The following is a 115,769-nucleotide window of genomic DNA, read 5'->3' on the forward strand; positions in this document are numbered from 1 at the left end:
AAACTGCAATGATATAAAATAACAAAATACTTAACAATGCCTGTGTAGAAAACACTTAGTAAACATTATCTGCTACTTTTACCACTCTCACTCCTTTCACTACTATTGTTATTGCTACTTCTACATTGTTATTCATGTATCTTTATGGTCTCCTAAATCCCTTGCACCTGATGACCTGGGGGCAAAACTAAGTCTATCAACTATCAACATTTTAAATTTGATCTATGCAAATAGATATGATTAAGTCTTATAGGCATAGAGATTTTTTTCTTAACAAGATGAAATCCATCAAAAGAATTCTAGATTAATCCCAAAGTAAACCAGAAAAAAAAATAGTACATGGAACAAAATGAATTGGAGAATCTTGGTCACAAAAACAGATTTGAGTGTGAGAGCCAAATTCTTGCCCAGTTAGAGTAAATTAGAAAGAGAAAACAAGCTGGGGAGGGATCATTCTCATCTGTGATTTACTGACAGAGTGTCACTAGCCAGCTGCCTACTCCAAGATGCTACATCTTTTCCAATATTTAATAGATAACAGTTATCAATTGGAAGTCTGTTTTTGCATATGGTCAGTGCTCAAGAAATATTTATTTATCAATATGTCAATTTTGGTCATTTTCTCAGTTTAGTAATTTCAATCATGTTACTGACATCAGGTCATTTCACGGTCTATCACTCTTCTTCAGGTATTAAACATTTCCAAAACACTTATGACCATCAGATCCTCAGACTATGAAGATACTATGTAATGGAGCAAAATTCAAACCAGGAGTTTGTTTCTTGTTATGGAAGAATAACAGAAAATGTGCTTTATAATCATAATGATATGATTATAAATAACTTGACCTTCAAATAACTTAACTTGAAAATTTAGTATTATCAGATAACGAGAGACCATTATCTGAACAGACTGGAAAATATATCAAGGATGAATGCCTGAGCTCATAGCAAAACGCTGGCAAGAAAAAAAAAAATGTTAGTGTGAAGCACACAGAAGATTCAGTTATACATTTTCCCATCAAAGTTTCACTTCAAAAACAAACAGAGCAGATTAGTCAATGTTTCATAATGGAAAAGAGCATAATTTAGGAACTCGTTCAGGGAGATATTTTAGTTCTCTTGCTTTATTTTCTCAGTTAATCATTTGACTATTTTGTGTACTTCCTTTCCTTGGGAATATTATCTGAATCCGATCTGATTTTTTTTTAAAAGCTCTTTCAATGTGTGCAAAATACTTTTGGTATTTGTGAATTTATAAAATGTTCTTAACCTCAGAGAAAAATAAATAAGTTAGAGAAAATTAAAACAAGTTCATATCATTAAGTACATTTTTTTAAATCCCTGAAGTATAGGAAGAATGTAGGTGGACTAGAACAACAGTCAGCCTTGGGCAAGAACTTAGAGAAATCTCTGCAGACGTCAAAAAGGATTTTACATGAACGGTTTGGGGGAGGGGAGTAGTGCACCAGCCCACAGGTTCTTAGGACTTCTCCCAGTGGGGAGGAGTTGGGGAAAATCATGGAAAAGGAAAACTTATCAGAATTTAAATTTCAGCAGTGATCCTTCAGTGCAATTAGCCTTCCCCAACCTGACATGTTTGCCATCTAATAATTTAATTACACACCAAATGAAGAAAAGGAGGCAGTGCTAGGTACTTAGGTAAAAAGAAACATGAACAAACTGGATTTTCACCCACATGAACTATTAAAGATGATGAGACTGCATGAAAAATAAAACATAATACTATAATATTTTATAAGAATAACATGGTAATATTATAGAAAGGATTTTCAAATCAAAGAAATCAGAGTAAGGTGATCTCCACTTCTTACCTGTTCATTCCTTCCTATGCCTCCAGGGTAGCCTTAGTCACACATCTGGTTCAGAATCTATAGAACTTTACAGCCTGTTGTTTAGACCACAAATGTGATACTTGTATAATCACTTCTTGCTTTTTTTCTAAGAACATGCATTGAAGAGGAAAATAGAGTAGCACACAGAGGTGAGAGAACATAGTGACCAAGAGAACATATTTCAAAGTCAAATGACTTTAGTATAAATCCACGGATCCACTGGGAAACTTTGAGAAAGTTATTTGAGCTCTCTAAACCTGTTTCCCTATCCTCAAAATTGAAATATTAGTAGTTCCTATCTCACAGAGTTTTGAGACCACGATTGTACTTAGGATGCTAGGGGTATAAACACTAGCTGCATACATGTTGATATGACTAATGTTTGATATGAATATAACCACTTAGGCATTTCACAGTCATTTCCTTAATGCCTGTTCTGGGCCAGATAATATTCTGGGCACTGGACCCCAGCTGTGAATAATGTAGGCAAAACGCCACCCATCAATACATGCATTTTTTAAGAATTTTTTACTTTAAAAATTTAAAAAAGTTCCAGACTTCATGGCACCTCCCTTCTCGCCTCAACCAGAAAAATAAGCCTCACTAGAAAAAAAAGCATCAAATATTATTTTGTACCTTCCTTGGTTCTCTACATAAAATAGGTAACAGATATTCATGGAGGAATTATAATAGATGGAAGAAGAAAAATATGACCTCCTGGACAAAGAAAATAACAATTGTGCGAACCAACACATAGTATTCTGCTAAAGTCTTCTGGAATCTAGTCATTTAACATTTCTTAAAAGTCAACTCCTAAGTAATTTAAAATAAAATGGATTACACAAAGTTTCCACCATACCATGCCACATTTTGCTCATGTGGCAGAGGAATGCGAGGCATGGAGCACATTTCTGGATTGTGATGTTCAGCCAGGTGAGCCCAGATCACCTTGTTTTGTGGCCATTTAGTCTTGGACCTCTAAATGCCATTTGGAAGCATTGGATTTGCTCCTTGGCCTTAGAGCCGCAGGAGGAAACCATGTGTCCAGAGTGATTGCAGGAGGCCAAGGAGGCCCAGGACGCCTAGCTAAGAGTTTCACTCCTTGAAGACTTAGGTTACTAGCAGAATATATTACCAACAGGATATATGTCAGTTACTAATTTAGGCTATTAACATGTATTTACTTTTCACAGTAAAGAAGGATATTTTCTTTTCTTATAAAACAATCTGTAGTTTTCAGTCTAATTATAAAATGTGTTTTGTTCGTTATAAGCAGCTGGAAACTATAACGTTCCACATATACATGCACACGGTCTTCCTCATCAGCAAGTCTGGAGAATTATGGAGAAATTTAGAGAGCGCTTGCAAAAGCATTGGCCAGAAAGCTCAGGAGACTTAAGTTCTAGTTTTGACTTCAGTTAAGCAGCTGGTTGAACTTAAACAAGGGAAATAACTCCTCTGGGCCCAGTTTATACATCTGTAAATTGAGTGTGCTTAGATGCTCCTTTTGTCTGTTTTTTAAAAGGATTTATTAAATAATTATCCACCATATGCTCATTGCCTTCGTACAGTATTTAGTGCCTCAATCTGTTTAGTACAACTAAAACAAAATGCTTGGAACTGGGTAATTTATAACAAACAAATTATTTTTCCATAGCGCTACAAGCTGAGAAGTTCAAGGTCAAGGCACCTACATTTGGTTTCTGGTGAGGACCTTCTTATGGAAGGTAAGAACCTATCTTCCTGAGGGCAGACCCCTGTGCCCTCACATGTCAGAAGTTAGAAGGTCAAGCGGGATGAGTTCTTTCCTTTGAGCCCTTACACGATAGCATTAATCCACTCATGAAGGTAGATCCTTCATAATCTAACCAAAAGGCCTCACTCTCATCACTGTTGCCCTGGGGATTAACTTTCCAACACATGATTTTGAGGGCACATATTCAGACCATAGCCTATAGTGGTATTCGACAATGAGGAAATTAAGGCTCAGAGGACATCATGTATTTATTACCCAAGGCCTTAGAATGCTGGGCAAATGTGTGTTTTAAGGGTATCTCCTTGATTCTTCCACATCCTCTTCTCACCAAACTTCAACTACATTTAATTTACTAGAATATTAAATGGCTCTTGGTTTGAGAAAAAAGAATGACCCTGACAATAAAATCTTAGCATGCATAATCCTTTTGTCAAAGAACGGTTCTGCAATTCACTTACCTATAGAGTAAACCCTGTGTTTTACATTTCTGATGCGAATAGTTAAAAAAGTCGAGTCTTACCTAGAGGAGGAATCTGAGTTTCATTTAAAGGACATTCACAAGACTTGTTCGCAAATACTGAAGGACTCTGTCTTCTTTCACTTGTGTCCCAATGATTGTAGAGAAATGTAATCAAGAAAATAGGATGGCATGAGGATCTAACCTTACCATAACAAATTCTGAAGTACTCTTGGACAAATCAGACACTGTGCCAGTTACACCCATAACTACAGAAAAAGAAAGCTGCCCACCAGTCTTCCTTGTTTAAGAGGAGTACTTTTAATGACAAGTCTTGATTAGGTTAGAGATGAAGACCTGGTCCATAGCCAGACAGACCACAGACTGGACATTACACTAAGATGTGTCTAGGGCTGGGATTATGGCCGCAGAGCGTTCACCTAGCACGGACAGGACCCGGGTTCGATCCTCAGCACCACATAAAAATAAAGGCATTGTGTTGTGTCCATCTACACCTAAATAAATAAATATATATATAAAAAAAGTTGTGGTCTAGCAAATAAAGGCTTACCAAACAATCCAGGATGCCTACAGTAGAAATCTGAATTACTGTAGAATATAGAAAAAGTCAGCCATGTGGTAGCTAGGGAAGTATGTGAAAGATATCAGGTACATAGTGTTTTTAAATTAAAGTTGATCACCAAGAGTGAAAATAACAGACTCCTACTTTTGAGCATCCCAGACTTGGATTTCAAATCATTTCCTACTTTCCATCCCATTTTCCACTGGGATTCTTCTACTATGAATCCTGCCCCTGGGTTTCTGACACATGAGTTTTTAAACTATATACGGAGATATTACTGGAATAGATGAGTATTCTTTACAACCAAGAGTCGAATAAAACTTCGCTAAACTAGTTTGTTAGTTGGGCTCAGTGGCGCACACGTATATTCCCATTGGCTCGGGAAGCTGAGACAAGAAGATCCTGAGTTCAACTCCAGCCTCAGCAATGGCAAGGCACTAAGCAACTCAGTGAGACCTGTCTCTAAATAAAATACAACATAGGGCTGGGGATGTGGCTCAGTGGTTGTGTGCCCTTGAGCTTAATCCCCCCGGTACTCAAAAACACAAACAAAAAAAAACTATTTTGTTATACTACATACTATAATTCTCCTCTATCAAATAATGTTGAAATTAACAGGGATTTGGTACCTGATCTGTTGATTCCAAGGCCTGATTGGAATGATATTACTACATAACACAGCCACTCATTCTTTCAGCCACTTGCAGTGGTTCAAGTATAATCATCTAGAATCATGAGAACTCAGAAGGACTTACTATCAAGACATCTAGACCATAACTCAACTCTCAGCCCAAAGAGTATGCTCTTCTAAGACCAATTCCATATTCTCTGGTGGTGAATTTTTAAGTATTTAGTTTTAATTCATCCATAACTTCTACACCACCAAGAAGTTGGGTTTTTTTAAGGTGATGAAACTATGTGTAGAAATACATGGTACTGATTATTTATGAAAGCTATGAATGTTCCACCACACAGCGAGGGACTCCTTTGCTCACCTAACGAAGAGTGGCCAGCGAAGTTGAGGCAGAGGTTTCAAGGCACTCAGTCTTGTTGGGATTTTGTTTTTATCAACAGTAATGAGTTCTGCATGCCTTAGAAAAGAACAAAGCACTTGGTTCTTTCCCTGATTCTCTCAGTGCTCCTACCCTGTACAGCTCATCTGATGCTTTGAGAAATCCTTCTTCACATATTTGAAGCTAATGTTAGCATTTCCTTCATGGGCTCATTAACTGCCCTCTGGTGAAAGTTAACCAATGACCCCAAAAAAGGACTCAAATTGCTCTGCAAGGGTGATGAGCAATTCTCACCCTGCACTTCAGCCAACAAAAATGTTGTGCCATTTTACAAGCAACTCAAGTCCCAGAAGGCCACATGGTTCCATGGCATGATATATGCAGAAGAATAATAAAAAGTTTTATGGCTCTGAGGGAGCCAACAAGTCCCAGAAGTGCCCCAAAGGCAGGTAAAGCTGGAGTGTCCTCACTCAGCCTCAGGCCTTGACAACTTTAACCAAGAGCCCTTAGACATGGAGTGCCTGGCCTGCAAACACAAAACCAGGCCTGCATTTAGGAAAATCAAAGGATGGGTCTGCCTGTGTGCATTTGTATCTAACTTTATCTTATCCAAAAAAATCAGGGGAATTGTATATTTAAAGCATGAAAGCTAAGTTAGTGTAAAAGATAGAATGTTGTTATACTCTCCAACAGCCAAGAAATACATATTCCACTGCCCGATGGGAAAGAGACATTTGAAGATGGAAGTCCAGTTAGGATACTGACCTCTGATAGCTGAATTCCATCCAATGCAATTGTTCTTAGAAAAGGTTTCTCTATTTCCTGATAATTTCCCTGTACATAAACAAACCACTATACTAAATGCACACAGGGATACTGTCAGGAAGTGAGGAACCTCTTTAGGGGTTACCATTTCTTGCTGAACATCCTCGTTGGTCAATACTTACACCAATTAGGAGATGCTAAGCATGGCAGCCTTAAAAAATAAAGAACTGGGGGTGGAAGATGATGATGATCCAAGTAAGTTAAGGAGAAATCTTCCCCTAAGAATCATTTATAACATTTACTCAGTTTTTGAAATTGTAAAGTTTGTATAAATTTTCTTAACATATAAGAATGCTGGGTGTCAAACCTTGAGGCTCTGTCCTGGGTGATATCTGGCATTCATGGAAAGCTCAGAAGGCAATTTTTTTTTGTCTTTTACTAAACATTCATCATACATACACACACACACACACACACACACACACACACACACACACACCCTAATACATACATCTATACTTTTTCCACACTGAATCAGAAAAAATATAATCCCAGCAAAAAAATATAATTGCCTTCACGTCCTCTTTAGTTTCCTAGGATTTCTCCATCAGATAAACATTAATCTGGGCCAAGAATTACACTGGCTGGATGCCTTCATGACACACTCGATGGATTTCAAAAACTATTTTTCTTCAGAATGGAATGATGTGGTAGCCACGAAGCCTTCAGGAAGAAAGGAAAGATATAAGGTCCATGCAACCTTTATGAAAAGACCAAAAACTTAAATGATTCAGAACTACCTTTACGGCCTGCAAGTTCAAAGTCATATGTATCCCAAATGCCGAAGTCATACTCATTCTATTCACATTCCTAACCCATATAGAAATCCAGCAGTGGTCCAGGCCGCTGCAACCTAATCTCTTGTTTGATAGCATATGTGTTCTGCTCCCAACCAGACACATCTGTGGTAATGAATCCAGAAATCTTAGGCTTTTCCTAATGGCTTCGATTTGAATGATTTTATCCAGGCAAGCTTCCCCCCCTTTTTTTAATTCTACACCTTCCCTGTGAGTATTTATATGCCAGCAGGAAACATGTTTTTGATTTTACAAAGAAACATTACCTAAATTGATGTTTTCATAATAATAATGTCTTCATAGTTATAGACCACCTTTCCTTCCTTGGGGGAAAAAAAAAGCAACAAAACATGTGCAAAGATCGCTTTCATCCACCACAGAAAACCCTATCTTACGCCTTCCAAAAATGCCACCTCTCAGCTGCCAATTTTTTTTTTCACAATCCCTTAGGATTTCCCTCCAGATCTTTTTTCAAAGTCTGACTTAATTCACGACAATTTAACTTCAGATTTATGATCAGACTCTAAAAGGATATGACTATAAGAACTGGAGACATTAGCTCTAAAATGCATTAAATGTTTGTGAAAATAAATGCATTGCCTCTCCACTTCACTTATCTAATCATCAGTCAATAGTATATTAATTAACACAACAATTCATCTATATTAATTCATTACATCAAACATAGAATCCATCAATTACAGCAGCACTGTCCAATAGAAATATAACAAGAACCACATGTGTCACTTGCTTTTTCTCATAACTACATACAAAAAGCAAAAAGAAATTGAAATTTAATATATTTTATTTAACCAATATATCCAGCATTAATATGTGATCAATATTTTTAAATCATCAATGAGATATTTTGCATTATTTACAAAATCCATGGTGTATCTTACCCTTGAGGCATATCACATTACATTCTAGAAGCACTTCCAGTGCTCAATAGGGCAGGTGGGAGGACAGTGTGGATCTGGAGAGTGCCAGCTATCCAAGTACTGCACAAGCACCCTATGATTCCTACCAGTTCTTCAGGCTTTTGATGTGCCAAAACACATTAGAACTTTAAATTAGACAATCTCTAAAACCTACCATCCTTGTTCCCTTAGAGATTTAAAAACAAGTGTCTAAGGTTTACACTGTTTTTAAGTTGGTATTATCTGAACCACATCAAGAAAATAAAATCCATGTTAATTTAGATATTTTTTTCCTAGTGCTACTATAACAAATTACCACAAACATAATGGCTTAAAACAACACAAATTTATTATTTCTACAGTTACTTCAGATCAAAAGTCTAAAGCGGGTTGACAGGACTACATTCCTTCCAAAGGCTCTAGGGGAGAATCCATTTCCTTGCCTTTTGTAGCTTTTAGACGTGGCCTGCTTTCCTTGGCTCATAGCTCCTTCCTTCACATTCAAAACAAAGCCCAAAACATACCATCTTGAAAACTAAGTCCATCTCTCTTCTTCTCTCTCTTCCTTTCCCCCCACCCCTCTCCTTCTGTCATTACATCTCCTACTGGTATTCTGACCCTTCTGCCTCAGTCTTAGAAGCCATGTGATTGCTTTGAATGCACCTGGAAAACCTCCCCATAGCAAGGCCTTATTAATTTAATCATGTAGGCAAAGTCCCTTTTTCCATGGTAGCAACATATTCACGGGTTCAGGAAATATGGATGCAGAACTCTTTGGAGGATCATTATTCTGTCTACCATAATAAAATATGCCCCACTCAGATTTGCAGGTGAAATTCTGTCCCAACACCTCTAGCAATGATATAGATCTACATGTGTCAAAAATTAATGACATCCTAGATGAATCCTTACTTGTTTCAAGCAATATTTTATAAAAATTAAAATGCAGCTGGGTGTGGCGTTACACTCCTGTAATCCCAGTGACTCTGGAGGCTGAGGCAGGAGGATCACAAGTCCAAAGGCATCCTCGGCAACTAAGCAAGATCCTAAGCAACTTAGTGAAACCCTTCTCAAAATAAAAAATAAAAAAGGGCTAGGGATGTGACTCAGTGGATACGTGCCCCTGGATTCCATCCCTGGTGCCAAAAATAAAAATGTAAGCCAGGCTGATGGTATGTATCTGTAGTCCCAGCTACATGGGAGGCTGAAGACAGAAAGGCTGATTCAGCCCAGGAGCTTGAGGCCAGCCTGGGCAATTTAAGAGACCCCATTTCAAATTTTTTAAAAAAGTAACAATAAATATTAGACACATGAGTGGTATTTGCTTTTACTAAGTAGGATTTGGAAATTTCTAGAAGTAATTCAAATGTATATTCAGATTATTTAGTCAAGATATAATAGGTACATGCATTGAGGCTAGAGATAAAATTCATCAGGTATCTATTACCTATATTTAAGCTCTTTTCCAAATGTTCCATGGAAAATCTTCACCCTTTCTCCCAAGTAACTAGTGCCATATCTAGCATGGAGTACATGTTCTCACAGTAGGAAATAAAATATTTGCTAAGAACATTTTTGCTAAGAAATATTTGCTAAGAATATTTGCTCTTTCCTAAATATTTGTCATGAAGTAGAAAATACTTCCAATCAAATCAACTAATATTTAGTGAGGCACAGTACCCCATCAAAATATTCCATAACTTAAACTATAAGTCCGACTTTTTAAAAAAATAATAACCCCTTTTGTTTTCTTTTTTATTGAGGTATAATATTTGCACATTTATAAAGTACACTATGGTAATTCTGTACACATATGAATTTGATGTATAATAATCAAATCAAGGGGCTGGAGCTGGGGCTGGAGCTCAGGGGTAAATTGCTTGCCTCACATGTGTGAGGCACTGGGTTTGATGCTCAGCACCACATTAAAAATAAAGGTACTGACTCTTCACACATCAGATAGAGCACTAATCTCTAGCGTATATAAAGAACTCAAGAAGCTAAGCACCAAAAAACCAAATAACCCAATCAATAAATGGGCAAGGACCTGAACAGACATTTCTCAGAAGAGGATATAAAATCAATCAACAAATATATGAAAAAATGCTCATCATCTCTAGCAATCAGAGAAATGCAAATCAAAACCACTCTAAGATATCATCTCACTCCAGTCAGAATGGCAGCTATTATGAAGACAAACAACAACAAGTGTTGGCGAGGATGTGGGGAAAAAGGTACACTCATACATTACTGGTGGGACTGCAAATTGGTACAGCCAATTTGGAAAGCAGTATGGAGATACCCTGGAAATCTGGGATTGGAACCACCATTTGACCCAGCTATTCCTCTTCTTGGACTATACCAAAAGGACTTAAAAACAGCATACTACAGTGACACAGCCACATCAATGTTTATAGCAGCACAATTCACAATAGCTAAACTGTGGAGCCAACCTAGATGTCCTTCGGTGGATGAATGTATTTTAAAAACGTGGCATTTATACACAATGGAATATTACTCAGCATTCAAAAAGAACAAAATCATGGCATTTGCAGGTAAATGGATGGCATTGAAGAAGATAATGCTAAGTGAAGTTAGCCAATCCCAAAAAAAAAACAAATGCCAAATGTCTTCTCTGATATAAGGGGGGTGATTCAAAATGGGGTTGGAAGGGAGAGAAAGGGAGGAAGATTACCTCTAGATAGGGAATAGGGGTAAAAGGGAAAAGGAGGGAGAAAGGGAATAGCATCGCATCGATGTGGAAGGAGACCCTCATCATTATACAAAATACATGTATGAAGATGTGAATTTGCTGTCAAAATACCTTATATACAATCAGATATGATAAATTGTGGTATAAGGTATATTAAGAATTGTAATGCAAAATAATAATAATAATATAATAATAGCTCATGTATAATGGCATAATTTGGCATGAACATACTTTATATACAGAGTTATGGAAAATGGTGTTGTGAATGGATACTGATGATTGTAATGCATTACACTAGTCCACTATGTAAGAAATAAAAAAACAAATAAATAAATAAAATTAAGGTCTTCTAAAAGAGATATGACACAAATAGGCTTCAATGGCAGTTTAAGAGATTTGAGTCTGTTTGGATGATCACTTTATAACTAAGTGAAGAGAGGAAGAAATTCTGCTTAATTACTACTGTTTGCCAGTGCCTCATACAGTTCCTGGCAGACACTAGTAGCTTAATAAATGCTTTTCTTTTAAGGTTTTTCATTCCCTTAATTTTCCCCAATGTTTATATTTTATATCGCTATAATACAATGATCAAAACTAGGAATTAATAAATATTTTGAATGAAAAAAAATAAAGATACTGTGTGTTCATCTACAACTAAAATATATATATATATAAAATAATAATCAATTCAAAGTAATAAGCATTTCCATCTCTTCAACATTAATCATTTTCATGTGCTGGGAATTTTAGACCCTTCTTTTCTAGTCATTTTGAAATATATCATTAATTATTTTAACCAAGTTACGCTACAGTGCTAAAGAATAACCACTCTGAGTTGGGATGCCCCTTATTGAACTCCTTCCTGTTCCCCTTCCTACCTGCCCAGTCCATTTCATCCTCCTACAAGACCAGCTTATTAATTATACCAACTTATTAGTGAAAGCATGTGATATTTGTCTGTTTCTGACTTATTTCACTTAACATAATGACCTCTAGTTCCATCCATGTTGTTGCAAATGACTGGATTTTGTTCTTTTTATGGCTGAATAATTTACTCCATTGTATAAATATTCCAAATTTTCTTGATTCATTCGTCACTGAGTGACTCTGGATTGATTGCATATTTTGGACATTGTGAACAGTGCTGCAATAAACATGAGAGAACAAGTAACTTTTTGGATGATGATTTTTTCTCCTTTGGATATATGTCCAGTAGTGGGTCATACAATAGCTCTATTTTTTGTTGTTTGTTTTGTTTTATTGCAGAATCTTTTTTATTGCAGAATCTTTATACTAAATCAGTAACTACTTTTAAAATTTGCCTTCCTTAGCAAATTAGTACAGGCAAACTGGTAATTTGGCTTATAAGTTACTGATTCCACTGGAATACTGCTCTTTTAAGGCTATCTCTTCAGTTTAACCACATGCTAAGGTTCTAGTTATATTAAAAGAGATTATTAAAGCAATAAGTTTATTTTTAAAACATGTATTCCTGAACTGCAAGGGTCTATATCTGAATTCCCTGCTGAATCTTTCATGTGTGCTCAGGATCCCAGTCTCTTGTCCTCAATTGATATATTAGTCAGTTCATGCTGCCGTAACAAAATATCATAGACTGGGTGGCTAAAACAACAGACTTTTATTTCTCAAGGTACCAGAAGCTGGACAGGTTGCAAGAATGGTCAGATTCTAGAAACAGCCCTCTTCTTGGTTTGCACATGGCTGTTTTCTCACTGTGCCCTCATATGGCAGAGACATAGAGACATCAAGATCTCCAGTGTCTCTTCTTACAAGAATACTAATCCTATCATAAGAGCTATATCTTCAAAGATTTCATCTAAACTTAATTATCTCCCAAAAGCCTCATCCCCAAATATCATGACAGTGATAGTTAAGGCTTCAAGATATGAATTTTGCAAAGATAGAATTTAGTCTATAGTAAGGGATATGCAGGATCTGGACAAACAGCCTCAGTGTGATATATATTCTCTGGAAGACTAGATCAAAGTCAGCTCTTCAGTCATTCTCTACTCTTCCTGGTGGCTTCTTCCAGATACCCCCTAGAAGGGGAAAAAAATAGTAAATGTGATAACTGGAAAGCTCATCTCTCAGGTTCTCTAAATGTGTCTTCAATGAGCAACCCCCAAAAGGCATTTTCTACTCAAAACTAAAGCTTAACAGCTAAATAATTACATTCTTAAAATGATTTTAGATTACATTTATCTAATGATGTCAGTAAGGAAGATAACTCTTGGAAGTTGACTGATGCCTAATCAAACTTTAAAAGTATTTTTTAGTGCATGCATGGATATGTAACGATAATCTCATCATTACATACAACTATAATGCACCAATAAAAAATGTGAAAAAATCATACAAAAATATTTTTAATTTTCTTGAAATAGAGGTAGGGTAAAGTTTTATAAGTCAGGAGAAAGATAAACTTAATGATTCTTGAACTAAAAGGTCACTGTGGTGAAAAGAGAAATGGATGATGAATACCCATGATAAGCATGTTCATGAAAACTCAATTTCAGAAAGACACTCAATTTCATTTATCATTTGTCTAAAGAAAAATGCAATCATTACCATATTGATCAACTGGAAAGTTTGTCCAAAAGTAATTATTCTAGTGCTTCACTCTGGATCAATGTAATGTAATTATGACTCGTGAATTTCAGTAACGCATGATTTAATATTATAGCAAGGGTGCCATTAAATTGTATTAACTTTCCAATAATTTCTAGAAATTGAAATGGAATCTGTTTGGCAATGACATGCCATTTTGACACCAATGAAAATATTTTATGTAGTTATATAAGTGATAAAAATAAATGTTTTATAAAAAATTTATCCAGAAGGACTTATAACTAGGAAAAACATTCACAATTAACAAGACTTCATGAAGTGTACAGCAGCCAAAGCTAACTTCTCAGACCAGATGAAGGTAATGATGTAATTTCTGGTCCTAAGTTCACAAGAACTGACCACCTGTAGAGATTTTTTAAAAGCACTTTAAAGAATTAATTTTCCCAATATGGACAGGCTGAGAGAGTCTCCCTTTTTATGACTCTCTATTGTGCCAAGGTAATGGAATCAAATGCACACTTCAGCTTTTTAAGCAGCTATACTTACAGTGCAGCAGCAGATTTGTAACTACCAGTACCAGCTGGAAAAAAGGACATGGATTGGCTATTTATGAAGGTGTTATGGAGCTCAGACTTTATAGACAGAATGTGTCCAAAGCCACCAAATTTAAGAGGCAGTTGTACAATTATTAGATGAGGAACCATCTTAACAATTCAACTGGCTGATACAAGCAAAGATATATGGCAGGTACCCAACCATATTTCTTGCTGCATTAGCTAGAAATTGTTTTCACTATTTTCGCCTGAGATCAATGTACCATGAGAATATTAACTACAGTCATATTAGAAGAACAAGAAACAAGTTTTCAAGTATATATATATGTGTGTGTGTGTGTGTGTGTGTGTGTATAAAATGTATTATTCAATATAACATTACCTATCTCTGAATTCATAAGGTCTACTGATCATTTTAATTCAATAACTATTTTAATAATAGAAGACATTTTAACTAAGGTATACTTATCTTTTGACTCTACTTTTAGATTTAATAAAATATTTTAGTCCATATTTGAATGACCAACTACTATCAAAAAATTTTAGTATATGATAGTGTTTTTTAAGAAACATTTTTAGAGCAGTTTTAGATTCACAGCAAAACTGAGTGACAAGACAATTCCTATATATAACCTGCCCCAAACAAACACCCAAATGTTTCATTAAAATTAATAAAACTACATTGCCACATCACCCCAATTCCATAGTTTATTTTACTGTTCACTCTCAGTGTTAGACATTCTACGGGTTTGAACGAATGATATGACATGTATCCACTATTATAGAATCATAAAAAACATAGTTCTGCTTCCTTAAGAATCCCCATGCAGTACCTATTCATATCTCCTCCTCCTTAACCCCTGGCAACTATGGCTCTTTACTGCCCCTGTTGTTTTGCTGGCATATATTGGAATTATACCATTTGTAGCCTTTTCAGATGAGCTTCTTTCACTTCATAATATGCATTTAGTAATATGTATTTCCTCCATATCTTTTCATGGCTTCATAGTCCAACTTTTTTTAGTGCTGAATAACACTCCATTGTCCTTATATCCATTCATCTAGGTTGCTTCCATGTTTTGGTAATTATGAACAAAGTGCCATAATCATCTGGTGCAGGTTTTAGCATGAACTAAGTTTTCAACTCATTTGGGTAAATACAAAGTAATGTTATTACTGGATTCCATGGTAAAACTGTTTAATTTTGTAAGAATCTGCTAAACTGTCTTCAAAATGGCTGTGTCATTCTTCACTGATACCAGCAATGAATGAGAGTTCCCATTGCTCCACATCTTCACCAGCATTTTCTGTTGTCAGTGTTTTGGACATTGATTATTATAATAAGAATGTAATAGGGGGCTGGGGATGTGGCTCAAGCGGTAGCGCGCTCGCCTGGCATGCGTGCGGCCCGGGTTCGATCCCCAGCACCACATACCAACAAAGATGTTGTGTCCTCCAAGAACTAAAAAAAAAAAAAAAAAAAAAGAATGTAATAGTTTCTGATTGTTGTTATAATTTATAATTTTTAATATCATATCAATTTGAATACCTTTCATATGTTACTAATCATTAGTATATCTTCTTTTTTATTTTTTTTATTATTAGTTGTTCAAAACATTACATAGCTCTTGACATATCATATTTCATACATTTGATTCAAGTGGGTTATGAACTCCCATTTTTACCCAGTATACAGATTGCAGAATCACATCGGTTATACATCCACGTTTTTACATACTGCCATACTAGTGTCTGTTGTATTCTGCTGCCTTTCCTATCCTCTACTATCCGCCCCCCCTCCCCTTCCCTCCCTCTTCTCTCTCTACCCCATCTACTGTAGTTCATTTCTCTCCCTTGTTTTCCCCCCTTTCCCCTCACTTCCTCTTATATGTAATTTTGTATAACGATGGGGGTCTTCTTCCATTTCCATGCAATTTCCCATCTCTCTCCCTTTCCCTCCCACCTCTCGTCCCTGTTTAATGTTAATCTTCTTCTCATGCTCTTCCTCCCTACTCTGTTCTTGGTTGCTCTCCTTATATCAAAGAAGACATTTGGCATTTGTTTTTTAGGGATTGGCTAGCTTCACTTAGTATAATCTGCTCTAGTGCCATCCATTTCCCTGCAAATGCCATGATTTTGTCATTTTTTAGTGCTGAGTAATACTCCATTGTGTATAAATGCCACATTTTTTTTTATCCATTCATCTTTGACAAGATATCCCTTCAGGTCTTTTGCACATTTTTTAACCAGGTAGTTCCTTTTCTTGTTGAGTTTTAAGAGTTCTTCTCATATTTTGGCCAGCAGCTGACTAATAGTTGTTTTTTTAATCAGATATGTCAATTGCAAATCTTTTCTTCCAGTCTGATCATGTTTTTTGTTTTGTTTTGTTTTGTTTTTGTGGTGCTGGGGATTAAACCTCAGACCTTGTGCATGTGAGGCAAGCACTCTACCAACTGAGCTATATCCCCAGCCCTAGTCTGTATCGTGTTTTAAGTGCAATGATCAACCTTGGAAAGTAAGCTTTTATTGAAATAAAAATTATTTTTAAAGAATTCTACAATTATAAATGTTTAGAACCATTCTTGAAGATGCATTATAAATGCTCTAATTTTTATTCAAGCACTATTTCACTGGCTGAAGTATAGTAGAATTAAGTGGAATCCCTACAGAATCTCTTTATATAAAGAGGAGGTGAAATTTTGTTAAGGTTGATGCTGCCCCAAGATATCATTCAGAGAATCAGTTGCAACTTGTGGTTTCGATTAAAATGCAAGCCAGGCTTAGGTAGGACAAGAATCCACTAAATGTTTCTTACCAGAAAAGGGGAAGGGTATTATCCCATGCTAAAATAGCCTTGGAACAAAGCCTTCTTAAGATTATAAATAAACTTTATTACAGTATATTACTAGACTCTTTTGCCTCTGAGAAATTCTCACAAGGAAGATGAAATAAAAGTGGCTAACTGAGCACTTACCACAATCCCACCAAAAATCATTAGCAATGAGGAATCAAATAATAATTACAATAATCAATTTAAAACTTCTCTGAAATAAAAAGGCAAGACTGCAACATACCAGAAAATGAAGGAAACCAACATATATCAGTGAGGGATCTACTGCACACAAACTAAATTAGTTTAAGCTAAAAGGCATCTATTACAAGATCTCCAAAGAGTGCCATAATCCTTGGGAGGTCTGAAGATCATCTTTGAGCTGAGTTTCCAAAAGCACATCTTAAAGCCATATTGCAGAACTAAGCTTCTGGATCTGGAAACAAAGTTCATGCTGCAGCTGCTGGCTCCAGATCTAGACTACCTATGCCACCATCTGCCTAGGTGTCTTTTAACACCCACGAAGCAAGAGACCTAACACTGATGATCCCAACACAGCCCTTGCCAGAACACCAATCATACTTGCCAACAGAAACAGCACTTCCACCTTCCAAAACTTGTGTGGTTGTAAAAGATTGATGGGACCTAAATCACATCTAAAACCAGAGGTACAAGCAAATTTAAAGAGTGTAGTTTCAGGGGCTCCAGCCTCAATGATACAAGAAGCCATACTAGACACTGAGTGAGGTGAAAGTGTCACACCCACCATGAAAAGAAAAGAGAAAGGATGTGACTGTCCGAGGAACATAGGACATGGTTCCAGGAGAACTCCAAGTAAAGATATTCTGGTCTGAGGAGTTGGAGGGAGTCTGGAGCAACCATGAGAATGACTAATTCCTTCAACATCAGAGCAGTAGGAGTCCACACCAGAGAACAGAGATACCTGAACACTGGGTGTGAGAGAGCTGAGTCAGAGGGCAGACTCAATAGGAATAGGAAATTCCAGTTCTCTGAAAAGCTACTAGTATTCCTGCAAGGAAGCACAACACTTCCTCTTCTAAAATCACTAGAGGTTGGGCTGGAAGGCAGTTCAGTGGTAGAGGGCTAGCTTAGCACGTGCAAGGCTCTGGGTTCAGTTCCCAGCATCACAAAAACCAATAATTATAAATAAAATCAGTGGAGCTGCTTGTGGTATAATTACTGCCTCCCTATGTGGGTCGATAGAATTCAACTACAAAGATGAACATGCAGCCAGGAAGTGAACATCGGAAGAAAACAAAATCATGAAAGTGAGACATACAACCTAATAAGGGAAACTTCACTTAATAAATTAGAATTCATATGGTGAACAAATGGATTTTTATGGTTATTTTTTTCTGAAAAAAATTAGGGGGAAAAGTGCTTATCAAATAAAAATCCAAATAAGTAAACCAGAAAGTAGCATATATTATGCTAAAGAGAGAACATAATAGCTGGAAACCTAAATTTTCCTCAAAATGACAGAAACAGTATAGTGAGTACTTGGTGTACCACCACGATCCCTTTAGGAAACAAGGGACACACTCTTTCTCATGTCAGCTGATAAAGACCTTCTCAAGAATTGTCCCCAGGAAAGAGAGGTACTTTGCTCTTGCTAATATCTCTTCCCAAAGCTACACCAGACCTGGGCTTGGATTCAGGTCAATATGAAAGACAACCCCAACTTAGAGTTCCCTGAAGTGTCAGCTGAAGCCTTCAATGCAACCACATCCCAGTTCAACTCCCTCTCCCTTCCCTGCTTCCCTCTAGACCCCTGTACGCAGTTCTCCATCTCCAAGTCAGTTTCCCAATATCTCAACTTAAGACAACTAGAAGAAAACCAGTAGACCTAAAGACATCTAGAATTTTCTCCATCCATTTGATTGAATTTCCAGGAGACAAGAACAGAAAATGGAAGGAAAAATAAAACAGTTTTCCCAAAAAGAGAATGATTGAATTCAACTAGATCTCCAAGTATCAAACAAGATGAAAAGAAAAATATCTACAATATACATATCATATTATTCAGGGTTCTCCAGCAAAAGAGGACCAATAGCATGTGTATATACAGAGAAACATTTATTTTTAGGAATTACTAAACTTGCCTATAAAATCTGACAAGTTCTAAGAGCTTCAGGGTGGGACATGGAAGGCTGGAGATACAGGAGAGCCAGTATTGTAGTTCAAGGTCAAAGGCCAACAGCCACAGAATTACTTTTTCCCTTTTTTCTTGTATTCAACTTTCACCTAATTGGATGAAGCCCACCCACATTACAGAGAGCAATCTGCTTTAAAGCCCATTAATAATTTTTTGGTTGATATTTCTTTAGATCTCTCTTTTTTATTTGTTCTAATTAGTTATATATGACAGTAGAATGCATTTTGACACATTATACATAAATAGAGTATAACTTCTCACTCTTCTGGTTGTACATGATGTAGAGTTATACAGGTTAGGTAATCACATATGCACACAGGGTAATAATGTCCAATTCATTCTACTACCATTCCTACCCCCATTTCCCCCTCCTCTCTCTTCATTCCCCTTTGTCTAATCCAAAGTACTTCTATTCTCCCCCACCCCTTATTGTGAATTAACAACCACATATCATAGAAAACATTTGGCCTTTAGTTCTTTGAAAGCCCATTAATTTAAATGTTAATCTCCTCCAAATTAACACCCTTACAGAAATAACATTTGATCATAATGCTGGATGATGTGATCCAGTCAAGTTGATATGTACAAAGGGTAACTGATGTGATACAGCAATTTGTATACGGGGTAAAAGCGGGAGTTCATAATCCACTTGAATCAAACCGTGTAATATGATGTATTAAGAACTATGTAATGTTATGAACGACCAATAAAAAAAAAAAAAGTTGATATGTACAATTAACCAACACACATATATGTATACATATTCATGTGCATATGCATCTTCTACTTTGAGACTTTAAGACCAGAAAGAAATACACATATGAAAGAAGTAAAATGCTAGAAATCTAAAACCCTAATTCATAATATTAATCCAATCAATAGAGTCTTGCTTTGAAACCAAAAAATAAGCTTTCTTTACAAGAACAGAGAATGGGAAAGACAATTCTAAGTACAAGACCCCCAAATCCTTCATCAAAAGTAGATGTAATAAATATTCCTACAAAAAAAACAAGTTAAACACCTACCTACAAAAAATATGGAAAGCCAAGAAACAAAAACAAACTGAAGGAAAAGAACTATTACCATACATAAGAAACTCCATGCCAGAGACATTTTCTTTGTTATCTGACACCCATACCAAGACCAGGATTTTGTTCAGGGGCATGTAGGTAGAGGGAGGCCCCTGCCCCAGCCCTGAAGGAAGAAGAATCATTTCATCTCTCTGACTACAGGATTGTTCAGGCATGAGTACATGGCCCACTTGGGACCAATAAGAAAGTGAATGACAGAAGCTGTGTGCAAAGAACTGAAAGACTCTTTCACTGAATTTAGTAGTGTGAAGATGTGAAGATGAAGCTATCTTGTGTGCATACACACAAAGGAAAAATAAGCAGAAGTGAAAGCCAACTCACCAAGGAAGAAAATCAAATGATGAACAAATGAACATCTGCCTAACCTTAATTCACAATAAGACCAATTAATCCAAAATAAACAAGGCTGAGTACTAAATCAAATAATAAATACAATAAAATAAATGCAATTAGTTTAGAAAGAACTTCAGCAATACCTAGCAAAATTGAAAATGTATATATACTAAGCAGATCCACTTTGAGTTTTTTGTTTTGTTTTGTTTGTTTCTTTTGGTACCAGGGACTGTGCCACATCCCCAGCCCTATTTGTGTTTTGTTTAGAGACAGGATCTAAACAAGTTGCTTAGTGCCTCTCTTTTGCTGAGGCTGACTTTTGAACTTGTGATCCTCCTGCCTTAGCCTCCTAGGTCACTGGGATTACAGGTATACATCACCACGCCAGGCCCTCTTTGGGTTTTGTACCAGGAAATTCATGTATAATATCAGAAGAAACAATGAATACAAAAATTAATTACAGTGTTATTCATAATAATGAAAAACTGGAAAGAAGTTTACCAACAGATATTTATCCATTCCAGACAGAAATTTTTCATATAGTGAAATGCTTGATGGCAGTTAAAAGGAATAAATTCACTTTATGTATATTGAAAATAAATCTCATATAATGTTGAGTGAAAATGAATTTTGAAGAATAATATGGCAACCTCTTACCAGTTATACCATTTTAAAACACATAAACCATTTGTTATTTATAAATATATTAATGTGAAAGCATTAAAACATGGGCTAGATATATATACACTAAATCTGAGAGAAGTTACTTTGAAACGAGGGTCACAAAATGAAGTTCAGGTTGAGTCCAGAAAGAACTCCCATTTCATTCATAATATTTCAATTTTGTGTTTTGAAAATATATTAAGGAAATATGAGAAAATGCTAATGGTTGTCAATTCTAAGTGGTATATATGCAGCATTTTAAAAATATAATCCAAATACTTTTCTGAATTTTTATTTCTCAAATTTTAAAAAAATAGCTTTGAAAATGTTTTACAGGGAAACAAAATTCAGAAGTTAATTCCAAAAAATGGAAATACTTGAATAATTTAATAACCTACAGAAGATGCCCCAAAACGTCAGAGATCCATCTGTAAGCATAAAATGACAGATGCAGACCTCAACAGATTCAGGGAAGCCATTTATCATTCTTCATGAACTTCGGCGCTGTAAGGACTTATTTTCTGAATGTGAAAATGGCCACTGGTTACAGAGGGGATTTGGGGTTTACAGGCTACAATTAGGGTGATTTCATCATTAGAACTTGTCTTGTGCTGGTGGGACAGTAAGGGCTAGTTATGTAGGTTAAAACTTTTAACTCAGGAGGGCAGCTATAAAAAGACTGAGACTCATTGTTACTTGGAGAGATAGTGACAGTTCTGCTCCCTCATATGTTGAAGTATAACACTAGAGAAGTACACCAAGGCAAGCATACAAAGCAGGGTTTATTTAAAAAGGGGTACTATAGAGGGAGGGAACAGGGGGCCATAGCTGGTACCCTGTGTGAGGATAGCCTTAGCCTAAGCAACTCCATTTTAAAACTCCATTTAAAACTTCAGTCTCACCAGGTAAGCCCACAGAGCACTCCAATATGTCATCAGGCATATTGAGTCAGAGTGAAATCACTTGATATAAACATGTCATTTGCCTTAACCCTGATAAGAGCCAGAAGGGTAATATCAGGGCGGAAACCACCAGACCAAGTGTCTTCTCTAAAATGTAAACTGTCATTAAGAAACCTGGTAACAGATGATAGGGACCAAAAGGGTATGCAGAAGCCCCAAAATTTAGTATAAATAATGGAACACATGAACATACATTCAAGCCAGCCGACACTGATGCCCACATGCCAGAGAGCCTGATGAGGACCTGGACTAACATCCCAATTCTTCTCATCATCTGCCTGATACCCTGCATCATTCTCACCGCTCTCAAACTCTACAGCAATCTCTTGACCCTGGTGAGAAAGGCAACTTCTCTTTATGACTGCCTCCTCAGCCAGTCCTCAACTCCACAAGAGGAGAATCCTCCATCGGTTCCTGACCTGATTGCTGCAGTCTGAGTGAGGGTGCATCTGCTGGACTTAAGACCTAACACTTTAAATCTGGCACTTGAGCTTAGCATGCAGAGAGAATGTCTGTCATAGGTCTGTCATGATTAAGTGTGTTTGCAGTTCTTAGAGTTAACTTAGAATTTGTTGGTTTTGAATTAGTTGTATTTATTGCTTTTATCAGTCTGAATTATTGTTTGTAGTGCCCAGCATTAAGGACTGTCATTTCTTAAGAACCTATAGAGTAAAATTGTATTGCGTGACTTCGAGTGAATAAAGAATTGAAAGGGGCATTAGCTCATGGACATTTTTTATTTCTCTCCTCAACTGCAAATGTTGCACCTTTGCCCATCGAGACACCCTGGTATCCCAAGAAGCGAAGGTGTTCTGCCTTTTTTAGAGGTCTTAGGCTTTCTTTGTTCTCCTGCTCCCTTCCCCTTATCTTTCTTTCTGCTGTGGGATGGTGGAACAGCCAAAAGGAACCAAAACACATTAATTAACAACTTTTACAACTCTCTGTAAGGAGGGACAATTCTAGGGACAGGTTACCTTAGCAGGTTACCTTGATAGGTTGGAGGAAAGGCTCTGAAGGCATTTCAATCCCTCAGGTAGCAGTTTTCAACTTCCTGGACTCACTCAAATTGGCCTCCTTGCTCCACCTGATTTGATTTGCCTATCAATATGACTGCCTGTCTAATTCTAGCTTCATTAGGAGTCCAGATTGTGAGGGATGGGTATTTCTTTTTCTGGAATTTATTGTCTCCTAGAGTTTCAATACAGCCTCCTTCATCCAAGGCCCACTGTTTAGTACTTTCAGTGTGTACTTTTAGGGCTAATTTGCAATGGCAGGAAGGTCAAAATCCAGAGCCTAACATTTAGTATTGCCTCCTGCCTTCAGGACCCATTGATATCCGGAAAGGATTTACTTACTGGAAAGCTAGTGCTTGCCTAGTTCCCCTCCCTCCTCTGGAGCTGCACAGTCTCTCCGCTTTTCCTTGGGGGCTATTTTGTAGGAAAATTATTTTCCATAACCCTTCACCATCCAGTGAAAAAGGCACCAAACCAAAGTAGATTTATGGGTGAGTTCTACCAAATGTTCCAGAAACAGAGTCCTATCTCCTTCTAGGAGCACAGCATAATCCTGAAATACAAAGAGCTAGTTTATTATCATTCCAGCAATGTATTAAAAGAAAACAGCATCATCTTCAGATTTATAAAAAAGAGTGCACATACTATTCAACATCATAAAAGCAATTTCTGTAATACCCAAAGGACCTAAAAACAGCATACTACAGGGACACAACCTCATCAATGTTTATAGAAGCACAATTCACAATAGCTAGACTGTGGAGCCAACCTAGATGCCCTTCAATGGATGAATGGATTAAAATAAATGTGGCATTTATACACAATGGTTTAATTTGACTTAAAAAAATCAAAATGACCAAAAAAAAAAAAAAACTTAATCGTAAAGTTCAAACTTTAAAGTTCAACTCGTGTAAAGAAAGAGACAATAATAAAACTTATCATTATTTTTATTATCAATAATAAAACATCATTATTTTTATTATCATTATTTTTGCAAATACTTGCAAACTAAAAATAGAAGAAATTCTCCAAATGTCATAGGAATATAACATTCACCTTAGTCAAAAAACGACTGAGGATGCCCAGTATCAGGTGAGTCCATAAAATGAAATAAATGTTCAAAAGCAAAAGCAAATGGCAATAGCTAGAGAGTAAGTAACTGTCTACTGAGAAATTCTAACAGCATCCACACAGACTGCTACAACTAATCAAAACACCGGCGCCTGAGCCTCAGTCCCACTCTGGGCCGGCGCCCAGGCGCCTGCGCGTGCGCATGCGCGACCCTGACGCATGCGCAGAGGACGAAGGAGTGAAAGATGGCGGCGCAGGAATTTCCCACGCCGCTGCACGGGCACGCGGGTCGGGGCGCTTTCGGCGACGTGTACGAGCCCGCGGAAGACACGTTCCTGCTGCTGGACGCGCTCCAGGCGGCAGCAGCCGATTTGGCTGGGTGCGAGGAGGGAGAGGGCCCTATCGGGAGAGGGCTTGGGTGTCCCGGAGGGGCCGCAGCGGCCAGCGAAAGGACTGTCGCCGGCCTCAACTGGTGGTGGCTTAGCCCGCCCTTCTGTGGATGATTGACAGCAGAGCGAGTGCCTTATATGAGGGTTTTCCTGTAGATGCGCGCAGCTAATGTGCAAGCAATTTATCTCTAAGCCAGGTATTGATCTTGGCTCCTGAGCTCCTTGTCGCTGTACCACGTTGTGATGTAATTATTCCTTCCAGCTGTTAATCTGTTAATCTAAGAGCTTCGATAGATAGCACACTCAGAAACAACAAAATATTCCTGAAACGCGGATGTTGATGTTTGTTGGCGGGTGGGGGGTAGGGGGTGGTTACCTAGCTCATAAGAGACACTTTTGGTGCAACAGAAGGGCACCAAAAGGAAGAAAGGTGGTGAAATACTGGAGCACGAAGGAATTTGTAAACCCACTCTACATATTCTATAATGACAGCTGTTAGCCACATGTGATTGTTGAACACTGGAAATGTGACTAATGCAAATGACACACTGAATTTCTCGTTTCATTGTAGAAAGTTGTTACATGGATTTAACAGTCTACAGAATCTACTCTTGATTTGTTCAAGAGTTTGCCATCAATTTTAAATTAATAAGAAAAAGAACTAATACCTGTAATTTTTCAATGAAAGGATTTGGGGTCATTAGATTTATTTAATGATCAAGACTTGAAGTGGTTTTCCTCAGGGTGAAACAAACAGCTGTCAGGCTTCAAAGGTTTATATCGTGTTTATCCCTCTTAAACAGGGTCATATTTTTTGCACATTTAGAATGTGCCAACTCTTAAAACTGATTTTTCATCATATGTGAAACTTTTGGATATACTGGACTATAGAGTGGGTACAGTACTGTTTTATAGCTTGTCTTTTATTCTCAATATCTTAGAAAGTTTACAAGCACAAATTGCATTGCAAAATCTGCTATAAAAGGATCTTATTTTATTATAATCTTGGATATTTCTACTCTTGGAATTCTAATTATGAGACCATGATAGTTGTTTTCAAAGAAAAGCCTGAAAAGATTCACAGACCTTAGTATAGCCCATTGCACTAGCCCATTAAAGGCATGTGTGGACTGGTTCCAAAGTCAGAGAATCATACTTTCTTGTTGGATAGTTGTTTGGTTAGTTAAGTGCTAGAAATTCCCTTAAATGCTATCAAGCCAACCTTTGTAACTGGGAATAATTGGTGCTTTGGATGCATGTATAAGATTGTGAACAAGGAAATAAGTTTAAAGAGGAAATGCAATAACATGAAGATGTTATTATATTTAGCAATGTTCTAAGACCAAATATTCAGATATATTACCATTTGAGCATTTAACTATACAAATGCAGAATTCCTTTGCTGCTCTATGTCTCTACAAGTAGAATGGAGGACCTTTTTTCCCCTAGGATGTGCTGTTGAATTTATGAAGGTTAAGTACTTAAAAATTGTAGAGTAACTTCTTTCATGAATGAAGTTTGTAGTAATAACCAACATTATTTCTTTAGGAAATACCCAGGAAATACTATCCCAGAAAGGGATGGCATCTTTCATATTAGTATTTCCAACCCTAAGTTAATATTCCATGAATTTTTGTAATGCTTTGTTGAAATTAAGAGCCATATGTTGTAATATGTATCTTTTATGGATTTACCATATGTTACACCCGAAAAACATTAGCAGTTTTGAGTTGCACAGTGTCAAAGCACAAAATGATTGTCAGAAATTATAATTTATATTTCCATATATTTGCAGGGGAGCAATGATGTTGGAGAAATACTAGAATGAGAATTATTTTCTGTGAAGTGTATTTTAATACTACTGTACTAATATTTACTTTGTTGTATATTTTTTAGAGTGGAAATTTGCCTTGAAGTTGGGTCAGGGTCTGGTGTGGTATCTGCATTTCTAGCCTCTATGATAGGACCTCAAGCTTTGTACATGTACGTATATAATAATTTCACCCAGATCTTGCAGTGAGATTCACTCAGTGTGACTGCTTGAATGAAAAACTTTTATGTCTATATCTGATTGTGTTTAAGAATAATAAGGACAAAGATTGCAAATTATGTTTCCCTAGGAATTCCAGCTTTATACTCAAACAGTTCCTTACATCCCCAGTCCTTTTTATTTTTTATTTTGAGACAGGATCTTGCTAATTTGCTGCGTCTGGCCTCAAACTTATGATCCTTCTGCCTCCACCCCGCAAGTTGCTGAGATTAGACTTAAATGTTTTTCATAGAAAATTTGAGAATATAGAAAAATATGAAGAAAATAAGTCACCAAAAATTTTTACCCCATATCATCCAAGTGTGTTCCTTCATTTTTTTTAATTTTCATTTTTTACTTAATATTGTATCATGAGCACTTCTGTATCAGAATTTTCTTAAGTCATACTTTTGGTGGCTGCATAGTATTATAGTTAAATAAGTTTCTTCAGATGTGTATGCATGTATGTTTATTATTCTGTTCTTATAAATTATATCAGTATAATCATCTTTTCATCAATCTAACCAATGTTTGTTCTTCTTTGCCATTATTAAAATATTCTTTTCTACACCTGCTATATGTAGAATTCATTCCTTGAATACTTTTGGTGGCTGCATAGTATTATAGTTAAATAAGTTTCTTCAGATGTGTATGCATGTATGTTTATTATTCTGTTCTTATAAATTATATCAGTATAATCATCTTTTCATCAATCTAACCAATGTTTGTTCTTCTTTGCCATTATTAAAATATTCTAATTTTTTTCTACACCTGCTATATGTAGAATTCATTCCTTGAATTACTCAGTATCAGATTTGCCTCATGGACATAGGAAATAGTATTCTTTTTTTTATTATTATTATTAGGTGCACTGATATCAACCCTGATGCAGCAGTTTGCACCCTGGAAACAGGACGCCGTAATAATGTCCACATTCAACCAGTAATTACAGATTTGGTAAGCTGTTAATCCTTGTTCAATATCAATTTCCTTTTCAAATGAATTGAAGTCAAGCTTAGTGTGGTGGTACACACCTGTAATCCCAGTTCAAAGACAGCCTCAGCAATTTAGCAAGGCCTAAGCATCTTAGTGAGACCCTACCTCAAAATTAAAAATAAAAATGGCTAGGGGTATAATTCTGGGTAAAGTATCTCTGAGTTCAATCCCCCCCACCCACCACCTAGTACCAAAAAATTAAAATTAAAAAAATCAAATAAATTAAAGTCACAATGTTTTACTCAAAGAAACTTTAGTAGTGAATTAACTCATGACCCACTAACACTAAGCAGTATAATTTATATAAACTCTTGGCTGATAGAATCCATCTTCTCCATATTTCAAAAGAAATTGATATTGGCTTGCATAAGTCAGGCATCATCTGTCCCAGTTCAAAGCCAGCCTCAGCAATTTAGCAAGGCCTAAGCATCTTAGTGAGACCCTACCTCAAAATTAAAAATAAAAAGGACTAGGGGTATAATTCTGGGTAAAGTATCTCTGAGTTCAATCCCCCCCACCCACCACCTCGTACCAAAAAATTAAAATTAAAAAAATCAAATAAATTAAAGTCACAATGTTTTACGTCAAAGAAACTTTAGTAATGAATTAACTCATGCCCCACTAACACTAAACAGTATAATTTATATAAATTCTTGGCTGATAGAATCCATCTTCTCCATATTTCAAAAGAAATTTATATTGACTTGCATAAGTCAGCCATCATCTGTATCAGTGAACTAAATTCACATTAGTTTGAATTTTAAAAGTGGATAGCATCATGCACACTTGACTTCAGGAACTCAAATGATATTACACGCATATTTTTCCTGGCTCTGAACTTTTCTCTGGTGGCTCTGTTCTTAGGTAGTTTTTCCCTTCATAGTAATAAGACATTTGCATGTCTGCATTATATTTCTCAGCAACTCCCCAACTAGAGAAACCCTTTATAGTCTGTTGTTTTAAGAAAAGACCCAGAATGAGTGTTGGGTTATGTGCTTATATCTCTATCTTTCTCTGAATCCCAGGGGAATTGGAATAGTAGATTAATGGTTTAGAACTGGGTCATAGTCTCACTTCAAGAACTGGCTTGGATTAGACCCTACCTGAGCCACTTGGATTTAAAATGACAGAAGGTAGAGTTTCTCCAACAACAGCCAAGGAGATGTAATTTTAAAAAAGGTAGAATGGGTCCTAGGCAGGCAAAAGCAACAAATGACAGCTGTAGAACCATTGTTTTCTTTTAAGGAGTTAACATCAGGGGCTGGGGCTTAGCCCAGTGGTAGAACGCTTGGCTTGCAGGTGTGAGGCACCACATAAAAATGAATAAATGAATGAAGATATTATGTCCAAAAAAGAAGATGTTAACATCATGCACTCTTAAGTTGCAGTTAAGTTGATATTAAGACTTGGATAAATTTTAATTCATAAGTTTTTTTAGTTATAGACATAAAATGCCTTTTAATCAGCAAAAATCAATAGCACATCCCAGCTAGACATAAAAAATGCAAAATGCTTTCTGTGCTTCTTGACCTGTGTTATTAGTCTTACGCTAATGATAATAGGTAGCTTTCTTGTTCTTCAAATTTACAATTTGGTTTTGCAGTCCAGAAGGAATTAAGCCAAAGACACAAATTTTTTTCAGATTGCTAGTGTTATTATTGCTAATAAAAACTACAGTATCAGAAAAGGTATATTAGGTGATTTACATTAGATTTACATTAGATCAATGTGATGATTTAACTTTTTTTAAATGTTTCCTTTGTGTATCCATAATTGATACAAAATATATGTTTTGATGGGTTTTTTTTTTTTTTTTTTTTTTTGGTGTTTTTTGTTTGTGGTACAGGGTTTGAACCCAAGGCCACTCAACCACTGAGTGATATTCCTAGCTCTTTTTGTTTTTTAATTTTTTAAGTCAGAATTTTACTAAGTTGTCTTTGACTGGCCTAGAACTTGTTATCCTCCTGCCTTGGCCTCCTCAGTAGCTGGGGTATAATACCATACCTAGCTTAAATATGCTTTTGAAAGATCAGTGAAACTTCAGAGACAGAAGAAATTCAGAATATCTGTATTTTTAAATAGACATGGGAATATTTTAAACAGGTTATATTTTTGGAAGCTACATGGTATTAACCATAAATTCAAAATTAAATTATTTGGATAGTCCAGATTATCCAAATCCAAATCTAGAAGTCCCTTAGCTTTTTTAAGACTTAAACTTACTGGGTGTCCATGCCAGAATCAGTTTTCCAGTTACATTGACTCTAATACTAAATTTTTTTTATTTGTTCTTTTTAATTATACATGACAGTACAAAACTTTTTTCAATTTGAAAATATTTTTATTAGTATAGAACATTTTAACATATCATACATACATGGAATGTAACATCCCATTTTTGTGGCTGAATATGATGTGGAGTTACACTGGTCATGTATTCATATATGAACATAGAAAAGTTATATGTCAGATTCATTCTGCTGTCTTTCCCATTCCCATCCCTGTTCCTGTCCCCTTTCTACTCTACCTACCCCCTTTGATCCGGTGAACCTCAACTCCTTCCTCCCCCTGCCTATTACGAGTCTTCATCTGTATATCAAAACATTTGACCTTTGGCTTTTTGGGGGACTGGCTTATTTCACTGAACATGATAGCACCAGTTCCATCCATTTACCTGCAAATGCCATAATTTCATTCTTTATGGCTTTATGGCACCTAGGATGGTTCCATAGCTTAGCTATTGTGAATTGAGCTGCTATAAGCATAGATGTGTCCACATCACTATAGTATGCTGATCTTAAGTCCTTTGGGTATATGCCAAGGAGTAGGATAACTGAGTCAAATGGTGGTTCCATTCCAAGTTTTCTAAGGAATCTCCGTTCTGCTTTCCATAGTGGTTGCACCAATTTGTAGTCCCACCAGCAAAGTATGAGTGTACTTTTTTCCCACATCCTCACCAACATTTATTGTTACTTGTATACTTGGCAATTGCCATTTTGACTAGAATGAAATCTCAGTGTAGTTTTAATTTGCATTTCTCTAATTGCTAGAGATGTTGAACATTTTTTTCATGTATTTGTTGACCAGTCGTGATACTGAATATTCACTCTATACAAAGCAATAAACAAGAATCTGGCCTAATCATAGATGTTGTGATCAATTTATAAACCCTTTACAGAATTTATAAAGCGTTTTTCAGAACATGGGGCATAGATTTCCAGGTAAACTCATGGTTTTGGATTGCTGATTTACCTGTTTAAAAAGTACCACTTTCACTATATTTCATTTTTAGTTTTATAAAAGTCTTTAAAAGTGTGTATTACACTTTTCTTTATGTGCTTAAAACATACCAAATATATTTCACCTTTGACTCAGTGTTATTGTCTGTGCTATGTATGGTGATGATTAAGGTCTATTCGGGTATATCCACCTTTACACTAAATAGCTATAGTCTGCCATATTAATTGCTTTATTTTGTCATATTTCATTGCTACTTATTGACAAAACTTTTGTTTCTCCATTTTAATGTGTTTTATGCTAGAAAATCAAACAACCAATTTATTGAATTGTTACTTAGACCAAGAGTTAAGGAATTCTGAATGAGTGCTTCTCATATGAATAAATTCTATGAGTTTTGCTAGGAGGCCTATTTTGCTTATTTCCCAATTATCAGAGACGTTTCCAGGCTGTGTTATTTAGCAAATTAAAAAGCTGAATATGAATGGGTAAGAGATAACTACAGTTTAGACTTTTTATCAAGTCCATAATGACTTATTTAAATTCATTTTAACTATAAGATTTCCTATTTTTAATATCAATTTTTCTCTTTATTTAAAATTCAGTTATTGCAGTGATTATAATGGCAGTACCTCAGGCGCTGTCATAAACAGTTGCAAAGTACATACTTTTCTAGTTTCATTACCCAGCATTTGTGGAAAATTGTATTGTGGAGTTCTTTACATTATGAGAAACTTAATTTTTTATGGGACTCAGAAAAGCTTTTGGTTACTTAAATGTATTTCCTCACACCAGTGCTATTACTGGGGAAGACAACAAATTGCTCATCTTTTGACTGAAGACAAGACTACATCTGAATTATATCCAAAAACTGGTTATCTTTTCTCTTTTTAAATGAGTAGAGAAAGAAAATTTACCTCTGTAAACATTTCTTCAAAAGTACAACTTGATATTCTCATTGAACAGCATAGTTAACAGACTTAATCTGATAATTAAAATAGGATTGCCTGCATAAACCTGGATAAAATGAAAATTCAAAGATACTGTTTCATAGTAATATATGTAAGTAGCCCAGCAATATACCCAGTATTTAGGTGATAAGCCTGGGCATTAAGTGACTTTGAATTACAAGGTTTCTTTAATTCTCTTTCAGCCATTCTGATAACATTAAGAAGGTCTCAGTTTGGTGTTTTTCTTTAACACCTATTTAGCACTGACAAATGCCTTTTAAGGAAAAGAACAAGCCTGGGTTACTCTGAAACTGGCAACAGTAACTATAATTTAATAACATTTTGTTTGTATTGCATTTATTCTTGAGACATTTCTATTTCCAGAGAGTCATATTGATTATCCATTTATAATAGTAAATGGTTAAGTCTCCTTTTACATTTAATTTATTGAACAAAATGGTATTTATTTAAAGAATGGTATTCAACAAATATAGTAGATATTTATGCAGATATGGGGACAATTATGAGAGGTTAATAAATAAAGTTTTGCATATTGTGAAGAAATAGCCTCAGAATCAATGAGTAAAGAGTTCTTCCATATATAGAGTTTTTACTCTACTATGTGTATGAAGGCACAAGATGACATAATCAGTTATGATTTTTAAGTATTTAGTTGTTTAATTGAATAGAGGAATACTCTAAGTGGCACTTGCTATTTCAGAAAAACCAAATTTTAAAGAAAGTACTAAACATACTTTCTATAAAAAGGACACTTTTTTTTTGTTCCATGGAAAATTATATCCACTATAAGGATTTTCAAAACACCAAAAGTTCATCATCTTACATTTCTGAACCTCAGATGTGTTTTCTGTCATTCCATCAACTATTTCTCTTGGTTATAGGAAATACAGGTTTAAGTCAGTGGACATATTCTAAACTATTGTCCAAATCTATACAGAATATCTGCTACAGAATTAGAGCTTGCCGCCGCCTTATTTCATTTGCTCAAAAGGAACCCAGAGTATAAACATGTGCTGTTGAATAACAGAGGCTTTACTAAACATTTGTTCATTCTGATCATTGTTTTTAGTTAAGTGTATATAATCTTCATCTGAAAATGTAAAACTATTTGTTTCTATCTAAAAGTAAAGCCTTCTAACATTGCTTTTTTCCACAAACCTGGGAGAGTAGCATTTTCCTAATTATTTAAATCAGAGTTCAGCTTAATTAAAACTCTGTTGTTGAATATATTTAGGTTAAAGGCTTATTACCAAGACTGAAGGAAAAAGTTGATCTTCTGGTGTTCAATCCCCCCTACGTTGTGACTCCACCTGAAGAGGTAAGACGTGCAACAAAATTTAGTTATGAATATTTTTGGCTATTCTGTTTCCAAAGTAAAATGAACATTATCTGACATCAGTCAGCTGCTGTAAATACAATGCTTTGATTTTATCCTAATTGTCAGTAATTGGATACTGTTATTAAATAGTAAAGGAGTGAAAACTAATGAAAATACACATTATAATGTATATCCTTAAATTCTCCCCTAAATCATATTTTAAAATACATACTTAAACTTTTTTTTTTTTTTTTTTTTTTTTTGGTGCTGGGGATTAAACCCAGGGCCTTGTGTATGCAAGGCAAGCACTCTGCCAACTGAACTGTATCCCCAGCCCAGTACTTAAGTTTATATTTTCATGTCTATATCTGTCTATCCTTTATCATGAATAACAAGTTTATGAAATAAAATAATTTTTATTATTTTTAATGAATAATAAATTCACATAGGAATTCCTTCTGAAAGTCTTTGCCTTCCTCCTTTTATAGGTGTTACCAAAAAGCTGAAGTGTGGAGCAAATTCTCATTTTTAGTAGGGAAAAGAATTTAAATGTATGATTTTTAATACCTCAATAATGAAGAGGTAAACCGTATTACCCTTTTTCCAGGAAGTTCAAGGCAGACAGTTTTATAATAGACTAAGACTAGTTTTTCTTTATTTTACCTATTTTTTTTATTATTCTCTGGCAAAGCTGATAAACCAAGGTGAGTCAGCTTTTTCTTCCTGTGACCAAATGCCTGAGAAAATCAACTTAAAGAAGGATTTTCTTAGTATCAGAGGTTTCAGTCCATGGTCACTTAGCTCTGTGGCTTGTGGGCCTATGGTGAAGCAGAACATGGCAGTCCAGGTGTAGCAAGAGCTGTTCACATGACAGCTGGGAAGCAGAGAGAAAGAGAAATAAAAGGTGGGAGAGGTCTGGGGACAGAACATAGTACTAAGGACATGCCCCCAAGAACCCACTCCCTTCAACTAGGTCCTCCTCCTGTAGTTTCTACCATGTCCAAATAATGCCATCAAATTATTAATCTGTCAATGGGTTAATCCATTGATGGAGTCTGAACCCTCATGATCCAATCACTTCCCAAAAGCCCCACCTCTGAACATTGTTGAATTGAAGATCACACCTTCAACTCATGAGCCATTGGAGAACACTTCATATCCAAACTCTAATAATCCTAACCCATATTGTGACACAGTGACAAAGAGATTGGCTCTGCAGAGGCTAGCCACAGACCATCTTACCTCTTGAAACATCAAGAGGCTGTGTTCCTCCAAAATAAGGGAATAAATAGAGGAAGAGAAAGACATGGGTCCCAGAAGAGGAGGTAGTTGAGCCCAGGAGAAATCAAAGGAATACCAGCACAGAGAAGTCCCCAAGAGGAAAGAGTTGACAAAAAACAGAGGAACTGGTAAATTTCCTAAAATGATAAATTTTTTAGAAAATTATAGTGAAAGGAATGTGTCATAGGTGTGAAAAGAGTCAGATTTAGATTCAAAGAAAATTATGCAAATAGACACAGTGAATAATAACTAAAATAACTAAATAACATATTACACAGCCATTAAAATAGTAAATTAGAACTACACCAGATGAAAAGGTTTCCATAAGATATTATTGAGTAAGAAAAGCAAGATACAGGTGAGAATATAGAATATGATTCTTTTTTTATAAAATATAATTTAAAAAAATCCCTGTTACACATAAAAGATAAGGGAGAAAAAGACAAGCAAAGCAGCAAGGGAAAGTACAGCTATTTTAAAAGGAGGTATATGAACACATTTTTCTTCTTTGTAAAATTATATATGCATTTGGTTATAGATATAAAATAATTATTTTTAAAGGAGTACTATGTGCCATATTAAATGAATATAAACACAAGTATGACTATATGTAAATATTTTAAATTAAAATATGGACAAAGGCTATAGAAGGAAATAGAAAACAGTTGTGTCAAGGTTGAAGTGATTTTTGACTAATTTTTTAAAATATTCTTTGATTTTGAAAACAATATACAGTGGTAAGGATCTAAAGATTTCTAATACTAAAACTTTCATGGAGTTTGTTATAGTTTGGATAAAGAAGTGCTCTCCAATCACTCATGTGTTGAAGGCTTGGTTCCCAGTATAGCAGTGTTCAGAGATGGGGCTTTTGGAAGATGATTGGATCATGAGGTCTAACCTTCTGAGTGAATTAATCCATTTTATAGATTAAAATATGAATAGGCTATTGGAAGTGATGGAATCTGCAAGAAGTGAGAGGAAGAAGTTTGGGGAGTGGGACGTTCCCTGGAAGGGTATTTCTTGTGCCCAGGCCTTTCCTTTCTGTCTCTCTCTGCTTCCTGGCAGCTAGGCTCTGAGCAGCTTTTATCTGCCACATTCTTTGCCATATTCTGCCTCACCTCAGACCCAGAGCAAGGGAGCCAGCTGACCATGGACTGAATCCTTTAAAACTATAAGCCAAAATAAATTTTTCCTATTTTGTTTTTCTGAGGTATTTGTCACAGCAACAAAAAACTGATTAACACAGAGTTTCTTTCTAGAATATCATTAGATTTTTAGAGGAAAAAATACTTAAGTGTGCCTTTATAAAATAAATGGGTTCCTAAAAAGGTTTGTACATTTCATACATTAGTAGCATAGGAAAGATCCATATGCATTGGGACATTTTGAAATTGTGTCTGTACACAGTGTATCTCTTAAAATACAAGCTCTCCCTTCAGGTTTCTCTTAAAATACAAGGTCTCCCCCTTCAGGTTTCTAAGAATTCTTCTATGTTAAGTATAAGAATTACCATTTCTCTCACTTTATCATATTATTACTAAGTACTTAGTATGTGCAAAGCAATGTCTCTCGAAATTATTTATTCTTATAGTGGATAAAAGTATTTTTTTGGTGCTAGGAATTGAAACCAGGGGCTTGTGCATGCTAGGCAAGCATTGGACCACTGAACTACATCCCCAGCCTTAAAAATATTTTAATCATTTCTTCTATTTGTACTGATGAAACTAGTATTTTTCTAATTTTACAGATAGGGAAGAAAGTAATTCACAAAGAAAATTACCACCTTGCCTAACTTCACACAAAATAGGAAACTGTGAAATCTAGATTCAACTTCACTTCCTGCTTGCCAGCAGTAAAATATAAAATATAGACTTGTTTGGTGATGTTACCTGTCAAACAGATTCACTTTGTTATCTAATTAAAGTCTTGACTCGATAAAAAAAATTCTACTTTGCCACAGGTGGGAAGTCACGGAATAGCAGCAGCTTGGGCTGGTGGCAGAAATGGCCGAGAAGTTATGGACAGATTCTTTCCACTAGCATCAGACCTCCTTTCCCCAAGAGGATTATTCTATTTAGTTACCATAAAAGAAAACAATCCAGGTAATACATACCAGCTTACTAACTATTTGCTTTGCTGGAAACGGAAATTTATAACATAGAAGACTATAATTTATAAAGTAACAGGATATTAATGAATTTGAATTTAATCATTAATTAATAACAAATTAATGTTGAAAGAGGAGAGATTTTTTTTTAAGAAGTAAACTTTTCAAGTTTTAAAAAAGTATGATTTTATTTAGGAGAGTGAAATTCTTCTCCTACTCATTAGCTAATATTTGAATACAAAAACCTCTGATTTCTCCTTTTTACCCTACCCTCTAGTCTTCAAGTCATTGACAGTTCTGCCATATACTCTTTTTTCCTTTTTTTTTTTTTTTTTTTGGTTCTGGGGCTTGAACTCAGAAACACTCAACCACTGAGCCACATCCCCAGCCCTATTTTGTATTTTATTTAGAGACAGGGTCTCACTGAGTTGCTTAGCACCTCACCATTGCTGAGGCTGGCTTTGAACTCATGATCCTCCTGTCTCAGCCTCCCCAGCTGGTGGGATTATAGGCATGTACTACACCCCCAGCCCATATACTCTTCAGTTCATCTGAAATTTTATACTCAAACTTGTTTTACTATATGGATGTTTATAGCTTGGTTTTCAGATTACTTTATAACTAAATTGCTTCATCTATTTTCTCTTTTTCTGAATATCCCAGTTTGATTTTAATCTTACATCTTATATCCTTAGCCCCTCAAATCACATTAAGATTACTAGCTTTATTTAGTTTTTGTGTGTTTCCATTTTCTTAGTTTACTTTTTTCAGTCTTATTTATTTATAAAAGGAAGGCTTCCCTTTTTTTTAATACATTTAAAGAAATAAGTTACTTTTATTCTTACTAGCCAATATCACTATTCAATTTGCCCATATGTTTGCTGACCATTTTCATCCAAAGGGAAGGATATATGTCAAATTGCAGCCACACAACTGAAAAATTGGTTGCTTGCTATAGTAACAAGTTTAGTTAATGTTTGGTTTATTAATTAATGTGGTTAATTAATGTTTCCAAAGTAGACTACTACTGCTATCAAGCTGTTCAATCTGATTAGAAAGTACCAAGTGATCTGAAGTCCCAAATTCACTTTAATAGACATTTATTTGGAATACATGTTTTGTCAGATGAATATAATTTGTAAATATTCTGTATTTATATTATTAAACTGTTTAGTGACCATATACATCACCAAATTATTTAATTGGAGTTTACTTTTTTTTTTTAACCCATTTTAGAAGACATTTTGAAAACATTGAAGACAAAAGGCCTACAAGGGACCACTGTACTTACCAGACAGGCAGGCCAAGAAAACCTTTCCATCCTCAAGTTCACCAAGTCCTGATATATCAAGAGCTACCAGAAGTATGCTGAGAGATACTGTGAACTGAATGTATTTTGAAACTGAAGTCATTCCTTGGTTAAGAAATCTTATCAGAAATTTGTCATTAAAAAAAAAAAAGAGGTGGAAAGATAGAGCATTCTCTTTTACCAGGGAATCAACTTTACAGAAGTATTTATACATGTGCAGTTAAGTATGTATATTTGTAATTTGCATTTTATATGTAAAGGTTATATTTAATTACATGTGAATGTATATTCATTTCAGCATTGGTTCTACTAGCAAAACAGTGGAATCAACCTAAATGTCCATCAGGAAGGTGATTGGTAAAATAAATTACAGTATATCTATTTCACTGAACATGCAACCATGTAACATGACTCATGTCTGTATATACTAAACAGAAGATGTCCGTGCTGTCCTATTAGAATGAGAAGAGCAAGCCATAGAACAGCTTTATCCTACCTGTATATGAAGAAACTACTTCTATTTTAGGTTGGTATTTGCATTTTCACAATAATAATGTTGGTTAAAATTATGATAAACCATAGCCACTTCCCAAAGGGTTACAGCTGGTGTAGCAGATGTGGTTTTATTGCTGAAGCAAATTAACACATTACTTGGTACCTACTACACAATATTGATCTGGAAATGCCTTGTTCACCATACCTATCCATAAAAGCCCACCATAGGTAGTTTGCAACAGGGCCAGCTATACACCTTCACTGTCCTACCTTGGGTATTATCTACTCTCCAGCCTTATGTCATAATTTAGTTTTCAGGGATATCGATCACCTTCCATATCCACAAGATACTATACTAATCATTGCATTGATGACATGATACTGACTGAACCAAGTGATCAAGAAATAGTAAATGCAATAGACTTACTAGTAAAATAAGGTAGGAAATCTAAATACACTTCAGGGACCTTCCACCTCAGTGAAATTAATAGGATCCAGTGGTTTGGGGCATTTTAAAACATCCCTTTTAATGTGAGAGATAAATTGTTGCATTAAATGTGCCTACAACCAATAAAGAGAGATCCACATTTAGTGGATCTTATTGTTATTTGGAGGCAACAGATGCTTATTTGGGTGTGTTACTCCAGCTCATTTACTGAGTGACCAAAAAGGTATCAGTTTTGAGTTGGGACCAGAATAAGAAAAGGCTTTGTAATTTGTTCAGGCTGCATACAAGCTGCTCTGCCAATTAGGCCTTGTGATCTAGCAGATCTAGTGGTGGAGTGTCATTGTCAGATAGGAATGCTGTACAAAGCCTTTGGCAGGCCCCTACAGGTGAGTTCCAGTTTCAGGCCTGTAAGACTGAAACCGGTAATTTTGTAGCAAGACTGGTCATGCCATAAATAACTTGTTTTAAGAGAGAGCTCTTGGCCTGCTACTGGGAACTGAGCTGCCCACCAAACCATGGCATGTACAGCAACACTCCATCATCAAACATCATCAAATGGAAGTGACATACCCATGATTAGACTGAGTAGATCCTGAAGGCTGAAGAAAGTTAATGAAGATGTATTCAAATGGCCCATTTTCCTCACTTCTGCCTTCTCTCTCCCTACCTGCTCCTATGGGCAATTCCCTGTGATCTGCTGACAGAGGATATTACTAGGGCCTGGCTTACAGATGGTTCTGCAGGCACTACCCCAAATTGGTCAGCTGGAGAACTATAACCTCTCTCCACAACATCCCTGAAAAACATCTGGTGAAGGGCTATTCTTCCAATGAAGCTTGGAGTAATGCACCGGGCTGTTGGCTTTGCTTGGAAGAGGAAATGGCCACATATACAATTTTATTTTATAGCTGTGACCCTTAGAGTTTGGCTGGAGGGTCCAGAATTGGAAAGGGCCATGATTAGAAATTGGTGACAAAGATATCTGGGGAAGAGGTATGTGAATACATCTCTTAATAGGCAAAAGACATGTAAATGCTCACAAAAGCAGAGGAAGACTAATGATAAAGTGAATAGAAAACCCATTCTGTGGCTAGCTTTTATCCTCTTTCCAAGGCCCTGATTTCAACCACTGTGATCGTGAACAAGTGGCTGTGATGCAGGGATTGAAGTTAAGCATGAGTTCAACAACATGGACTTCCACTCACCAAGGCTGACCTGTCTATCCAAGACTACTTCTGAGCAAAAATTCAACACTGAGCCTCCTATAAGGCACCATTCCCTGTGGTGATCAGATAGCTTTCTGGTGGTAGATTGATTACACTGATTCACTTCCATCATGAAAAGGACAGCATTTTTTCTTTACTGGAAAAAAATGATACTCTGGATATGGATTTGCCTTCCCTGCATGCTATTCATCCTTGGACACCATGGTATTCCAGATTTGTGAAAACTATGCATTCTCATCAGTAAATCTAAATTTAAAATGTCTGTTAATTTGATTAAAAAATTGCAATAATAATAAAAGGCAACATAATAAACAGAAAAGGGTAGGATGAAGGAGGCAGAGAGAGAGGCTGGGGGAAAGAAAATGCCCATTTAGACCTTAAAGGTACTGGTACATTCCAGTTTTCATGTTGGGCAGAATATCCTGCAGTGTTTTACTATTTAAAATACACCTGAAAAAAAAATATTTTTTAACATGCCTGAATAGGACCATGATTTTGAGCCTGTTAGTCTCATGCACAGAAGTTCACCTGGCAGGGGTAAGCTGGAATAGTAGAGAGGCCCTTATATGTGAACAATTACACGCAGTATTTAAAGCCTGTAATATTAATCAGTGATCAACCCGCCCTAGCAGAGTCCAAGTTCTGAACTAGTTGATTTTAAGAAAAGTATAGTTGCTTTCAAGTGCCTACATCACAGATTACACTCATAAGAAACAGTAAGTGTAGCTATTATGTGCTTGTCCCTTCCAAAAACTCACAATCCTGTAATTGTAGGATCTTGTGATTCTTCATATTCTCCCTTGCATCAAAATGTAAAATAGGGTAGGGCTATGGCTTAGTGATGGAGCACTTGCCTAGCACCACAAAATAAAACTAACTGTACAGTGTTTTTAAAGGAAATCCTAGAGAAAGGAGAGGGAGAGCATGAGCAGAATTGACAATTTGGGTCAGGGGGTACAGCTTAGTGGTAGAGTGCTTCCCTGGTATACATGAGTTCTATTTCCAGGACCACCAACACACACACACACACACACACGCGCACACACAAATACCAACAGTGTTAATATTATGTTAACAGATAATATGATAGTTTTGCCAAGAAAACTACAAGAATACATACATAAAAATATGAGCAAGAATGACAGTTTAGGAAAGTGGTTGTAACAACAATATTCAAAAATCATGAGTATTTTTATGACACCAGTACAGTTGAACTGTAAACCCAAGAAAAGGTTCTTTCCCAAAATAATTGTATCAAGCAAGAATAACCTTAATAATAAAACCAGATAAGGATCATGTAAGAAAATAAAATTACAGGACAATTACATCAACATGGAAGAAAAAAGTATGTAATAATACCATTTATAATAGCACAAACAAGACATTGTGGAATAAATCTAGCATGAACAAAACTAATATGCATAAATATTTAAAATTTGACTAAAGGGTATTTTAAGATCTGAATAGACAGAGACTTATTCCATGTTAATGAGTAGGAAGACTCAGTATCATGAACACACCAATATAGTACAATTCTATTCTAAATCCCAAAAGGGCTTTTCATGGAACAAGAACAAATGGCCAAGAACATATAAGATCCTACAAAATAGTAAGTGAAAGAGCTTGAACTAGTTAAATGTCCAATATACATTATTAAACAACAGCAACTGATAGTTTTATATTGGCCTAAAGATAGAGAAAAAATAATAAATATGTACATATATGGAAACACATCTGAGACAGCAGATCAAATAGAATATTCTCTAACTAGTACAGGTACAAGTAATTTTAGATACATATGTGTATATATATCTCTCTCACACACACATGTATATATGAGTGTGTGAGAGAGAAAGAGAATGAGTCAGCTTTTTCATAACTGGACAAAATACCTAAAGAAAAAAATCTTACAGGAGGAAAGATTTATTTTAGCTCATAGTTTCAAAGGTTGCAGCCCATGGTTGGCTGGCTCCATTCATTCTACGCATGGGGAGCAGATCATCTTGCTGGTACACCTCATTGTAGCCTGGAAGCAGAGAGAATGTGAGCAAAGGGACTCAGACAAGATATACCCCTCCAGGGCACACCCCCAGTGACCCACTTTCTCTAACTAGATCCCACCTCCTACAGTTTCTATGATCCCTCAATGCCATCAAATTATATAGCCCTCACTGGATTGATCCACTGATGAGGTCAAAGCCCTTATGATCCAATCACATCCCCACCCCTGAACATTGCTGCATTGGGGGCCATGCCTTTAATACATAAACCTTTGAGGGCATTCTAGATCCAACTTTAAAAAAAATACACATATTGAAAATGAAATTGGATTTCTACCTCACTTCATATACAAATGCCTACTAAAATGGATTAAGGAGTAAATAAGAAAGGCTGAATTTTAAGTTTTGTAAGAAACAGGAAAATGTTTATGACTACATGGAAGAAAGTATTTCTTTTTTTAATATTTTTATTAGTTGTTCATGGACTTTATGCAGTATTCAGAATCAAACCCAGTGCCTCATACATGCTAGACAAGCACTCTACCACAACCCCAGCCCTCCGGAAGAAAGTATTTCTATAAAACAAACAATAACAAAAAGCACAGGCCCTAATGGAAAAGATCAATAAATCCAGCTACGTTAAAATGAAACAGTTTTGTCTTCTCTGATGTGAGGATGCTGATCCATAATGGGGATGTCGGGGAGCATGGGAGGAACTTTAGTTAGGGCAAAGGGGAGGGAGGGAATGGGAGGGTGTAGAGGGAGGAAAGACAGTGGAATGAGATGGACTCCATTACCCTAAGTACATGTATGATGACAAGAATGGTGTGACTCCAATTTGTGTACAACCAGAAACATGAAACCTTGTGCTTTACATGTGTACTATGAATTGAAATATATTCTGCTGTCATATATAACAAATTAGAATAAATAAATTTTAAAAATCAATTAGAAAAAAAGCACCATTAAAAAGTAGAGATTAATTCATAAAAGATGTTTGCACATATATAGATTTTAATAGCCATAATAAAGAATTCTTACAAATCAACAAATGAAAAAATAGAAATACATTATAAAAATGCTTAAATGACAATAGAGAAAAATATATAAAAGGCTAAAAAATATATGAAAATCACAACCATATAATTCATTAGGAAAATGCAAGTCAAGGCAGGCACAGTGGTAGATGCCTCTAATCCTAGCAACTCAAGAGGATCACAAATTCCAGTCCAGCCTTGCAATTTAGCAAGAGAGAACTGTCTCAAAAAAATAAAAATGGCTGGGGATGTAGCTCAGAGGTAGAGTACTCCTAAGTTACATCTCCAATACCAAAAGAAAGAAAGAAATTGTAAAGCAATATCACTTTAGACCCTTTTAGACTAGCAAAACAAAGAAGTCTTTTAATCCCAAGTATCAGTAAAGATGTGGAGCAATAGGAACTCTTACAGGACTGCTGGTGAGTGTAAACTAGCACAGTCTTTGTGGGAAACAATTTGTCATTATCAAGAGTAAAGTGAAAGATAATTATACTACATAATCTAGACGCTCCACTTATAGCTATTGGTACTAGTTGTGTACAGAAATGTTTATAGCAACATTGTTTATAATGAGCAGCACTGGAGACAACCTAAAATTCACCAGCCAATGTATAGATAAGTAGTAGAGTATATCAGTGAAAATTGAATTACTCATCAACATGAATTAATTGCACAAAGATATTGAACAGAATACTCAAGTGGGAACATTCATAAAAGGTATTTAGTTGTATAAAATGTAATTAGTATATTGTTTAGACATACATGCATATGGTAGGCAGAATGAAAAATGTCGTGCCCTGAAGTGTTCATGTCCTAATCCCTGGAACCTGTGGGTGTGTTGCACACTTGGCAAAGGGGACTTTACAGATGTAATCAACACTATGAACCTTAAAGATATTATCCTGGATTAAAGACCTAATCTAATCTAATCACCAGAGCTCATAAAAACAAACTTTTCCATCTGGAGTCCAAGAGATACAGATTGGACTAGAGAGGGACCACCCGAGGTTCTGATTTTCAAACATTATTATTTTTTTAAGTTGACATGACTGGTGATTGCACTGTTGTCTGTTTTCATTAGTTACCTATTTCTGCATAACAAGTTACTCTCAAAATTGACAGCATAAACATCAACACTTCTGAGAGTTGGAAATCTGGTAACAGTTATGACGCCCTGGTTTAGGTTTCTGAGGCTTCAATAAAGGTGTCAGCCAAGGCCATAATCATCTCAAGTCTCAAATGACGGTTACTGATCCACTTTCTGGCTCATTCCCATAGTTGTTGGCACACGGGCCTCCTCATACGACTGTTCACAATGTTTTGTACCACAGCAAGTGATCTAAGCAACAGAGAGCCCAAGATGGATACCTCATTCTTTTATAACTTTATCTTACATGTGATGTAACATCATTTCTTTGATATTCTACTGGCCATAATTAGGCCTCCCACCCCAAAAGTCTTATGACTTTAATCTGATAATCTTGTTTTTAACCTATAGCCCTAGATATAGGCTTGTTCCATTATAAGGCAGCAGGCAGTTGATATGCAAGTGATCATAGGTGAGTTCTAATGGGAGACCCAAGGTGCAGTGCCTAGCACATCCAACATGATAGTAGCACAGAGTATGACTTAAAAAGCAGGTGTAGGTATAGCTAAGATCCCTCAGGTATAGTTCCTTAAATTCAACTCAAGTATAACAACTCCCTTTGTAGAACTTTAAAACTAGAGACAAGGTATTCGCCTTAATAACCAACATAAAATGGTGAGACAGATGACCACTATAGATAACCCCTGTTCAAAACAGGAGGAATGAAGGCACAAGGGTGTCCTTAGTTCCAGGCAGTTCTGAAATTCATCTGGGTACATGTTGAAATATCATTAATTAGCATTCAGTCCTACTCCTGCCCAGAAATGACTCTCCATGGTTCTTGGTTCTGCCTTCTGATGTATTTTTCCTTTTTCATTAGAGGTAGCACGTATTTGCATCTGAGTAGTTTTCTCAGGCTAGTTCCTGATTGCAATTGAGAAATCCAATGCCTCTTCTCATTTTATATGGTTCATGCTATATTTCTGTGGATATAATTCTCTTCAAAAATTTAAAGTCTCCTACAGATCTTTTGGGGATTAACTTCATTAGCTTTATTTTCAAGATAAGCCCTTATCTGTCTTGCGCTTCTGCTATTTTAGAGCTCAAGAACTTCCTAGAAGCACTACTGCTTAAGAACCTGAAGTGCAGATGTCTCTTTTTTTCTGACTCAACAATACTCTGAGGCACTAACTGATCTTTCTGGGATTTCACAGTAATACCATTCTCTTCATCTTTAGGCCAAGTTTTCCTGAACTTGTCTATAAATCACCCCTTCCACACTAAAAACCCTGAAATCATGGGGGTTTTTTCCCTGCCAATTCTGGGCTCCTGTCAACAAACTGGGTCAATCTGGTTGGGATTTAAAATCTGTGGGAACAGTGGTGAAACTAAGCCCAAGTTGTTTTCACTTAGCTATCTTGACCAAAAATCAAATCCAGGACAGCATGGATGGGCCCAGGTAGATTCTATACGACATAGTGGTTTGCACTAGGAGACCAACTTGAAACTTGGGGGAACAATAATCTTTCATTATGGACATTAACATGTCTTCTTTTGCTAAGCATGTTTATTAGACTGAAGAGTAAGAATTATGACTTTTTGCTCCAGAGGCGTCTATTTCCTTTGGGACACTATCCATATCTCCCAAGGATGTTCACTATGCAAACATTCTTGAAAATACAGTCCAGAACAAAAGGCAGTTCATGCTTCACAGGCAAGACAAGAACACAGAAAATCCATGGAGAATTGTCTCCCAACATGCACCTTCTGCCAAATGGGGGAAGGAGACCAAGAATTGGGAGCAAAATTGCATGTGAACATGGCTTTTGGCTAAATATTGTAGCATGTGGCAATCCATAGGCAAGGGCTGTTGCTCAGAGGTTACTGTCTCCAACATGAACTTGCCACAATGAGGTTAATAGTGGGGATTCTGGTAGAAAGGAAGTTCTTAATGGTGCAGTTCAAGTTACTTCAAGTAACTTGAAGACAAATTACATATCATATCTAAGCCTATGCCGAGCAGCTAGCTAGTTTCAAATGCTGAAGATCAGAGAAATCAAACTATTTGTCATTGTTAGAATCTAGAACATACTAGTGAGACTCCTGAAGCATGACCCTGCTTCTATTGTAGATATTCAAGGTATTATTTATGTTGTGTTGGTTTAATTCAAGGGTGGGCCAACTATAGCCCACAAACCAAATCCAGACCACAATATGTTTTTGTAAATAGTATATTATTGGACCACAGCAACACTCATTCATTTGCTTTTGTGATATAATGGCAGAGTGGAGTAGTTGTCCATAAAATCCAAAATAGTTATCTAGCCCTTTACAGAAAAGTGTGCTGCTAATCCTTGTTCTAGTTGATCAGAAATAGGGCAATGATTCTTAATTGTGGCTGCACACTCTATTTCCCTGGACATATTACAAAACATACTGATGCCAAGAGTTGTATCTTATACCACTGAATCAAAATGTGGGGGAATGAATATTGGAAATTGGTGTCTTTTCAAAAGTCCCTATGACCCTAAAATTCAGCCAGGGTGAAAAACCACAAGAATGGAGACATTAGAAAACGTTGCCTACACCTTTCACAGGTACCGTGATGCTGCAGAAACGAATAACTCCCTCGTCTCAGAGGAAAAGGGAAAAGACTTACACTAAAGTATAGGGCCAGCCCTGAACTGGCCCCAGGTAAACAAACATTGGACTTAGAAAAAAAGAGTACCTGAACCAATGGTTCAGAGAAAGAGAAGTGACAGGTGGTGCCAGTTTCTACTCTCAGACCTCCCCTCCATAGAAGTTCCGAGTGTCTCTAGGCTCCTACGTTGATGACTGCTGACCCTCCATCAGTGGGCCACTGCTGCAGGTGGCAGGATGTCTTAGCCAAATTGAATTCAGAGTTGTGTTCTGTTTCTAGACTGGAAAAAGTTACTCTTCTTTTTCACATAGGTTTTTCCAAATGCAAGCTGCTTGACTTGCAGCTTTTTGTTGGTGAGTCAGCCTCGCTCTTTCCTGTCTTATCAATACCTTAAAAAAAAAAAAAAAACTCCACAGAGACTAACCATTAACAAGAATTGAGAGGGCACAGAATAAGGCATATTTGGCAATGTTTACATCATGAAGACTCAGACCTAATTCTCCCCTATTTCTAGTAATGTGTTCTTCAGTTTATAAAGGAAATTGGTTACGACCAAAAATATTACCATTTGTAGTTTGGTTCTGGAATGTCCTCCAAAGGCTCATGTGTTAAAGGCTGGGTCCCCAGTGTGGCAATATTCAGAGGTGGATGGGCTTTAGGGAAGTGACAAGATCAAAAGGGTTCAAGTTGGTGCCCTTTTTTTGTGCCTTCTATACCTTGTCCCTGGCCATGTTCTAAGGATTCATCAGGTTCTCTTTCTCTGCACACAGAATCTAGACCTATTTTAAAACCAAATTTGTACTCTTGACTTAGGAACTCCAATTTCCCTAGCAGGTTGTCCTTTGAAATTAATTCCAGGGTAGAGGTTGTTCCTGAATGCCTGGAAGAGTTTTGTACCTGAAAGGAGATGTATGTGGTTTGACACCATCTGGCTTGACTTTGAATGTATTCTTAAATGTGATCTCATGCCTGGAACTTGGCTTGATTCTAAAGTTTCTGGTCTTTTCTGGATCAGTGCCTAGCTCTTCAATTTTGAAATCAAACCTGTATTCTTGACCCTTCAGTGTTGATTTCCAAAGCAAGTTTGTTTGGTAGCACAACCTGAGTAAGGCTCTTGGTTGAAGGTGTTAATGAGAATTTTCAGTTGCTCTTTGGTAAATTTGGTACAATTATTCTTCCAATTCATCGGCACAGCCTTATTTAAGAGTGTCTTGCACCATATTGGAAGAGTCCCGATATCCAAGCATCCATCTAAGACACCACCACTTTAATAATCAGAAATGTTTGAAGTAGATAACAAATCTGCTAAATACACAGATTTGACAGTAAATATCATTTTAAGTACAGTAAATGTCATTTTCATTTATTAAAAACCTCCAATTGGGCTAACAAAATGCAATCAAAACTCAGAGGTTAGAAAAATATATCTAAAATCCAATTTATGACAGGCAGCAAAGAGGAAAAAGAAGTATTGCTTTGTTTATATTTTTTGCTTTACTGTTAGCATAAGTATTTTATAGTTCAGTTAGTAAGAAGTGTTCATGTGCAAATTGAGAGCTATAGGACTATTTCTACTGATAGTTTGGATAAAATTTTAAGTTATACAGGTACTACAATTAGTTTTAAGCCATAGAGGTTAAAGCTTTCCAAAAAGTCCTGATGCAAGATGCTAAAATATAGTATATGCGTTTGTTATTGCTATAAAGGTAATAACCCTGACCCCACCCCACCCCCCAAAAAAGGGAAAGAATGGAAATGATAGTTGAAGAATAGTCACCTAGATAGGTGACTGCTTCACTCCAATGGGAGATTTGGGCATGGAAAATATTGTGGCAACTTCTGATTTTGGCTAGAATAAACTTTTACCAGGTCAAATACTATACCACCAAAATTACATATACTTTTATAGATGCAAAAATAGAGATAGAGATATCTTATTATAAGTCGGAGAGCTATAAGATAGTAGAACTTGAAGAGTTACGCACCCCTGGATTCAGTTCCCAGTTTAAAAAAAAAAACTAATATCAACTCAGTTTTGCATTCATAAGGTCAGATGTTCAGGAAAAAAATATATCTACCATATTAGAAAAGCAATGACTGAAAGTCAAGAGAAAAAGAGAAACTGAAACTGTATTAAAAATTACTAAACATGTCAGTCACAGAGGCACATGACTATAATCCCTGCAACTTGGGAGGCTGAGGCAGGAGGAACACAAGTTTGAGGCCATCCTGGAGAATTTAGCAAGCTCCTGTCTCAAATTTAAAAAAAAATAAATAAAAAGGGCTGGAGATGTAAATAGAGTGCCCCTGGATTCAACTGCCATCCCTCCTCAATTACCATAACTTCCAAGTAACTATAATTAATATGCTCAAGAAAACATACAAGATGAAGAATTATACTAGATGAGCTAAAAATAGATTACACAGTTGAAAAGAAGTTCACTGAATTAGAAGATAGGTCAATAGAAAAAGAATTCAGACTAAACAATGAAGATTTAAAAAAAAAAAGCGTACAGCAATAAAACAGAAAAAGTAAAATTAAGATATAAATGGTTAAGGGTGAATGCAACTGAGTAGGAAAGGAGGGAGAGAACGGGATGAAAGCAGTATTATTAGAGATCATGCCTGAATTTTTTTCCAAAAATGAAAAAAGACATCAAATCACAAATTCAAAGAATTTTACAACCCCAAGCAGGAGGAATAAAAAAATCCATACCTAGGACCATCATAGTAAAACTGTTCAATACCAAAAGCAAAGACAAAAACATAAAAGCAGTGAGGGTAGGTTGGGATGTGAGGACACGTTTTCTTAAAGAGAATAAAAGACTTAGAGCTGACTCTGCAACGGAACAATGTAACTCCACAGAACAACAGAATGATGCTGTAAAGGTAATGAAAGAGAAGAACTGCCAAAGATGCAAAAAGGAATGAATAATACATAGAGTAAATAATGAAGGAAAATGTTAGTGAACACATAGACTTTAAAAACAACAATAATGGCCTGTGGATTTAAAATATAGGAAAACAGTCTACCTGGAAACTGCAATACAAAAAAACAATGCAACTGAAGTTATTTTAAGGTCCTCTAGCAATTAGAGAAATGCAAATCAAAACTACTCTAAGATTTCATCTTACTCCAGTCAGAATGGCATCTATTAAGAATACAAACAACAATAAATGTTGGCAAGGATGTGGGGGAAAAGGCATACTCATACATTTCTGGTGGGACTGTAAATTGGTGCAGCTAATATGGAAAGCAGTATGGAGAACCCTTGGAAAACTGGGAATGCAACCACCCAGGTATCCCACTTCTCAGTTTATACCCAAAGGACTTAAAAATAGCATACTACTGGGCACAGCCATATCAATGTTTGTAACAGCACAATTCACAATAGCTAAATTGTGGAACCAAACTAGATGCCCTTCAGTAGATGAATGCATAGGGAAACTTAAGTATATATACACAATGGGACATAACTCAGCACTAAAAGAGAATAAAATCATGGCTTTTGCAGTAAATGAATGAGGCTGGAGAATATGCTAAGTGAAGCAAGCCAATCCCAACAAACCACAAACTCAAGTGTTTTTTTGATATGAGGATGTAGATGCGTAATAGCGACTAGGGATCGGGGAGAGAAAGGGAAGAACTTTAGATAGGGAAAAGCAGAGGAAGGGGAAAGGAGGGGCAAGGGGATATGAATGATGGTGGAATGAGTTAGACATCATTACCCTAAATACATGTATAAGACATGAATGGTGTGAAAATACTTTGTGTACAACCAGTGTCTTGAAAAAAATTGTGCTATATATGTGTAATATGAAGCAAACTGCATTCTGCCATCATGTATAATAAATCAGAATAAATAAATTTTTTGAGATGTTGATAAATATTAAGGCTATAATCTCAAATTTTAATAATATAAATATTTTATTTATAATATAAAACAAGACAGAAAATGGAAATAATAAAAAGTTCCCAATTAATAAAAAAGTCAGACACAAGAAATTATTAGAAAACTAACTATAATGCATCAATAATTGTATAAACTAACTAAATATAACAATTAAAATACAAAAAAGTACATTTTAAATGCATACTCGGGCTGAGGTTGTAGCTCAGTGGCAAAGTGCTTGCCTAGCATGTGTGAGGTACTGAGTTCAATTCTCAGCACCATATATCAATAAATAAAATAAAGGTTCATTGACAATTTAAAAATATTTTTTTAAAAAAGCATAATAACCTCTAGAAAATTATGGCCCTTCCAAAGTTTTCAAATATTGACATATTAACTAGTATAAGGAAAGACAAAGGTGCTTTCACAAAATCTAGATAAAAATACTAGTTAAGAAGTTATAAGATACACTGTTACTTGTTTCTAGAATATATTTTCCTCATCTTCGCCAGCAATAAAATTTCTAATTTTTGCCAGCTTCTCTTGCAGTTAGCATGGACACAAGAATAAATCCTTTCTAATAGGCTGTAAGTAAAATTATCTATGTGACTTCTAAGGAATGTTCTTTAAAAAGGGAACACAGTCTTGTTTTTCCTTCCTTTGTACTAATTATAAAGTGCAAAAAAATGTCTGAATCTTGAGGACTCATCTTGGACCATAAAGTGGAAATCATGTTGAGAATATTGTCCAGCAACCAGATAGTACAAACCCAGGTCCTTGATGATAATAAAGCTATTATAGGCCTGAACTGCTTATATCTAGACTTCATTTACAGAGGCAAGTAAATTTCTTAGTTTAAACCATTTTATCTTTATTGTTTTTTCATTATGAGTCAAACCTAATCCTGTGTTCAAAAGAACATCTCCCATAAGTAAATATTCTTGCCATTACTCAAAACTATTCTCTCTCCTACTGCTTGGTTTGCTTTCTCTTTTATTTGTTCACCTATTTGTACAGATTCTTGTCTTATGTGTTCTTATTTGTCCCTTATTGTCTTGTGTCTGTTGAATGTATGACATTGCTTCTTGCCAACTCATGAAAGAAGTTCACTTTGTTTAGTCCATATTTCAGGTGTTATCAGTTGTTGGAATCCTTGATCACAAGGCTCTTTCTTATCTTCTGAACATTTAACAAGCACACATCTGACTATCCCTGTTGACCTTATGTCAAAGTCATAACCTCCTCCTGGCAGAATTTTCACTATAATCCTAACTCATATGATTGATTGATAAGGAAAAAATTGCTTAAAAAGACCCTCTCTTAAAGAGACACTAGTTCGTTCTCATTCAAGCCATTCTGAAACCCTCTCTCCTTGTACAGCTCTTTTTGTGATGCTGGGCATGGAACTCCCAGCCTCACACATGCCTCAAGTGCTCATCCACTAAGCCAAATCTCCAGCTCCTTATCTGGATTTATTTTTACCATAAACTTAAACCTTCAATCCTTCTGCACATTCCTTTACCTCCTAAACAAGTAATCCTTTTCTCAAAGTTTTTCTTAGGAAAGAACAATTACATCATATCATATTCCTTCAAAACTATTAAACTAGCACATAGATCTACAGAAAATGATTTTGAACCTTGGTCTAGAATCAAGTTGAGGCTATTAATTAATCTCTTCTTAACCTTGAAGTGATTTGCTGCAGAATTCAGATTACTATTACTTACTTATTCTCCTGAACTACCAAATATGTATCAATCAGTTCAATAATCATTATCCCCTTCTGTGGGAGAAAAAATGGTTAAATGTAGCAAATAAAACAACAAACCTAAGAAATGGTTTAAATAGCCCAGCTCTTCATAATTAAGGAACTTATCTTGAAAACATAAGCATTATAGGAAACAAACTACATAAAAATGGGAAGCTATGATTAATGACACGTGTAAGCAGAGGGGCCATGGGAAGAATTAACATCCTAAGAAGCAAACTACCCAAAATTCCTATAGCAACAGCACTCCAGGAGACATCAGTACTTAACAATTCCCTAATATTCTTCTAAACTCCTTCAGAGAATGGTCTACAAATATTGGACAGTGAAATACAGACATGTTATGTTACCTAATTCTCCTAACATAGAACATCAAATCCCTCAGAGTACTAAAGCTACGAAATAAGTGGAAATTTCTAAGAACTTATTACATAATTTGGGGAACATTATCAAGATATAGTACTTTTTTTCATGGCATAGCCATTGCTAATAATTAGGGATTGACTTAACAAATGGAACTTCAGGTAAAATTAATTGCAGAATTATTTTTTAAGTTCTAGAAAATTCTGCATAGAATTAAAGTATAGCTAATCTGGACATATACCTATACTATGTATGATTTAAAACACAACAAATGAGCTACATCACAGAACTCTAATGAACAAGACTGTAATCATAGGTAAAGTATCAGGAGCTGAGCTTAAGAGTTCAGACTGACTCTTTCTAAATTATCATAAACCTTTCTTTTTGTATATACATATAAGATTAGGTGTATACTATCCAATATAGCAACTTTGCTGGGCATGGTGGTGCACACCTGTAATCCAGCAACTTGGGAGGCTGAGGCAGGAGGATTGCAAGTTAAAGACCAACCTCAGCAACTTAGCAAGAACCAGTCCAAAAACAAGGGAGTGGGGGGATTAGGAACTTGGCTTAGTGGTAAAAAGCCCCTGGATTCAATCCCACCTACAAAAAAAAAAAAAAAAAAAAAAAACCCACAATAGCCACTAGCTACATGTGCCTACTGAGACTTAAAATGTGGAAGTGTAACTGAGGAACTAAATTAACTTAAATTTTAAAATGGTCATTGCTTGATCCAGTTATTGGAAATTTTAAGTATGTTTGGAACTTGGGTATGTGAATTCACTTTTCAGTTGTAAATTTTCTGAAATCTAAATACAGATCAAGTATCTGTAATGAAAACTTCACATTCAAATTGAAATGTGCTATAAATTCAAAATATACACTGGATTCCAAACACTTAATATAAAAAAATGTAAAATATATAGTTGATTTTTATACAGATTACATTTTAAAATAATATTGTGGATATACTGAATTAAACACAATGTGATAAAAATAATTTCATCTATTTTGTCTTACATATTTAATATGCCTACTAGTAAAATTTAAAATAACATGTGGCTCACATTATATTTCTATTGAATGATAATTAATCTGTGTTCTAAGGCAATTGTTCTCTACCAGAGGCAACTCTGCCATTCAAAGGATACTTGGCAATGTCTGGACACTTTTTGTTGTCACAAGGGGGGTGGTACATGGCGATCTAGAGGACAGAACCAGGATGCTGCTAGACACACTACAATACACAGGACAGATCCCCAAACAAAGAATTATACAGCTGAAAATGTCAAAAGTGTTAGAGTGAGAATAACCATTTCTCAATAACATGGCACACATCAAAACTCCATTGCCTCAAAAAAAAAAAAAATTCATTGCCTTACTGGGCATAGTGGCACGCACACACCTGTAATACTAACTACTTGAGAGGCTGGGGCAGGAGGATCCCAAGATAGAGGCCAACTTTGGCAATTTAGCAAGACCTTGTCTCAAAATAAAAAATAAAAAGGGCTGGGGTAGAGCTCAGAGGTAAAGCACTCCTATGTTCAATCCTCAGTATTGAGGAAAAAATATTAATTACCTGTTATGCTTATCATTTGAACCAACAATTGACCCCTTATATTAGAGAAACTGCATCCTAATTAGTTGAAGGATCTTCAGATCCTGCACTAAATTCACCTCTAAAGCTGATTATATCACTCAAAGCTATCACAGTGGTGACTGATTAAAAGCAGCCCCCCAACATATCCCCCCATCCCCATCAGCTAAATTCAGGAAAAACAAGGATGTCTGCTCTTACCAGGGTACTTAGGAAAAACAAAGAATTAAAAGACATCCAGACTTTAAAAGATGAAAATCTATTTCTATTTGCAGGTGACATGCTCTGTTTAAGGAGAAAAAGCAAGGAATTCATTAAAAAAAAAAAAAAGAAAAAAAGGACATACTAGAATTAACAAAGGAGGTTTCAGGGTATAAAATTAATATGCAAAAATAATTATAATAATGCCATAAAAAGGATAATATTATCAATTTCTCTTGTTTCCCCATCTACTGGTATAACCCTCTGAAATCGGAAAAACTTTTTTACCCTTAGGTGATGAAGAAGAAACCCATGATTATGGTTCTACAGTTTGACAAATATCCATGCTCAGAAGTCAGTTTGAACAACTCCTTCCCAAATTCTCACAGATATTGCTTGTTAGTGGGTTTTAAACAGTGAAGACAAACAATGCCAACTGGTTACATAACAATTAAACCAAACTCTTTTAGAAGCCAGTACTTTACCAGAACCCAAATATGCTCAAGCGGTCAAATCTGTGGTTCACTATTGGGTATGTCAAATTGAGAACAACTGATGTAGGTTTGTTTCTGAAATAGTGATGAATTTGGAGACAATCTAGATTCTTAATCTATTCAAGTACCTCAGTAAATCTGGACACAAACATAAAAATTATCTGATGTGTTGGTGCTGCTAACAGAAATTTTTGTTGTTCTTAAAAGAGAAATCCACAATGAAAAGACATTATCAAAGCTGCAGAAAATAGAAGACTCCCATAATAAATACCCTATTCTAACAAGTCCTTTTGCAAGGAACATTTATTTAAAAAAAAAAAAAAAAGAAGGAAGAATAATAACTGGTTGCAGGACCCCTGAGTAGAGTATTTGGCAAAGCCAGAAGAGCCACCTAGGTATACCAGAAAAACTTAAGTTGGACATTCACTGTCCAATTCTTCCCCAAGATGACCTATTCTAGTAAGAACTGATTGATCATGATATTAAACAAATGAAAGAGACAAGATTTTTAGGTACCAGAAGTCATGGCAGAGCTATCTTCTTTGGATAGCTCCAAAGAAGTCAAGAAGCACGGAAAAAGAACAAGACTGAAGAACTTCTCATAACTAATTATAAAGCTATTTTTTTTAAAATGTAGAATTAGTAACAGATAGATAAATAGATCAAGGGGACAAAATAAAGCCCAGAAACCAACTCACACATACAAAAGGATATAATAATATAAAACAGGAGGCACTATAAAGTTAATGGGAAATGAGTGTACTATTTATATTTACTAAATGATGCTATCAGAAATATCTATCAATGTGGAGGGCTGGGGATATAGCTCATGGCAGAGTACTTGCCTAGCAGGAATGAGGCACTTGGTTCAAGCCCCAGTACCTCAAATAAATAAAACAAAATAAAATAAAGAACTGCTATCAATATGGAGTAAGAATTCTATCTAACAACAGTAAATAAATATATATATATATACACATATTAACCAGCAATATATACATATACATTTAATATACATATGTATATATTGCTGGTTAATTATGCACATTTTGAAATTTAAAACTTTTGTGACAAAATATAATCAAATTTTCTTTCTTCTTTTTTTAACCTCAGGGGAGGAACAAATTTTTAAAACCTAACACAAAAAAAAGGTTCATTCATAAAGGAAAAGAATCATTAATTTGATTAAACTAACTGAAAAATTTCTGCAAAATCAAATATTCACAAGACCATGTTAAAGACAAGCCACATACTAGAAGTTCTATAACAGGTAATCAGGAAGACTGCAAGTAATCTAGTAGAAAAACAGGCATAGATTATGGACAACAAATTTATAAAACAATGAACAATAAATATAAAAGAAACTGTTTCTTAGCAGATAGGAAAATATAAATTAAAGAGCTACTTATCTCATAGCCCTCCAACTAGAAAACTTAAAAATTCTGATTAAGACTAAGTGTTGGTGACAAGGTAGAAAAAAAAAAACAAAATCCTCTCACATGGCTGCTGGGAGTGCAAACTAACACACCACTTTGGAGAGCAATGATCTAAAGTCAGAGTACACATATCCTACTACCTGGAATTCCACCTTGAGGCATATATCATTTAAATAAGGAAGAATGACAAAGAATATACACTTGTAGCACTGGTCAAAATGGCAAAAAATAACTGAAATGACCATCAGTGGAAAGACTGGTAAATAAATACTAAACAGCAATTATAGTAAGTAAAAAAGTAAGTTACAAAAGATTACCTATAGTAGGATATTATGACTAATTTTTTTAAAAAACACTACATATTATTTATGGATTCAAATACATGATAAAGTATAAAATCTTAAATAGAAAGGAGTCATACCAACTTCAGAATAGGAGGCTAGCTCTGCGGGGGGAAGGAGGAAAATGGCGCCAGGAGCAGTACAAAAGAGTAACATTTTATTTCTTTAAAAATCAGAGGCAAATATGGCAAAATAGAAGGTGAAGAGTACAAGGGCATTTATATTAATTTTTTTGTATATTTGAAATATTTTGTAATTAAAAAGAATTTTAATGGGCACATATGGTATATCAATCAAGTAACATTATTCACACCACAAAAATGTATCAATAACATTATGTAAACCACAAAACATATGCACATACATTAGAGCATGAGATAAATAATAATCAAAAATAAATTTTAAAATCTGCAATGGGGGTTTTAAATTAATAATTTTGTAATGAGGTCTGAATCTCATGCAATTTTATAATGTCCTTATGCTAATATTTTAAAGGCTACTATCCTTTTTTATAATTGTTAAAACTATTATAAATAAAATTAATTTAATATTCTAAATTTCAGTATTATTTTGGAAAGTTTTTTCTAAATATAAACAGTAACAAGCTTTACAATTATACTTACAGGTCTTAAGGACATATATTAAGAGTCCTAAGTATGAAGAGTAGTTATTTAATTAGAACTACTTAATTACACTGTTTCAACAAAAATCTGTTGCCTTAATACTTCTGTAGAAAAACAATGCTCTATTGTTCCTTCTTTTTCCCCCCTACTTGGGGTTGAGTGAGAAGCCAAGAAATACCAATACTGGAGAGGTTATAAACAAAGTTTTATTATAAAACCATTTTTAAAGGAAACGTGTGTAACTTTCACAGGAGAGTAACACAATCCTTTGGGATTACTATGTCAAAGACAGACATAGAGAATATTTTAAGAGAGGGGTCAAGAAGAGGTAGTAGAATTTTTGCTATCTGTACTGCATTTACTGACTCCGAGTCTCAAGGCTAGAAAATAATAAGATATTACAAAGAAAACTTTCAAGAACAAAACTGTGTAGGACACTACACCTACAAATACAACTCAAGAGATGTGCAACTCACACATTATATTTCACTCTCAACTATAATCCTCTGACCACATTCATACTATTTCAATAATAGTCATTTTACCCAGTTGATGGTAAGCAATAATTTTATTTAACATGAGTTGCTTTTGCCAATTAAACATTTGCAACACAAATGATTAGCTGATCTCTTAAATAGCCTAACTATTAGATATGCTATTTTCCATGAAATGGAAGACTGTAATAAAATTATTCTAAGTTCCAAACTTCCACACTTTTATACTTTGGGCACAATTTTTAAGAGTAATAGTGCTGTGGCAAAAGGCAGGTTTTTACCTACACATATACTTCAGCCTATTATACTTAATTTTACTTAGTACTAAAATCCGTAATTTTCATTTCTGGATGCTGAAAAAAAAAATTAGCTTCCCTAAATCCCTTATTTAGTGTAACTTTGGCTAGTTAGAATAGCAAAATTTGCTTACAAAATTGAAAGCCTCCTACAACATTTTTAAATGTTGGTTTTTCCATCAATCCTAAAGTTCCAATTATATGTATTTCTTCCCTCTCAATAGAGGGATAACTTCCATTTTGCTTCACAAATGAAATAATCAAATTACCTTTTCTCTCTAATTCCCACCCTCTGAAGATACACTCAAAATGAGTAATAAATTCACTGACAAATTTACTATTCAAATTTCACTTAATACATGGAAATAATTCTTCCACAAGCAAAAGGTCAGTGTCATGAATTTAATTTTCTGAATTTCATAACCCTTGATAAACGGAGGCACCTTAAAGTTCAGTTTACATTCTTTTATATAGGATTTCATAGCATGCTTCAAATAGCTTAAGATAAGCCATATTAATAGCTTACAGTTAATTTTTATCATTAAAATAATCTAAAAAATCAAAACACTACTAAATTTGCTGTCATAACTAATAAATAAGTCTTAAATCAACTCTCTCAATTCATTTTGGCTGACTCTTGGACTATTCTAGAACACAGACCAACAAACCGAATGGGTTTATAAGTTATAATATAGTTGTACAATGTTTTCACAAATTTTAATTCTATAATTTAGGGCTTTTGTATTCATTTTTAAATATACAAAGAGATTAAACCATTAATATAAATATTTTCTCTCAAATATGTAATATTCTTTTGTAAAAGAAAAAGTTTCCAAACATTTACAAAGCAATCTAAAGATAGGTAAACCTGATTTTAAGATTATCACATTAACCAAAATAATTTTCCAGAGAAGGTCCTATTTAAAAGTAATGCTGACTGGCTTTCTCACATCAACACCTTAAGTTGGATCCAAATCCAATGCCTTTGCTTAATTTACTTCAGGGATCACTTCCAATGAAAAAAAATCTCAGAAAAAGGTCTCACGACAGAGTGGACAGGTGGACTTGTTGCTAGATGTAAACCATTTGTACTGAAAAAGAAAAGGTTTTAAATGTTAGGAGAATTTTTTAAAGCTACCATCTCATAAAAATACATCAAAGTAACCTTCAAATTGATAAGATAATATTAAAATTTTTCTCTCCCCACATCTAAACACAAAATCAACACAAGTGAACATTACTTCCAATTGTATAAAACTTCCAAAGACTACCCTAGATTCTTTCTTTCTAGGCTCATGCTCAAAACCATAAAAACATAAGAAAGACCAGTGAAGTAAGTTAACATAGGGAATTGCCTTTTTGACATGATGTTTAAAAGTGTAAAGGGCTCTGATGCCAGAGGGCCCCAGCTCAACTCCTGTATCTTTTCTCATGTCTAGATCTCACTTGATTATCCATTTCTTTAGTGCTAAGAGCTCCATTAGAAATATCCACTATAGAAGAAAGACCAATAGAGTAGAGGAAGGGGATTCAGAAGGAGAAGGAGAGAAGGGCATGGGAAGTAGTGGAGATGAAATCTACCAAACTGTGCTATGATCATGTATGAATATACCACAATGAATCTCACTTATATATATCATAATGCACTATTCAAAATAATAATATAAGAGAGATCAGTAGAGTACAGCAAGCTAATTAGGGGGAAGAAAAAAGAAAAGGTATTGGGGAGTTAGGCTGATTACATTATGTTATATGCTTGTATAAATATGGCATAATAATTCCCATATTATGTATAAATTATATTATAAAAAAAGAAAAATATCCTTTTATTAAAGTACTTAGATGCTATAAGTCTCTATAATAATTACTAATTATGTTCTTTCCCAAAGTTAAGCATCGAGAATACACAAAACATACAAAAGTTAATTTTGCCTCAGACTTACCAAACAGGCTGAATGGAACTTTTTCTTGCATGTTCTACAGGCTTTTTTGGGAAGAGAATAGTTGAAACCATGAATGACTGAGAAACAGATCATGCAATCTTCAACACCCTCAAAACGTTTATCTACGTTATTTTTCCATAATGCTAAGCCTTCCATAATACTTCCATTCTGTTAACAAAGAGAAAAATAATCAGTATATACTGAAGACCATGTTATTTTTACTCTCAATTTCACAAATTTCAAAGTTGAATTATAATTCTGGAAGAAGACAATCTGCCTGACTACATTCACATCTTCTAAGTTTTATAAGTGCTGTTTTTTTTTGTTTTGTTTTGTTTTTTTAATAATCTCCAAAGTTTTTAGGAACAGATGTAATTTTTCTCCATTAAAGTTAAACTTCAAGGGCTTCTGAACTATGGTTTTGATTTTTTTTGACGAAACTCTTAATAATTAAATCATAAATGACCTAAAGATCTCTCAACTATTAACAAAAATGATCAGATTACTTTACCTTCTCAAATGATTTGTTCCAGCTTCACAATATTGGTGAAAATGTTTTAATTTTTCTTTAATGCAGAATGTCTGAGATATATCACAATGTTCAAAGAAAACTAGAGGAGACTTACAATGTGTTTATAGTTCAAAGGTCTTTCAAAGTGGGATTTCTCTAACCAAAGAAGAGTTGAAACATAAAAGTAGCCCAGAGCCAAGTGCGGTGGTATATGCCTATACTCCCAGCAGCTCGGAGGCTGAGGCAGGAGGATCACGAGTTCAAAGCCAGCCTCACCAATGGTGAGTCGCTAAGCAACTCAGTGAGACCCTATCTCTAAATAAAATACAAAATAGGCTCAGTGGTCAAGCACCCCTGAGTTCAAACCCTGATATAAAAAAAAAAAAAAAAAAAAGTAGCCCAGAAAGAAAGCATTCACTAGTCCATTATCCTTCAAAAAAGTCTCAATTTTCATTTCCTTAATACCATATATTATTCTACATCTTCTATACTGCCAATGAAATAAAATCAATCCCTCTCATACACCAGAAAATAAATTATAAAGCCTTAAGAACTAAAGCAGAGATGGCATATTTAAGCACATATCTTAAGCAGAAGAAACAACAGTTTGTGTTTAACTACCCTTCAAAGACATAATCTCTCTCTCTCTAGTTTGGGAATCCAAGTATATGAGCAAAACCTTACCTGATGGGTGAGATAAGTGCTGAGCTGCAGCATCCAGTTCCGCCACTGCTGAACAGCCACTCCAACTCGTTTCCCACTTTCCACTGTTATTGAACCCAATGGATAATTTGAAGGCAGTTGTATTATAAGTTCAATGACTATGTCCTCAATAGTGTAAGTAGCCATTACTTCTCGAGTAGTAGCTCGAGCTTTAACCTAAAACACAAAAGGTAATATTTTTGCCAAATTCCTTTCTTCCATTCAAAACACATTTTGTTAGGTTGACTTAGCAGCTAATGTCTTCACAAGGAAAAAACAGGTAAACATTCATTTATCTGACACAAGCCATTTAATAAGTAAGTATACTTAGCATGTTTCACAGTGATTTTCTGACACAGTTTGTGTTAAAAGAAAATATGCTATTCATAAAACTGTATATTATTATTAGGTTTATCATATATCATTTTAATAGACAAAAGATGCCCTAAGTATTAAATATTACTTCTATATCTACCATATCTTTCTCAAAACACAACAATCAGAAAATAAGGTAGACATATTTCTGTAAATTCTGAATCAAGAGCTACAACTCGCCTGTGATATTTATAATGATAGATATAACCAATTCGTAAACTTTTCTGGAAAAAGACAATACTAACCGTCATGCCATTAAATAGCTGTGTACTTGTTTGCACAGAAGATATTTCTTGAAAAGAAAGAACATTGCTGACGTACTTGCTTGTAAATCTATCTACAATATTAAAAACACGCTTCTCACTGCTATTCCACCACAGCCTAACCATGGCAGGCAAATCTTTTAAAGTCATATGATAGACTGAACAAGCCAAGTGTGGAATATGGTACGGAAGAGTTGTAGTTTCTGAAGAAAAAATAAAATTCTTAGTTAGTTATATGCACTTACAAATAACAACAGCCTTGTATTAGTAATTTCCTTAGAAAGTCATCCTTAATCAACAAGAGTGTCTAGCTCATAAAACAAACACACCAGAGAAACCAGAACCCTAGAGTATTAGCATCCTGCCACACATTCAAAATGAACCGCAAGAATCGAATCAGACACTACTATCCTATGTGCATATATGATTACATGACCATTATAATTCTATATCACATACAACCAGAAGAATGAGAAGTTATTCTCCATACATATAGAGAATATGGTATATACATATAATATGTCAAAATACATTCTACTATCAGGTACAATTAAAACAAATATTAAAAAATCTTCTGTAAAACAGAAAAAAAAAAAATGACAAAGGAGGGGATGGGATTGTGGCTCAGAGGTAGAGTGCTTGCCTAGCATGTGCAAGGCCCTGGGTTTGATCCTCAGCACCACATAAAAATAAATAAAATAAAATATTGTGTCCAACTACAACTAAAAAAAAAAAAACTACAAAAGAATGACAAAGGAAGTAAGAGTAAAAAATCCCACCTGACAATTAAAATCTGCCTAGAAATAATACTCTGTATTTCACATAAAAGACCACAAATAAAATGGAGCCCACATATTCTTTGTCATAAATTATGAAAGGGAGTTTGGCCTCCTCTTCTTTCTCCAGAGCTCACTGAGCTGCTGTGCAAAAGTCCTAGAATAATCACTTTAATATTCACAAGACACAGTTCAGCTCTCTTAAGACATTTAAAAACTTTTTATTCTTAGTAAAGTATTTATAATGCTGTAGTATAGCTAAATGACTTTATGTCTACCATTTTGGCTAATATTTGAGCTACTAGAGTGAAGGAAACAAATTTTACTCATCTTGTTTTCCTAACTGAAGACTACTTATTATTAACATGGCTACAAAATATTATCATATAACCAATACTTGCTTATAGAGTAAAAGATAAAAACCCCTACACTTTAAAAATTATTAAATTCTCTACAACCTTATCCACAAGATTTATTTGTCCTACTTAAAGAAGTTCAGAAAATCTTGCATTTTAACATTCTTTAGCTAGGACTCACATTTGTCATTATGCCCCAGGGTAAAGTTTATTACAACCTAGTCTGAGCCTAGTCTCTAGGAAAGGACACAAATCTGTATCTTACTGACCTCTAATACTCAGCTGGAGCTCCTCAGTAAAGAAAGTTTTAGGGTCCTTATTTGAAACCTCAATAGCTGCCTCTCCATAGGTTGGATTTTCTGGCATAAGCCTGAAGAGGTGATAGAGTAATTTATTCAAACTCTTTGTTTTCCGAAGGTACATTGAATACAGAGCCCGAAGCTGATAGAAAGGCAAAGAATTTGTTAGCAAATCCAATTAAAGCAAGACCATCAGCAGAAAAGAATAAAACAAACTGTAACAAATTGTAAAAACACAATAAAAAAAATGCATTAATTTGAACATGCAAGAGTCATACAAAATATATGCCATATTCTCACTTTCCAAATGTATCATATGATGTGACCCTGCCTCCTTTCTTCAGACTGGCAGAACTTCTCATTAACCCCTCTTCCCTCATTATTACACATATGCTTCTAACTTTTTCTCAAATTATGTCCATTAATATGCTCAGTATGGATGGCTTGGAGTCACTGAGCCAAGAAAATCTTTTCACCATTTTCCACAGATGACTTTGACTTGCTCACTGTCCTCCCAAGTCTTCCCCACATTCCTTCCACACCATAGTCCTTAATCCTGTAAATTCCTGAGTAAAACAGAACTCATCCCATTTTCAAGAATAACTTATTATCAAAACTACATCATCCTTTTAGTATAGAAAGCACAAACTAGTTAGTAGTTCATTATGTCTTGGGGTCTCCTCACTTGTTTATCAATTAGGAAATTTCATATACAAATATGGATTTCTGGTTTCTCTTTTAAAAACAGGAAAATCTGGTACCACTGGAAGCACCAAAGGTATCTGTGTGATACTTGTGTCACATTTACTTTGTAGTTCTTTGGTATTTTCATTTGTTTTTAACATTAATTCTCCTACTATACCATATATCTATCTCTTAGTACAAAAACACCATTTTGTGAATGTTATGACTATTCAAATACAATGATCAAGCTATAGGATTTTGGACTGATTCTGAAAACATGTTGATCAAAGTACCTTTACAATAGAGAAATCTGTGGATACTACCTTTATTGAGCAATCAAAATTTAACATCACCAATAAAATCACTGATATATGCCTCCTGAACTAACACCCTGAGGATACATCACACAACTTGGGCAGTAAGTACTATTGCTAAGTTATTAACCAGAATCTACCAGAAATATCCAAACATCTAAAAAAAACAGAAACAATCAGAAACATCCAAAAATCAAAAATTACATGATAGGCTACAAACAGCTATCCAAAACAACAAGAAAAACATGAAAAGTATGGGAATTACAGGTTAAAGAAACTAAAGAAATAAAGCAAACAAATGCAAACATGATCCTTGACTGAATCCCCAATAGAGAAGGAAATAAAACTAAGGATAATATGAGGCAACTATAGAAATATGAATATAAATTAGACTATATTCATATACCAAAATTATATTTCTTAAATATAATGATTACATTTTGCTCTTGTAGAATGTTTATACTTACTTATATCATGCCCTTATTCTTAGGTAATTATATACTTAAATACTTTTGGCAAAGCATCCTGACATCTGCAACTTAAATCTCAAAGGAGGATCAGCAGAAAAAAAATATAGAACTAAATTATGTTGTGTGCATGTATGAATATATAATAATTAATCTTACTAATATGTATAGTTACAATGTGTCAATAAAAAGACTTAAGTAAATATAGAGAAAACATAAGCAAATTTAGCAACATGTTAAAAAAAACTTGTGGATCTAGAAGGGTGTGTGATTTTTTCATTCAAATTATTTTCCAACTTCTCTGTAAGTAGAATTTTTTTTTTTTTCCCAAAACAAAAAACTGGGGCTGGGGATGTGGCTCAAGCGGTAGCGCATTTGCCTGGCATGAGTGCGGCCCGGGTTCGTTCCTCAGCACCACATACAAACAAAGATGTTGTATCCGCTGAAAACTAAAAAAATAAATAAATATTTTTTTAAAAAAAAATTAAAGAAAGAAAATTTTTTAAAATTAGATCAGTGGGTTTTTTAAAATAAAAAGAAACAAACAAAAAACCTAGACTATGAACATGACCCGGACACCCCATGCTCAAAAACTTGTATAGAAATGTTCACAGCAGCCAAAAGTGTAAACAAATGTCCACCCATGGATGCACAAAATGTGGTATTATCCTGACAATGGAAGATCTTTCAGAGATGGAATTGTTTACTACAAAATTGATTAAGTCTAAAAACTATTGTGCTAAGTGAAATAAGGGAGATACAATTTATCAAGTTATCATAAAATATCCAGAATAGGCAAATCCATAGAGACAGAACATAATTAATGGTTGCTGAGAACCATGGGGTTTAAGAGGGAATGGGAAGTGAAGAAAGTTAGTATTAATTTCCAAGTGAGGAGGTACCCCAGAACATAACAGAAGTCTTCGCTTAGTGGCTTAATAGTAACTATCTGCCCAACAGGAACACACCCCAGAACATTTTCATATTACGATATGAGTTTGTTTGGGGGATTTTTAAAATATTATAAAATTAGTGGTGGGCTGGGGATGTGGCTCAAGCGGTAGCGCGCTCGCCTGGCATGCGTGCGGCCCGGGTTCGATCCTCAGCACCACGTACAAACAGAGATGTTGTGTCCGCCGAGGACTAAAAAATAAATATTAAAAATTCTCTCTCTCTCTCTCTCTCTCTCTCTCTCTCTCTCTCCTCTCTCACTCTCTCTTAAAAAAAATAAATAAATAAAATTAGTGGTGATGGTTGCACAACTTTAAAAATATACTAAAACAGCCAAACTGTACACTTGAAATGCATAAACTTTATAGGATATGAAATATATTTCAATAAATCTAAAAAACACAGAGTTTTGTCTCCAGTTCAATCTGATTTGCTAGAAGTTTTTGTTTTTTTTTTTTTAAGAACGTTAAGACAACTCATAACTTCAGGATTTATCTAATTTGCTTTATTTACTGGGTTATTCTGACATTATCTTCAGAGCTCAGTTCAGGTTTCAGGCTCAATAATAAATGTTGCTGTATCTGCACTCCTGCCCACATCCTGACAATAAAAACATGCTACATGGCCATTTTCCTGATTTTTGAATATAAGATAATAAAAAAAAATTCTTCTATATCAGAAGTTCAATCTGCTGCAATCTTTTAAAGATCAACAATATTTTAAGAAACAAATGTAAAAGCTTAACAAGGACTTCTTGAAAAACATAAGCAAATAAAACCAGTATAAGTCACAAACTGTGACAGGCCTGAAAACAAAAAAACTAATCTATATAACAACTAGATCAATGTTGATTTGATCTTCTCCTTACATATACAAATGTAAAGACATATAAACTGATGTATTTCTGCCACAATATGGATGTGAGCAACAACACAAACAATAACTTTAATAATTCTGAAAAAATCACAGTGGAAAGGAATACCACAATATTTAATCACATTTTAAATATGAAGTGATAAACTAAGCTTTTTGTATTGACCTGTCAAAGGTGGCACTTATTTTATTAGGCTGATTCAATTGAGATTTGAGATTTTTTTTCTAAAAGAAATAAAAGCTTGGGCTGAGCATAGAGGTAGAGCACTCATCTGGCATGCGTGAGACACTGGGTTCAATCTTCAGCACCACATAAAAAAATAAAATAAAGGTATGTGTTCACCTAAAACTAAGAAATAAATATTAAAAAAAAAAAAAAAGAAAAGAAAGAAAGAAAAACTAGAGTAGATCTTCCCAATTTCTTCCTGGATAATGAGAGAGCTTTCTTCCCAAACATGAGACAACAGAGACATCTAGTGGCTGCTGGAATACTCTGGGCATAATAATTACAATAGGATATTTTCTCCATTTAGATTACACTTTGAATTACACAGGTAATGTCTCATAGATCTTTCCCTGAATACTGATTTTTCTAATAGGTAAATTTCCATTTACATAACCACTTTTAAAAAGCAAGATTCCTGCCAACATGGTGGTGCATGCTGTAATCCCAGAGGCTCGGGAGGCCGAGACAGGAGGATCGAGAGTTCAAAGCCAGCCTCAGCAATAGCGAGGCACTAAGCAACTCAATGAGCCCTGTCTTTAAATAAAATACAAAATAGGGCTGGGGATGTGGCTCAATGGCCAAGTGCCCCTAGTTCAATCCCCGGTATCCCCCACCACCACCACCAAAAAAAAAAAAAACCAAGATTCCATGTGGGTTCTTTTGAAATTACTATGACAGTACAAAATTAAAAACTATATGAAATATTGTTCCTTATAATAAATAGGTGTGTGACTACTATATTCAGTTAGAATAAAAACTGATGAAGTTGCATTTCAGAGCTTAATTATTTTTGCCAAAAAAAAAATTATATCTGGAAGAGTAAGGAAGTAGTAAGAAAAGTAAGTAATAGCAGAGTTTTATCTAAACTTGGTCAGATAAAATTAGATTAAAATGTAAGGCATGTCCCCTTTTGTTCTAAAAAGGATGGTGTTTAGAAAAGTTGTTATCTGGATTTGATCACCAGCATGAAGGAAAATAAAAAGTTGCCATACATTTATTTACCTGAGATGAAGCAGCTTTGAAAAAAGTTAGTATTAATTTCCAAGTGAGGAGGTACCCCAGAACATAACAGAAGTCTTCGCTTAGTGGCTTAATAGTAACTATTTGCCCAACAGGAACACACCCCAGAACGTTTTCCAGCAAGTCTTCTTGAGTACTGAGAAGAGACATCAATACTGCCGGTGGTGACCTAGAAATCAATGTTTAAACAGCAACATTTTCTTCAAAAATTAACATACTGACAGTGTTTATAAACTTCAAGCATTTTTTTTAAATCGCTATTTTCCAAAACCCTTTTAAAAATGTTCTCCTTTATACATCCAATTTTAACTCCTAATTTCACATAACGACAAATGACAAATCTAAAAGATATGCTATAAAATATGGACCCTAGAATGTGCCAGCATTGTCGCCACCTGGGGCCCAGAGCAAAGGAGGCCGGGGCTGGGGCAGCCATAGGGTCCCATTAGAACAGCCCCCGATGGCTATGCCAATGGACTCGGGGAGCCGGGGAAGCAGGGGACCGGAGGGAGGAAATACAACTTCCTGAGAGTGGGAGCCAACCAGCACACCTGACTAAATGTGTAGATTGGGGAAATGAAATGGAAAAAGCAAGATGAGGCCCAGAAGGAAGGTTCCTGCATGGCTGAGGATGATGCTGTGAACATAGAACAAGAAAACAGCAACCGCTTTGAAAAGTATGAGTGCTGTGGGCAGGCGGATATGGGTCACTGCTCTCCCAGAAGGTGGCTTCCAAGGTTCTGGCTTCCTCATGTAGAGACGCGAGAACCAGGACAGTGATCTGACTTGGATGTAGATGGGGATGACAGTATGGGAAGCCACAATACAAGGAGACAGACGTTGTCATCTCTTGTGTCAGCGCGATGCCTGGTGAAGCCAAGGAGAAAGAAGCATTCCAGGGAAGCAGTCCTAAATAGTGGCCCTCCCAGGACCTGCGCCACACCTGAGTTCTCTAAATGGGCCAGTGATGACATGCCATTCACCAGCAAAGATAAAAAGTAGCAAGCAGGAGGTCATGCAGAAGATAAGCAAGAACAGGGACCTGGAGAAAATCTCTGATTCAGCTGTGACCATGTTTGAGGCCCTGAAGGCTCTGAGCCATACAAAAGCCTCATCTGCATTGATTCATACTCATTGCCCCTAATGTCAATCCAGTGTTGGCCTGTACACTACAGGAACGCTGGCTGTGGACTCTGTGTTCCAAGAAGCTCTGCCCTCAGTGCAACACCATCACAGTACCTAGAGACCTTCAGAGGATCTATTTGTGAGCTAGCCACCCAGGCGGGCCTCACCCCAAGCAGCCTCACCTGCTCCCATCCTCTGTGACAGTGACCCTCTCCCCTTGTACATAATGCACACAGGATCCCCATGTACATACATTCACATGCATGCACACAGATATACACACACAGGACTCTGGAGCCAGAGTGGAGGCTGAGGCCCAGGCCCTGCCTGCTAGCTCCCACCAAGCCTGGGGGCCATACCCATTGGGCCTCTGTTCCCAGGGTGGGGTAGGGAGATGGGGTGGGGAGTAGAGAGGCAAGGCTCCTGAAATTACAGCTCCCAGAGGGACAGACATACAAACACCAGACTGAAGTACATGTAATATAGACCATGTATATTTACAATGTTGTTATAAATAGGACAATTCCTTTGCCCTCCACACCCCTAGCTTTAGTTGTATGATTTTCTTTTCTTTTTTTTTTTTTTAAGAACCTCTGGAAGCAGTGCCTCCCTCAGGGCTGGGCCCATCCCCTCTTAGGGTACCTATCGGCCTCTCCCACTCCAGTCATCCCTTCCCTCTCTCGTGTGCTTGGTGTTCAGTGGTGTATATTTTTCCTCCCAGATATCAGGTACATGCCCTGAGAGACATGACCCTCTTTAGTCTTAGCTCATGAGGTTCTTCATAACAAGTTGAGAGTAAGGCAGGAAGTAGGTCCAGAGCTGAAGCAGACAAGATGAGGTTGGGGCTGACTGAAGGTGCCCCTGGCTGCCCAGCCTTCTGCTGAGAACCATTTCTGGGAATAGAGATGCTGTTCCCAGGGAAAAGTTGTCTCCCAGCCCATCCTGTGGGCCCTGTGGTGTGATGCTATGACTGTACATTCTATACAAAGGTACTTACTTGTCCTTTTCCTTTTAAATTATATTTGACATGGATTAAAACAATATAAACAGATTTTTTTTAAAATGGACCCTAGATGTTAGCACTTTATGACACTTGAAAAACATCTATTTCAACTTTCTGCCTTATAGATAAAAGTCACACAATCAGGAAGTCAAATGTTTAGTACAAAAGCTAGTCAGGAGAACTGTAAGTCTTCCAAGTTTTACCAAATCCTTTATCATTCTCTAAAGGGCAGAGAGAGGATTCAGACTTGGAACTCTGTCACTACATCTTACTTTCTATTTTGCTGCATACATTCTACTTAGCAGTATAAATAATGTCACAATCATCACGATTTATCAAAAGAATAAACAGGAAATAATTATGTGCTTTTATAATCATAAGACTAGGCTGGACAATGTAATGAGACTTTTGTCTCAGAAAATAAAGGGCTATGGATGTAGCATTCTCAGGAAATTTAACATTCACAACAATGTAAGTTGATTTTCTCCTTTACTGAACTAATTAACACTTCCAGGAGAATTTAAGAGATTATTTACATCTTTTTTTTTTTTGACCCAGGGCCTTGCACATGCTAACCAACTGCTCTACAACTGAGCTACATTCCTAGTCCTTTTTATTTAATTTTGAGACAGAGTCTCACTAAATTGCCCAGGCTGGTCTCAAACTTGTAATTGTCCTGCCTCTCCAAAGAAACTGTTTTATAATCATGTGCCCCACCCTCAATTTTCTCCTTTTGCCTCTGTGATCTTTCTTCTCTGTGACTTCCTTCTTTCAGACCACAAATTCAGGCTTTTCTGCCTTTATATCTTCAACATCTCTATCTTCAAGTACCAGGACTTCTCTATTCCTTAACAGTAGTCGACACACCTTACAAATACCAGGTCTGAAATCTTTTTACTTCTCACAATGCCCTCTACATGCTGCCTTTTAACTTCTGTAATGGCCTCCTCCTCTGTTTGCTTCTTAAGTATAATTCATGCCTCACACTATTGCTAGAATCAGCTAGTTGTATCTCAACTCCTACCAAATAAAGTCTCAAATCTTAATTTAGAATGCCATTTTTGCCACATGTGGTGGCACACACCTCTAATCCCAGCTACTTGGGAGGCTAAGGCAGAAAGATCACAAGTTCAAAGCCAGTCTCACAGTGAGACTTTTATCTCAAAATAAAAAATAAACAGATGTGGATGTACCTTGGTGGCAGAGCACCCTGGGTTCGATCCCCAGTTACACAGACACACACAGAGCCATTTTTAAAGACATCACCTATTCACTTATCCTGATCCCTTGACTACTCTTCTAGCTTAATCTTCCACCAGACTCTCCCTACTCTGTATCTAGTGGTTTATTTTTTTTTCATTCAACAAGTGACAGTAGAACCATTCTGAATGCTGTGGATATAAGAATAAGACAAAAATTCCTGCCCTCACAGGGCTTACACTTTAGCAAAAGAAGATATTGACAGTAAAAAAATGTTAAGTGGCAACATTCCCCAAAGGCATCCAGAACATTCATGCCTCAGTGGCTTTGCACATGACATTTTCTTAACCTATATTCTATTTTTTGTCCTGTTGAAATGTTAAACAACTTTATTTTTTAATTTTTAAAAATTTGTTCTAATTAGTTATACATGTTAACCAACTTTAAAGGTCCAGTTTAAACGTCTCTTCCTTAAGAGAAAGGCTTATCTTCCTGGTGTACAATAACTATGTACCCATAATATGCTATCCTTCCTTTTTCTTAGCACTTATCATACACTATACCTTTTATTACAAGATAGTACCATCGATATTTCATTATTGTATTCTTTCCACAGCATTTTAAACTCTTTTCACGAAGTGGGAGCTCAATAGATATTGAACTCATACCCTTTTCCACAGCTACTATGTGGCCAAACAAAGTTTTACAGAATAATAGGCAAGCCAAAATGTGATTTAGAAACAATTAAAAGAGAAAACCCTTTTGGGTAAATTTTACATTTCAAGATAACTTTAAAATAGTCTATCCACAGAATGAATATGTACTCTAAATTGAGAGTTTCTGTGTTGTTTAGTCTTAAAAAGACATAGATTATGACAACCTAAAAAACCAAGTTATAAAAACAAACAAACAAACAACAACAAAAAAGGACAAAATAAAACAAAAAGCCACTCACAAGGCTGGTTCTTCTTCTTCATCTCCATATGACTTTAGATTATCCTGGTCGTACTGTGGTAATTCAGGCATTAATCTGGAAATAGATTATTTTAAATATTTTAAATTAGATTATCAATTATTATACCATATTTCAGAGCACAAAGACTAATACTTATTTTGAATGAGGATACCTTTTGTGTTGTTTTGGGTACCAGGGATTAAGCCCAGCAATGCTTAACCACTGAGCCTTATCCCCAGCCATTTTTACTTTTTATTTTGACACAGGGTCTTGTTAAGATTCCAAAGCTGGCCTCACACTTGCAATCCTCCTGACTCAGCTTCCCAAGTTGCTGGAATTACAGGCATGCACCACCACGCATGGCTTATAATGAAGATACCTTTTAGTGAGTTCTTCATAAAATAACTATCTATGGCCAGACTTATTTCAACATAAATTGGGTAAGAAAAAAAATGACCAAAAAGATCAAAAAAACAAGTTGGCATTCCTGTTCCTGAAATAGTCAAGTCTCCTTTTTATTTTTAATTTGGCTTTTTTTCAATGATTAAAAGTAAAAAATGTATATATTCTATTTGTTAGACCATGGTAATATTCACTTAATTGCTTACTTGAAGAGCATATGATAAACAGCAATTTGCACAGGCCTAGCTCTGAAGAGGAGTAATGGGGCCAATGTATTTAACAAAGTCTGGAGATGTTCTGGCAAATTTGTTTTTTGGCCAGCAACCAATTTTGCAGGAAGTTTCTGACTCAACAGCTGATCCTTCGAGATGTATGTTAATGTTTCACACATGGGCTTCAGCATTGCATTCTTAAAGGATGTTTCAGACAGATCTTTGTTTTCTCCTGAGAAAACAAATTAAAAACACACACACATACCAAGAGAGAGTTAGTAATAGAAGTTGATTGATTCATGATCAACATCATTTAAGAAAATGAAAATTAGACATAGACATTACAGAATTCCTATCTAGAAATAAGAAGTGAATACTTATTTCAGTTAATCAACTGTTTTAATGACTTTTACTACATTCTTTAAGAAAGCAAGGGCTGGAGATGTGGCTCAGCGGTAGCGCGCTCGCCTGGCATGCGTGCGGCCCGGGTTCGATCCTCAGCACCACATACCAACAAAGATGTTGTGTCCGCCGAGAACTAAAAAATAAATATTAAAAAATTCTCTCTCTCTCTCTCTCTCTCTCTCTCCTCTCTCACTCTCTCTTTAAAAAAAAAAAAAAAAAGAAAGCAAGCAAATATTCAATAAAGATGTTCTACTCACATTACCTGAATTACTATTATTTTCATGTATAATGGTCTTTGGATACACTGGCCATTTTTCTATTTGTGTCTATACTGCAATGCAGCATCATATACAAGCTTTTTCTTCTCTTTTCTTTTACTGTATAGTACTATTCAATTCAAACATCTAAAGCTGTTGTTTTAATCTATCATTCTCATTATTATTCCCTTTTTTACTTGCCTGTAACAGTCACCAAAAGAGGCAAAAGCAAACTGTGGATGCCTTGGGAAAAAAATTCTTTCCATTCACTGATTAGATTTATAGGAAGATTGCCAATGGTATCCAGAGTTGTTGAATCAAAAAAAGCACTGAGATCACAGGCCAAATCACAGCTGACACAGGCAAACAGTTGTATGAGTGGAACAGAACACAATGCCTGATTCTCATTTGTTGTCTGAAGAAACAACAGAAATGAAATCAGTAAGACGACTTCTACCAGAATACTATGAACAAATAAAGGGAAATTCTTCTTATACTTCTCTATTAAAAAATAAAAAGCAGTTGAAGTGTATAGTCTGAAGAAGTTTATGTATGTTACATCACAACAACTTTTTTCAAAGTAAGATACTAGCAACAACTTATTCTGAGATGCCCTTTTTTATTTATAAACTCTGGAAGAAAATATTAACATCTACCACTTCCCAGTTACAATACATTAAATGCGCATTTCCAATCACCTCAATAGCCCTGTTACAAGTTGCACACTAAATTATTTTACAATAAAGAAACTGAAATCATATAGCTCAAGTTTAAAATCCCAAGTCACACAGCTAATAATCAGGTAAAGCAGAGACTCAAAAAACAATTCAGTCCTGACTGACTTGCCATCCTGAAGGCCACAAGCAAACTCTGGCTGCTTTGGGTCATAAAAAGAATACCAATATCCTCTTAAAATGCATTTTAATATCAGCTCAAGGATCTCATCACTGAATTATGACGATAGTCATCATCAGTCATTTTCCTAGTCTGCCTAATAGTACCCTAGTGAGTATAACATCTACAAAAAAGAACTAATTAAAATCACCAAAAGAATGTGATGAGTAGCCAGGCATGGTAGCACACATTTGTAATCCCAGCTACTTGGGAGAGTGAGGCAGGAGGATAGCAAGTTCAAAGACAGCATTAGAAACTTAGCAAAACTCTGTCTCATATAAAAAATAAAAAGGGCTAGGGATATGGCTCAGTGGTATAGTGCCCCTGGTTTCAATCCCAGTACCACCAATGAGTAAACAGTTCTGATACACACAGGAAAGCACAAAGACCAAACAGAAGGAAAGATATATCAAGTTAATTTACCTCCAACCAAGCCAACATGGAACACATGATGAAGTCCCATTCACTCTGTGCCAAAGGAGATGAGCAATACTTCAGAAATAAGGAAAGGAACCGGATTATTTCTATATTTACACCCAGTACCTCTGGACTTGCTTCTGATAAATTACTGTGGTGAAGATAAAAAACAAAACATATTAAAGAATTATATTTAATTAGAAAATACTTCATTTTAAATCAAAGACTTGTAAATAACTGACTTAAATATCTACCATCCTATTACTGTACAAAATTATAACTACACATAACCTAGGTCCACCTTGTATATGGGAAGGAAAAAATATAAAATCACCTACCAACTAAAAAGAAAAATATCTTCATGTTCTTTCTTCCAAGATATTATAATTTTTAATATACCATGTAACAGCTCTCCATCATCTATGCTTCTGGTTTGCAGACAAGAATTAAAAATGGCAAGATGTCCAAAACCTCCTAGAATAAAAAAATCAAAAGAAAAGTTTAAAATTTTTGAATTATATTGCTACTCTAAAAAAGAAAGTCTACTTTGAAAAGCTAAACTCTTTCTTAAGAAGTGCCCAAATCAAAAACTCTTTAGAAAGGCTTATATGAAAGAGTTAACAAATGAGCATATTAATATAGGCCAGAGATCCTATCTGGATAATAGCACCTAGTACAAAACAAAAACTATTCTAAATCTGATCAGCTCTTACAGAGTCTGAATCTTTAGAATCCCTACAATTCTCAAAATCCATCTTCTGATGCATCCTAACACTCTCTATTCCCAACCTTCTACCTTACATACCAGCTGAACAGAACTATCTGTACCCTTGTATGATTTTGTGTATCAGGAATGCTCTTTCCCAACTATATCCCACTATGTAAAGGTGCTTTATCCTCCAACACCTAGTTGAAATACTTGTGTTTGTAAATCTCCATTGATACCCTCAAAGCAAAGTGGAAACTCTTTCCTTTCTACCATTTCCATACTATTGTTTTGCTACATCATTTATAACATGATGGAACTTTACTTATGTCTGTCTTCTCTACAATAGACTTCAATACAGAAGATTTTTGCATTTATTAAGTTAACAAATAAATAAACTAATAAACTAAGAGTGCAGAGAATTCAAAAAAAGTTTCAAATACTGCAAAAGCCTTTACATGTTCAATCACTGGCTGAACCAGGAGAAATGAAGCATGGCTTTAAAAAGCTATAGATGCAAAAGGAATGATCACATTCCTTTTTTTTTTTTTTTTTTTTTGAGGGTAAATCTTTCCTTAAGGACACAGTATTCCTTAACTACAAAATGATAAAAGCCAATCTTCAGGTACGGTCATCCTAATGTCTTTTATCAATTTGTTATATAACAGAAGCATAAAATAGGAACAAAACAGGGGAAAGGGAAAAATAATACAAGGGGGAGAAATGAATTACAGCAGAGGGGGTAGAGAGAGAAGAGGAGAGGGGAGGGGATGGGAGGGGGGATAGTAGAGGATAGGAAAGGCAGCAGAATACAACAGATACTAGTATGGCAATATGTAAATCAGTGGATGTGTAACCGATGTGATTCTGCAATCTGTATATGGGGTAAAAATGGGAGTTCATAACCCACTTGAATCAAAGTGTGAAATATGATATGTCAAGAACTATGTAATGTTTTGAACAACCAACAATAAAAATTTAAAAAAAAAAATAGGAACAAAACATCGGTAATTCAATTTATTGCTTTGCTACATTCAGTTTTACATATTAAAAAAAATACTTCTTTCATCTCAAGTAATTATTAAGATACTGAAATATTAATTGTCAGGCAACTAACCATCAGTACTGCAAAGGTCCTCCTTAGTCCAACCCAAAAGAGCAGGTATACATTGAGCACTGAATTCTTTCTTTTCTTCTTTTGACAAAAATGGACAGAGACTTTGAATGGTATGCAAATTGCCTTCTGTTAGTGGAAAGAAACTGTTTAAAGAAGAAATATGAATCACATTTATTCTACGTGTACAGTTATTTCATAAAATTCTTATTCAAACTATTCCAAAGAACTAATAATTCCACTATATAAATACTTGACTATGATGAGACTGACAACTGCTGATTCTAGATGATGAAATTTTACTTGGTTTTGTTTTGTTTTGTTTTACTGCTCCTCTTTCCTATATAGTCTTAATTTTTTTTAGATGAACATAATTTGTCCCCTATGTATGACTTTTTAAAAAATATACCAACGGTCTGGGGTATAGCGCAATGGTTCAGTACCCTTGCCTAGTATGAATGAGGCCCTAGGTCAATTTCTAGCACTGCAAAATTAAAAATAAAAATGTACAAACATACACACATAATTATAAATATATATATATACAGATATATATATTATATATACATATATATGAATACACTATCAATATTATTTTTTTTTAATATTTATTTTTTAGTTTTAGGTGGACACAATATCTTTATTTTATTTTTATGTGGTGCCAAGAATTGAAGCCAGTGCCTCACGCATGCTAGGCAAGCGCGCTATCATTTGAGCCACATCCCCAGCCCTCAATGTAATTTCTTATTCTTTGTGTCATTTTTATTCTTTGAGTTAATTTTACAATGTAAGCACATCTACTTATCCCAAATAAAAAGTTCTAAAACAAATTTTAGATAAGATCTATAAAAATCAACATTTAGTTCAGACTTTTACTATGCCAGAATACATACATATCATTAAAAAATTCTTCTTGGTGAATCACTGTGAATCTCAGCTGATGATAAAGTTGAAGTATTAATGTGAATGCTGAGTGCTACACTAGTATATCCAACCCCACAATCTACTTCTGTAACAAATTTATTGCATTTCTAGAACATATTTCATAGGATAATCTTTATTTAAGAGAAGAGAAATAAACCATTTTCACATAGTGAATAAAATGATGAAAGAAGTGTGTTGGGAACAGAAAAAGATTTGGGGGGAATATAGAACATGAGTTGCTTTAAAGTTTTACTTTTCATTCTTTAATTTCCTCATTTCCTAAACCTTGTTTTTCAGATTCATTAAACATTATTCATCGATTGGAGATTGCCAGGTAAGCAATTATAACAAATTACAAAGTAAAAACTTTTAAATAAGAATACCTTTCTTTTCTTTTATAATGTGGCTTTACTTCATCAGATGAAATACTTCGGGAAAGGATCAATTTAGCAATAATGAGAGACCAGAGTGTGCCATTTTCCCTGGATCTAAACAAGGAAGAAAAAAAATTACATTGCATTTGGGAAGCATTCTTAAAGAGTTTTAAACATTGGCTATCTAGACTACTTTTACAGAATTAAAATAAATCACTTTGTGAAGGCATCGATTCACCCAAAACTTCACATCCAAGCAAGTATCGTAATTACCCAAAGGACTGGGAATTTAGGCTTTTAATTCTTCTTCCACAACTGAGACTGAGGTCTCATTCCAAGTCAATTCCAAAGTCCCTCAAATCCCAACAAAGGTGATGAGCTTGAAAACCAGAGACTATAGCTGAGAAAAGGATATCTCCCAGAGGATAGATAGTCTGGATTAGGGTGAAAACCCAACAAGCACTAATACCCACTGAGGAAAGTTGTGAGTGTCAAATTTGTGGATTGGGGTTGGAGAGGAAGCCAGGGTCCTCTGCCACTATAAAACATGCTCAAACTATTATAGACAACTGATAACCTCTTAAACAAAAAGTCTTTTCAAAAAATCAAATTCCTAACTACCATAAGATCCACAATGACTGTTTTCATTATGTACTTTCCTTAACTTCATGCTGTGGTTGCAACATTAAAACATACCTAGAACATGTAATAAAGATTCAATCTGAAAGTAGAGGCAGGACTGATCACACATAACAAATTAAAATTTTCTATAGGGCTCTATTTCTTTCATCAACATCTGCTCCCTGAATATACAAGCCAAGACCAAATATCCCCCCGAAAATATTCAATAATATCCATTAAGTATTTATCATGAATATGGATTATTTCAATCAAACCTCCAAAACATTAGCATGAAGTGGGCTTATCCCTTAGAGAAGACAAAATCATACACAACTAAAACGGTCATTTAAAAAACAGAAATTGAAAAGGATTCTTACCTATTAAACAGAAGCTGTAGAAGGCCAGCAGTATTACCAAGCACACGAAAGTTATCAAATGTAATGTCCATTTTTTGAAGCATTTCACAAAATCCAGTCACAAAAATAGGTGGATTGTCTAGCTCTTCACACCACTGAAGTGAATAGAGCAGTTCTGCAACTAATAGAATGGACAGGACTAAATTATCAAGTGTACATGTGACTAAACTCTTCAATCATTTTCACTTTGATGCCTCATTTTCTAATACTGCTATGCCCACTTACCTCAAAACATCTATAAAATGAGTTTCAAATCTGATTTGAGATGTACAAGGATAATGAAAACTGAGAAGAGTTGTCTGACAAAGTATCACCCTTGCCAGGTATGGGGCAGCCTGTGCCCTAGTCTGAGCCACTCAAGAGGCTTGGGAGAAGATTGAGATTAGGAAACTTGGAAAAAAAACTAGGAAACTCAGTCTCAAAACAAAAAGCATCAAATCTTTCTTGATGCTTTTTTGGATTGGTTAAAAATATGTCAGGGGAAGGGGGTTAAAAAAACACCACCACCATGAGCCCAAGTAACAGAGTAGTCTGGTCTGGATTCAATTCTATGTCCGCCTCAACTGTATATACATTGTTAACCCTGAGGACACTACAATTTATCCCATAGGACTGTTGTGAGAATTAAATGATCAAGTGTGTATCACAAAACCTGGCATTCATAGGTTTATAATACATAAAAATCACAGCTCCCTTTTCTAAAACCACATACAGATTGTGGAGTCAGAAGTCTTGAGACCTAGTTCAGAAAAGACCTTCACAAGCTATGTTAACTCTTATTAAGTCAAAATATGTATGTACATTCCATGTATGTATTATATATCAAAATACATTCTGCTGTCATGTATGACTAAAAAAATTTAAAAAATAAAAAATAACAAAAATTTTAGAAATCAAGTGATAGGGTTGATAAGAATTAGTAGCATGGGGGCTGCGGTTGTGGCTCAGTGGTACAGCACTTGCCTTGCATGTGTGAGGTACTGGGTTTGATTTTTTTTTTTAAGAGAGAGAGAATTTAATATTTATTTTTTAGTTTTCAGTGGACACAACATCTTTATTTATATGTGGTGCTGAGGATCAAACCCAGCGCCTTGGGCATGCCAGGCGAGCACGTTACCACTTGAGCCACATCCCCAGCCCTGGGTTTGATTCTTAACACCTCATAAATAAAAATAAAGGTCCAGCAACAACTAAAAAAAAATATTTTAAAAAAAGAATCAGCAGCACAATTAATAAAAATGAATTATTCCTCTAATTTCCACTTTTGTTTGGACAGATTAATTCTGAGAAAAACTGTAAACTGTGGATTTGCCTCCCCCTGTCCTCAACGAAATGTGCAGCTGGCTAACTTCCACAGAGCATATATTCTCTTCTATTAGTAACTATGTTAGAGTTGAGAGATTACAAAAAGACTGACACAGTGCAAATCCTCTACCTTTTGTACCATCTGTATAAGCCACACCATTAATCACAGTTGTTGTTCTTCCCCTCCCCGTCAAAACACACAGACAGGTTTATTTAGGAAAGCAGATAGACATTCAAGGTAGAACAAAGTCAGGGAGTAATCTCAAAAGAGAGATGCTCTTGGGGTAAGCAAAGAATACAGTCTTAAGGAGAAAGCAGGCTATCTTCCATCTAATCCAGGTCTCCGAATGGGGAAATTTCCTGAGGTTCTAAGTCCTCTTGAAATTCAACATTTCAACCTCCACTTGTCAGAAAAATAATTAGGGCTCAAATTTAAAGATAAAGAGAGGTTCAGCTGGGTGCTGTGGCACAAACCTATAATCCCAGCTGCTTGGGAAGCTGAAGCAGGAATATCACTAGTTTGAGGCCAACCTCAACAACTTAATGAAATACTACCCTATCCCAAATAAAAAAAATTAAAAGGGCTGTGGTATAGCACAGTGGTTAAATGCCCCTAGTTCAAGTACCTAGTGCAAAAAAAAAAAAAAAAAATACAGAAGTTCAAAAATCAAGGGAAAATTCAGAATGTTTGATAAAAACATACCAAAGTTTCACAACCACTCTCCTTAGGGCATGTGCCCCAGGATCTCCTTCTCCCTATGTCATACCAACTTGATAACTGATTTTATACCAAATTATGCTGTACAGCTAACAAATTATAGCAAGATTTCAGTATATATGAATCCAATTTGCAATTTAACATCACTTAAGTAACTGCAAGCTTCCTATCACTAAAATAATTAATAGAAAGCTAAAGATTCTTAAATATTTAAGTTACTATGTAAATATTATTTTAAAATTATATTTATTTGTGCATTATATCTGAATTCTCATATTACTTACTTATTTTCTCAAGCACATTATTTTCTAGGACTATTTTCTTCTTTAGTGCAACAAAGATCATCTTGCTTAATAATGCTGAAGTACACAAATGGCTGGGAAGTGTTTTTGTATCTTGTTCCTTAAAATCTGTTTTAAAACACTCATAATTTAAACTCAGTCTTCCCTCTAAAAGCGGTCTGTATAACCACTGTGAAAAAAAAATACATAAAATTATATACAAAAATCATTAACATTCTAAATAATTTACTATCTATGTAATTCATGCAGGAAACAGCTGAGGTTATTAGAATGGATAGTTTATTAGTAAAACCTCAAAAACATGGAAGTTTGGTTTTTATTACAGGAAATTATCAACATGTATATTTCTTCAAGATTTCTAAGGACAAAACCAAGTCTCATTCACCTTTACACCCAGCTCTGACAATGTCAAAGGCAAAACAAGATACTCATTTTTTTTTCTTTCCCCAGAACAAAATAAAATATTCAAGTCTGTATGAAATCCAAACTTAAGAATGTGATATGCACTCTCCAATCTCAAACATACCTGAATAGGAAGAGACTGTCTCATCTCTTCCCACTCACTGTTGTTTGGCATTACACTTCCAATATAAACTCCCAAAAGATAAGTACCTTCACTCTCTAGAAGTGTATTTAACAAATCATCAACAGCAGACAAGAGGACCTGCAGACTGAAAATAATGTAAAGAATTTAACTGTTGTAATTATGACCAGCTTTAATACCCTAATAGATAATGAAAGAAAAAAGACAAAAATAGAAATAGCAGTAAATGACGCCCTCTTCCCTGTAGACATACAGTCAAACAAAATAGAGAGCTGCTTCTATTTCATAATGAAGGGGACTAGATCAATTTCAGATCCGATATTTCTGAAATACAACTAACTTATTTCATGAAAAGAGTACAATTCTTTGATCCAACCCCAAAAACCTCTATAGGCACTGTTTCCATTCTTATTATATGTATTTAGGTATGATATGTGAAATATATTTGTAATTCAATAAAACAACCAAGAACAATGAATACACATGTCATGAGAGATTACACTTAAAAAATCTACACCAGCCTTCAACACAGGATAGTAGTACCACCATATCACTGACCACAAATTAGCAGTCCAGCAGATAAAACAAATCATTCTTCAATTAATTGAAAGTTTAATGGAAGATCATTTAAAAAAAATTGTTTTGGAAAAAAATGTGTATATTTGCATCATCTCTCAGGGTCCTATAAGTTATTTTTCATAGGCACTCACACTAATCATGGAATCTTATTCAAGGACAATGGCTTAGTATAAAAGAGACACTGTGCAATTGTCTACAAAAAATTTACCTTGTGTTATCCAAAGATGAAGACTGAGCTTGTGTCTTCAGCCACAGAGCAGACGAATGTAGGAAGGTACTCTGTTTATGTGTACTGCCAGTTTGATGAACCAATAAATTTACACCAGAGAGCCAAGTATTTTTCAGTTTACAGATTAGAAAATCTAAAATTAAGATGTTAATAGGAATTTATAATCTCACTGAATTAAATCTCATCAACACAAAATGTCTTAAAGAACTCATTGCAGATCTGTGATATTTAAGATATCATTTTAAAAATAACATAAAAATTCAATTGCTAAAAATTAACTATGCTGTACACATGCAACAATGCAAGCTAGCCTGTATCATATAAATGTAAAATAGTAAGATTTTATAAGTTAAGTCATTTACTGCTCTGAACTTCTTTACTAAAGAAGTTTTCCTTTTGGAGATACAATAAGGAGATCACTATTTCCAAACAGACAAGTTAGTATTAAAGAAGGGGCTGGGGAAGAAAGGTTCTCTATCATATCATTTTTTATATCCCTTTGATTAATAAATGGGAGTTGACACATAGGGCAAGAATAAGTTTTGCAATGATCTCACATAATCTCAACTTCATTTTGATATGCACCAAGACAGAATGTTTCTTACAATAACAAAGAAATAGTATTTCCCTCTTCTTATGAATGAGGAAACTGAGGCATCAAGAAATTAAGCAAATTGCCAGAGCTACTAAGTAGAGAGACTAAGATTCTAAATTATCTATTATACCCCCTTCCAAAACTATTTCTTTGACCAAGTAACACCTAATACATCTTTAATTTGGTTTCTAAAACTGATTTATACACGATTGTAGATATTTACTTATAATGCTTTAAACTTTCAAACACGTTATGATTCAATTAATAAAGCCTGGGCACTTACACTCACTATGAAGGTCAGAGCCGGAGATTCCCAACAAAATATTTGAGCAGTAGGCTATTACCTGGCAAATGTGTTTTTTCTTTGCTCTGAGCACATAACTGAAAGAGAGTTAATAATAAATCTTCAGATGATGGCATTAGCAAGCATCCTTTTGCTGAGCTGAAATAGTTATACGCCACATCACAGATAAAAGACACTGATGAATCACTATTTTCAGCTTCTGACAATGTCTTTGTTTTGTATAGAGTTTCATGAAGTTTATCAATAATTCTTCCAACATATACTTCTCCAATCAAGTAATCTAGAAAAAAAAAGTCCAAACAAAAAATAAAAAATATTAACAGTGTATTTTAAAATATCTTACCTTGAATTAGCTTTTTTATGTGGATTTTTAAAAAATATTTTTATTAGTTATAGATGGACACAATCCTTTATTTTGTTTATTTTTTATGTGGTGCTGAGAATCAAACCCAGTGCCTCATACATGCTAAGCAAGTGCTCTAAAACTGAGCCACAACCCCAGCCCTTTATGTGGGTCTTTTAAGGTGCTCATGTATTACATAAAAGATTACATTAACAAATCAATCTGTCCTGACACATAAAAGTCCAAAGATAAAGCAGTTTTAAATTAAGTTTAAAAAATTGCAATAGTTTACAAAATTAAGAGTAGCTTTGCCATATCCCAAAACATTTTGAATAGAAAATACTAAATACCTTTGGAGTCACACTATGAAGATGAATAAACATTTAGTGTACTTAAAAAAAAAATCAAGATATTTGAATAAGTCTCATTAATCTGAACCAATAATTTGCAATCTGAGCAAGGAATCCCCTCAAAAGGTGAAAAGAATAATTATCTCCTGCTAGAGAACAAAAAACATATTTTCCCTACCATTTTTAACATGTTGGGATAATACCAAGCTTAGAAGAGTCCATTCTTCCGAGAAGTGAGAATCTGAAGACAAGGTGGGTTCCAATTTCTTATTACAAAGACCATCTGCCAAGGCAACCAGTTTCTCTCCAAGGATATTGCCTTTTAGCCAAGAAGTTACTAAAGCATGTTTATCTGAACTAGAACATGCCTAAAACCATAAAATTAAAGCAAAGATTAGAAGCAAGATCAAAAAGTACAAATTTCAAAATTATTATCTGTACCATTATCACCACCCTTCATCATGATGGCCTTAACTTTATCCCCCACTCCTCCTCATCCTAGTGTTCAAGGAAGATTGGTATATACCCTGTTCCCCACTACCTCTGGTTCATGTACACTTCCATGTGTTACAATGTTTATCCTCCCAACCATAAATATTACCCCTCTTCTTTATCAAAACCCCATCCACTCTTTGACAATCAGTTTAAATCCCACCTGCTTTATGACATCTTCCCCCATCCACTCTAGCCCACAAAGATCACTGCTTTTCTCTGAATTTCTAAAGCACTTACTGGATTGTATTATTACTTAAATGTTTCATCTGTGTATGTCTTGTCTTTCCAATGAGATTGTAAGTTCCTTGAGAGCAGAGACTGTCTTAAACTTCTTTGATACCTGCTATCAACACTGCAGTTATGTTCAATGAATAATGAATGGATGAACTTTGAAGATAGATTTATAAATGCTCTATAGATATGACATTTTGTTCATTAATTTTGCTAAAATTAAAGAACAATTAATGTATAATAATGGTAAATTACTTCAATATGAACAAATGGACTTATTTCCCCAAATTCTATGAAACAGAATTACTGGGGATAGGTATCTGACAGCAACTTATTTATTTGCATTGGGTGGAGAAGTAAGGAAAAAAACTTGTAAATCCACCCCCAAAAGCATGCTGATCCATGTTCCCAGAGCTTCTTTTGCTTTATGGGCTGAGAAGAAAGGAATTTGCAACTTGGTTCATTTCAAAGCAATCTGGAAAAAAAAAATCCAAGTGCGGATTGGGTAGTGCCTGATAAACTGCTTATCCTTTTATTTAAAAATTATAAGTAATCAGAGCTTATATTTTAGTCCAAGCTTTACCATTAAACTAGCCTTATGACCTTGGACAAATCTCTTAACCATCCTGGGCCTATCTACTAATTTGAAAACTAGAAAGATTAACCTACAGAAACCCAAAGGTCCTTTTATGATTGCAAATTTCAGTTTTGTTTTTTTTTTAAATAAACTGATTTTATAACTCTACCTAAAGAAACAGGTTCTATAAATCATTTAAAAATATTTAGCATTTAAATGGCTATAATACTGGCTTTCCTAAAGTATTAATTTACCAAATAAATCCAACCTATTCTATAGAATTCTTGAAGTGAAAAAAAAAACAAACTTGTGAGTAAAATGTCTCTCAAGTTAGCAAGTCATAAAGTTCAACATCTTATGCACTGACATGTTTAATGTAAAAATCCAAGCAGCTATAAGGAGATGCAAGGCTAATGAGTCATAGAAACACAGGAGGCAAATACTAGCTAGGAACTTCCAAACAGTATGCTGGAAGCAGATATTCTTCTAAAAAGGTCTGAATACTAGGACTACCTGGTAGTTATCAGTCTATGTTTATCTAATTATTGACCCCTGCTGAGGATGTAACTCAGTGGTAGAGTGCTTACCTAGCAAGCCTGAGGCCTTGGGTCCAATACCCAGTACTGCCAAAACAGTACCCATCATTCTAATTATTGACTCCCTCAGCTGAGATTCTAGGCTTATCAAGCAGCCGTGTGATAATTTGGCATTTCATGTAGCTTGGCTTTGGGAAAGGAGGCACTGAGTAAATTAATAGTGTGCCTGGTAAATTATACGTTCATTGAATAATAAGAAATGTAAAATTTTGTATGTTTTGTAAAAGTAAACTACTGGGGAAAATGGGAACTTATTGTTTAATATACGCCAAGTATGGGTCTTACAATACAAAAAAGTTCTAAGGACTGGTTGCCCAACAATGTGAATATACTTATCACCACTGAATCGTATATTAAGAAATGGTTGGAACAGAGTTAGGATATATAAAAATCAATGTTAGCATGCATAAGGCCCTGAGTCAATTCCCTTCCTTCCCAGGAAGGAAGGAAGGAAGGAAGGAAGAAAGGACGATAAATTTTATATTAACTTTAAAAATAGAAAAAAAAAACTTGTAAAACAAAAAAGCAACAAATGCTTTAAAAGGAGGAAGAATTTTAGATGGCTAGTCATTCTAGTTGGAAAAATGCTATAACCTATCTTCATTAGAAAGGAATACTTAAGCCATTTTTTAAAATTCTAAGTTGTGTGTTCTTTATTTTCACCATTAATATTCCTACTAAGTCAAGTTACATGTCACACAAAAGCTGGAATATTTTAATTTGCCTTCACAGTATTCCAGAGTAGGGAAAATTTAATTTTCTGAACTGTTCTAGCAAAGCTACAACCACTCAATTCACTTCTACAAAAGATAAAGTACCTAGGATAAGAGTAGCAACTTGTATACTTAATTAAAAGATAATAAAATGTTTAATTCTCCCTGCATTGCTTGTTAGGAAAGAAACACTGGCTTTCCCAGAAATTGTTTGTTTTTCCCTGATATGCCTAACCAGAAGAATAACTGTACAAAAAGGCAAAACTAAATGTCTTCTCAAATTAAGGTAAGGAAGTTAAAATAGTAAGGAAGTTCTCTAATACAGATACCCGATTACCTGGCCATATTCAGTGTGTGAATATAACTGTGGCTTTGACTTTTCTATACCTACAAATACAAAAAAAGAAAGAAAAAAGCCTAAGATACCTTTTGAATAACCTGATGAAGAGAATTCCATTCCAGGTCCTCCTGAAAGAAGAAAAGGAGTTAGAAACAATAAGCTAAAATGAACAGCAAAACTTTTAAAAGTAATGAAATCTCCGTGTAACCAATCCAAAACTAAAACATTTTCGTCCAATTTTAAAAATTATGGACTGAAAGAACTCACCCTTTCATTCCTAACTTTTTGTCATTTTGTTTTGCTGAACCTGCCCAGAAGCCTCAGATACTTCCCAATCAAAAATACATAGGGTTATTTTGTTTTCTTTTGTTTTGGGGTGTGTATGAGGTGCTGGAGATTGAATCCAGGGCTTTGTGCATGCGAGGCAAGCACTCTACCAACTGAGCTATATCCCCAGCCCATATTGCTTGTTTTTACATTGACATTCATAGGCAAGAAATAAAGCAAAAACAATCCCAAGAAAACTTCTTACTCTCATTAATATTACAATAACTTAGAAAGATATACAAAAGTAATACCTTGGTTAGATCATCCAAGACATCTTTTCTTTCTACATCACTGTCACAGCAACAGAGGGCACTATACAAAATGTCCACCAGGAAACCAGCATCTTTCCTTTGATCTTCATTTAGCCAACCTATTAGTTTACGATATAAAAATTGCACTGCAGGATTTTTTTGTGCAAGTTTGGTTATTTCAAGAGGTTTGCCTTTGACAATATTCTCTTTTTCATCACCAAGGAGCATTTTAAATACTTGGCTTGAAGAGAAGGAGTCAAGAAGAGTAGACAGAAACCTTAAATGTTGCTCTGACTTTTGTTCATTAACATAATTAATACTCATCTCTGCAAGTTTACAGACCAAGTCTTCCAAAGGTTTTTTCCTTAGAGGAGACATAATGTCTGAAGAATTATTAGTGAGAAAAGATTCAGATTCAGTTGGTAATTCAGAGGCTTCACTGTTCTCTCCTTCTGAAGATACATATTTTTCAATCTCTTTATTACCTTCAGATGTCTGATCAGCAAATCTAACCTTACCATTTTTTTTTTTATTTGATTTCAAGGAGCTCTTTGGCTTCTGAAGGACCTCTAACAGGTTAGATACACCCAAAACAGATTTAACATCAGCCTTTGGCTCATTGATTTTCTCGACACAGATCTCTGATAGTTTTTCCCAGAAATTGAACAGTACATTCTCCAAGTTTTGCACCATTTTATCATCTTTTTCTATGTCTGCTTTAGCTTCCCAGGAACTTAAAGTTTCTGCTAAATGGTTAAATAATTGACCATGTTGCAATCCTGGATCTTTGAGAACTGTATCAATAAAAGGGATCAACTGAAAGAGAAAGTAAAATATATAAACATTCAGTTTTCAAGAAAAATAAATTTTAAACAAATTTATAAGACTATAAAATTTCATATTTAATAACCAAAAAACAATTTTTCCTCAGAACTGCAAAAAAAAAAGATCGTTTTTTATCATACAAAAAAGATCTATCATACAAAAAGCTTAATGATTCTACCATATTCCACCTGAAATTATTTATTTTTGTGCTGATTAACCATGATTTATAATCCAGTTTTCTTTGCATCTTCATGACTTTTTCAGGTAATTTTTGGTTTTCTTTCTTTTACAGGAACATCTAGATATGAGACTACAAGTAAAAGATGAGGCCTAAAGAATTCATAACTTCTTCTTAATAAATTTCAAAGGAAAGAGAAGTTACCTATCTGAGACAACAACAACTAAGAGCTAGTCTTCTGTAATTTCATTAATTTCTTATTATAGGGACCATACTGTGGAACCTGCTTTCATCACTAGATTTAAAAGCCAAGCCCAACTGCTCACAAAAGTATAAATGTATTTGAGTATTTTAAAAGTAACAAGATGATATTATACAATTTAAACTTAATACAAAAGATAACAAACAGCATCTTTCAAATTCAGAAAATTTTGCACTGTATATATCTCAAACAGGATTTTAAATCCAGAATTTGGTGTATTTAATCAGCCTAATGCATAGTCATTAGATATTATATTACACTAGAAACTAACAAAATAGAATTTTTACTTACTTGGTCGAACATACACATTATTTAAATAAAATCTATATATGGAAGGTTAACTACTGAAAATGGCAACAAGACACAATGAGCTTATGTCTTTATTATATTTGTACAAAGCATTGATGATTTTCATGTTAAGTACCTGATCATTGATGAGCATCTGTTCAATCTCTTCCTCGCCTAAGTTTTGTTGCATTATAAAACGTAAGCATTCAAAAAAAGCAGACACTACTGCTGAGCACTCTGAAAAGCTGGTTCTAATTCTCTCTGTTGCCATCCTAAGAAATAATAAATAACTATAGATTACTCTTTCATGAATAAGATCATAAGAAGAAAAAGAAATTTGAACCATACTGTATATCTTTTACTAAGTGAAAAGATTTTTCAAGTACTAATAAACAACTATAAAATTTATCAGTGAAAAACTGGTTCATTTTCTGCATTAAGGCATTTGTTATCAATATTAGAATACTATAACATTTGAAAAATGGACTATTTCTTCTAGGAATTTCACCATATTTACCTAGCTTTTTGCTAGGTACTAATAAGAAGCCTTGAGAGTACCCCAAATAAGAAGTCTGGGCTGGAGGTATAGCTCACTGATAGAGTGGCTGCCTAGCATGCATGACACCATCGGTTTAGTAGTAGGGTGGGGTGTGGAGGAACAACACTGAGCTGAGTATACTCTCAGGTGATTTAATCCCAGCCACTTAGGAGGCTGAGGCAGGAGGGTCACTTGAGTTCAGGAGTTCAAGCCCAGCCTGGACTACTCACAATGAAACCCTCATTTCAGTAAAAAATAATAACTCTAATTGTATTTTTCCAAAAAGTTTAACAGTATTTAATGAACAGCAAAACAATTTGGAGAAATTCAAATAAGAATATAAACAAGAAAATGTCCTTTGCTTTTAAAAATATAGAATTTAAATTCTTTACCCTGCTACTAGAGAGGTGAGGAAATTTTTGAAGAAATCCAACTTTGGATCTGTAATGGACTGAGGCAATTTGCTGATAAATGGCAGAAGATACGGATATATGACTGTAGCTAGGCCCCGACCACCATCACGAACCACAGTCGACAACTTTGGAAACACACTTTTTTTTGCATTTACATGAAGCCAACAGTCCTAACCAAAGAAAAAATTATAATAATAATGAGAGATCATAAACACTTTTCAATTGAGACATAGACATATAGACTCTCAAAAATAAAAATCAAATATTTTACCTAAAAAGACTAAATCAAAAATCTAAAATTATAATATACTACATTAAAATATACTACAAAATTAAAATATACTACATATAAAATCACATATTCCGTATGCTTACAGGACAATATTAATCAGGAATAATTATTTAATTTAAAGTATTTTCATAAAAGCTGGTCTCTTAAAAAGACAAATTATATTTTATCTTATATAAGATTCAGGCATGCTGACTATACTGAAACATAGATTCAAAAAATAATTAATATTGGCCAAATACAAAGTAAAATAAAAATCTCTACACCATTTTTATAGTCACTTGAATATTTGTACTAAATTTAGATTAAGTATTTATTTCCAAAAGGCATTTTTCCAGTAAGTCTTAGATATTATTATCTGATGGTATCTCTCTCATATTGTATCTAAGATTTCTAAAATACAACTAGAAAGAAAAGTGTTCCCCCAATGCCTAAATGTGCCTCTCTTACATACCTCAACAGTTGTAAGTGTATAGAGTACAGCCTCCCAGAGTGCTGGACAAACAACTGGGTCACTGTCATCAATGCTAAGTAGAACAGATGGGCTCACTTTGGAAGCTTCTTCTTTCATTAAATGTGGAATGCGTTGGCACAAAGCAGACACTAACTCAAAATATGCTGAGCGGATCTAAAAGAAGCCATAGAAAGGTGAATTAAATTAAAACCTAGTAAAGTTTGATAAGATTTACTTATGGTAGTAGCAGATAAGAATATTCACATAAACCCTGCCACTGATAAAACTAAATAGCTATAAAAATACTTTTAAAAATCTACTTAAGAATATCAAATGGCTAAAAAGACATCAGGAATTATCAGAGCAAAGTAAAGACAGAAAGATTTAATTTAACATTTTCAATGACTAAAGTAAACACAATTCCTTTTTCTTAGCAGAACCCTCATTTGGGGCCTATAAAACAGCCAAATGAACAAAAAATAAGCCAAGTCGAGTGTCCATGCCTGATTGCAAGTTTGAGGTCAGCCTCAGCAACTTAGTGAGGCCTTAAGCAACTTAGTTAAGCCTCTTCTCAAAAAATAAAAAGAGTAAGGGATGTGGCTCAGTGGTTAGGTGCCCCTGGGTTCAATCCAAAATAACAAAAAAGAAAAAAAAAAAAAAAGGAAATTCTCAAACCTTATAAAATCTAGAGGAAACACCATACTTAACATTGAAAGTCTAGAACTATTTCCACTGAAGTTGGAAACATGAAAAATATGCTATCACCACTTCTTAACATGGTAAGAGGACAAATAAACAATAGAAATAAGTCAATACAAATAAATAAGAGGGAAAAAAAGACTTGAAAAAGAACCCAAATAACTATAATTGCAGCAATATAACAAGATAGGGAAAACATTCAACAAAATCTACACAAATAATTTTGAGAACTGGAGTCTAGAAGAGTGAAAGAGTTAACTGGATACAAAATTAACATATAAAAGCACAGCCTCCCTATATAACAGTAGAAACAAAGTAGAAAATGAAATAAGAAAGCCCATTTCATAATAACAATAAAAGCCACAAAGACATATTCACTGTAAAGAATACTAAAGCATTCTTAGATGCAAAGGACCTAAATAGCAAAATGTACTTTCCCAGCTGTGGTCAAACAAAGTGATGTTCTGCTTTCTTATATTAGTTCTTAAACTATAGAAAGTATTCTTTTTAGGCTTTACCATATCTTTTAAAATTCTGTGCTTTTGGTTGATGATTTTCACATTTTAAATGGCCCCCAAGTACAGTGCTGAAGTGCTGACTACTGTGTCTAGGGGCAAGAAAACAGTGATGTGCCTTACAGAGAAAATGTAACAGATAAGCTTCATTCAGGCATGAGTTCAGTGTTGCCATTTGTGAGTTTACTGTTAATTAATCAGATACACACAGTGTTTTAACTAGAAACCCATAAGAAAAGGCTGTATTGATCAGTTTTAAAAAAAAAAAAATGCAACCAGAGGCTCATAGAAACCTAACTCTGTATTTTCCTTAGAAGCAAAGCTTTAGTATTCACTAATTCAGTAGTTATACTGTCACAGAATATAAACTACTATGAATAATGAGAATGGACTATACAAACAAAATACATACATTAAAAATGTCAGAAGGATCAGCCAGTGGAGATGGAAAAGGGGAGAGAGATAGGGACAAAAGAGAAAAGATAATATATTAAATGAGAAGAGTGCTACACACATGAACAATTTTAAGGGATCATGAACAAAGAAATGATAATTCAAGGTTGAACCTGAGGCTCAAACTAAATTAAAAACGTGAAAATAGACAGTTGAGGTGGAGCTTGGTTGTAAAGCAGGTGCTCAGCAGGCAAGAGATCCCTGGATTCAATCCCCAGACATGTGTGTGCGCGCGCACATACACACACATACACACACACACACACACACAAAAGAACGAAAAAAAAAAGAACACCATTCTAAAAGACAGGTACTTCAGACCTAAATGACCCATACAAGGATGTGCTTGAAGAATTTTAAATATAAACAATAAACATAAAATATAAGCATAATCATTTAATAAGAAATGTCTTGAAATTTTTAAAAAATAAACTTAAAGATACCTGTGGTACATTGTGTTTTCCATATTTCCAAAATTTATTCTGTGATAAAAGAGACTTAAATTTTTCCTCCAGAGAATCAAGCTCATTATCAGGTAACAGGCAAAGCAATTTCTTTAATGCCAATAAAGAACAAGTTACAACTCGATAGAATTTAGCTTCTCTTTCTTCCTCTGGAACAGTTCTTTATTTAAAAAGAAAATAAATAACATAAGAATTGAGAATAAGTCAAACTACATAATTTGCATCTCTTTTTTATTTTTATTTATTTTTTATTTTTTTTTTTAAGAGAGAGTGAGAGAGGAGAGAGAGAGAGAGAGAGAGAGAGAATTTTTAATATTTATTTCTTAGTTCTCGGCGGACACAACATCTTTGTTGGTATGTGGTGCTGAGGATCGAACCCGGGCCGCATGCATGCCAGACAAGCGCGCTACCGCCTGAGCCACATTCCCAGCCCTGCATCTCTTTTTTAAATGTTTTATCATTAAATATCTACCAGAGTTGCTTTACTTCTATCTGCTGCTCTTCCCTTTGCCAATTCCCTTCAAAATGCACACAGAGAATTTTAGTTGCAAGTTTTACTACTAGTACAAAGTGAAAAGATGAAAAGTTATTGCTTGAAATGACTGAACAAGTATGCTGCTCTCTGTAGCATGTACTGGGGGGATTCTAGTAAGGGATATCAAAGCATCTCTGATTACATTCCCTTATTCAGTCTTAAGTTTAATTAGAATATAAAAGTAAATAAAACAATCAAGCACAATGCTGCCTGTCTATAATTTTTAGCCACCTGAGAGGCTGAGGCAGAATGATCACAAGTTCAAGGCTATGCTTGGCAACTTAGCAAGTCTCAGAAAATAAAAAGGGCTGGTGATGTAGCTCAGTAATAAGAGTATCTGCCTTCTTATTTATACACAATGGAGTATTACTCTGCATTAAAAAATGACAAAATCATAGAATTTTCAGGGAAATGGATGGCATTAGAGCAGACTATGCTAAGTGAAGCCAGCCAATCCCTAAAAAACAAATGCCAAATGTCTTCTTTGATATAAGGAGAGTAACTAAGAACAGAGTAGGGACAAAGAGCATGAGAAGAAGATTAACATTAAACAGGGATGAGAGGGGGGAGGGAAAGGGAGAGAGAAGGGAAATTGCATGGAAATGGAAGGAGACCCTCAGGGTTATACAAAATTACATACAAGAGGAAGTGAGGGGAAAGGGAAAAATAATACAAGGGAGAGAAATGAATTACAGTAGAGGGGGTAGAGAGAGAAGAGGGGAGGGGAGGGGAGGGGAGGGGGGATAGTAGAGGATAGGAAAGGCAGCAGAATACAACAGACACTAGTATGGCAATATGTAAATCAGTGGATGTGTAACCGATGTGATTCTGCAATCTGTATACTGGGTAAAAATGGGAGTTTATAACCCACTTGAATCAAAGTGTGAAATATGATATATCAAGAACTATGTAATGTTTTGAACAATCAACAATAAAAAAAAAAAAAGATGCAAAAAAAAAAAAAGAGTATCTGCCTTCTTGCATGCATAGGCTTTGGGTTCAATCCCCAGTACCACCAAAAGAAAAAAAAAGAAATAAAACATTCTATTACTCTTACAATAAAACTACTTTAGAACTACTTACAGTTTCTTCAACTATATTCAATGAGAAAACAGTTCCTAGTATAAATATCTCTTTCTAATAGAACTAAATCTGCAGCTCCCAGATAGCTCTCATTAAATAGCAAGACAACTTGCAAGTAAAAGCATCTAGTATCTTGCAATATATTAAGTTCTCATCTCTGCATTTAGAATTCCTTATTTTTAGAAAATAGTATATTGAAATTATATCTGGTTATCTATGAGTAAAACAAATCATTAACATGAGTTACTTACAAACAATACAACTTACTGTGGGTCACTGAGTGTATCAGGTGTTTCTTTTAGAAGATGGTCTTGCAGCACCTATAGATGGGAGAAAAATACCAGAGTCTTTAAGATTTTATTAAACCTTCAAGGATGAACAGAGAGAATATAGATAAGTTTATTTTTTAAAATCCCATAAATAAACCTCATCTTACCTAAGCAAAATCAAGTAGTAAAACTAAAAGGTCTGAATTTTACTCATTGCCCTTTTCCTATCAATTTCCAAGGCTGACAGCTGCTGGGGTAAGAAGGACAAGGTACTCCTTTTCTATACCTCCAGTTCCCATCAAGAGAAATTTTCCACTAAATATTTTTGGTCACTTGTTCCTTTATTTCTCTTGCACACAGCAATGCAATGTAATAATGAATTAGTAAATCTCAGAAAGAAATTAGGCTCTACTTTCCTCTTCCTTCCAGGAATCTCCTGGCCCAGAGAGAACACACATTGTGCTCTGCTTTATCTAATAGGAAGGTCTAAGATTTTCAAATGTTGGGTAAGTCTGCCTACTTCTAGTGTGCAGTACCAGGGAATCCACTGTTCAAGTATCAACTTTTTCAGCAGTAACAACAGCTAACATTTATTGAGCTTTTCCACATGCCAGGTATTGCTTTAGGTATATTTTGTGCATAAACAAAATCACTCCTCATAACAACTCCATGAAATACAATTCCTGTTTTACAGATGAGGATAGGGAAACACAGAACTTGCCCAAGGTCATACGCTGAAATAATGGCAAAATGGCAAAACCCAATGATATGACTCAGGGTTAGTAGTAGATAGTGTGTTGTATTTTTTATAATGCCCCCCCCTCCATATTTTGTTTGGTACTAGGGATTGAACTCAGGAGCATTTTAACACTGAGCTACGTTCCCAGCCCCAATTTGTTTTTTGTTTTGTTTTTTTTTCTTTTTAGCAACTTGCTAAGTTCCTTAGAGCCTTGCTAAATTGCTGAAGCTGGTCTAGAGCTAGTGATCCTCCTGCCTTGTCTTCCTGGATCCCTACAATTACAGGCTTTCAACATCACATCCAACTATAATGGTGACATTTTGATCTTCCTTTTCCTAATAGCTCTATAATAAATTGGCTTTGAACTTGGGAAAGTTATAACCCAATAGTTATAAAGAACTATGGCAGAGACAAATAACAGGAAAATAAAATGGAGAAAATAACCCACATGTGATCAAGTATCTACCCACAACAAAGCCAAAATCAAAAATTTTTAGAAAGGCCTATGAACGGCCAAATCAGTTGTCTTTAAAACCATTTTTGCTGGGCACAGTGGCACACGCCTGTAATCCCAGCAGCTTGGGATGCTGAGACAGAAGAATCACAAGTTCAAAGCCAGCCTCAGCAACGGAGAGACACTAAGAAACTCAGTTAGACCCTGTCTCTAAATAAAATACAAAATAGGGCTGGGGATGTGGCTCAGTGGTCGAGTATCCCTGAGTTCACTCCCTGGTCTCCCCACCACCCCCCCCCCAAAAAAAAAAAACATTTTCTCCAGACACAGTGGTATACACATATAATTCTAGCTACTCAGAAGGCTGAAGCAGGAGGATTCCAAGTTGGAGGCCAGCCTAAGGTTCAAAATAAAAAAGACCTGGGATATAGCTCAGTTGTGAAGCATCCCCAGCACCAAACCAAAACACAAATTTTTTTCCTGAAATTCTTTTTTTTTTTTTTAAAGAGAGAGAGAGAGGAGAGAGAGAGAGAGAATTTTTAATATTTATTTTCTAGCTCTCGGTGGACACAACATCTTTGTTGGTATGTGGTGCTGAGGATCGAACCCGGGCCGCACGCATGCCAGGCAAGCATGCTACCGCCTGAGCCACATCCCCAGCCCATCCTGAAATTCTTAGAGTCTAAATCCATGACACTTCATGCTCATAACATTGATCATTTGTATTTTAAATGGAGCAATGGAAGGATTAGGACTCCTTTTGAAAATATGGTTGAAGATACAAATCCTCACCCTAGGGGAAAAAAAAAAACCCTCAATTAAAGCTATGTCCAAAAAAACAGTATCAGAACATAATTAAGTCCGAGGACATCCAGCAGGTGGAAAGAAATCCCCATACCCTTTGAGGTCATGAAAGTCTTCTGTGCTGACTAAGATCAAATTAGAGGATAAAACTTTTATCCTGGCCAGGCTTGATAGCACACGCCTATAATCCCAAGGCTCAGGAGGCTGAGGCAGGAGGATTGTGAGTTCAAAGCCAGCCTCAGAAATTTAGCAAGGTCCTAAGCAATTCAGCAAGACTCTGTCTCAAACTAATATACAAAAAGAGCAGGGGATGTGGCTCAGTGGTTAAGGGCACTTGGGTTCAATCTCTGGTACAAAAAAAAAAAAAAAAAACCTTTTTTCCTGACACACCTACAATGGCAGGTAAGAGAATTGTCATTGTAACAGATACCTTAAATGATTAAGAAAAAAATAGAAAAAGTTTCCAAAAACTTACAATGGTAATTTCATCCTTACAAAATGCTATGGCTTCAGGCTGCTTGCTTGGAGGGAAAGCTGCTTCAAATGCGTCTTTTGCTGCACATGCGGCTGGTGTATATGTATCACACTGAGCCATTAACCAATATCCCATTACACTTTTTAAGTAGGGAGCCAAGTGTTTCTTTACTTTTAGGATAAGTTTTTCAAAAGCTTGCTGTGTGGCTTCTCGAACCCGGCGGTCATGATCCTATTGAAAAAACATGTCATTTTAAAATAAATACAAATACAGACATTTCTATTTAAGCTACAATGACCCATTATTAAGAATTCACCTGTGTACAGAGCCAAACTAAAATCAATTTTTGAGGGTATAGCTCAGTGGAAAAATACGTTTTGTATACATACAGCCCTAGGTTTGATACCCAGAATAACAACAGAGAAATTATTTTGAAATGTTGAGAACTTGAGACTTATTATATCAGAAATTATGTAAAATAATTAATGTTTCCTTTTTCCCCTTCCCCAGTAAGATTAAGATTGTATTCAAGACAGATTCAAAGCTGAGCACTGATCATGTAATTCATTCTCCTTCTTTGGCAGCAAATATACAAGGAAATAAAATAACTGCCAAAATTTATTACAACTGCAAAGTATCTGTGTCATTCTCTAGTAATGATCTAATTTCTGAAAATACAGACTCTAAACACTCTTTCAAACCAACATGATTTAAACTGCATAACAATCCTGACATAAGATTTCATAACTCTCACCAATAATGGATCACTTAAATGACAGTCACCATGATTTCACCTAAATATATATGTGTGTGTGTGTATGTGTGTGTACACACACACATACACAACAAAAATAAACTAGTAAATTCATAATACTTACAAGTGAAATTTTACAGAAAATTCTTGGCCAATATGGAAGAACTCCTTTTACAATTTCTGTCTCTCTCTCTGTACACATGGTTCCAAATTCCTGCATGGCCTAAAAGTAATTTATTAACATCATTAAGTATTAACAACTGTAATATTGGCTACTGATTATTCTGTTCTGAAGCTCAGTCTATTTTATGTAATGAGAGAAGATATTATTTCTGTGTATGTCATAGGGATTAATATACACAGTAGTTTCAGTCTATAAAAGTAGAAACTATTCAGCTGCTTTTTAAAGAAATTAATGTACAAACAAAAAAAATTTTAAATCACAGTGCTGAGCTGGACACAATGATACCTCTGTCTATATCCCAGCTACTCAAAAGGGTTGAGGCAGAAGGATCATTTGAGACCAGAAGCTCTAGATTAGTCTAGGCAATATAGTAAGACTCCATTTTTAAATAAAAGATAAAATTACATTCCTTAATAGTAAAAAACATATAGTCAAACTTCTAAAAATTTAAAATGTTTCAGAGCAACAAACTAATTTATAAGCCAGAAAGTGTTAACTAAACTTACAACAATATGTCAGAAAAAAGTATATGACTATAAAAGAATTAATAACAATTTATTTTTCTTTGCACTGGATATGCCCATAACATGTTTTTTGTTGTTTTTTTTTTTTTTTAAAAAAAAGGTGTTTTTTGTTTATTTTATGAAAACAAGAAAACTTGCTTTTAATTTTGTTGTGACGTCTTTCTTAGAAAGTTTCCGAAGCACCATTCGGAAATCAGAATCTACAAGACTGTCTATTTCTTCAGCTCCTTGAATAGCAGGAACATAGCCTAGGTCACTCTGAGATGTTCCAAAACCAATAAATCCAGGCACCGTTCCCTGTTCTTTGGCAAGGAGTTCTGCAGCTCGGCCACTGTTTGAAGGCTGATAAGAAAATAGGAAAAAAAGAAGTCAGATTCTAAGAAGAATTCAAATTTTAATTTTAATTACATAATTCCTTGACAACTCTCATTAGAACAAATTTTCGTGAATAATTTTTTTTCCTAGTCTAAGATTTCATCTATTGCACAGTTTCCCAAAGATGACTATTTCTGTCACCAAGAACTTATCAAGGGTTGGGGATGTGGCTCAAGTGGTAGCGCGCTTGTCTGGCATGCGTGCGGCCCAGGTTCGATCCTCAGCATCACATACAAACAAAGATGTTGTGTCTGCTGAAAACTAAAAAATAATTATAAAAATTCTCTCTTAAAAAAAAAAAAAAAGAACTTATCAATAATGATCCTACAAGCTACCCACTATTTCCTGGTTTCAATGTTTTTGAACATTGAACCATGTTTTTGAAACCGTGGATACAATCCATTAGAGGCTTATGGTATCAACATAATGGGTCATTTGAGAATTTTAAAGAATAGAATAAAATTTTAAAAACCAGAATGCATCACGTGTGGTAAAATTTTCATAAATGTTATTTTGTCAAGTTTTTTGGTCAGATTTTCACATAAATAGCCCTTATTCACATATATGTGCATTTTATAATGATATAAAATTAAATGATAAATGGGTCTGATTTTTTTCATTTATCCATTCATTCAAAAGGTATGTATTTATTTATCTAATTTCAGTACTGGGGATAGAACCCAGGGGTGCTTAGCCTCTGAGCCACATCCCCAGCCCTTTATTTATTTATTTATTTGTTTGTTTGTTTGTTTTCAGTGGACACAACATCTTTATTTTTTTATTTTTTTATGTGGTGCTGAGGATCGAACCCAGTGCCCCACGCATGCCAGGCGAGCGCGATACCGCTTGAGCCACATCCCCAGCCCTCTTTTTATTTATTTTGAGACAAAGTCTCATTAAATTGCTTAGGTCCTCACTAAATTGCTAAGGATGGCCTTAAACTTGAGATCTTCCTGCCTCAGCCTGGCATGCTACTGGGAGTACAGGCATGTGCCACTGTGTCTAGCCCAACAGAGATTTATTAAGCAATCACCATGGGCTAGATCTAATGACAGCTGCTTCTAGATAGAGTCCCTCAAGAGTAGATACATTTATTTCCACACACTCAACACCTAACCTCTTTGGGATAATATTACATTGTTATGGATACAAAGATCAATGCAATGGTCAAAATATAAAATATACTCTTCTGTTTGAACCATGGTCAGGGGTTTGACTGATAAACAATATAGTATTCCCTTAGTACTAAAAGTTAAACAGTTGTTACAGAAAAAGAAAATATTTGAACTATTTAAAAGAAAGTAACTTATTCATTATCATTTCAGCGGAAAAATGCCTCAGTTCAACCACCATGATGACATTACACTGGAATTACGACATCTATATTTCTATATTTCCTACTTCTCTATAGGGATATTTGCAAAGGGATATCCAAATGTGTGATACAAACAACTCGTATCTAGCAAAATCATTTTTGGAAAACTTACTTGACAAGGAATAATCTGGCCTACTTTCTAATCTAAACTGAGTAATCAGAAATAAAAATCATGGCCTGAATAACATTTTTTTTCCAAACTGCAGCATTTAAGACTAATTCAACAACAAAAAAAAAATCTCTATATTTGAAGCTTTATTAAAATGAACTAATATTATTCACTTCAGTTTTCTCAATATTGGTACATGAATAAAGAGTACAAAGGTAATTAATGAATTATAATAAAATGCTGAAAACTAAATACAGTGACAATAGGCTATCAGAATGTTACTTATAATTTCATTTGTAAACAGTTTTTCATTATAAAACAATAAGACTAATTGCCACTGAAGGAGTGAAGGCTACATTCCAAACTAACTTGAAATACCAAAGCTGACAACAATTACTAGGGTAGAATAAACAGTATCATATTTTCAATTTCCAATTTAAAAGTAACCATTATTTTTTTAAAGTACTAATTGTATGTTTTACTCATGTCTACTTTGAATTTTTTTTAAGAGAGAGAGAGAGGAGAGAGAGAGAATTTTAATTTTTTTTTCTTTTTTTTTTTTAGTTTTCGGCGGACACAACATATTTGTTTGTATGTGGTGCTGAGGATCGAACCCGGGCCGCACGCACGCATGCCAGGCGAGCGCGCTACCGCTTGAGCCACATCCCCAGCCCCCCTACTTTGAATTTAAAATACAATTGCAACGATAATCTTTGTGGGTTAGATGCTTATACACATACTTTAATCAAAATTAAGAACCTTAATTCTATTTTTGGCAATTAATTTTTCTTATCCTGTCTCTACTTCTGTCTACATTCTTTTGTGCCTGGCTTCTGCAGGTATTTGAGGTAACAACCCTTAGTCTAGGTTTAAGGACCAAACTAAAGAAGTCTTACAAGATCTTTCACACTGGTGGCAATGTCACATGCCTGTGATCCCAGCATCTGGGGAGACTGAGGCACAAGGATTGTAAATTTAAAGCCAGCTTCAGCGACTTAGCAAAGGCCTAAGCAACTTAGTTTGACCCTGTCTTTAAATAAAAAATTTTAAAGGAATGTGGCACAGTGATTAAGCACCCTGGGTTCAAACCCCAATAGGAAAAAAAAAGTCTTTCATGATCTGTTCATGTCAATTTTTCCAAATCTTATCTCCTCTCTATCCAAACCTTTCTCTTAATTTTGCTGCCCTTGTCCATGTTCCAGTTCCAAATTGAATTCAAGTTCCCTGAATATGTCACATGCCCTTTGCCCTTTCAAAATTCAATCTTTATATAAAATCCTTTCTCCAACTGAAAACTCTTCCTTTTCAATGCCTGTCAAACTTCTACTCATCCTTCAAAACACTCATATTTAATAAACATTTATCTCCCTCAGATCAGTCACCATACTTTTCTGTTCTCCCACGCTTTCTGCTTATACTGTATTATAATTATTTAATACATTATGACATTGGTTATGATCTGTCGCTATCTTCAAACCAATAGTTCAAGAACAGCAGACATTTTTCTATCATCTTTGCATAAAGGGCATGCAATACTCAATTTTCTGTTAAATGAATGTCACTCTAAAGTTCAATTCTAAACTCTGACAATTCCTGGCTTCATGGGCTTAGGCAAGTTAATGTCTCTAAACCTCAGTTTTGAGACAAGAGTAATTAACCCATTCCTTGAGTCCCTGTCAACATCAAACTTTTTTAATATAGATAGATTTATTTTAGTTGTAGATGGACACAATACATTTATTTTATTTTTATGTATTTTTAATATAGATAGATAATACTATGATTTTAGTTGTAGATGGACACAATACCTTTATTTTATTTTTAAGTCATGCTGAGGATCAAACCCAATGCCTCATGCATGCCAGGTGAGTGCTGTACCACGGAGCCATAGCCCTAGCCCCAGCCCCAAACTTAATTTTTTAAAACTTATTATCTTTTTTAAACTTATTATTATTATCCAATAATAAGAGATTTCAGCAAGTAATGTCAAAGGATGCTAAAATCATTAATGAAAGTTTGAGGGAGAATAGTACATTCAGTCTCAGATGACCTCTCTTCATATTTGTTTTTAGCCAATGGAAAAAGATAACTTTATTTTTTAATGGAGTGATCAATCAGCATTTTTTTTAAATTTTTTTACCTTTATTTGATATATTTATGTTTATGTGGTGCTGAGGATCAAACCCAGGGCCTCGAACGTGCTAGGCGAGTGCTCTAACAGAGCCACAACCCCAGCCCTGGAAAAAGATAACTTTATAGTGGAGGTTACACCTTAACCTAGTGATTAAACAAGTACCATTAGTAATGGGACAAACAAAAGTCATGTGCCCTAGTGAGATGCACTGAAAAAGATGTATCAACTTTGAAGCATTTCTGTCAAAAACTGTTTCAAATCATATGGAAACCATTAGAAAATCTAAATTAAGCAAAAACATTCACCCAGACTCTTCCAAGTTCTGAATGCTTCCCCAGTAGCAGGGGAAGGCAGGGAACCACTGGCAAAACTCTCCAGATCAAGAGAACATGGTTTTCAAATGACTTATCTTTTAAACAAGAAAATAAAGATTATAGAGAACACTACTGAGATGAGTACAGAATGTGAATACATGGCCAATTTTTAGAGTGTTATACCAAAATTAAAATTTCTGCATGTTATAATTGCTCTCAATTATGAAGAAAGGCATTTGTTTTTAGAAAATACATCCTAAAGTACTTAGGAATTAAAGAACCCAATTTTGAAATGATGGTGGAATGGGATGATCATTATTATCCAAAGTACACGTATGAAGACACAAATTGGTGTGACTATACTTTGTATACAACCAGAGATATGAAAAATTGTGCTCTATATGTGTAATAAGAATTGTAATGCATTCCACTGTCATATATAAAACAATAAAAAAGGAACCAATTTCTGCAACTAACTCTCCTAAGGTTCAGCAAAATACATAAATTGAGACTAAAAGCAAATGTGACCAAATGCTAACAATTGGTGAATCCAGGTAAAACACATACAGATTGTTGTTCTAATATTCTTGCAACCTTTGCTCATATTGAGAACTTTTCAAAAATATTGACAAATGTTTTACAAGATAAATCATTAAGTGAAAATCCAAGTAAAGTACTTAGCACAGTACTTAAAGTAAGTTACTACAATTTTTGATATTATCTTCCAAAACAGCCTTAAGTGACAGATCTAAATAAATACAACTTCAACATCAAAATTAACTGAATCCAAACAGAAGAAGGGCCTTTCCATAAAACTGGACATAACACATTGTGCATCATAAATTGTAACATTGTTACATCCCTAAGGATAAGAGCAACAGAAGTAGCATATAAAAACACTTGCCTTCAAAATATTTACATTCTAGTGGGCTGGGGTTGTGGCTCAGTGGTAGAGCGCTTGCCCCACGTGTGTGAGGCACTGGGTTAGAATCTCAGCACCCCATAGGGAAATAAGTGAATAAAGTAAAAGTCCATCAACAAGTAAAAAGAACTATTTTTACATTCCAGTGAAGTAAGTCAGTAAATTACGTAGTATGTTAAAAGTCATACATCCAGAGTAAACGTAGGAAAGAAAAACAGGGAATAGGGGACAGTATTTAGATTTAAAATAGGTCGACCACGGGAGATTTCATTGACATCACTGAAATGTCTAGAGGAAAATCTGGAGCCACCTAACAGAAGAGCACTGGGAACCTGCCAGGCAAGGCCAAGGCACAGTGAGGTCAGCGCAGACAGATGAAGTGAGCTAAGAGGAGGGAGTTGGGGATGAGGCTGGATGGGAAAGAAGCAACAGAAAGCGGAGAAAGCCGCCCATAAACCATGTATACCACCTAAGGCCACTCACCTTTATCCGGAGACACGAGCGGAGCCACTTCAGGCTTCTGAGCAAAGGAAGGACATGGTCCGAGGTATCTCGCAAGCCAAGCTCAAGGTAATTTCCTCCCACCCAACTCTACCTCCCAGCCCCCAGCCCCGCCGCCAGATACCTCGGCCAGGTAACCTTCCAGTTGAAGCTGACACTGAACCATTTCTCAGTGAAAACCGTGCACGCTCTAGCAGCGAACATCTTTTCTCTCACGATTGCCCAATCTGCTCAAAGACAGCCCATCCCGCCCTCAGGGACTCACAACAGAGAGGTCACACTCGACACGGAAACACACGCCTCCCCACAGCCACGCTCCAGACACCCTCAGGCTACGCGCCCGGCGGAGCCACAGGCGGCGAGGCGCAGCCTCCCCAGTCGGCCAGGCCAACCTGCACTCACCCTCAGATTCCCCTTGGTCCGCTGCTTGTTCTTCCCGCCCATGATCGCTGTAGCAGCCGCACTCTCAATCTGCAGCCCCGAGGTTGACACGGCCGGGCCACAACTTCCGGTCTCTTGTGCCGGAAGGGGGCCTACAGTAACAACTTCCCCCGACCCTCCCCTTCCGCCTCCCACCCCGCCCTCCTGCCGCCCCACTTCCGCTCCCGACTCCAGCTGAGTTTCTGAATGTCCGTTGCCAGGGTCGCCACAATTAAAGTCACGCCTGCCTGCGTTTCGTCACTACTGGCCAATAGGAAGCCAAGCTTTGGACCCGTGGCGCCAAATCCTGTCTTCCGTGCTTTCAGGGGCTAGAGTTGCTCGCTAGGATGTTGTTCTGAACTGTAGAGCGTGAGTTTCACATAACGGTATCAATAAAATAATATAGTAGTACAACTGTAAGGCACCGATTTAAAAATATGGAAGAAATGATATTGTAGTGGCTGTGCAAAGCTAGGAAGGTGCTAGGTTTTTGAAGTGATGCAATCATTGGCAACACCTGTGTGTTTCAACGCTCAAGCCCACCTTGGATCTAGTGAACCAGATTTGAATTTTAACATGTTTCCCATTCTTGTAAAAATTTGAGTACTGGTCTAGACGTTATTCTTCCTTTTTTCCATATTGAAAATGTTAGGTGCAGTTTTTAGAAAAGAAGGTAGCACGGCAGTCTCCACTAATGTATGATATGTACAGGTCCTGTGACGTACTGCTTTGCTTCTCAGAATCACATTAGAAAATCATAAACACTTGTGTGGTAGATGTTGCCTGTCTTGTCCACACACTCACCTTTCTACTTAATGATGACAGGGCTCTGCAAACTGTTTCTCTTTTTATTCATCTATCTTCCCGTTAGAATCCCTTCACTGGAGAAAGACAGAAGACAAGAGGAAGGAGAAGACCTTGCTCCATTGTTAGCATCATTCTGAGAAACTGATGTAACTCTATTTTTGAGAAACAAGCCTCTGTCTCAGAGCAGGGCCTGTCCAAAGGGGGGAGTGGTGACCCTTGTCCTTGGAAAACCCGTTTTTTTTAGGCACATAGCTATCCTGCTGAGTCATTTTGGTACCAGACTCCAGATGTCCTTGACTCAGCAAATGCAAGTTCCTGAAAAGACCAAAAGAATGCTCGAGGCCTAATTTGGACCAGGGAAAATATCTAAAATGTCAGGTGACCCTCCTAGAGTATGATTGATAACATGATTAAACAAACCTGCAAGTTTAGCATATATACTCTTGCAACCCCTCACAGCCTAAACCAATCAGTCAAAAGGAATCCACCACTTGTTCCCTTACCCGATTTGTTCCCACCAATGAATGTGCTAATCAATGTTGAGAGTTGTTTGATTTTCCTGTGGTATGAAATGATTTGCTGTGTGATGTTGTGACGCATCGAGTACCCCCAAAAAACCTAGAAATCCTCACTGAACTAAGGGCCGGGACTCACTCCTTGGTACCACTGCATCAGAAACGGTTGAGTTGAGGCTGGAGCTTGCAATAAAGACTCTTGTGTGATTGCATTGGATTCGGCTCCTGGAGGTCTATTGGGTCCCACAAATCTGGCATTACAATTCCAGTAACAGCCCTTTACCCTAGGAGCAGCATTTGCTTTAGCCAGCAGTAGATTTCTCCAACAATCTCAGAATGGACTTTATTGCCCTTCTCAAAGGGACCAGTGAGCAATCAGGTAGCACTGTCTTCAAAGGTCTTAGTACTACTCCATAGAGCCCCTCTCCTAAACTCAAAAGAGCAAATAGTGCCCCCTTCTTGGGTCTTCAAAGCCCAACCATACGGTTTTATTTGAGTGAATAAAGCATTGATTGCATGAATCGCACTTTTGCCCATGGAGACAGTGGGATAGTAGGGTAGTTCCTGGGGTCCATTGTATTGAAGTCAGCTCATCCACTAGAATTGGGTGTCAGCTGCCAGTCAGATATAAATTCCTTTTGTGTTCCTCCACTCTGGCTGAGGCCTGGTGTTTTAAATGACAAAAGCTTTGATTTTACCCCTACAAGGTGGGTGGAAGAAGAGCTTCAGATAGGGGAAATATCCTTGGACTTATTCTCCATATCGTCCCCTCACTAAACTGCCTAGAAAGGCCTTGAATTTTCTATCCTGACACAATCTCCAGAGTTGCTGAGATTACAGGCCTGCATCACCATACCTGGCTTGAATTTGTTTACAATCACACAATTAATACATGAATATATTCTCCTTGTGACTCAGTGGTAGAGCACATGCCTAGCAAGTGTGAGGCATTCGATTCTCAGCACCACATATAAATAAATAAATAAAATAAAAGTCCATTAACAACTAAAAAAATAAGAAGATTTGAATAGCATTAAAAAAAAAGATTTGGTATTTGGTCTTTCCAAACTAATTCCAAATATCCTTGTTGGTCTTTTTTAAGTCCTAAATAAGTATGTGGAATAGAGATCACTTTCCTGACCTCTTAGTGATTCAAGTCTTCATCTTTCCTATCTTTTTTTTCCATTCTTCTTCATCAACCACCATGGTTTTATCCTAATTTTTTTTATTTGTTCAACTTAGTTGTACATGACAGAAGAATGCATTTCAAATCAATGTACATAAATGGAGAACAATATTTCAATTTTCTGGTTGTACACAATATAGAGTCTCACTATCATACAATCATTCATGTACCTAGAGTAATGATGTCCATCTCATTCCACCACCTATCCTGCCCCTATGACCTCTCCCCTCTACATCCTTCCTTTTTCCCATTCCAAAGTTTATCCTTATATTAATACATAAATTTCTCTAGCCCCAATTTCACCCTGCTCTTGGACTATAATTTCTTCTTTTCAAATTCCTTATTTAACTATTTCCATATAGACATTATTCAAACCAACCTTGACCTTGCATTAGTTCTTACAATTTTCCTATAACTCTAAAGACTCTATTTATTTCCTTCTTTACTTACCTTGTTATGGTTTGGATCTTAAACCTCCCCCAATAGCTCATGTGTTGAAGACTGGTCCCAAGCTGATGGCACTACGGGGAAGTGGTAGAATCTTTAGAAGGTGGGGGCCCAATGGGGGGAAGTTAGGTCATTGGAAGCATGCTCTTGGTGGGCATACTGGGCTCACTCTTTCCTCTTTTGGCTTCATGAATTAAGCAAGTTTGTTCCATCATGTCCTCTCCACCATGATGGTCTGCCTAACTGAAGGCCCAAAGCGAGGGAGCCAGGCAACCATGGACTGAAGCCTTTAAAACTATGAGCCAAGGGCTGGGGATGTGGCTCTTGCAGTAGCACACTCGGCTGGCATGCGTGCGGCCCGGGTTCGATCCTCAGCACCACATACAAACAAAAATGTTGTGTCGACTGAAAGTTAAAAAAAGTAAGTAGTAAAATTCTCTCTCTCTCTCTCTCTCTCTCTCTCTCTCTCTCTCTCTCTCTCTCTCTCTCTCTTTAAAAATAAAATAAAACTATGAGCCAAAATAAATATTTTCTTCTTTTTGGTTGATTATCTCAGGCATAGAAATTTTGATAGAAAGCTAACAAAATTGATTAAATTAGATTTTGTTATCCTTCAAATCAATTACTCTTAACAATACCATGAATAAGAGAGTCCACCTGTTTGTAGCCTGTTCATTTGGGAAAACCAAACACTACAGAAAGCCAATTATCTTTTATCAGGTTCTTTATCAATTAAGTTGAACACTAGCTAAAAAAGCAATTTAATCAATAGAAGTTTTGAATTCAGATCCCAAGACTCATTTGTGTCTTCAATACATGTCAAAAATTGTACTCTATTGCTCTAATTTTTAGGACTTCTAACAATTATTTTACCACTTCCTCAAAATTCTGACTTTCCTATCTACTTCCTTGACTTTAGCAGACGACCTTCACTCCAGTTATACAGTGTAAGGAAACTATGAGATGATGTTCCATGTTTTTCCAACAGTGAACATAAATAGACCTGATATTCAATAAGTATGCACTGTTCAGCTACTTTGCAGTTAGAATAGAAAGATACTCCTATATCAGTTAATATCCAGTGGCATCCCTAATCCCTCTAAAGTTTTCCTCCACTGCCCTTACCACTTTCCTATGACTTTTCTGACCTCCCCTGTGATTTATCACTAAAGTCAATTGCTAGCTCATCAGGGTGCTTCTAAAATCATGTGAATATTTCAATGTGTCTATTCCAATGGATGGTTATCATGTCATAGTGATTGTCAAATTTACTAAATATCATCTGCATCCACAAAACTTTCTTTCATCTTCAATCATAATTCTTATACAATTTTGCTAAAAAGGAAATATTAAAGATGCTTGGACAAAAATGTGGGGAAAATGAACATCCAAGCCTAGTTATTGCAGCACTGTTTCTAGGTAAAAATTCTAGAACAACATAAATCTTTTGGTTGTACTGGGGATTGAATTCAGGACCTCACACATGGTAAGTAAGCACTTGTGTCATTAATACATACCCGCCTGAAACAACACAAATATTTATGAATTAAATACCATCTGAGAAAATACGATATCTCACGTAATGAAATATGTGAATATGAAGTTTTTTCATGTATTTATACATATAACATAATATATAATATTTATTAATTGGCTTGCAAGGAAAGGAAGAGAGGAATATGTCCACATACTGCTATGGAGTGATCCTCATATTATTAAATGAAAATAGAGAACAATGTGTATATAATTCTTTTATTTAAGAAAGAATAAAAAAGGAAATATATTCATAAATTGTACACTTGAATGTGTGTGTGTGTGTGTGTGTGTGTGTGTGTGTGTAACCTGAATTATGAGTCCTGAACTGTTCTGTGACAGAGGTAATACCCCTCTGGAGAACGCTCAATGAAGGTGCTGATCAAGATAGCCCAGTTGCTATGGTGATGTTCTATTCAGTAGGAGGTTTTGTGCCAGCCATGGAGCTATTCAGTTATTGTCCTTGAAGTTCAGACTCCAAGTTCAGCTATTCTGGGATAGAAATTTATGGGCACAAGCTGATAATCATAATTGGGCTGTTCATACTCATGACCTTGATTCTGCTTGCTTTGAAGAAAATTTCTCACAATAAATACTTTTGATGTTTAAACCTATATAATAAACAAGGTGAGCTTGCTCGTGGTCATCTTCCCCCATCATGGGATGGCTGAACCATCAGGTCCCAGCTTTTTCTCTATTTGTTTGTCTGTTTGTCTTATCCCAATCCCCTCACCACCTGGCTCAGCAACCTGAATAAACAGCCATGCACAACACAGCATGTCTGTTTTTATCTATTTACCCTTAAATGAGGTAAAGATACCCTTTACTGTTAAATGAGGTAGGGATTAGAATCACTGCCCACTGCACAGACAGAAATCCACATAACTTTTAAAATTTTTTACATATAATAATGGTGCATGTTTATGGGATACAATGTGATTGTTATTTGTGATGCTTGGGATTGTACCCAGAACCTCACATATGTTAGATAAGCTTTCTACCCCAGAGCTATGACATCAGACAAAATGTAATGTTATCATTTAGGTATACCTTAGGTAATGATGAACCCAGAGTAATTAGCATATTCAACATATTAAACTTTTATCACTTCTTTTCCTCTGTTCTAACTATTTTGAGATATATAATGCAGTATTATTAACTATGTTCATCCTGTTGTGCCTTCAAGCATCAGAAATCATTTCTCATGTCAAACAATGACTTTGTACACATTGTCTGGCCTCTCCCACTCCTCTCCACCTTACAATCCCCAGTCTCTGTTAACCACTATTATACTCTTATATTCCAAGAGATCTACTTCTTAGATTACACTTATCAAAGGGTGAGATCGTGCAGTTTGCCTTTCTGTGCCTGACTTATTTCCCAGGTCCATCCATGTTGTTGCAAATGACAAAACTTCATGCTTTCTATGGCTGAATACTACTACTACATTATGTATGCGTATCACATTTTCTTTATCCATTTTTCCAGTGCTGGACATTCCGTTTGATTTTCTTGTCATGGCTTATTGTGCTTAGTGCTTCAGAAAACATGGGAGTGCAGGTGTCTTTTTTACATGTTGATTTCATTTCCTTTGGGTAAATACTCAATAGTGGGATTGCTGGAGCATATGATAGTTCTGTATTTAGTGTTTTGAGGACACCATACCATTCTTGGGTAGAGTTAAGATTCCTGGAGAGAGTTAAGATTACTTATAATACCTAATCCAATGAAAATGTTATATAAATAGTTGCCATACTGCATCTTTTATGGAATAATGACCCAAAAAGCTTGTACATGTTTAGTTGCAGATACAATCATATTGTAAATATTTTTGTTGTGTTCAAATAGTTGAATGCATAGATTTGGAGGCTGATTTAATCAGGTTTGTGTTATGATCACAAAACCCTGAGGTAATCACTTTTAAAGAAATCAAGTCTATTTAGTTCACAGTGCATAGTAGGTTCCAGTTCATGTCTGAGAAGCCTCATTTGCTTTGGGCCTCTGGTGGGGGTCTTGGATGATAATGTCAGGAAGTGCCTGTTGGAGCAAACTCTGCTTATATTCAGAGCCAGAAAGCAGATAGAGAACGAGAGACTGAGGGGTTGGGGATATAGCTCAGCTGGTAGAATGCTTGCTTTGCGTGCATAAGGCCTTGGGTTCAATCCCCAGCAACACACACACACACACACACAGGGAAAAAAAGGAGAGAATGAGAAACTGAGGTTCCAAAATCCCCTTTGAGCAAACACCCCCAAATAACCTAAGGCCCACCCACTAGACTCTGCCTCTCGAGGGTCCATACCCATTGTAAGAGGACCAACCTGGGAATCAGGCCTTCACATGTATACCTTTGGGGATGCTCATCAAAACTATAGCAGAAGTCAATAGTTTGTAATTATGTTAATATTTTGAGGTATAAAGAGAAAGGAAATACAAATATAAAATCAAAGAGGTTTAAAATTATATGTATACATTTTAAGTGGAAGTATCAGTATGAACTCATTGTGTATGTGGACACATATAGATCTTTAAAAATAGTACTTCCAAATCTGTTTTTTGAATTTACCTAAAAATAATGAAAAACCCAGTGGTAATGAGCACCCACAATACACAGATTGTTCTCTAAATACCATTTTTAAATAAGAGATCATTTAGAGAAATGTGGGGAGCCATTCTCCCACGTGACTGGGCGACTCTCGGTTTGGGTCTGAGGTGTTCTGGCTGTGTCGGAACTTTCCCGGCCCTCTCCTGATGAGAGAACCCATCCGTGTGGGGGTGTGACTGACTACTGACCCTGACCTTGGAGTGCTCCCGCCCCCTCAACCTTCATTGGATGGAATTTTCCCCTGAATTTCTTGTTCCCCAATAAAAGGCTACTCCCTGGCGTGCTCTCTCTCTCTCTCTCTCTCTCTCTCTCTCTCTCTCTCTCTCTCTCTCTCTCCTGCTAGCCCTGAGTAATCCTTGCTGCCCTGCCAGGCGGTTAGAGGTGGGAACCAGAGAGGGGAGCCGTCTCGGACCTGGCAATAGAAATAAGGTAACTGAGTCTGTGTGTTTTATTTCGATCTCTGCTAGCTAACTTTTATGCCAAGAACCTCATTAATGAAACCATTGTGCTGGCCACATGGTGGAGTGAAACACTGTCTCTTATAAGAACAATAAGGATGCTGGGTTGTAGATCAATTGTAGAACCATCCCAGCACCACGGAACAAACAAACAAACCAAAACCATGGTAAAGATAAATGAGAGTCCCTTAAAAGAATTTTGTATAAGGATAGAAAGCATTTAACGGATATTAGCTGTTAGTATTTTGTAATTCAAATCAAAATACCCGTAACTTTAATGTAAAACAAAGTCTTAATGAGCTTTGAAAAGATGATTTAAAAGTTTATCTGCAAGAATAAAAATAAGGGAGGGGGCCGTGGTTGTGGTTTAGTGGTAGAGCAATTGCCTAGCACATGTGAGGCATTGGGTTCAATCCCTGGCTCCAAATAAAAAATAAATGACTAAAAAAAGGGAGGATCAAATGAATATTTTTGTAAAAGACACTAAATTTGTCCAATTGGAAAACTCTACCTATATTTGAGGTTAATAAAACAGGTCTAAAATAAAAGATCTAAAGATAATTATTAAATACAAAGAACCTAAAAATTATAACAACATAGAAGGTACCTACAAGAAGAAGCCTACAAACATTTATTCTAACTTTGACTAAAGTGGCAAGGCTTGTGGTTAAAGGTCCCCCCCAAAAAATAAAATAAAATAAAAGGTCACAATAGAGATAAAAGGTATGTACTTCCAACTGAATTCTCAGTAAATTTTGGTTTTTAGATACCAAAAACTATTCTGAAAAGTCATCTAAATGAATATGCATGAAAGAATAAGTAAAATACTTTGAATAGCAAGCATAACAATGATTCATCCCACCAAGATTTTTTTTCTTTTTTTTAATATTTATTTTTTAGTTTTTGGCGGACACAACATCTTTGTTTGTATGTGGTGCTGAGGATCGAACCTGGGCGGCACGCATGCCAGGCAAGCACGCTACCGCTTGAGCCATATCCCCAGCCCCCACCAAGATTTAAAATGTGAAACAATGCCATAACTGTCCTAAAAGTTTGTCAAGGAATAAGGAATGAAATCATGTGACAAATCCAGAAATAAATCCATATCCAGGTTCTGAAAAAAGTGGTATCTTAAATCTCTGAAGAACTAGGATTATCCAGTAAACTTCACTGAAACAACAGTTTCCTTTTGAGAAAATAATTTAAATACCTATTTCATGTCACACTCTAAAATGACTATTAAAAGTGAAGCCACAAATACTGTGCAGAGATACATGTCATAAAAGTATACACAGATATTTATGGGAATGTTACACATTTATGGTAGGGGTTAGGACCACCAAGAAACAGGATTGCAAACAACAAAAGTACACAAATGGACTTCAACTACAATGTAAAGTTTCATTTTGTAAATGGATGGTAAGAATGTTGTTACTCATTGTTCTGCTTTTTAATTTTTTTTTTACCTTTTTGTGCAAGGTGAATATATCATAGTAACGTAAATAGGTTGAATGTTACATATCTATTTCACAACAAGATATTTAAAATATCTTTAAAATATTTATTTTTTAGGGTTTTTTTAGATGGACACAATATATTTTTATTTTTATGTGGTGTTGAGGATGGAACCCAGCCCGGTGCATGCCAGGCAAACACGCTACCTCTTGAGCCACATCCCCAGCCCCACGATAAGTTATTTTAAAACAAAAATTAAAGTATTATAAGATTGTATAGGTACTTATTCAAATTGTTCTGGGGCAGGGAACTTTTTCCCAGCCAAAGCTTCAAAGGCAGAAAACCGTAAATATATATATATATTTTAACTCGCGATCCTCTTGTCTCAGACTCCCGAGCCACTCGGATTACAGGTGTGCTTACTATTTTAATGTTAGTATTAAACTACTAATATTTTAAGGATACTTCTACAGTAAAAATAAGGAAGGCATAAACAGACAATGCATGGCAAAAATAAATGTAATAGACCATTATACATATGAAAAAATTAAAACCACATTAAAAGTTAAATGAAGACAACATAGGGACAATATGTACTTTTTTATCTGTTATATTAGCAAAATAACAATCCAATTTGGTAATAATCTGGGACAAAGAAAATTTCAGAAGCATTTTAATTTTCATTTCTCAAACTTTTACAAGGGGAACTTGGAGATTAAAATACAGACTTCACTGTGAGTTTCCACTTCTACAAATGCAATCTGGAGAGATAATAATGAATGCTCACAGTTACTTTGTTGATGGGGGAAAAAAAAAAACCCAAACCCCGGAAAATGTTATGACTTCATAATCAAAACAGTGAACTGCTGAAACCAACTACAAAACACTCAGACAAGTCTTTTAACATGTTGTTGAAAAATATTTAATGTCATGAAACGTTTATAATTTGTTTAATCATAGAAGGCAAAACAAGGCAGCATGTACAGTATTTGAAAAAGAAAACATACGTGTATGCAAAAGTGTTATGCGCGCGCGCGCGCGCGCACACACACACACACACACACACACACACACACCTATATATAGATAGATGATAGAGTTATAGATGTATAGAAAGAGAAAGATAGTTTTGGAAGTGGCAGGAGTAGGTTTACAAAATCCGAAAAGTCCCACTGGGAGAAAAACTGAACCTCTATTTCAGAAATGCAATGGGTAAAATCGGGGATTTCGTAGACCTTGAAGGTGTCACTCGGGTCCCAAGGCACATCATTCCTCAAATTCTCTCTTTTGCTGTAAGGTCTAGGAAATTTCACAAGAACGTGGAACCCGGATCGAGGCTTCTTTTTCCAAAAGATAATAAGCACCAACAAGCAAACGTCCAGCCATCTCAGTACCTGAGCAGCACCTAGGTGGCTGCGCGATGCCAGTACCGAGGGCGAAAGGATAAGCCCGCCCCTTAGGACTCAGCTTAGGTCACAAGCCGCAGCGCCTGCGGCAGGTGACTCAACCTCTCCAGAAGTCCCCGCGCTCAGGGGACTGGCAGCCCACCAG

At 35.5% G+C, this 115,769-nt stretch overlaps 2 protein-coding genes and 1 pseudogene across 3 annotated transcripts; 2 read left to right on the top strand and 1 right to left on the bottom strand.

Annotated features, from left to right (window-relative positions):
• The first annotated feature begins 24,441 nt into the window (after positions 1–24,441).
• On the top strand, positions 24,442–38,281 carry Hemk2 (HemK methyltransferase 2, ETF1 glutamine and histone H4 lysine). The gene is made up of 6 exons (XM_026396176.2): positions 24,442–24,581; positions 26,488–26,574; positions 27,487–27,577; positions 33,059–33,142; positions 36,384–36,525; positions 37,767–38,281. Exons 1-6 carry the CDS (start codon positions 24,448–24,450, stop codon positions 37,871–37,873), a joined length of 645 nt encoding a protein of 214 aa, XP_026251961.1. The 5' UTR covers positions 24,442–24,447; the 3' UTR covers positions 37,874–38,281.
• Positions 38,282–57,677: 19,396 nt separating this feature from the next.
• Positions 57,678–105,297, bottom strand: Ltn1 (listerin E3 ubiquitin protein ligase 1). 2 transcript variants are annotated; one of them, XM_077795380.1, is made up of 30 exons: positions 105,195–105,297; positions 99,201–99,404; positions 98,479–98,577; positions 97,601–97,831; positions 95,127–95,179; positions 93,221–93,401; positions 91,111–91,284; positions 90,347–90,537; positions 89,553–89,688; positions 87,864–88,679; positions 87,372–87,413; positions 84,512–84,701; positions 83,681–83,920; positions 82,721–82,874; positions 81,916–82,060; positions 81,372–81,558; positions 79,026–79,185; positions 78,037–78,141; positions 76,733–76,875; positions 75,248–75,383; positions 74,916–75,060; positions 73,800–74,013; positions 72,931–73,168; positions 72,323–72,397; positions 68,022–68,208; positions 63,475–63,646; positions 62,056–62,276; positions 61,418–61,612; positions 60,223–60,263; positions 57,678–59,370 (listed from the first exon to the last, which is right to left on the bottom strand). In XM_077795380.1, the coding sequence occupies exons 1-30, from the start codon at positions 105,234–105,236 to the stop codon at positions 59,286–59,288; spliced, it is 5,202 nt and encodes a 1,733-aa protein (XP_077651506.1). In that variant the 5' UTR covers positions 105,237–105,297; the 3' UTR covers positions 57,678–59,285. The 2 variants fall into 2 exon arrangements, with proteins under 2 accessions (XP_077651506.1, XP_026251937.1); XM_026396152.2 differs by having other exon boundaries at positions 60,223–60,390.
• LOC113188027 (E3 ubiquitin-protein ligase RNF220 pseudogene) lies at positions 68,541–69,307 on the top strand (annotated as a pseudogene).
• Positions 105,298–115,769: the final 10,472 nt, after the last annotated feature.

The sequence above is a fragment of the Urocitellus parryii genome, chromosome 2 (genome assembly GCF_045843805.1).
Source record: "Urocitellus parryii isolate mUroPar1 chromosome 2, mUroPar1.hap1, whole genome shotgun sequence".
Taxonomy (NCBI): domain Eukaryota; kingdom Metazoa; phylum Chordata; class Mammalia; order Rodentia; family Sciuridae; genus Urocitellus; species Urocitellus parryii.

What these genes read in the sequence shown, in the direction of transcription:
- Hemk2 (XM_026396176.2), top strand. Translation starts at nt 24,448, where the DNA reads ATGGCGGCGCAGGAATTTCCCACGCCGCTGCACGGGCACGCGGGTCGG. An exon ending in GCAGCAGCCGATTTGGCTGG is followed by an intron (nt 24,582 to 26,487) that starts GTGCGAGGAGGG and finishes TATATTTTTTAG; the next exon opens with AGTGGAAATTTGCCTTGAAG. An exon ending in AACCAGTAATTACAGATTTG is followed by an intron (nt 27,578 to 33,058) that starts GTAAGCTGTTAA and finishes GAATATATTTAG; the next exon opens with GTTAAAGGCTTATTACCAAG.
- Ltn1 (XM_026396152.2), bottom strand. Translation starts at nt 105,236, where the DNA reads ATGGGCGGGAAGAACAAGCAGCGGACCAAGGGGAATCTGAGG. An exon ending in GAAAACACAATGTACCACAG is followed by an intron (nt 91,285 to 93,220) that starts GTATCTTTAAGT and finishes GGCTTCTTTTAG; the next exon opens with ATCCGCTCAGCATATTTTGA. An exon ending in GATATTTTTCTTTTTAGTTG is followed by an intron (nt 75,061 to 75,247) that starts GTAGGTGATTTT and finishes TCTTCACCACAG; the next exon opens with TAATTTATCAGAAGCAAGTC.